The sequence below is a fragment of the Artemia franciscana genome, chromosome 3 (genome assembly GCF_032884065.1).
Source record: "Artemia franciscana chromosome 3, ASM3288406v1, whole genome shotgun sequence".
Classification (NCBI taxonomy): domain Eukaryota; kingdom Metazoa; phylum Arthropoda; class Branchiopoda; order Anostraca; family Artemiidae; genus Artemia; species Artemia franciscana.
Genome location: NC_088865.1, coordinates 26,772,208 through 26,897,229, shown reverse-complemented (window position 1 = coordinate 26,897,229; position 125,022 = coordinate 26,772,208). Strand labels below are relative to the sequence as shown.

General features: G+C 35.3%; 2 protein-coding genes and 1 long non-coding RNA gene across 4 annotated transcripts in view; 2 read left to right on the top strand and 1 right to left on the bottom strand.

Annotated features, from left to right (window-relative positions):
* Positions 1-26,632: 26,632 nt before the first annotated feature.
* On the top strand, positions 26,633-98,489 carry LOC136025095 (superkiller complex protein 2-like). Of its 2 annotated transcripts, XM_065700818.1 has the most exons (18): positions 26,633-26,791; positions 35,182-35,398; positions 44,997-45,142; positions 47,368-47,544; positions 49,603-49,715; positions 53,468-53,699; positions 56,139-56,392; positions 60,427-60,672; positions 61,511-61,685; positions 65,542-65,652; positions 69,216-69,447; positions 70,787-71,058; positions 73,332-73,726; positions 82,699-82,903; positions 87,611-87,737; positions 90,883-91,085; positions 95,408-95,548; positions 98,184-98,489. In XM_065700818.1, the coding sequence occupies exons 1-18, from the start codon at positions 26,669-26,671 to the stop codon at positions 98,382-98,384; spliced, it is 3,570 nt and encodes a 1,189-aa protein (XP_065556890.1). In that variant the 5' UTR covers positions 26,633-26,668; the 3' UTR covers positions 98,385-98,489. The 2 variants fall into 2 exon arrangements, with proteins under 2 accessions (XP_065556890.1, XP_065556891.1); XM_065700819.1 differs by lacking the exon at positions 35,182-35,398 and having other exon boundaries at positions 26,674-26,791.
* On the bottom strand, positions 98,125-111,768 carry LOC136025097 (uncharacterized). Its single transcript, XR_010617013.1, has 2 exons — positions 111,542-111,768; positions 98,125-98,334 (listed from the first exon to the last, which is right to left on the bottom strand). It is a non-coding gene; the product is annotated as an uncharacterized LOC136025097 (long non-coding RNA).
* Positions 111,769-118,390: 6,622 nt separating this feature from the next.
* Positions 118,391-125,022, top strand: part of LOC136025094 (uncharacterized) — a 23,417-nt gene continuing 16,785 nt past the window's right edge. The window contains exon 1 of the mRNA XM_065700817.1: positions 118,391-118,574. Coding sequence (XP_065556889.1) covers positions 118,442-118,574 — 133 coding nt within the window. The 5' untranslated portion in view covers positions 118,391-118,441. The remainder of the gene's footprint in view (positions 118,575-125,022) is intronic.

Genomic DNA, 125,022 nt, shown 5'->3' with positions numbered 1-125,022 from the left:
TAAAGAAACACCGATTGTAGGCCTATAAAATGTATGAACGTTATTTTTAAAAAGAACATTATTCTTAAAAACACATCATTTTAAATATTATTGGCCTTTAAAAGTAAAGAAACACCGATTGTAGACCTATAAAATGTATGAACGTTATTTTTAAAAAGAGCAATATTCTTAAAAACACATTATTTTAAACATTATTGGCCTTTAAAAGTAAAGAAACACCGATTGTACGCCTATTAAATGTATGAACATTATTTTTAGAAAGAACAATATTCTTAAAAACACATTGTTTTAAACATTATTGGCATTTAAAAGCAAAGAAACATCGATTGTAGGCCTATAAAATGTATGAATATTATTTTTAAAAAGAATGTTATTCTGTAAAACACATTATTTTAAACATTATTGGCTCTTAAAAGTAAAGAAACGCCGATTGTAGGCCTATAAAATATACGAACATTATTTTTTTTAATCTAAAGTTGTAGGACATTCGTCCATTTTAGTTCCACGGCATATCATTTTATTCCTAATAGTGCCGTATCTTAGAATATTTTGGTTTTTCCCCATCATCTCATACAGTTGATGATTTATAGGCTCGTTCATAAATGACTGATTACCCCGGTTTGGAACCGGGGTAATCATATACTTTGCTTTACGGAGTAATGCATATACTATTACATTAATGTCATTTAAAGTGATATGTTCATGAAGGTACATAATAAACATTGGGCACCCTTGCCCTGGGGTCATAAATATTGGTAAGGGAGGAAGGAAACCCCTTAGGGTTATTTAATAAATTTTTGAAACTACTTATATTTATATACTATTCGTCAAAAACAAGAGCTAAGAGCTCATATCGCACTTGCGACGAGGTCAAGAGGAGCCAAGAGCCAAGAGCTCATACGATATGAGCTGTAGCAAAATTCTAAGAATCAAAAGATTGCTTTAAAAGGAAAATCAGAGGCTTAAAGCCGGTTGGGATTTAAAATAAGAGCTCTGAGTCACGAGGTCCTTCTAAATATCAAAATTCATTAAGATCCGATCTACTACTACTACTACTACTAATAAATCACTGCAGCACAAAGCCGCCTGAGGCCAACACAGCTACGCACGCTCCTCCTCCAACCTAATATATTTAAAGCCTCCATCTTTACACCCTCCCAGGAAGTTCCCACTTCCTTTAAATCTTTATTTATGACATCCTCCCAACCCAAACAAGGACGACCTGCTCTCCGTGTAGCCCCAGACGGTTGGCAAAAAGAACAATCTTCGGTAATCTGTCATCCTTGATCCGTAGAACGTGGCCTAGCCATCTCAACCTTTCTTTCATTATAGCCCCACAAAGCGGGATTGAACCACACTTTTCGTACAACCTACTGTTTGAAATACGGTCAGTCAGCCGGGTACCCAGAACAATCCGTAGGCAATTTCTCTGGAAAACATCTAGTAAATTTTCATCTGCTTTTCGGAGTGCCCATACTTCAGAGCCATATTTGACCACTGTCATCACTGTAGCTTCCAATATTCTAATCTTGGTTTGTAGACTTATCTTTCTATCCTTCCAAACTTTTTTTAACTGTGAAAAAACACCCTGAGCCTTAGCTGTTCTACTTTTAACATCTTCACTGCTCCCATAATCTTTACTAATAATACTACCAAGGTAACTGATGCTCCCAACCTGATCAATCTTTTCATTACCTAATGTCACCTGTTCATCTTCACTTATTCCTAGCCTTAGTGACTCAGTCTTCTTAACATTAATTTTCAAGCCTATTTTAGCTCCCTGAACTCGTAAAACCTCTAAAAATCCATTCATTTTGCTCACACTTTCATCTAATATGCTTAAGCCATCAGCATAATCTAAGTCCAGGAGCGTTCTTCCTCCCCATTTGATTCCATGGTCTCCAATTGCCTTTCCTGTGCTCCTTAAGACGAAGTCCATCAAAATGATCGATATAAAGGGGGATAAAACACAACCCTGCTTAACTCCTGATTTAATACAAAACCAGTTGCTAACTTCATTTCCTACCTTAACCGCAGCAGTATTATTCTCGTACATAGCGCAAATCACTTTAATGTATTTTTTCCGGTATACCATATAACGATAAGACCTTTGTTAACGCTCTTCTATCAACAGAATCGAAAGCTTGCTCATAATCGATAAAACTGAGGACCAAAGGTGTTTGACAACGAAGGGACTTCTCAATTATTAACCTAAGAGTGAAAACATGGTCGACACATCCTCTACTTTTTCTAAAACTGCATTGTTCTTCCCTTAAAACTTTGTCTACAGAATGTCTCAGTCTAAAAAGTATCATATTACTCAGTAATTTGCTACCTACAGAGACTAGACTAATGCCTCGATAATTACGACACTCACGTGTCGTAATTCTTATACAGTGTTCTTATACAGTGATTTAATTAAGGTTTTCCTAAAATCATTGGGTACTTCCCCTTTTTCAAAAATTATGTTCATAATCTTCAGTAGCTTATTCCTAACCTCAGAGCCACCATATTTAAGAAATTCATTAATCATACTATCAGCACCTGGAGCCTTATTATTTTTTAATCCTTTTAGTACTGTCGCTAATTCTTCCTCACTAAACAAATCTTCCTTCACATCCAAGGTATCACAAACTTTTTCATTTTCATCTGTATCTTTTCCTGCAACTGTATCTCGGTTTAGCACATTCTCAAAATGTTCCACCCATCTTTCTTTAACTTTTTCCTTATAACTAATTGTGGCCCCATTTCTATCTTTAACTGGGACTAGTCCAGATTGGCTGCTCCCTTTCAATTTATTAACATGCCAGTATATTTTACTATTATGCATAAAAAAGTATATTTTACTATTACTATTTACTATTATATTATAATATTTTACTATTATGTCGTCTAGCCGCATCTTCCAGATCCTCAACAATTTTATCCATCGCCTCCACTTCACATCTCCTTAGTTCATATTTTAATGCTTTCTCCACTTTCTTTACATTCCTTTTGTTTTCATACGATCTATCACTCAGATAATTCTTATACAAACTCCTTCTACTCTCTATTAAACCTAAAGCTTTTTCACTAATATTCCTAGTTGCAGTCTTAGCACTCTTCCCTAGGACACCATCAGCACCTTCACAGATTGTTTTTCTGAAATTATTCCATCCATCTTCCACATTGTCAATTTTTAAACTCTCAAGTTTAGTACTCAACTGTTCCTGGAATTTTTTCTCAAATTTTCATCCTGAAGTCTACCAACATCATAACTTTCCGGGAGGGAGTTACCCTTCCGAAATTTCAGCTTTAAATTAACCTTAGACACTACTAGATGGTGATCTTTACTTTTAACATCAATAACGGCACTCCTATACACCCTAGTATCTTCTATTGAACCTGCTAGTCTTCTGTTTACAATAGCATAATCAATAAGGTTTGCTGTCTTACCATCACGTGAATACCATGTCAACTTATGGGCCATTTTGTGACCAAACACCGTATTGGTTATAATTAGGTTGTTATACCTACAAAATTGCAAAAGCCTATAGCCATTACTGTTTTCTTTTCCTACGCAAAATTTACCTAGGCTAGTTTCATTAAGATCCGATCACCCATTCGTAAGATGCCTCGATTTTCACGTTTTCCGAGAATTCCAGTTTCCCCCTCCAGCTCCCTTCAATGTCACCGGATCTGGTCGGAATTTAAAATGAGAGTTTTAAAGCACAAGATCCTTCTAGATATCAAATTTTATTAAGATCTGAACACCCCTTCGCAAGTTACAAATACCTCATTTTTTCTAATTAAACCGAATTACTCCCCCCCCCTAACTCCACCAAAGAGAGCGGATCCGAGCCAGTTATGTCAGTCATCTATCTTGGACTTTTGCTTATTCTTCCCACCAAGTTTCATCCTAATCTCTCCGCTTTAAGCGTTTTCCAATATTTCCCCCCCCCCTAATGACACTGGATCTAGTAGGGATTTAAAATGAGAGATCTGGGTTTCGGGGCCCTTCTAAATATGAAATTTCACTAAGGTACGATCGCTCTTTCATAAGTTAAAATACCTAGTTTTGTCTATTTTTTAGAATTAATCCTCCCCCAACTCACCCAAAGAGAGCAGTTCCTTTCAGGCTATGTCTATCTCATATCTAGGATTTTCTATTATTTTTACCATCAAGTTTCATTCCGATCCCCCCACTCTAAGCATTTTCCATAATTTTAGGTTTCCCCTCCCATCTTCCCCCCAATGTCGCCAGATCCAGTCGGAATTTAAAATAAGAGCTATGAGACACGATATCCTTCCAAAAATCAAATTTCATTGATATCTGCTGACTCTTTCCTAAGTTAAAAATACCTCATTTTTTTAATTTTTCAGAATTAACCCTCCCCCCAACTCCCACAAAGAGAGTGAATCCAGGCCGGTTACGTCAATCACGTATATACGATATTTGCTTGTTCTACCCACCAAGTTTCATCCCGATCTCTTCACTCTAATTATTTTGCAAGATTTTCGGTTTCCCCCTCCACCTCCGCCTACTCTCACCGGATCTGGTCGGGATTTGTAATAAGACTGCTGAAGTACAAGATCCTTCTAAATATCAAGTTTCATTATGATCTGATCACCCGTCCATAAATTACGAATACCTCATTTTTCTAATTTTTCCGAATTACCCCCCCCCCCAACTCTCCCAAGGAGTGCGGATCAGGAGTCCCCAAGGAGTGCGTTATGTCAGTCACGTATCTTGGATGCGTGCTTATTCTTCCCACCAAATTTCATACTGACCTCTCCACTCTGAGCGTTTTCCAAGATTTCTGGTCCCCCCTCCACAACTCCCCCCCAATGAAACTGGATTCAGCCAGATCTAAAATAAAAGATCTGAGTTGCAAGACCATTTTAAATATGAGATTTCATTAAGTTTCGATCAGTCCTTCGTAACTTAAAAACACCTCATTTTTTCGAATTAACCGTCCCTCCACTTCCCCCCCCCCCATAGACGGTCGAATCAGATAAATGACTATTTCTAATTTAATTTTGTCTGGTACTGATTTTTTTCATTTTTCAGAATTAACCCTCCCCCCAACTTCTCCAAAGAGAGCGGACCCGTTCCGAATATGTCAATCACGTATCTAGGATTTGTGCTCATTTTTACCATGAAGTTTCAACCCGGTCTTTTTTTTCGAATTAACGGTCTCCCCACTCCTCCCAGATGATCGAATTGGGGAAACGACTATTTCTAATTTAATCTAGTCTGGTTCCTGATACGCCTGCCAAATTTCATCGTCCTAGCTTATCTGGATGTGCCTAAACTAGCAAAACAGGGAAAGACAGACAGGCAGACCGACAGAATTTATGATCACTATATGTCACTTCGTAAATACAAAGTGCCACAAAAACTTGTTAATACCACAGAAATTTACGAAACTTTTTCTAAGACCTTTTAAGCCCTGAAAGCAAGAGATAAATTAGGGTCTAACTCGGTGTCTTCAAGTATCGCCCGGATTTACGAACAATTAGCTACAACTGAAGCCCAGCTGGAGAAACTAAAACGTCATCTGCTGGAAAATATAACCAATCAAACAGTTCGTGGTAACGAACTCTACTAAGGAGCGACCCGGCCCAATAGTAACCGAAACTCTAAAAATGAAATTTTGATACCAATAGTTACATCAAAAGAATCGCATTTTAATGCTGATTTTAAATATATAAGTTTCATCAAGATCAGTTATACCCATCGAAAGTTACGAGCCTGAGAAAATTTACCTCACTTTAGAAAATAGGGGAAAACACACCCTAAAAGTCATAGAATCTTAACGTAGAGCCTTATTGTTACCTTATTGTTCCCGTTACCTTATTGTAGAATTTCAAGCTCCTATCTACAAAAATGTGGAATTTCGCATTTTTTTTTTCCAGAAGACAGATCACGGATACGTGTCAATTTGTTTGTTTTTTTTGTTTGTTTTTTTTCCAGGGGTGATCTTATCGACTGAGTGGTCCTAGAATGTCGTGCGAGGGCTCATTCCAACGGAAATTAAAGTTCTAGTGCCCTTTTTAAGTGACCAAAAAATGTGAGGACACCTAGGCGAAAAACCTAATAACTATGTCTTTAGGGACGACTCACTCCCCCGCAGTCACCGTGGGAGGGGCAGCAAGTCACAAACTTTGACATGTGTTTGCATATAGTAATGGTTACTGGGAAGTGTACGGACGTTTTCAGGGGGATTTTTTTTTGGTTTAGGGGGGAGAGTTGAGGGGGGGGTTACTTGGGAGGATATTTCCATGGAGAAACTTCTCATGGGGGAAGAGAATTTCAATGAAGGGGGCGCAGGATTTTCTAGCATTATTTGAAAAAACGACGAAAAAATAAATATGAAAAGTTTTTTGTACTAAAAGTAAGGAGCAGCATTAAAACTTAAAACGAACAAAAATTATTACGCATATGAGGGGTTTACCTTCACGTTATACCTCACTCTTTACATTAAAGTATTTTTAGTAATTTCAACTATTTATTCTACGGCCTTTGTGATTCAGAGGTCATTCTTAAGGAATTGGGACACAATCTAAGCTTTAGTGTAAAAAGCGAGGTATCGACGAGGGTTGAACCCCCTCATATACGCAGTAAAAACATAAGAATATAGAAGTTCGTTACGTAAGTTAATTCGTAAGTTACGTAGATTTTTTACCAATGAAGACTTTTGTAAAAAATTAAAAGTTCTAGTTGCTTTTTTAAGCAATCGAAAACTTGGAGGGCAACTAGGCCTCCTCCCTTGCTCCTTTTTTCTCAAATTCTTCCGATTAATTGTAATTAATTAATATGCAAATTTTGTTTTAATTATTTATGTGCGGAGAGCCAAGATCAAAACATGCATTAATTCAAAAACGTCCAGAAATTAAATAAAAAAAAAAAGTTTTTTTTTAATGAAAGTATGGAGCAACATTAAAACTTTAAACGAACAGAAATTACTCCGTATATGAAAGGGGCTTTTCCTCCTCAACGCCCCGCTCTTTACACTAAAGTTTCTTACTGTTTTAAAATAGAGTTAAGAGAAAGAGTCAAACTTTAGCGTAAAGAGCGGGACGTCGAGGAGGAAATGCTCTTTCATATACGGAGTAATTCCTGTTCGTTTTAAGTTTTAATGTTGCTCCTTACTTTCATTTACTTTCAGTTACTGAAAAGTTCAATGACCCAAATTCATTGAACAAAGAAGGTACTGAACTGATAATCAGCCAGGTTTATGATTCAATCACGCTCGAGTTTAATCCGAAGTTTGCAAAAATTGAACAGGCTCTACTAGGTAGTCTGAGATTTCAAATTGAAAATTTGGAGGAGAGAATTGGTCGAATAAAAAAAAAGCTTGATAATTAGGATCAAGAGTCCGTGCTTGATAGCCTTGTATTTCATGGGGTAAAGTAGTTACATGGTGTAGATACTCATACGACAATATCTAACATTATAAATAGCAAAATGTCTGTGCTGGGCCCTTAACTTTATTTAGTTTACGTGAACATGATGCGCGTTTATCTAAAGGATACATATATTACCAACATTATTGCTAACAAAATTTGCAAAATCCGCAGATAATTTGATAGCAAAAGCTCATATTACTCTCAAAAGATTAGAGATGTTTACAAGTTTAAGTTTGTTGTGTGTGAATGTAAAGAAATTTTTTACTGACATTCTGTAGAGTGGGTGATTCTGTTGATGTAAGTAGTAAAGTTCTATTTGGTGAAAAGCCTATTTTACAAGTTATATCACTGCGGTACCTCGGCTTCCATATTGATTCTAATCTATCGTGGAAGCATCATAGCGACATTATCTCCACCAAAGTTGCACGTGGATTTGGCATCCTCAAAAGATTGAAGCATATTCTGCCGGAACGTATTCTTCGCACGATATATTTTGCAATAATCTATCCATATATCTTACGGATGTTTAGTCTGGAGAAGCCATTTTTATGTTAATTACAAGCTAAATGGCTTTCTCATAGTTTTGGTCGGACGATTTCTCTAAAAAAAGGGGGTGGGAGAGGAGGCCTAGTTACCTCCCAAATTTTGGTTACTTAAAAATACAACTAGGTTTTTTTTACAAACGTTTTTGTTAGTAATAAACATACGTACCTTACGAATTAGCTTATGTAACGAACTTATATATTTGTGTATTTTTATTACGTATATGAGGGGGTTTGCCCCCTTGTCAGTACCTCGTTCTTTACACTAAAGCTTGAATTTTGTCCCAAATCTTTCAGAATGACCCTTGAATCACAAAGGCCGTAGAATAACTAGCTAGAGTTACTAAAAATACTTTAGCGTAAAGAGCAAGGTATTGTGGAAGAGACGAACCCCCTTATATAAGTAATATTTTATGTTCGTTTTAAGTTTTAATGTTGATCATTACTTACAGTCAAAAAAATATTTTCTCATTGTCTTTTTATAAATGATGCTAGAAAATCCTGCGACCCCTTCATGGAAATTCTCTTCCCTCATGAAAAATTCCTCCATGGAAAGATCCTCCCACGTAACCTGCCCCCCCCCGACCCACCCTAACCCCAACACAAAAAAGTCCCCCTGAAAACGTCTGTACAATTCATAATTGACAACTACTATGTGTAAACAATGATCAAAGTTTATAAGCTAACGCCCCTCCCCAGGGAACTGTGGTGGATTTAGTCATCCCCAAAGACATAGTTATTATGTTTTTGACTTAGTTAAACAGAATGGCTATCTCAAAATTTTGGAGGGGGCCTCGATGCCCTCCAATTTTTTGGTCACTTAAAAAGGACACTAGAACTTTTAATTTACTTTAGAATGAACCCTTTTGCGACATTCTAGGACAACTAGGTCGACACGATCACCCCTGAGGAAAAAAACAACAAAAAAACAAAAAAATACGCACCCGTTATCTATCTTCTGGCAAAAATACAAAATTCCACCTTTTTTATGATAGGGGCTTGAAACTTCTACAGTAGGGTTCTCGGATACGCTGACTCTGATGATGTGATTTTGTTAAGATTATGTGACTTTCAGAGGGTATTTCCGCCTATTTTCTAAAATAAGGCACATTTTCTCAGGCTCGTAACTTTTGACCGGTAAGACTAAACTTGATGAAACTTATATATTTAAAAATCAGCATTAAAATGCAATTCTTTTGATGTGACTATTTGTATCAAAACTTCGTTTTTTAGAGTTTTGGTTACTATTGAGCCTGGTCGCTCCTTACTACAGTTTGTTACCACGAACTGTTTGAAAATGTAACTTGTAAATGAATAAAAGTAATATATTTTACTATAACGTTGAGATAGAACTTACCAATGTCTCAGGTTTTCCTGTCCCTTATTTGTTCTTCTTTTTTTTCTGCCCATTGTAAAAATTCAAATGCTAAACTGTTATCTGACTTGTAACCAACCAAATTCCAATGGTCAGCTGTTACCAATTAGACATGTGAAAAATTTAAATTCCCTTTAAATCCGGTCGTAATATTCAAGGAAGTCAACAGTCTTTAAATATTCTGGTACAACCCTCAAGAGAGCAATTAAGCCAATGAGAAAGAAGGAAATCTCGGTACGTATTTCAATGCTATCTTAATAGAATTCGCTTTCAACCTAGGAGATTGACCTTAACGGTAAAGTAACCTTATGCTCTTCTAGCATAGGTGTGCATAAACAATACATGTTATTGTATATGAGAATATGAACTGTACGCTCTGAGAGAATGGTCGAAAAGCTGCAGTGGATGATATGTTGAAGTGTATTGATACGACTTTTTTTGGATAAGGTTTTTTATTATTGCTCATTGGTTGCACTTCTTAGATAGAAAATTTCATAGTGGTGAAAAAATTAAACTTTGAACTTTCCGTTGAATAAATGATGCATCTAACTTCGATTTAGAGTTGTTATTTTTATTCATTTTATTTTTGACATATGTAATTCTACACTTTTGTCTTGGAAATATGTTCTGTTTCAACAATCTGTCGTGACAGATTGGTTGCCAATATAGCGTTCTATAGCCTAAAATTGAAATCTATTGACAAAAACACATGGTCACGTTAAGACCTAAAGTCGAGGCCTAAAACAATAACAGAAGGAAATTAAAACAAAACTATCATGCAAGGCCGCATCAAGGGGCTTAAGGGTTTTGACCCCCCCCCCAACAAAAAAAATATTGTTTTTCCGACCCGCTTAAACGTAACAAAAATGAATATAAAAGATTTTGATGCTTTTCTTAAGTTTTTCTTGTAAATACCACCCCCCCAAAAAAAAATTCTTTTGTATAACACTCTCCCCCTCGCAAAAAATCCTTGATACGGCCCAGCTATCATGTATTCGACATTCTCAAAAAATGGATTTAATTTTCCACCAAATATGGCAACTAAGAACTTATTGCCACTTGAAGGAATCATGTATCATAGGCTCCCCGCAAACCTATATTGTATATCAGATAATAACTTACAAATAGCTATTTTAATCAAAACAGATGCCATTCCAAAATATATGCTTCAGTTCAGTAGCTTCGTGAGGGCAGCATAGGGGGTAGGAGTTTAAACTTGCAAAATAGTCCATGTAAATCAAAACTTCACATATTTGGTTTGGAAAACCTGCAAACAAAGTTTTTTGAAGACAATCAAACAGAAAGTGAACAGATTAAAAATCTTCTAGTAAGCCAAATTTAATAATAAAACAAATTACTGTGAATTAATTGATGAAACCTAGCAAAAGCAGAAGTCAAAGTGTGTTAAAAATAAAATTTCCGACGAAGAGACATTTCCAAAACTATTAGATGGAACCTGAAATAAACAGATACAAATTTTAACAATTAAATTAAACTTAAAAGAAATATAAATTAACATAAATAAGTTAGAGCCCATCTTCCAGTTAAACACCTGAAGTCTAGATTGTCGTTGCATCTTAATAGAAACGATATTTATTTTGAAAAAGGTGAATCAAAACTTTATCAAAAAGTAGAAAAGAAATGACTAAATAACAATAAAATTAATGACTAGTTTTCCTGGCTATTATATAACTCAACAAAACTCTTCCAATATCTTTCATGTTTAGCGGGGTGGGAGTCAGTTTGGTGACTTTTTGGGATTTTATACGGGACAATCTGTCGCAAGCGGAAAGGTAGGGTTTGGGGGTGATGGAACGTAGTCGGGTAACAGGCTGGTTCTTGGTAACGAAACTAAGGCATAGGAGGTTCTTTCTCTCGGCCAACGTAGTGAGCTTGAACTTATCTAGTAAATAATGACATGGAGCCTTCCTGTCATCATTTATGATTCTAAGTGCTCGTTTTTGGACATTTTCAATTTTACAAATATTCTCTGAAGAAAGACCGAAAAGCCACACTGGAAGAGCAACCTCAAATATTGGCTTAACAAAAGAAAAATAAAGTTGAACAAGATCCTTAGGGGGCCAGACAATTTTATCTATAGTTTTAGAAGGGAAGCCGAAGGGGAAGCTTGCTTGAGGATGTTTTGAACATGTGCATCCCACTTCAAGCCAGCAGTAATTGTCACCCAAGTAGTTTAATGCATGTGACAGAGATTTTGGGAGTAATGGGGTCCGTAAAAGAAGTGGGTGATTCTAAAAACTAACTATTATATCGGACAATTTATTATTGTCAGCTTTCATCTTTGACAAAGAAACCTCCTGTGTGACATCGTCAAGTAATGTCATACTTAAGCTTTTAATACTTCATCGACAAACCTCAAGTGCAGACAGATCGTCCGCATACTTCCATCGCTCTATGTGGCTAGTCATGAGGCTATTAACGAATATAAAGAATAAAAAAGGACCCATCAGGGTTCCCTAGGATACCACACAAAAGACAGGATGGGGATCGGAATAAATAATTTTTATATTTAAGCACTTGAAAACGATTTCTTAAAAAGGAGGTAACAATTTTAACCAGAAAGGGACTCACTTGGCACTCTGTCAGCGGTTTATTTAAAAGGATAATTTTGTCATTTAGGTCAAACGCTTTCTGGAGATCGGTTAATAAAAGATGCAACCAAGTATCAGGGTCTTCAGGGTTTTTAAGAAATTGTTTCAAAAGACTAACAAGGTAGTAAGAAGTAGATGTCTCCTTCAGATTTCCTAACTTTTGTAAGTCAATATTTTCAAGAATATCTGCCTTTAACCTATTAGCTAAGAAACCCTCGTATATATTTGATAAAATTAGGGTCACGGTGATTGGCCGTACTCAATTAAAATCGTTCAGCCTCCCTTCTTTTGGATTGGAGTAATATAGCGCAGATTCCAGCACGGGTAATATCCGGACTTGCAAATATCATTAAAAATACTAGCAAGGGGCGTTGATGATTAGTTAAGGATTGCTTTTATTAGATCAATTGGGATATCAACGGGACGAATACTATTTTTTTTCAGTTTCAGTATCTTCTCAATTATTTTCTTCGCTGAAATTTCCGGGATTTGAACTTTTGGGGTTTCAGGTATTAAATGGTTTCTTGAGAGAGGGAGGAACATTTGGACAATACTAGCTAGGTGCTTATTCACTTCTTAAATCATTGCTGAATCACTGCTAAATCATTGCTAATTTTTCCTAATTAGCCGTCCTTCTACCCCCCCCCCCAGATGGTAGGATCGGGAAGCGACTATTTCTAATTTAATATGGTCCAGTCTCTGATATGCCTGCCGATTTTCATCGTCCTAGCTTATCTAAAAGTGCCCGAACCAGCAAACCTGGACCGATAGACAGATAGACAGATATTAAAATTCGGAACAAATGCTATTACTGTTCAACGTGCCTTTCTAGATTCCTTGAAGAACTGTAAGCGTCATGAGTACCAGTCTCTGGAGAGGGTTTCCATCTTGCATTTTGCATCTTGCAGTTCAAGAATTTCCAAAATTTGCTCTTGCAGAGCAACAAAGTAGCCTTAGATATCGAAGATAAGCTGACAGACGTATACGATCAACGGAATTGGAATCATGTTAATGAACATGATGCCATTGAAATCTCTTATGCCCTTGCCAAAAGACATGCTAGTAATACCTTGCGATTGGTAGACGTATTTGAGACACTAGAGGGGAAGACTCTGTAGGCACAACCACGGTTGCACTTATTAAAACCACCAATAAGTCAGTTTCACAGCTGTGCCATGTAAATTATCCAGTGAGTCTATCACCAGAGGATAAGTCGGCAATTAAAAATAAAAAAAAAACATAATTGGTTTGCAAGAAGAAATTTGTTAAGGGTAAAGGCGAAACACCAGTCTGTGACCATGATCATTTAAGTAATCCAATTTTATCAGGGAAGGGTGTAACTTTCGTACACTGGCTTATAAATCTTATAATTTAAATGATATTCAGCAATATCTTCTACCGGTTTACATTCACAATTCCTACTATAATTCGAAATTTGTGTTACCTACTTTGACACGTTTGCAAAAATGTGAAGTTGTTGGAGTGGGATCGTGTCCAATACTTCTGAGGGGCTTTCAGGAGTCCCTAGCCCCAATTAAATAGGTTTTTCATCTTGGTTTAGTCATAAAAACTTGATTTTTACGCGAGACAGAAATTTATGTGAGGGTAAGAAATTTCGGAGTGAAGGCTATTAACGTCCAATGTGTGTTTCTAGATTTCATACCAAATTGAAATTAATACACCACTTGAGGCAGTGTAAGCGTTATGGGTATCAGTCTATGGGAACGGTTTCATTTGACTATGACATCTTGCTGTTCACGAGTTTTCAAAATATTATCTTACAGAGTGACAAGGTGGCCTTGTATATCCAAGATAAACTCACAGACGTGTACGATTCGTTGAATTCAAATCAAACAGTTCGGTGTAGCGAACTGTAGTAAGGAGTGACCCAGCTCAGTAGTAACTCTAATCTAAAAAAGGGAATTTTTGTAACAATAGTTACATCAAAAAACTCACATTTCAATGCTGATTTTAAATGTATAAGATTTATTAAGTTTAAACTTACTTATCAAAAGTTGCGAGCCTGGGAAAATTTGCCTTTTATGGAAAATAGGGGGAACACCCCTTAGGAGTCATAAAATCTTAAACCATCGGGCTCAGTGTATCAGAGAACCCTATTATAGAAGTTACAAGCTCATATCTACAAAACTGTGGAATTTTATATTTTCTGCCACAAAACAGATCACGGATGCGTGTTTATTTGTTTTGTTTTTTTTTATTTGTTTTTTTTTTTCTCAGGGGTGATCGTGTCGACCCAGAGGTCCTAATATGTCGTGTGAGGGCTCATTCTAAGGAAAAATGAAACTTCTAGTGCCCTTTTTAAGTGACCAAAAAAATTGGAGGGCACCTAGGCCCTCTCCCACGCTCATTTTTTCCCAAAGTCACTGAATCAAAATTCTGAGATAGCCATTTTATTCAGAATAGTCGAAAAACCTTATAACTATGTATTTGGCGATGATTTACTCCCCCACAGTCCCCGTGGGAGGGGCTGCAAGTTACAAACTTTGACCGGTGTTTACACATAGTAATGGCTATTGGGAAGTGTACAGATGCTTTCAGGGGATTTTTTGGTTGGGGGAGGAGGTTATGCTGGGGAGCTTTCCAAGTAGGAATTTGTCATGTGGGAAGAAAATTTCCATGAAGGGGGTGCAAGATATTTTAGCATTGTTTTAAAGTACAATAAAAAAATAAATATGAAACAGTTTTTTCAACTGAAAGTAAGGAGCAGCATTAAAACTTAAAACGAATAAAAGTTATTACGCATATGAGGGGTTCACCTCCTCCTAATACCTCGGTCTTTACGCTAAAGTAATTTTATTAATTCTAACTTTTTGGTTATACTTTTATATAACTGTTTTTTTATTTAATTTCTGAACGTTTTTGAATTAATGCATGTTTTGGTTTTGGCTCTCCGTACATGAATAATTGAAATAAATTTGCATATTAATTTATTTTTATGGCTAAATACTTTCTCACTGTTTTGATCGGACGATTTTGAAAAAAAGGAGCGGGGACGTAGGCCTAGTTACCCTCCAATTTTTCGGTTGTTTAAAAAAGCAACTAGAACTTTTAATTATTTACGAACATTTTTATGAGTAAAAATATACGTAACTTACGAGTTCACTTTTGTAACGAATTTCTATATTCGTATGTTTTTATTACGTATATGAGGGGGAGCACCCCCTCGTCAATACTTCACTCTTTACACTAAACCTGAAATTTTGTCCCAATTACCAAAAAAGTTATAAAAAAATATAGTTTGACTCTTTTTATTAACTCTACTTTTTAAAACAGTAAAAAACTTTAGCGTAAAGAGCGGGGCATTGAGGAGGAAAAGCTCCTTTCATATACGGAGTAATTTCTGTTCGTTTTAAGTTTTAATGTCGCTCTTTACTTTCATTTAAAAAACTTGTTTTTTTGTTTAATTTCTGGACGTTTTTGAATTAATGTATGTTTTGATCTTGGCTCTACGCACATAAATAATTAAAACGAAATTTGCATAATAATTTTTTTTTGCTAAATGGCTTTTTCATAGTTTTAATCGGAAGATTTTGAGAAAAAAGGAGCGAGGGAAGAGGCCTAGTTGCCCTCAAATTTTTTGATTACTTAAAAAGGCATTAACTTAAATTTTTTACGAACGTTTTCATAAGTAAAAAATATACGTAACTTACGAATTAACTTACGTAGCGAACTTCTGTATTCGTATGTTTTTAGTGCGCATATGAGGGGGCTCGCTCCTCGTCGATGCCTCGCTCTTTCCACTAAAGCTTAAAATTTGTCCCAATTACCTAAGAATGGCCCCTGAATCTCAAAGGCCGTAGAATAAGAAGTTGTAATTACTAAAAATACTTTAGCGTAAAGAGCGAGGTATTACGAGGAGGTAAAACCTTCATATGCTTTATAATGTCTGTTTGTTTTCAATTTTAATGCTGCTCGTCACTTTCAGTAGAAAAAAAATTTCATATTTATTTTTTCATTTTTTTTTTAAATAATGCTAGAAAATCCTGTGCCCCCTCCATTGAAAGTCTCTTGCCCCGTGAGAAGTTCCTCCATGAAAAGATCCTCCAATGTAACCCCTCCCCTTAACTCGTCCCCCCCCAACCAAAAAAAATCCCCCTGAAAACGTCTCTACACTTCCCAGTAACCATTACTATATGCAAACACAGGTCAAAGTTTGTAACTTGCAGCCCCTCCCAAGGCAACTTCGGGGGAGTAAGTCGTCCCAAAAGACATAGTTGTTAGGTTTTTCGACAATGGTGAATAAAATGGCTATCTCAGAATTTTGATCCGGTGACTTTTGGGAAAAAATGAGCGTGGGAGGGGGCATAGGTGCCCTCCAATTTCTCGGTCACTTAAAAAGGGCACTAGAACTTTTAATTTCCGTTAGAATAAGCCCTTTGACGATATTCTAGGACCACTGAGTCGATACGATCAACCCCTGGGAAAAAAAAACAAATAAACACGCATCCGTGATTTGTCTTCTTGCAAAAAATGCGAAATTCCACATTTTGGTAGATAGGGGCTTGAAACTTCTACAATAGGGTTCTCTAATACACTGAATCTGATGGTGTGATTTTCGTTAAGATCGTATGACTTTTAGGGGATATTTCCCCCTATTTTCCAAAATAAGGTAAATTTTCTCAGGCTCGTAACTTTTGATGGGTAAAACTGATCTTGATGAAATTTATATATTTAAAATCAACATTAAAATGCGATTCTTTTTATGTAGTTATTGATATCAACATTTATTTTTTAGAGTTTCGGTTACTATTGATCTACATAACGCTCTACATAACTACAGTTCGTTACCACGAACTGTTTGATATGGTCCTTTCTCAGGCTCGTAACTTTTGATGGGTATAACTGATCTTGATGAAATTTATATATTTAAAATCAACATTAAAATGCGATTCTTTTTATGTAGCTATTGATATCAACATTTATTTTTTAGAGTTCCGGTTACTATTGATCTACATAACGCTCTACATAACTACAGTTCGTTACCACGAACTGTTTGATATGGTCCTTTCACATAGAAAAAAGAAATGTTGCCTTGAGTAAAATTGTTGCTACTGGCAGCGCCAATTTAGAATTGTCAAAGAAACTCATTTTGTAATTTTATTAAAATTTGTGCAAGCTCCAGTGGTCGGGGAAGGTAAAAGTTCAAATTTATTACGAGGATACCAATTCACTTTTGTTAAAAGTTATTGCTAAAAATGTATCATAAGATTTGGAAAATTGTGTGCTAGTTCTCAAACGACTGTACCAACTGAAAAGACTCTACTTATCTGGGCCTAGTGAAGCCCCAGGCCCACAATAAGCTATTATTTTCTAAATCCGAGACGAGAAGGGACTTGAGTTCCCTCGGTGTGACTGCAGGTACGAAGGTGTACTGCGTGCAAACCTACAATGAAGAAGTCAAAAAAGTCAACAAGGGGGTGCCAATACCATATATAAAAGAAAACTTCGACGATTCACGCTTTAGAGTTTAAAAACTAAACAGCTAAAGTTTAAAATATACCATGTCAGCTGTATCGGACAAAGTTTATTCATACGCGAACGGTCTAAAAGTGCTACCACGAGGCCATTACTTTACTTCAGATCGAGATGTATGTGTAGAGTATAGAAATTGACTCGGTTAGGAGATACTTAAATAGTTGGTGGGAACAGGGTCCGAGAATTCTTCAAATCAGCGATGTGTTCTTATGTATTTTATGTGTAGTGTATCTTATGTTTTGCACAAGGCAGAATCATTGTTGTATTAAAAAGTATTTAGTATTATTTACTTATTTATTTACAATTACGAATAGCGGTAAGTATCAATGCTATAGCATAATGCTATAATCTATATATATAAAAATAAGTTGTCTGTGTGTGGATCTGTGTGTGGATCAGGTGACGTCATGTTTGTCCGCATATGACGTCTGAATTATTTCACACTAATACAAAAGAAGAAAAAAACTAAAAACGGTAAAAACTACAAAAAAAACTAAAAAGAAAAAAAAAACTAAAAAAGCTAAAAAACTAAAAAAAACTAAAAAAAGGTAAAAATCTAATAACTAAAAAAAAACTGAAAAAAATAAAAAAAAAGGCAAAAACTACAAAAAAAATAAAAACTAATAAAAAAAATCAACAAAGCACCGAGACACAAATGACGACCGGGACACAGGGAGTATAAATGACGACCAGGACATAAGTAAAAAAAAAAAAATTCGGAACAAATGCTATTACTGTTCAACGTGCCTTTCTAGATTCCTTGAAGAACTGTAAGCGTCATGAGTACCAGTCTCTGGAGAGGGTTTCATCTTGCATTTTGCATCTTGCAGTTCAAGAATTTCCAAAATTTGCTCTTGCAGAGCAACAAAGTAGCCTTAGATATCGAAGATAAGCTGACAGACGTATACGATCAACGGAATTGGAATCATGTTAATGAACATGATGCCATTGAAATCTCTTATGCCCTTGCCAAAAGACATGCTAGTAATACCTTGCGATTGGTAGACGTATTTGAGACACTAGAGGGGAAGACTCTGTAGGCATAACCACGGTTGCACTTATTAAAACCACCAATAAGTCAGTTTCACAGCTGTGCCATGTAAATTATCCAGTGAGTCTATCACCAGAGTATAAGTCGGCAATTAAAAATAAAAAAAAAACATAATTGGTTTGCAAGAAGAAATTTGTTAAGGGTAAAGGCGAAACACCAGTCTGTGACCATGATCATTTAAGTAATCCAATTTTATCAGGGAAGGGTGTAACTTTCGTACACTGGCTTATAAATCTTATAATTTAAATGATATTCAGCAATATCTTCTACCGGTTTACATTCACAATTCCTACTATAATTCGAAATTTGTGTTACCTACTTTGACACGTTTGCAAAAATGTGAAGTTGTTGGAGTGGGATCGTGTCCAATACTTCTGAGGGGCTTTCAGGAGTCCCTAGCCCCAATTAAATAGGTTTTTCATCTTGGTTTAGTCATAAAAACTTGATTTTTACGCGAGACAGAAATTTATGTGAGGGTAAGAAATTTCGGAGTGAAGGCTATTAACGTCCAATGTGTGTTTCTAGATTTCATACCAAATTGAAATTAATACACCACTTGAGGCAGTGTAAGCGTTATGGGTATCAGTCTATGGGAACGGTTTCATTTGACTATGACATCTTGCTGTTCACGAGTTTTCAAAATATTATCTTACAGAGTGACAAGGTGGCCTTGTATATCCAAGATAAACTCACAGACGTGTACGATTCGTTGAATTCAAATCAAACAGTTCGGTGTAGCGAACTGTAGTAAGGAGTGACCCAGCTCAGTAGTAACTCTAATCTAAAAAAGGGAATTTTTGTAACAATAGTTACATCAAAAAACTCACATTTCAATGCTGATTTTAAATGTACAAGATTTATTAAGTTTAAACTTACTTATCAAAAGTTGCGAGCCTGGGAAAATTTGCCTTTTATGGAAAATAGGGGGAACACCCCTTAGGAGTCATAAAATCTTAAACCATCGGGCTCAGCGTATCAGAGAACCCTATTATAGAAGTTACAAGCTCCTATCTACAAAACTGTGGAATTTTATATTTTCTGCCACAAAACAGATCACGGATGCGTGTTTATTTGTTTTGTTTTTTTTATTTTTTTTTATTTTTTTCTCAGGGGTGATCGTGTCGACCCAGAGGTCCTAATATGTCGTGTGAGGGCTCATTCTAAGGAAAAATGAAACTTCTAGTGCCCTTTTTAAGTGACCAAAAAAATTGGAGGGCACCTAGGCCCTCTCCCACGCTCATTTTTTCCCAAAGTCACTGAATCAAAATTCTGAGATAGCCATTTTATTCAGAATAGTCGAAAAACCTTATAACTATGTATTTGGCGATGATTTACTCCCCCACAGTCCCCGTGGGAGGGGCTGCAAGTTACAAACTTTGACCAGTGTTTACACATAGTAATGGCTATTGGGAAGTGTACAGATGCTTTCAGGGGATTTTTTGGTTGGGGGAGGAGGTTATGCTGGGGAGCTTTCCAAGGAGGAATTTGTCATGTGGGAAGAAGATTTCCATGAAGGGGGTGCAAGATATTTTAGCATTGTTTTAAAGTACAATAAAAAAATAAATATGAAACAGTTTTTTCAACTGAAAGTAAGGAGCAGCATTAAAACTTAAAACGAATAAAAGTTATTACGCATATGAGGGGTTCACCTCCTCCTAATACCTCGGTCTTTACGCTAAAGTAATTTTATTAATTCTAACTTTTTGGTTATACTTTTATATAACTGTTTTTTTATTTAATTTCTGAACGTTTTTGAATTAATGCATGTTTTGGTTTTGGCTCTCCGCACATGAATAATTGAAATAAATTTGCATATTAATTTATTTTTATGGCTAAATACTTTCTCACTGTTTTGATCGGACGATTTTGAAAAAAAGGAGCGGGGACGTAGGCCTAGTTACCCTCCAATTTTTCGGTTGTTTAAAAAGGCAACTAGAACTTTTAATTATTTACGAACATTTTTATGAGTAAAAATATACGTATCTTACGAGTTAACTTTTGTAACGAATTTCTATATTCGTATGTTTTTATTACGTATATGAGGGGGAGCACCCCCTCGTCAATACTTCGCTCTTTACACTAAACCTTAAATTTTGTCCCAATTACCAAAAAAGTTATAAAAAAATATAGTTTGACTCTTTTTATTAACTTTTTAAAACAGTAAAAAACTTTAGCGTAAAGAGCGGGGCATTGAGGAGGAAAAGCTCCTTTCATATACGGAGTAATTTCTGTTCGTTTTAAGTTTTAATGTCGCTCTTTACTTTCATTTAAAAAACTTGTTTTTTTGTTTAATTTCTGGACGTTTTTGAATTAATGTATGTTTTGATCTTGGCTCTACGCACATAAATAATTAAAACGAAATTTGCATAATAATTTTTTTTTGCTAAATGGCTTTTTCATAGTTTTAATCGGAAGATTTTGAGAAAAAAGGAGCGAGGGAAGAGGCCTAGTTGCCCTCAAATTTTTTGATTACTTAAAAAGGCATTAACTTAAATTTTTTACGAACGTTTTCATAAGTAAAAAATATACGTAACTTACGAATTAACTTACGTAGCGAACTTCTGTATTCGTATGTTTTTATTGCGCATATGAGGGGGCTCGCTCCTCGTCGATACCTCGCTCTTTACACTAAAGCTTAAATTTTGTCCCAATTACCTAAGAATGGCCCCTGAATCTCAAAGGCCGTAGAATAAGAAGTTGTAATTACTAAAAATACTTTAGCGTAAAGAGCGAGGTATTACGAGGAGGTAAAACCCTCATATGCTTTATAATGTCTGTTTGTTTTCAATTTTAATGCTGCTCGTCACTTTCAGTAGAAAAAAATTTCATATTTATTTTTTCATTTTTTTTTTAAATAATGCTAGAAAATCCTGTGCCCCCTCCATTGAAAGTCTCTTGCCCCGTGAGAAGTTCCTCCATGAAAAGATCCTCCAATGTAACCCCTCCCCTTAACTCGTCCCCCCCCCCAACCAAAAAAAAATCCCCCTGAAAACGTCTCTACACTTCCCAGTAACCATTACTATATGCAAACACAGGTCAAAGTTTGTAACTTGCAGCCCCTCCCAAGGGAACTTCGGGGGAGTAAGTCGTCCCAAAAGACATAGTTGTTAGGTTTTTCGACAATGGTGAATAAAATGGCTATCTCAGAATTTTGATCCGGTGACTTTTGGGAAAAAATGAGCGTGGGATGGGGCATAGGTGCCCTCCAATTTCTCGGTCACTTAAAAAGGGCACTAGAACTTTTAATTTCCGTTAGAATAAGCCCTTTGACGATATTCTAGGACCACTGAGTCGATACGATCAACCCCTGGGAAAAAAAAAACAAATAAACACGCATCCGTGATTTGTCTTCTTGCAAAAAATGCGAAATTCCACATTTTGGTAGATAGGGGCTTGAAACTTCTACAATAGGGTTCTCTAATACACTGAATCTGATGGTGTGATTTTCGTTAAGATCGTATGACTTTTAGGGGATATTTCCCCCTATTTTCCAAAATAAGGTTAATTTTCTCAGGCTTGTAACTTTTGATGGGTAAAACTGATCTTGATAAAATTTATATATTTAAAATCAACATTAAAATGCGATTCTTTTTATGTAGCTATTGATATCAACATTTATTTTTTAGAGTTTCGGTTACTATTGATCTACATAACGCTCTACATAACTACAGTTCGTTACCACGAACTGTTTGATATGGTCCTTTCACATAGAAAAAAGAAATGTTGCCTTGAGTAAAATTGTTGCTACTGGCAGCGCCAATTTAGAATTGTCAAAGAAACTCATTTTGTAATTTTATTAAAATTTGTGCAAGCTCCAGTGGTCGGGGAAGGTAAAAGTTCAAATTTATTACGAGGATACCAATTCACTTTTGTTAAAAGTTATTGCTAAAAATGTATCATAAGATTTGGAAAATTGTGTGCTAGTTCTCAAATGACTGTACCAACTGAAAAGACTCTACTTATCTGGGCCTAGTGAAGCCCCAGGCCCACAATAAGCTATTATTTTCTAAATCCGAGACGAGAAGGGACTTGAGTTCCCTCGGTGTGATTGCAGGTACGAAGGTGTACTGCGTGCAAACCTACAATGAAGAAGTCAAAAAAGTCAACAAGGGGGTGCCAATACCATATATAAAAGAAAACTTCGACGATTCACGCTTTAGAGTTTAAAAACTAAACAGCTAAAGTTTAAAATATACCATGTCAGCTGTATCGGACAAAGTTTATTCATACGCGAACGGTCTAAAAGTGCTACCACGAGGCCATTACTTTACTTCAGATCGAGATGTATGTGTAGAGTATAGAAATTGACTCGGTTAGGAGATACTTAAATAGTTGGTGGGAACAGGGTCCGAGAATTCTTCAAATCAGCGATGTGTTCTTATGTATTTTATGTGTAGTGTATCTTATGTTTTGCACAAGGCAGAATCATTGTTGTATTAAAAGGTATTTAGTATTATTTACTTATTTATTTACAATTACGAATAGCGGTAAGTATCAATGCTATAGCATAATGCTATAATATAATAATATTTATATTATTACTTCACCTGCAGCCAGCCGGCCTGGCCCGACCTTCGGCCGCCACAGTGGCCACCACGTTCTCTGTAAGGATCCGGTCACATCCCATATTTTGGGTGTGATCCTTTTCTAAGTTATTTTTAAATGTTCATTTGTTTTTAATATTTAAGCGCTTATTTTGTATAAACTTGTTGTTATTTCCCCCAGTGCTTACTTTTCTAAATAAAATGACATTCAAGTGTCTTTTAAGTATTTTGTAGTGCATTTATTCTCATTAAAGAAAATATGTATTTTTTTTTCTTGAAGATTTTGTGTTTTAGAAGATGAAGAATTATTGTTTATTCATTAAATTGAGGTATTTTACAGTTAGTTACATTTGACATTTAAAAAATATCTCCATTTATTAATGTAAATATGTAGGTGCCAATAGTAAGGAATTCACTTTTAAATGTGAAACTCACTGAAAGCTTAGGTGCTCACTCGCACATAGGAAGCCAAAAAAGATCAGAGTTACTACATGTACTTTATTGTGCTAGAACGCACATAGGTGGCTAAAATAAAATAAAACATCCTAAAATAAATAAACCAATATTAGAATGCAAAAGAACATTCTTATCGAAGCAATGTCGTAATAACTGAGTTACAATCAACGGTTTACTGCATTAAAAATAATAAAATACACGAAAATACATCAATAACAGTAAACAACAAAAAAAACATATTTACAAAAAAATAGCCCTTAAACATTAAAAATACCTGAACATTCAAAAAGCACTTAGAAAAGGATCCCACCCGGAGGACCGGATCCTCCCGAAGGAAGTGGTGGCCAATGCGATTGGTCGAAGGCTGGGCCTGGACCGGGCCAGCTAGCTGGCTGCTGCTAAAATAATAGTATAAGATTAAACGCTTTTAAATACAACAACAATTTCACTTTGCACAAAACACAAAAAACACTATACACAAAAAATACTATAAAACGCTATAAAAACACATTGCTGAGTTGGAAACTGATCGTACCCTCCTCCCAACTATTACTGAATTTTCTTCAGACCGGGACAATTTCTATACTCTGCACATGCATATTGATCTGAAATTAAGTAGTTGCCCTTTGCTAGTACTTTCACACCGTCCGTGCTTACCTATTTTCTTAGGGTTAAAGACAACTAGCCCTTTACTTAAGACACAAAACAATATAGGATTTTTGGTATGGTAAAAGTAAACCATTTAAGGACACTTTTAACAGCATAAAAATAAAGGATTTTTAGATTCTTGCTTTTTGCGTTTAAATTAGCATCACTTCTGCACACTCAGCTCAGTTCAATGATTGACCGTTGTTTTGCATCTAAAAAGGATATTTCATCATTATTTCGTAGAAAAAATCAAAGTGAAGCAATTTTGTTGGTATTATCACTACAGACTTGCTTTAGAATTAGTATCACAACTGGAAATTCTCGGTTTTATAGAGAGGAATAATTGGTATTCCAGAGTTCATAATACAGTTGAAATGTTCTTCATTTCGAATTATACTAGATGAGACCAAGATTTTACCTGATAAATCAATTCATTAATTTACTGGCTGTTTAATGAGTTTAAACTTATTATTTATGTGCCCAAGTTTTTGAGATGATTTTAATTGCATATTGACAGTTGCTGAAATAGCAGTTCTAGTATGACTATGAAAATCGCTATAGATTATTTTGTTGTTGTGAGGCTACGTACTTACTTTTAGCTCCTACATCATTTCTCTTGTTTTTTTTTACTTGGCTTTTGTGTTTTCAGTAAAGCGCTTGTTTCTGTAATCCTAGAAAGACAGGGAAATATCATTAGTTGATTTATTTGCACTAGTTCTATTGATATACGTTAGATAGGCTGTGAAGTAAAAAAATTTATTTGTTTAAAACTTCTTTTCAGCTTCGCTCTTTTCTTCCCTTGGAAAAGACTTTTTTTAATTAACTGCAGTAAAAAGGCTGGCTGATTAAACAACATAAGTTTATGCTTAATATGCAGCTAATCAACAGGAGTAAACGGTGCTCTGTACTTCGAATAATTTTTCTTCGTTGCATGTTATCATTCTCACTTCCAATCTGAAAACAGAATTCACGGATAGTTTTTTAGATACTGTAAGTATTCACCGTCCTTTCTGTTCCTTTTTTATGTCTGCTCTAATAATCTAACTTGTTTGCGTAAAAATAAAATATAGCATTAGACCTAAGACTCTTGAAGATGAAAAGTGGTTCCTGCGAACTCCTTCCGAGGAAACAAGCTGAAACATTAATTAACAGAGTTAGCAACAACAAATTTAGCACAGGGGGGAGCCCTGTCAGGTAAATTTTGTGAAGTTACAAGGTCGCAGAATGAGCACCTTTAAAGGTTAATGATGAAATCTGGTTTCTTCTGGCCTGTAGAATTGTGTGCCCTGTGGCCCTTACGTTTTTTCTAAGATGTTTCTTTTGTATGATACCTCCAAACCACAGTATTTAGATAATTAATCAGAGCACGGGTCTTGTCAAAGGGACCATTGAAAAAGGTTTCTCACGCTTATTTGATATTTTAGCTAAATATCAACCTTTTGACAATTTTCCAGAGGTGAAACAAATATAAAAGAAATCGACATTATTTCAGAGGTCTTCTTTAAAGTTAAAAATTTACCATTAAGGATACATACTGTGGTAGAGGGAAAAACGCTCATAAGCAAAGGCAATTTGATTTGAGGACGAAAGAGGAGTATTGTGATTTTTATAATGGACCAAGAAAAAGGCAAAACAAAAGGTTTTGGAAAATGAAGATAAAGAAGGATAAAATAGTAGTTAAATAAATAAAAAAAAATTTTTTAGATCCATAAATAGGATTTTAGATCACAATTACAGTTTTTTTTTTATTAGAATTCCATTTTTTGGTATAAATTCTATTCCTTCTTAAAGTAATTGAAAGCCTTTGATAGACAAAATCTTACTGTTAGCACTTCAGGATCCAGGGGCTAGGGGATCCCTTCGAAGTTTTTCTGGCACCCTCTTACCCTGTTTTTTCTTTTTTACTCTTTTAGAAATAATTTGTCAATTTGCTCAATTACTGGCACCTTTGCCAATAATTAGTAACAATGGCCAGGTGCTTCTTTTTGGTGTAAAAACAATCATTATTGACCACCGGTTTTCGGTCAAATTGAAGGAGCCACCCTGTCTCAGTTTTTTCAACCAGTACGCTTGCGCTCCCACAAATTCTTAAACACTGTGCCAAACGTTCTAATGCTGGTACCAACGGTTTCTTAAAAATGCGATATTTTTTGGTAAATAGACATACTTTTTCTTACTTTCCCCTTCCAGTTCCTTATATTTGTCAGTAATGTTTCAAGATGCAGATAAAACAAGAGATTGGCTTTTCATAGGTACTCTAATTTTAACTTTGAATTTATTCAGGAGTTTAGATCAAATTTTCCGCTTTTGGTTTGAATTCAGTTTTTTCTCTTCCTTTCTTGAAGTAGTTGAAGGCCTTTGAAAGAAATAATGTTTTACGTCAGGAATGCCTAGTGCGTCTTTTTGGTGTAAACTCTATCCTTATTGACCACCGATTTTTGGTGATTTTGGTAAATGATAAGGATTTTCGGTGATTCCCTGGTGAAAAACAGATGGTTTTTCTTTAATTGACATGGCAACTCTGTACCTGGCATTGCAAATTAATTTTAAAAATGAACATGCATCAACCTTTTGTCAACTTTCTACATTTTACTCACGAGTGGCCTAGAGACAAGAAGAAAGATCTAAATGAGCTTCAATCTATGCCTCTTTATAAAATTCCCCGGAAACTAAAGGTCTCACTTCTATTCAAGCTTGAGATTGAATAACAGTCTAGACTATCTTACTCCATGCTAATTTCTACCTTTTGTTTTGAGTAGTTCCATATCAAATTTGTGGTGTACAGATTGACAAAGTTGCTTGTTTATATTAAATTCAAGGTTAGGAGTTTCGCCTATTGTAGAAACTAATTGAGTTAAATGAATGAAATTCTCAGGATTAGATCCAGAATCTAAATGTCCCCTGAAAAGGTACTTGGAAGTGCCTACCTCCACCCCTTCAGCTCTGAAGTGCTATGACCTTTTACATTTGGTGTCTTTTTAGGAGGTCTGCTTTACATAAGAAAACATGATAAAAAAAAAACAATTTTAGGCCTAGCATACTTCATATAGCCTATGCTTAAAAAATGTTGTACATATATAATTTGGGCCCTACATTTGCACTTTAGGGGGGAAGGAGTGGTGAAAGTGGTTCACCCATAGAGAACATGTTAACTAAGCCCATATTTCTTAAGCATATTATAAAGTAAAAACTTTTCATCAAGTTCCCTTGTGGAGTAGACCTGTTAAACTGATACCTTACAATCATTACATTCTAAGAGTAAAACCTAAGGAAATACTTTAGGTTACTGCTCAAATGAGGCACCAGAAATGAGTTATCATCTGAAAATACCTCAAACCAGGCAGGGGTATTACTAGCCAGAATGTTTGGGGGGGATAGATTGATTTTACTGACTGGTAGATCATTTATACCAACTGTTTTCACCACTAATTAACACAATATCCAATTTAATACAAAACTGCAGATTGCAATTCAGCCTTAAGAATCACATAATCTGAGGAAGAATAGCTGCTTAGGTCTTTTTCCCATAAGAATTATTAAGAGTTACATGGTGACCTAGTAAAGAATGCAGCAATATATTAGGAGGAAAGTGATAACATGATCCATATACAAAAACATCTAACAAGTAAAAAATTGGCAAATTTAAATTAAAATGCACCAACTAAAGAAAAAAAAAGAAGGAAATGCAACTATGCACCCTTAGTCAAAAATTTAAATGTCTTGGTTTTCAATATAGCCAGACTTTCAGTATTTTGTTGAGTTTTAGCTTGTCTATAATGTCAGTCTTTCAGCTCTTCATGACAAGGTGATCCAAATGGTCAATGTCCATCATTGTGTATAAATGTGTCATAACCAGTTTCAGTTTGCTAAAACTCCTTTCTGCTGTGGTTTCAGTAGGTGGTGCTTTCACAAACCATAGGTAAATTGGCCAGAGTCAGGAATATCAAAGGTGATGCAATTTTGACTTTGGTACTTTGAGTGTTAGTCCTTGCTGAAAAGTGTTTGAAAGCATTTAACTCTGAAATTAGTTCTACAGGATCCAAGCTTTTCCAGGAGACATCTTCACAAGTTTAGAAAGGCATTCATTGATGTCATCCATTTTTTCCAGTAAACCTAGCAATGCTGGCCCCAAAAAAGATGATTTGTTGTAAATTGTATCATCTTTTTTGGGGCCAGCATTGCTAGGTTTACTGGGCAAAATGGAGCTGTTCACTAGGGCTCTAAGGACACCACAGAGCTCCTTAGCATAGAACAATTTGCAGTTATCCAGTGGGTTGGCTCCAGAATTAGTAATTGCCTCTGAATAATGAGTAGACAGATGAATATTTTTTATATATTTTCATTGAGAATGTAAGAATCCCCATTTTTTTGAACAGCAATAAAATATTTACTTACCAATTAGAGATCTGTTGTGCTGTAGTAAGTTTTCAGTAAAGCACAAACATCATCTGTTAAATATTTGGCTGCTGGATTTTGGTTTCATAAAGTCACTGGGTCATTTCAAAATCATCTTTAAATAATGTCTGTATTTATGTAATTAAAACGGGAGGGTTAAGCCCTCTAATCACACTCTCTATTTGATTACTGGACAATGAAGGGGTAAAAAAAAACCTGTAATATGTCTATGCTTATAAGGTTCAAACTTGGGTTCATTCAAATGGGTCTGCATGAATTATGTTGGTCTTGTGGGCTTATTTTTTAACTTTCAGCTTTTCTGATCAAGATAGATATCTTGAAGTTTGAATTCTATTTCATGAAAGGTTGCTGAGGCATCCTTTGGTGGGTGAGGGATTGAGTAATGACCCTTATAAGGGCACTAAAACTTTTAATTGGGAATTGGATGAGCCTCTCTCTAATATGTTTACAATTGCCTGTTCTTTATACTAAATGCAGGCAAAAAGAAAACCATATAACATGAGAGATAAATTGGTCTTTTCTAATGTTGGGTGATAATTTGATTACACTATATATTGATATTTTTACTCTTGATAGTTGGTTTCAGTATTTCCAATTAGTTTTTTTATTCAGATTAGCTATTGGCTTTGGCAAAGTTAAATAAAGAATTCAGTGCTTATATCTTAGCCAGTACATGATCAAGAATTTGGATCTACAAAAGCAGAACTGGTTTATTGCTGTTTGTATATGGAAACATTTAGCTTTGCCTTAGTGGAAAACTACATTGTAGCTATATTTTAATAAATATTTAGTTGGTATTTTGGTTAGCTTACATATTGCTTGCAGACTACTGAGATGATATATATATATATATATATATATATATATATATATATATATATATATATATATATATATATATATATATATATATATATATATATCATCTCAGTAGTGTCTCCCAATCATCTCAGTAGTGTCAACTCCTTATCTGTAGATCCAAATTCTAAAGTGTATACTGGTTAACAGATAAGTGCCAAAAATACCAATATTATGGTAAGTGAATATCATTGAAATGTAGAATTCAAATTACTTGGGCTCAGGATAAAGAAAGACAACCTACTGGCCACTTTTGGCTATTCAAACTTAGCAACAGGTCAATGCTTTTCCCTTAGAATTGGTTCTATCTTTCAGTTATTAAATTTAAAAAACATGTTTTTTCACCTGAAAGTAAGGTTCAGTATCAAAACTTAAAACAAACAAAAATTATTCCGTATATGAGAGGGATGTCCTTCATATACCTTTTTCTAGTATTTTATAAAAGGTTTCTATTCTAGTTAAGTAGCCCTGGTGTTTCTGTTTTTAAAGAATTGTAACAAAAAGTGAAACTTTAGTGTATAGAGCAAGGTATTGAAGAGGGGGTATCTCCTTTCATTTATGGTGTGATTTCTTTTTGTTTCAGGTTTCAATATTCCTCCCTAGTTTCAGTTCAGAAAGAACTCATTTTTCTATTTAATTTTTGATTGTTGACAAATAATGCAGGGAAACCCCCACAACAAATCCATCCCTGCTGAAATTTCACCCAGAAATTTTCTTGTGGACAAAATTGCCTAGAAAATTCTCTTTAGCCTGCTTTCATTTGAAAAAAACTTGTTTCCCATTTAATTTATAATATTTTTTCAAATCATACTGGAAAAACCCTTTGATGGGAAATTTTTCCTTGAAATTCCATCCTCTGAATGGAAAGTTTCTCCTGCAGAAAACTCCCTTCATTAAGAATTTCTCCCCTGTAAAATTTTCTCATGACAAATATCTACTGTGGAAAATTCTGCTATGTAGAATTTCTCCTGCTGAAAACCTCCCCATGGGGAATTTCTCCCCTGGGAAATCCCTCCCTCCCACATAAAACTCCCCCTGAAGATTTTAACCTCTCTCAAAATTTTCCCCAGACAATGTCCTTGAAACACCTCTTGATGTAGAATTGTGTCAGCAAAGAGAAAGTAAGATAAATTTCATATAGGAGTTCTGGCAAATTCTCCCATGTAATATTTCCCCTTGTATGTTCATTTCAGGAAACTTCCCTGCATATGGAAAATTCTCCCCATGGAGAATCCTTCTGCAGAAAATTCCCCACCCTAAAAACGTCTGTTTACTTCCAAATAACAAATACTATATGAAAACAATAGGCAAAATTCATAACTTATAGCCCTTTCCCCAGGTACTATGGAGGGATAATGACAGTTTCCTTGGAACATCTCTACATAAAAAACTGAATTGGCAAAGAGAAAGTTTGAGAAATCTCGTATAGGAGTTCTGACAAATTCTCTCATGTAAAATTCCCCTTGTTAGTTCACCCGTGGAAACTTCCTTGTCCATAAAAAATTCTACCCATGGAAAATTCCTTCACAGAAAATTTCCTCTCTCCAAAAAATGTCTTTTTACTTAAAATTAAAAAATACTACACATAAACAATAGGCAAAATTCAACACTCAAAAGGCCTTTCTCCAGGTTGTGGGGGGTCATGTTATCTCTGGAGGCACAGTTGGTCTTTCAGCTATGGTAAAAAGAAATGGACATGTCAAAATTTGGATTGGATGACCTCAGGGGGAAAAGGGCATGGGAGGGGAGCTAGTTGCCCTCCAGCATTTTGGGTTATTTCTAAAGGGCATTAGAACTTTTATTTTCGTTTGACTGAGCCCTTTCCCAATACTCTGGGGCCATTGGTTGGATACAACTGCTCTTGTGAAAAAAAAAAGAATAAATAAACATACATCTATGATCTTTCTTCTGACAAAAAGTACAAAATCTCATATTTATGCAGATTGGAGGTTGAAATCTTTAGAGTAGAGTTCCATGATATTCTGAATCTCATGGTGCGCTTTCATTAAGATTCCTTGACTTTTTGGGATATTCTTCCCCTTTCTCAAAAAATCCTGCAAATTTTCTCAGGCTCTTATCTCTTGATAGGAACATTAAACCAAATAAATCTTATATATTTGTAATCAGTATGTAAAGCCTAAGGTAAATGTACTGATGGTTTGACGTTTTTGTAAAAAAAAAAAAAAAAAAAAAAAAAAAAAAAAAAAACTTCATATACCCTGAAAGGCTAAATTTAAAGACTTTTGGTTATAAAAGGGTTTCATTATCTAGGAAAAACATCAATTAATCTAACTGTTTTATTAGAAGTTTGAAGTTTTATCACAAAAGGGCACAAAACCCCAATTTTCTTAAATTGGAGCATTTTCACCTACAAATTTGACAGAACAAAAAAGTTACCTGTTTTTGATGTAATTCGGAACCCAGTTCAACACATGTCGAAATGCTTGGGGAATACTTCTGGGTGGACCCTGGTGCATTTGACATGCCTATTCTTTTTACTTTATTTCATTGTTTCGCTTCATTTTTTTTTTTTTAAATGTGTAAATGTATAAAGCACTCTCAGATAGTGGAAGCAAAAAAACTGAAAAAAAACTGCCTCAAACATAGGGACGAAATGGGACAATCATATGGCGTGTAATCGTGTGACCTAGGTTTCTATAATACAAGGTGTAATATGATAGTGTGATAAAGGTCTCTCTATAAACGCTATCTGGAATGGCCCACATCCTCTCACCTTTAATGGTCCAGTCAAGATTTCTTTGCTTTTCACAGTAAAAGTTTTGTCAACATTTGGCCATTTCAAAGTTAATCTACCATTTTAATTCTCTTTAAAAATGTTAGTTTTGATTATCCTTTGTATGGAAAGTCCAGAATTCTTGAAATATGTATGTCCTACTTAAGATTATTAGAAGTTTGTGACACCAAGGAGTTTAACATGTTTCATTAGCATTTTGGGTGGGACAGGGTCTAAGAAAACGAGAGTGGATTTCAAGAATTTTAAGAAGTATGTTGTCTTTATGTTTAACTTAATGGAATTCACTTTCATATGTAAATTCTTAGCATTGTCCAAAACATGGGTAGGATTTTGATGAGGTCATTTTTGATAGTTCTATGACATACTTCAAGGATCAGCTGGTCATCTGCATATTAACACCTTTGAGGGAATCTTACCAATTTCATGATCAATACTAAATATATGAGTGGTCCTAACAAAGTTCCTTGAGGAATTCCACCCTAATTAAGGAGGGGTTCGGAGAGAATATTTTGTATTTTACAGCTTGGGAGATATTTGAAAGAAAACATATATAAAATTTACTAAGAAAGAGTCTACCTCAAACTTATTCAGTGATGAATGAATTAGATTTTTGTGATCAATCAAGTCAAATGTTCAAAATATGAACATAGTATGAGGCCAAGCAGCAGTTCCTCAGATGATGGAAAATCTAGCATCAAATCAGTAAATCTACTATTTCAAAAAAACTTTTTTTAATGTTTTTTAATGTGAAATATTATTAGAAATAGTAATCATCAAAATCTCTCGTTGTTGAGAAAGTAATCGTAAATTCGACAACTATGCTTTCATCAGAGGATCCTTGAATTGCAACACCAATTTTTTCTTGTCTGATTTTCATGTTCAGTAAAGTTTTGACAAAGTCACCTATATTTCAACAAGGCCTGTTGCTTTCTGCCAAAACATGGTTACTACAAGATATTCTCAAAATAAATGAATCTCATAAAAGTGGCTCCTGGTCAGATTTTAAAAACTATCAGCCAATTTCTGTTACGTCTATTTTTTGCCGAGTGATGGAAAAGTTGATTGTTTCACGCGTTCAAAAGTATTTTGACGGAAATCGTCTTTGGAATCCTGCTCAGCATGGTTTTCGAAAAAATAGGTCTTGTAATACTCAGCTTCTTGAGGTTATTTTGGACTTTCAACGTTTTGCCGATTTAGCTATACCCTTTGGCTGCATTTACATCGACTTCTCGAAGGCATTCGACAAAGTCTTAATACTCACCCTTCTTAAAAAATGTGCAGCTTATAAATTGGGTAAAAAAAACAATTGCATTTATTGCTGATTATCTAAATGGACAAACTCAGCAGGCTGTTGTTGGTAAAGCTATGTCATCCTCAATTGATGTGTTAAGCAGAGTCCCCCAGGGTAGCTGCCTGGGTCCAATTTTATTTTGTTTATTTATCAATGATCTGCCTTCCTCTGTTCAGCATTCTACTGTCAAGATGTTCGCGGATGATGTAAAACTTTATCTATCAGTACGAGACCAAAACGATGTGCAACTTTTACAGGGGGTTCTTGACTCTCTAACTTATTGGTGCGAATCTAATTCCATGTTCATAAACCCTTCTAAGTGTGTTGTTCTACACTATGCTCGTAAACTCCCACCTGTGCATACTTACCAGCTGTCTGGCATACGAATCCCTTCTAACGAAATAGTGCGTGACCTTGGCGTTTACTTTGATACCCAATTGAAATCTGATAAGCATGTTTCGGAAATTGTAAAAAATGCAAATTATCGTTTATCGTCTATAAGGAGAAGCTTTAGTAGGTTTAACCTTCGTAATTTCTTACTACTATACAAATCAATGGTCCACCCTCTTCTTGAGTATAATACTTCTGTTTGGTTTCCATTAAGTCTAACGGATGAGCATAAGATAGAAAAGGTTCAGAGAAGGGCCACTAGATTGGTCCCATACCTTCAGCGCCTTTCCTATTCGCAGAGACTTTCTAGGCTTCAACTCCCGTCGTTGAAGTTTCGTAGACGTCGCAATGACCGTGTAAATGTGTTCCGTATAATTAAAGGAGTGGATGATGTTGATCCAAATTTATTTTTTTAAAGTTAGCCATTATCACTCTACTCGTCAGCATGATTATAAATTATATCCCCCAAAACCACTGAAAAAAATTGGTCAATTATCTTTCGTTAGTAGAGTTGCCGGACCATGGAATGGTTTGCCTTTGCAGGTTGTCGAGGCAGAGAGTGTTCGAATTTTTAAGAGTGCATTAGTAAATACGCCTTTTTATTTAGACGCTTTTGTTGTGTAGTGTCGTGTTATTTATAAGTTTTTGCTGTTTAGTTTGTCGTTGCCAATTTACTTTAGATTAGTATTATGATTTTGTGTTTTTGTGTCTTTGCGACAAACATTGATGCTTACCGCTATTCGTAATAAATAAATAAATAATGGAAGCCAACATCTACATCTGAATTTGGCTGAAGGAACACTTTTAATTGGTCTGTTATTTGACTACATCAGACAAGAATTTTTATACTTCGAACATAGTTTTCGTTAATATAATATTAGCTGCCATTTTCACTAATTGTATCAAGAAAAAGTCAATGTGGATACATTTTAGAGAAGATCAGATGCATCTTGATGCATTGGTGCAGATCCCAACTCTTTTTTGCCAAAAATAACCAAGCAATGACAGTTTGAACATTAGATAGCAAAAAATTGCTGGGGCTCATTTTGCATCGAAAACAGGAAACTGACTGAGTTGAATATTCTTTTCTTATTGGGTGTCCATGCGTCCATGTCTCCATGTCCATGTTTCGCATTGTTGAAATATACTGACAGCTTCAAGAGATGGTGTTCCAAGTCATGACTAAGCAGAGTTTTTGAAGGAAAATTTCAGCAATATCAAAATGTGGTATTGCTAGTATTGAATTCCATTTATTACAAATGTGAAGTAAAGATTTTAATTCAAAATTTAAGTTTATTGAGCTTCCTTATCAAGATATGCGAATTATATTTTTCTTTGCTGATATTATATTGCAGATCAAATACGATTTGAAGACTGGTAAAGCAATTGATGTTTTTGAAGTCCGAACATCAGAATCTCATTCAACTAGTAGAACTTCAATGTCTCTACAAAGAAAATCTGGCCCCACCTGTGAAGCTGTGAGAGGTAGTGTGCAGAACATGCCGTTTATTCCTGGTGGTGTACAAATTGACGAGAATCCAGGTCTTAAGTCAGTGGCATTGGATTTTGACAGTAAGCTTCCTCTCAGTCTTCTCTGTTAAGACCGGATGTGCTGTTAAAATAAGTAAAAATGAGGTCAATACCCTGGGTTGACACAGTGGCAGAGCAATGAGGGTTTGGAGGCTCAGACCCGTCCCCTTTAATAGAAAATTAAAGATTATATGTTTTGAATGTGTAATGGTTGTTTAAAGATGCTTTTTCCTGTGATGTTCTAGGTGCTTGTAAAAGAAGGAAGTGTTAAATAGGGTGTGCGTATAACTGAACCCCTAGCAACTGAACCCATACAACTGAACCCTCGTGTAACAAAACCTCCATGAAAGTGAACCCTTTGTAATTGAGCCCCTGTGCAACTGAACCACTGTTCAACTGAACCCCCTTGCAACACAACCCCATTTAACTGAACCACCGTGCAACTGAACCCCCTCGCACCTGAAACCTTGTGTAACGAAGGCTTTTTGCAACTGAACACCTGTATTTAGTTTTTCAGTATTTTATGAATATGGGGGAATGTCATGGGGTAAAACACAAGCTATAATCTTTACATGTTCAATCTTGTTGAAATTGTTTGTTTTTTAAAGCTATGATATAAGTGCCTGTCAAGCTCATTAATAAAAAACCTCGGTTTCGTTGTCACAAAAATAGAAAGACAATTTGTCTCCAGCTCTTTCAGATGAATCAGAACTTTCTTGAACGTTGAGTAATAAACATTTGTGTGAAAATCTTTGAACTTTGTTAATTTAAATAACGGAATCTGATCAGATTTCTTTTGGGGAATGTAGCTAAAAAAAAAGGCTTGGGTGGATACTGGATGCAATCTGACATTTTTTCAACATTCCTCTTAACATGTCCTGAGAGTTTACTTAATGCCCTCAACTGTTCTTGACATATTGTAGATATGTCTTCTTGTAAAACTAAATGCACATAGTGTCTTTCGATTTAGTTGAAGATGTCTCTAAACGTTTCCTGAATGATATGACAGCTGATACAATCAACCGTTCTTTAGATATTGCTGGTATTTCCTTTTCACAACCAATAAAGGAAAAAGTCTAAACTAGGGCCCAGGAAGTTGTTTTCATGTACTCATCGCCCTATTTCATAGAGAAACCTTTTCGTTGAATTCACAGTCTACTGTTCTAGGTGATTAAGGTTGATTGTGTTTGGGATTCTTCGGGATGTTTCTTTAAAGTTTTACCTAAACACTCCAAGCTTTTTTGGATATGTAGGATCAAACACGCCCTCTTTTTTGATAAAAGACCTTATATGCTAACAATAGGTAACGTGCATAAATTGTAGCCCTTGCACCAGGGACTGGGGCTTATGAGCCTCTGCCAAAGTTTATATGACCATCCCTTCCATAAAAACCGTGTATTTCAACAATTGGCAACTTGCATATTTACATCCCTTAACCCAGGGTTGTGGATTTTTTTTTCAGTCACGAAGGCGTTGTTATTCGGCCATTGGGATTATATTGAACACAATGGCTATGTCAAAATTTTGGTCGGAAAAATATGGGGAAAAAAGAACACGGGGAGACTGGTTGCCCTCCGGTCACTTTTGACTCTCAAAAATAGGCAATAGAACTTTCAATTTTCATTCGAATAAGCCCCTTCCAAAGTTTACTTGACCACCCCTCACGTATGAATTGTGTCTGGGAAAATTATAATAAATCACTGAAGCCTAAGGGCTCTTTAATATAGACAACGAATTGCATCTGACACAATTCTGTTCCTTATGCTTACCACATTTTTTTTTTTTACCTTTTTCTTTTTCTTTTTGAATAGTTAAGACTTAAACAGGGAGACAGGAATAAGTTTAGTTTTGCATCGTTGGTAAATACTAATTACTGCAGTTTGAACTTATCTTATTTTTTCCACCAATAAAGAGTTCTATTGTTATTAGAGGAAACCTAACACAAAGTGATTATAAGGCAACCATACTCCTCCTACGTCCATTTTCTCTGCCCTCCCCCCAAAGACATCCGATCAAAATTTTGAGATTGTCATTTTGCTCAACATAGCTGAAAAGTCCAATAGCTATGCAACTGGGGATGACAAGACCCCCAAAAAAACCCTTTGGCAAGGGCTCTAGTTTATACAACTTGTTCATTGTTTACCTATGGGATTTTTGATTTAGAAATAGAGTTCATTGATTTTGCTGCCCATGGTTCCGCCATTACTTCTGGTTTTGTTTTGGGCTTGAGATCTCTCGTTCTTGCATTTTGCAGAGAAATCCCAAGGCGTTGCCTTCGATACTAAGCTGTTGCTCATGTGATTGCTAATTGCCCCCTTAAGCCTGCCAAAATTAACTGTTCCAGATGTGGTGGCCACCAGGCAAACACCAAGGACAATCCACGTAACGCTTTGCCAAAATGTGCAAATTATGGTAAAGATCATGTGTCCTAGAGCCTTAGATATCAGGTACTAAGGAAAGCTTTGTCTAGTGCCTCAGAATGATATACTCAACGCAAACCAGCCTTGTGCGTTTAAACATAAACGGTATCACCCATTTTTTAAAAAGGGAATGTAGAACCTCAATGTTCCTCTTTTCGACCAATTATTGTTGCGACATCTCTCTGTTAACTTTTTGAACTTCTCTTCAGAGACGATCTTGAAAAGACATGCTATGCTCCACCGCATCAGTTCGGGTTCAAAGGAGGAACAGGATGTGCTGATACACTTACAGTCGTGGCAAACGCTCTAATTGATGCAGAATCTGCAGGGGAATGTCTTGCTCTTGCTAGCCATGACGTCAAACGCGCCTTTGACTCGTTAATACAACCCGCAATGCTTCTGAAAGCTGCCAAGCAAGGGCTAAGCCCTGCAGTTATTTTCACACTTCGGTATATGTATTATCGACCGCATATTCGACTAAATTTACGGTCTGATAAGAATAGGCCTCCAGTTGCTCGAACAAATCTCATTCCGGCTTTAAAGGGTGTATGCCAAGGAGCAGTTTCTTCACCTGGTCTATTTAATACCTACGTTATTGACGCTCAGGATCTATGTCCTTCCTCATTAATTTTATCGTCAAGAAATCTGTCACTAATTTACTATGCTGACGATATTCTGAATCTTAGTCGCACCCTGCAAGGAGTCAGTGATGTTTTCTCTATTCTCGAAGCAGAATACCTTAAGCTTGGTCTAGATTTCAATTCTTCTATGTTGGAAATAGTCCTTTTTAACTGGGTTCAACTTGTCGTTTACCTTCCCTATCTTGATCTCCCTTTAGGTTCATCCATACGCCACACTCGGTACCTCCTTGTTGAAGATCTAACCCGCCGCATTTCTGCATCTTATGCGTCAATAATGTTCGCTCAGGATCTATAATACCTTAAGCTTGGTCTAGATTTCAATTCTTCTATGTTGGAAATAGTCCTTTTTAACTGGGTTCAACTTGTCGTTTACCTTCCCTATCTTGATCTCCCTTTAGGTTCATCCATACGCCACACTCGGTACCTCCTTGTTGAAGATCTAACCCGCCGCATTTCTGCATCTTATGCGTCAATAATGTCCTGCAAGTTCAGATTCAACTTGCATTTGCTAGCTAGCCTTTTCAATGCAATAGATCTCCCTCACATTTTGTATATTTCACCCTTTTGGAAACTGCTAACTATTACTGACCAAATAAAAATACGGTCGATCTTCTTCCGTTTCGCAAAATATTTACTCCACCTTCCACCCTGGCAAAGCAACTCAAAAATCGTCCTTCAGTTTAATATTGCTGACCCAAACATTGCAGTAGCTAGAGTAATAGCTAAACACAATAAAAAAATGAATGTGACTGCCCATGAATGGTATTCTGTACTATTTCAGTAGTCTCTGCCTCTTTTTTTGTTGTTGTTGTTTGTTTGTTTTCCTTTTTTCTCTATCTCTTTTGCTCCGTCTTGTTCAAAACTTTGTATTTTTGTGTGTCTGTGTCATCACCTTATATCGTGCAGTTTGAAAGAGGTTAAGATGTTTTTGTGGTGCTTTTTTTAAGTGTTTGTCTTCGCGCTCAGTGTATATTTTTTTTTCTTTCGTTTATTGCGCGCTCAGTGTGTATTTTTTCTTTCGTTTATTGCTCCGTCTTTTGCTTTTTTTTGTATGACGGGTTTTCCAATAAATAATAATAATAATAATTAAGGATAAATAACTTCTGCTTGACAATCTCTTATCTCATGATATTATTTTTCTGCAAGAATAGTTTTTAACGAAGTTGAATATTTCTAGTCTTAAGTTTTCTTCTTCCTACAATTTGTTCCCTCGTGAAACAGGTAAAACAAAAGGCCTTTCATCTGGTGATCTAGCGATTTTAATCTGTTGTGTAATTAACGCCATCTATGTTTGCGACTACTTGCAACTAGGCTACTTGTGACTACGACTACTTATGACTGCGACTAATTATGGCTGTTAAATATATTGCCAAAATATCCGCTTAGGTTATTATCATTGTATTATTTGCTGTATTCACAAATTTCTACGTTATCTTCTCTTGCTTTGTAGGTTTTCTTTTCCTTCAATTATAACATCATCTTCAATTTCTCCGTGAAAGTTCTATTTTCTTCTCTATTATTATAACTTGGAGTTAAGATACTCGCAGTACTTCGGCCAACTTTGGGGTCTCTAATTACACAAATTGAAAATTATCATGTGGCTTTGGCTTAAACAAGGTGAGACTTGCCTACTTTACGTCTAAGATTTTGAAAGGTAGCAAGGGGGTGTTGTATGGGCAATGGAATCACTTTGGTTCCCTAATTAAACCTTTGGAAATCCTGGAATAATTTAGGCTCAAAATAAGCTTCACTTTCCTACTTTTCGGGAAAAAATTTGGGGGGGGGGATGTTGAGGGAGCCACTGTTCCACTTTCGTTTTTCCGTCATAAAGAAGAATATGCTCGTTTAAACAAAGTTGAATATATCTCCTTTCTAATGCCCAGCGATTCATACCCCGGCTTGGATATCGCGCACATTTTCACCAAATCATAACTTAAATTTTTTGGAACCGAGTTAGGGTTCGAAGTCGTTTACGCATTAAATAAAAAAGACAAGTTTTTCTAACTGAAAGCAAGGAGCACCAATAAAAATTGAAACGAACAGAAATGATTGCGTATATAAAGGGGTTTGCCCCCTCCTTAATACCTCCTCTTCACGCTGAAGTTTTTTAGTACTTAAAACAAAGCTTCTTATTGTTCTAATTAAAAGACTTTTGTGTTCCAGGAGTTGTTCTTAAAGAATTGGTACAAAGAGTCAAACCAGTGTAAAGAGCGAGGCATTAAGAAGAGGGCGATCCCCCTCATATACGTAGTAATTTCTTTACTTTCAGTTGAAAAAAAACTTTTTTGTTTTGTTTTTTTTTTAATTTAATTTCGGGTTGTTTTTAAAATAATGCTGGGAAATCCAGCTCCTCTTCCGTGCAAAGATCCTCTAGACAATTCAGTCCCAGTGAAAACTTACCTTGGGCAATTATCATTAACATCTCCACACGTAAAATTGAGCCAGTAAAGAGAAAGTAAGACAAATAAAAAGTATTTTGTATAGGAAGTCTAAAAAAAATCCCCCGGCGTACAATTTCCCCTTAAAAGTTTACCACCGTAAACTTCCCTCTCCACGGAAAATTCTTCACGCGAAAAATACCCCAAGCATATAATTAATCTCCCTCCAACCGGAATATGTATTCATGCTTCCCAATAACAAATACTAAAACCTATGTAAACAATGGAAAAATTTTATAACTTTAAGATCTTTCCCCAAGCGCTGAGGGGAGGGGGTCATATCTTCCCCAAAGGCATAGTTCCTGGAACTTTGAACTATGCTGAACAAAATAACTATCTCACGATTTTGAAAGGACAATTTCGTGGGGAATGTGAGTGGGGGGGCTAGCTGCCCTCGAGTATTTTTGTCACTTAAAAAGGGCACTAGAACTTTCAACTTCCGTATGAAGAGTCCTATCTCGATATTCTAGGATTGATACGATACCATGGATCATTACGATCACCCCTGGAAAAAAAAAATTATAAATAAACACGAATCCATGACCTTTTTTCTGGTAAAGAATACAACAGTCCACAGTTGTGCAGATGGAAGCTGAAAACTCTTCAGTAGGGTTCTCTGATGCGCTGTATCTAATGGAGTTATATTTATTAAGATTAAAGATTTTTAGGGGATGTTTTTCCCCTTCTCGAAAATCAGGTAAATTTTGTCAGCTGTTAGCGTTTGATGGGTAAAACAAAACTAAATGAATTTTACGTGTTTGGAATCAGCATAATAAGCTGATTCTTTTGATGTATCTATTGATACCAGAATTCCGTATTTTATAATTTTGGTTACTTTTGAGCCGCTTCGCTCCTTGCTCAGAGTTCGTTACCACGAATTGTTTGACTGAGAAAGAGTCGTTTAGATCATTCTTTCGACCAGTTTTTATGGGTTTCATTTGATTGACTTTAAATCTTAGTTGGGACTAATCTTGTTTTAGCACCAATTGTGGACTTAGCTCGCTCTTGCATCGAATGGAAAGTTGGCTTATGTGTGTACCGGATCTGGACGTAGCTCATTTCTAAACGCAGTTAGAACTCTGCTCATTTTTAAATCGAGTCAGTATCCATGTTTTGTATAGAATGATGACTTAGGTCTTTTTATACCAGTCAGGAACTTGCTCATTTTTTGTGCCGAACTGAGGCCTCGTTTCCGCACAGATCCTGGACAGATCCCAGATTTTTGGTGAGGGAGACTAGCCTGGTAAACTAAATCTGGATCTTGACAATTTTTTTATGATTAGCTTGGATTGGTCGCATGAAATTGATAACCTCTATGGAAGTGCTGGGGAATTAGCAAAAAATTAAAAACGCTGGGAGTGACTTAAAATTTGTTAGATAGGCCCCTTCAGCAAAAATAATTTCTCCAAGAAGTGTCAGATCATTGACCTTTACAGCCAATGCACTTGAAGGTTTCAAATTTTCCTGCCTCAGAAGCTATTGACTTTAGAAACTCTGAAGCTTCTTAGCGCCTCCACCAAAAAGAGCCAACGGTCTGAAATGTCTTGGGGAAGTCTCACTGACTATAGCTGTGTATCCAATAATTTAAAAGGAGCCAGGTTCTTTTATACAGAAGGTAGATTAGGTCCAGAATTGACAAACGCCTCTGAATGCGTAGCCATTTGGTCCCCTCAGCTCAATTTACTTGTATCATGAGTAAAAGTGGATTCAAGCAGTTGCTTCGAAGGGGCCCACGCCTCTTAAAATCTCCTCTCTCATGTCCTATTGACTTCAGATGCTTGCCCCATATGTTTAAAACCTACCAAAGAAAAACGAAACTTCCTTTCTGTTAGAAAGTTTAAGGGGCTAAAATTTGAAAGTTGACAAAGTTTACAGTAGTTGGGTAGTGTTCAAAAAGTTACGAGCCTACTGTACCTCCTCATACAGATTGGAAATGTATTCATCATCTTAGTTCGAACAAGGTGGGACTTGCTTACCTTAGCCTTGTATCTAAAAGCTGATGTGCTATTGCAGGGGGTTCTGACCCACTTTCACTCGCAAATAACACTGATTGGAAATAGTTTTGTGATGTCTGTTCAAACAAGATGTAACATACCTTCCTTTCTGCAAGAAAAAAAAACTGCCAGGGAGATTGAAGAGGCCACACCACCACTTTGTGCCTCTTTTAATACTGATCAAAAATCCTTGTATAATTCCGGTTCACAAAAGTTGCCGAACGTATACCTTTTTAATAAACCGTTGATGGTGGGATGGGGGGAGGATTTATAAACAACTCATGGGCCAAATTTCCTCCTCCACTCATAGGTGTTGAAAGCCATTATATAGTTCTGGTTAAGACTAGGTATAACATGCCTACGTTTCCGCTAGAACCTTGGCAGTGTAAGGAATAGAGGAGGGCTTGGCTTTCTGTTAAAAAGCTAACAGAGTGAGAGGGCTTGACTGCAGAGGGGTCACGGATCTAATTGGGCCTCTAGTTTGTTTTACGGCGAATCAGGACTTATATCGTTGTTATTCAGAGTCATTATTCGTTTTGTCTGATGTATATTGCAAGAATGAAGTTTTCAGCCCCTCAAAATTTGTGATAATGTGATCTCATAAATGAAAGTTTTAAGAAAAAAAGACTGATGTTATATAGTTAATCATCTTATCGAGTATTACTGACTAGCTAAAAAAAATTAAAAAGACAAAAAGATAATGAAAAAACTGTCTCTCTTAGGCTCAAATGTTGGCTTCCTTGCCCTGAGCTAACTTTCTAATATCATTGGACTAATGGTGAACTATTTAAGCTTAGGGGCAAATGTGACACAATTTCTCTGCTTCCCTTCGAATTTTATAAAAAGTTTAATTAGAGTGTAAGTAGCGAAATTGATTTCCTGGTATTTAAGAAATTCTGTTTTGAAACAAAAATACGCCTAAATTAACTTTTCCTCGAAGTATTGTTATTGAAAGTCGAACTTTAATGTAGAGGAGGCTGAGGTGTGGTAACCTTTAATATGGGAATAACAGTGAACAGAGATTGAACAAAAAAATCGTTTTTCAAATTAACGTAAAGCTTGACATTAAAACTTAAAACGAACAAGACCCTGTGGATCCCTCCCCCATGCTATTCATACTAATTTTAACACCACTCCTTTCCAGTGAATGTTCGAAGACAAGACCAATCTGACAAGTAGCTTTGTTTTTTCATAGTGTTCTGAGACTGGAATGGCTTATTGTTTAGCATATCCCCCCCTCCCTCAGAAAAAAAAAATCAGTTCAGGTGATTTGAAATGCAATTGGTAAATAAAACATTTGCGATTTATAACCAAATGGTTATATGTGTATCGTTCATAAATGCTCTCAATAAAGAACTAAGAAAACCTTAGCTTAATGCACGAGGAGTTGAGAAAGGTGAGGAGGACCTCCCTTGTGCACAGGGTAGTTTCTCTTCATTTTAAGTGTTAATGCCGATTTTTACTTTCGTTTGAAGAAATTTGTTTTTATTTCTATACGAAGACTGTGATATGACCATATAACAGTAATACTAATGGGATATTACCATAGACATAATAGATGCTAACAAAGAGAGAACATGAGAAAATGTGTAAGAAGGCTTGAGAACATACAGAAACATGCTACATGCTCGGCTCAGAGCGTCTATCTCTAAAGCATTTTTTAGTGAGAGTTCAGATTTCTATCCTTGCGAGCTTGGGCTCAGGGAGGTTAAAAGGGTTTCTTATTTTTTAGCATCAAAAGTAGTCCTCTGTGTGGAAACCATCTACGATGTTTTTATTTCTTTGTTTTGTACCAAAGTTCTTACCAGGCCACATAGATACATCTGTATCTATTGTGCATCTGCTGCTTATATACTGCGTTGACAAATAATATGTAACCAAAGAACCATTTACTATTCGATTTCTGCAGAGAAATATAACAAATTTTTGAGCAGGTAAATTTTCTAGTGATATGAGTGACAGTTTGAGTCCCGCTGCAGCTCAAACTGTGACATTGCACAAGCATATAGGCCATATCTGTCTTAGATGTTGTTGTTTTGGCTTTAATATAGTACTAACCATTATCCTGATGTTTGGCTGCTGTTGTCACTTTTGGTCATTTCATTCGATTGTCATTCCTATTGAGCTTTTATGAATATACATTTTAGACTTGCTGACTGTACCACCAGGTTTTAAAGAAGGTATGAAGTTTGAATCAACTGCCCTAACCAAAGTCATTGAAACTGAATCTAAGTTACAACCAGAAGATGAGAAAAGAAGAACAACTGAGATGGAAAGGAAAAAAATTACAGAAGTATGTTGCAACCGAACTTTTTATATCAGTTTAGAATTAGGTATTTTTGAGACTACGCTTCCTTTCCATGACGAACAAATGACAATTCATTAGGGACAATTTGATAGTGAAACAACAAGAAAGTTTTTAGATATTTTGGCCACATGTACAGTGGCCTTCACCAGCAGATAAAATCTGCTAATGACGGCCGCTGTATATGTGGCCGAAATATCCAGAAATTTTTGTTTTTCTCTCTCTGTCAAATAAAAGGATTTGTCCCTATTCAACTTTTATTTGTAAGTCAGTCTAGTATTGTTTAAAATAGCATGTATATAGCCTACAAATTTTAAATCATATGTCAGATAACTACTTCTTTTTGCTATTTTGTGCTGCAAAACAGAAAACTTCACCTCGAGCAGAGACAAAATGCTATCAAGCGAAAATCTGAGATAGTCAATCGGCTTAGAACCATCGAGAGACTATATAAATCCTCTCGATTTCAAAGGTCAAACTGCCACATGGTACTGCATTTGTCCCTAAACGTTTACACTACAAATTATAGGATATCATATAAAATGTGTATACAATATTAAATATTGCATTATTGCGCACCTGTTGGGTGTGAAACCCTTAAAAGTTGATTTCAGGGTGTAATTTCCTTATTTTACGAGAGAAGTCCTTGCGAATAATGGGAAGAAGGGATTTAAGCTCTTGGCCCCCCCCCCATATTAATTAACATATTTAAACTAGCATGTAATAAGGACATTAAACTCGCTCTTCTATCTTTGTAAATTATTTTTAGTGCCAACTAAAAGTTATATTTACTGAATATTATTAGGTGAGTTGGAGGAGGGAGAAACTCCTCAAGATAAGTCTAAATCATGTTGAAAATTGTGATGTATTGTTCACTAGTTTTTATGTAAACTTATATATATTGATTTGATAATGCGTTATTTTCTTAATAGGTATTATATCACCTGCTTACTTGATCAGACGCAAAAGAGAAGGAGGGGGAGTATTTTCCAGGAACACTATTTTTCAAATGAATCCTCCCCCTCCCTAAAAGCTTAAACATCACTTAGCGAAAACTTTTTTGAATTTCAAGATCCTCTTAAAAACAAGTTTTAAAAGATGATCTTCCTTAGGGACGGTGTTTATTTTTCGAAGCATTCTGTGCAATAGTAAAACTTCAGCGCACAGGCTAATGGTGGACGGGTGGGAGCTTTCTTTGTATCGTTTCCTCTATTTGGGAAATATATACGTAGCTTTTTTAGTTTTATCTGCAATAGAAGGCTGCCTTTATCATGCTGTCCGCGGCGTGAACGTTTGAGTTATCTTCCTACTGTTCCGACTAAAATAGCTATCTTGAAATTTTGGTCCAATCACATGTTGTGGCTGGGTGCTACCTGGGCAAACATGAAAGACGGCATTGCATCGAAAAGACGACGAGTCACCTTTGGATTGGTTTAGGCTCTTAAAAAGGGCTTTAAGAACCCAAAACCTACTCCTAAATCAGCCATTTTCAGTTTCCTACGATCATCCGTTATGACTTATGGCTTAACATTTGTATTTTTAGCTAGGTAAGACCCACGACCCTAAAAAGAGCCAGAGAGTAGGTGTTTGTGATTCGATGAAGCGACTGGAACTTGTTACGACTGCCCCCTGATCTTGTTATTAAGGAAATCTTGAAGATAAATCCCAGAATGCTCAGAGGCCTTAGGATTCAACCCTTCGAATTAATAATGAGTGTGGTTTGAAGGGTACAAATAACTGGAGTTATATTCTCTGGTGTTGAACTGTTATTGGTTTTCTATTCTTCTTTTTTCGTTACTCTGCTTTTTCTTGTAGAGTGGGCACAAGTAAATTATTGTTATTATAACATTTAGCTGTAAGTTAGAAGTGTGCTAAGAAGAGCAATTCAGGTACAACCATGTCAGCTCCAAATATTGCCATCAATTTTTGTATACTGTTCAGCCGTCGTATGGGATGATAATTGACCCTATCCACATCTTTTACATTTAATGCATTAGAAAACACCCCTAATCAGAGAACAAAACTTAAAGGTCATTGAATTTTGTAAGAGACTATGGCTTCTTGATACAAAGCCCACCCCTCTCCTCCTTGGGCATAGGTTTAATCAGAATAAATGTGGAAGTAAATTGCTTGCATTGCTCACTCAAAAAATGAACTCCTTGCTTAGCTATGGAATACCATTTCGTTTTAATGTTCCCCTCAATTCTTTTCAGGAGAAGTCAGAATCCATGGATGACTTAAGCCATCACTTGATACCAGTACAATTTGCAAAGACTAAATCAACGGTTTGGGCTGAAGTAGTGGATGCAAACTTGCCTGTCGATTTTGAGAATTTGGTTCCAAATCCTGCTTTCACTTGGAACTTTGAACTTGACAGTTTTCAAAAGCAAGTAAGTGCCGAACTAGAACTGTTGACGATTTTATCCAAAGAAAAATTCTATGTGATATGGCTCACACATAGCAGGGTTAAAATAGCTAACTGTTCTTAACAAATACTTCTTTTACATAAGGTAAAAAAGTAAACATGAAACTGAAAAGAAGTGAAAAAAGCTTATAATTTACTCTGCAAGAATTGTCACTTATGACCTTTTTGCTTCAGAAAAAAGGATAGGTTTTCAGATATAAGTTTTTGTGTCTAACTAATTAATATTTCGATATTAAGAACATGTGTGTTGCTCATATGAGGTTCAGTATTCAAAGAAGCTTAAAAACTGACGTGACATGCTAACTTGTTTCAAAAACCGGATGAAATCTAACGCAAAATCTACGTCCTAATTTTCGAAAACGCAGCTGTTTCAGTAGTAGACAAACAGTGTTTGGATCTTTTATTTTGGCTATAACGAGATATGTGTTTGTATCTTAAGTCTCCACCTTTTTACAATCCCTTTTGACCTGCCTAGTAATTGTGTTGACCTTTTTATGGCAGTTGGTATTTACCAAGTGACATATAGCGATAGCAAATTCTGTCGGTCTGTCTGTCGGTCCCGGTTTTGCTAGTTTAGGCACTTTCAGATAAGGTAGGACGGTGAAATTTGGCAGGCGTATCAGGGACTAGACCAGATTAAATTAAAAATAGTCTTTTCCCCGATTCGACCATCTGGGGGGAGTGGGGGGACGGTTAATTCGGAAAATGAGGTATTTTTAACTTACGAGCGGGTGATCGGATCTTAATGAAATTTGATGTTTAGAAAGATATCGTGTTTCAGAGCTCTTATTTTAAATCCTAACCGGATCTGGTGACATTAGGGGGAGTTGCAAGGAGAACCTAAAATCTTAGAAAACGCTTAGAGTGGAGGGGTCGGGGTGGGAAAATAAGCGCAAGTCCTAGATACGTGACTGACATAATCGGAACTTTGGGGGAGTTGGGGGGAGGGTAAATTCTGAAAAATTAGAAAAAATGAGGTTTTTTAAACTTACGAAGGAGTGATCGGATCTTAATGAAATTTCATATTTACAAGGACCTCGTAACTCGGATCTGTTATTTTAAGTCCCAACCGGATCCAGTGTCTTTGGGGGGATTTGGGGGGGGGGGCTAGAAATCTTGGAAAACGCTAAGAGTGGAGAGATCAGGATGAAACTTGGTGGTAAGAATAAGTACAAGTCCTAGATAATTGATTGACCAAACCGGAATGAATATTCTCTCTTTGGGGGAGTTGGAGGGGGTGTTAATTTGGAACAATTAAAAAAAATTTTAACTTAAGAGTGGGCGACAAGATCTTAATGAAGTTTGATATTTAGAAGGAAATCATGTCTCAAAGTTCTTATTTTAAATCCCAACCAGATCTGGTGACATTGGGGGGAGTTGGAGGGGAACTGCAAACGCTTTGAGTGGAGAGACCAGGATGAAACTTGGTGGGTAGAATAAGCAAATGTCTTAGATACGTGATTGACGTAACCGGACTGGATCCACTCTCTTTGGGGGAGTTAGGAGGGAGGTCCAGTGCTTTGGCTAGTTCGGTGCTTCTGGACGTGCTAAGACGATGAAAACTGGTAAGCGTTTCAGGGACCTGCACAAATTGACTTGATAAAGTCGTTTTCCCTGATTCGAGCATCTGGGGGGCTGAAGGAAGAGGAAAAATTAGAAAAAAATGAGGTATTTTTAACTTACAATTGGGTGATCGGATCTTAATGAATTTTCATATTTAGAAGGATCTCGTGTCTCAGAGCTCTTATTTTAAATCCCGATCGACATTAAGCCACTGATTTTCCTTTTAAATTAATCTATTGACTCTTAGATTTTTCTATAGCTCATGCCATATAAGCTCTTGGCTCTTCCGACTTCGTCACAAATGCCATATGAGCTCTTAGCTCTTGTTTTTATTTATTTATAATTCAAAGACAATACTCTACCCGTTCAAGTATGATTTTTGATAGTTGTGTATTTTATTCATGTGCCTATTCAGGTTTATGTCGAATCTTCTGGTTTTTAGGCATTAAATTTATTCTAGGCTATTGTCAAACTGGAAAACAATGAAAGCGTTTTTATTGCCGCCCATACTTCTGCGGGAAAAACAGTAGTTGCTGAGTATGCTATTGCACTATCCCAGAGACATATGAGGAAGTAAGTATACTCTTTAGCTCGATATTTTGCCTTACTAGTCAATGCTGCTGTATGACTATGGAGATGAAATGTTTTCTGTTCTTTCGTAATTCAACCGTAATTTTTCAAGAGATTAAAGGGTATGGTTTCAAATTGTGCGTCCAATAATAAGGTAAAGGTAAAGAATACGGCATTGGATTTTACAGTCTCTACCGGCAGTGCTGATCTCCGTTTCTTGGTCCTTCAGCCAGGAAGTGCAATGGTGGGCTGGGGGCCAACCATCCTGTGCTTTCGCACACCCTTCCTGTTTAGCTTCCCCTGATTTCTCGAGGTACTAATTTAGAGCTTGGTCAACTCTGGCTGACCTTACAGAGTCACCCTACTGACCCCCGTCCCAAACTAAATAATTGGGTACACTAGGATTTGAACCCTCGCCCTTTCGGACAAGGGATCCTATATCGAGCGATCCAAAAGGACCCTAAATCCTCCAATAATGAAGATTGTAGATTCCTACATTTTTCTGCTTCCAACAAAGGACAACCCCAGAATATCTCGATCAAAATTTTTAGATAGCCATTTGTCCAGCATAGTTGAAAAGTCCCAAAACTATGCCTTTGGAGATAACATGACCCCCCCCCCTTCCTCCACCCCTGGAATAGGTCTTTCAGTTATAGAATTTACCCATTGTTTACGTATAGTATATGTTATTGGGAAGTGCGATGGGGGGCTGGGGGCCAACCATCCTGTGCTTTCGCACACCCTTCCTGTTTAGCTTCCCCTGATTTCTTGAGGTACTAATTTAGAGCTTGGTCAACTCTGGATGACCTTACAGAGTCACCCCACTGACCCCCGTCCCAAACTAAATAATTGGGTACACTAGGATTTGAACCCTCGCCCTTTCGGACAAGGGATCCTATATCGAAAACTAAATAATTGGGTACACTAGGATTTGAACCCTCGCCCTTTCGGACAAGGGATCCTATATCGAGCGATCCAAAAGGACCCTAAATCCTCCAATAATGCAGATTGTAAATTCCTACATTTTTCCGCTTCCAACACCCCAAAAATATTTCGATCAAAATTTTTAGATAGCCATTTTGTTCAGCATAGTTGAAAAATCCCAAAACTATGCCTTTAGAGATAACATGATCCCCCCCTCCTCCAGTCCCTGGGATAGGTCCTTAAGTTATAAAATTTACACATCGTTTACGTATAGTATTTGTTATTGGTAAGTATACTGTCATTTTTCGGAGGGTGGGGGATTTTGTGCTTGGAGTGGGTTTCCTTTGGTATATTTTTCTATGTGGAGGAAAATTTTCGGGGGGTGAACTTTCCAGGGAAAATTTTACAATTGGAGGGTTTGACAGAAAAAAAAAATCAGAATTGGCATCCGAGATCTACTTTTCCAGAATTATTTCCTGGAAATCTAGAGGAGACACGAATTTTTATTATCCGGTTCTGAGAGAGATAATTGAGTGTTCTGCAAGAGTATGACATAAAATTGTTCTGAATAAGTTTACTTTCGTAGCTGGGATAGTTTTGTTTTGGCACCATGTACAACATGGGAGAAAAAACAGTTTTTTCTCTTGATAACTACTAAAAATTTTGCAAACTTCACTAGAAATTTTCTGCCCCCTTTCACGACTGTCATATTCAGGAAAAATTCTAAATTTGCATCTCTTACCACTTCGGAGCTACAGACTACTCTTCAAGAAAAACAAAATTACAAATAGCTGCGGATGCAGTTACTCCAACACACAGTTAAAATGAATAATCATTTCAAGCTTAAAACAAATACCACAAACAGTAGTAGGACTACTGTCACCCACCCCAAACCCTCTAAAGGCTATCGTGTCATTTTCTCTTTCCTGGAAATCACTTATTTTAACATTTTTCTTTTATAATTATTGTGATGGAAAATAAAAACTGTGCAATTAAAATTAAATCTTGGATTGACAAGATTAGCAGGAATCAATGTTGTTATATATTAAACATTCAGTAATTCTTTCCAGTCATCTTAATTGTTATGGTGATTTTATATTCTATTTTATGTCTATGCTTTGAAAAATTCAACCACAATGTTCAAAATGCATAGTTTTTATTAAATTATAAATGATGCAATAGCCTTTACAAGGTTCAGGGGTAAAATGGGACGGGGAGACAGGAATCCTAATCCTGTTTGTAGTTGTTTCTGTTCATTTAGTTTTGAACTGATTGTTCATTTTAATTTCTAATGGCATTAGTATTTATTTTTTCATCCATATCAACATCTGTCATCTTTATTTTTGGTTTGATTATTTATTTTAATTTCTGTTTGTTTCTGATTTCATTCGTTCATTGATAGAAATTTCTGGTTGTTTTAAATTCAATTAATACTAGAGCCTTATTTCTGCTTGTCTTAGTCTTGATTTTGCTCTTTACTTTTCTTTGAAAAAAAACTTCTTTTTGGAAATAAATTTTCCTAATTAATCAAACAGTTCGTGGTAACGAACTATGAGTAAGGAGCGAGTCGGCCCAGTATTAACCGGTACAAAAAAAGGGATTGTGATAACAATATATACATAAAAAGTGATGGCTTTTTATGTTGATTCCAAATATTTAAAATTCATTAAGTTTAATGGTGTCCATCAAAAGGTTTGTTTTCAAAAAGGAGGAAAACACCCCTAAAAGCTCAAGTGGTCTTAATGAGTCATATCATTAGGTTCACCATATCAGAAAACCCTAATGTACAGATTTCAAGCCCTTATCTAAATAAAAATGTAGAATTTTTGCCTAAAGAAAGATAGCCGTTTTTTTTTTTTTTTTTTTTTTTTTTTTTTTTTTTTTTTTTTTTTTTTTTTTTTTTTTTTTTTTTTTTTCGAAACCAATCGTACCGAACCAATGGTCCTACGAGATTGAGAGAGGAGTCATTCGAACGGAAGTCAAAAATTTCTAGTGCCCTTTTTAAGTGGCGAAAAAATTGGAGAGTAACTAGCCTCCCCTCCCACGCCCTTTTTTCCCATAAGAAATCCGATCAAAATTTTTGAGACAGCCATTCGGTTCAACGTATTTAAAAGGTTCATTATCTAAGCCTTTGGGAATGATATGACCCCCCATAGTCCCTGAGGAAAGGCTTGTAAGTTGCGCAATTTGCCCATTGTTTATATATTGTATTGGATATTGCGAAATATACGCTGTTTTAGGAGATTTTCAACGGGTGCGGGGCGAGATTCCAACGGGGAGAATTTTCCATCTGTAGAAAAATATATGGGGAATTTTCCAGGGGAAATTTTACACAAGGGAAGGGAAGGGGATTTCCTAGCATAACTTGAAAACCGGTCAGAAATTAAATATAAAAAAATTCAACTGAAAGTATGGAGCAATATTAAGACTTATTTCGTAATAAGCTGTTGCATATCAAAATTGTCCATTAATGCTCTCGGACTTATCCTTATTTGTGGTTTACTTATCTTTTTTGCTCAATGCTTTTCTACTAATTTGTTTCTTACAGTGAAAGTTCTACCTAAATTCATTATCTGGGGAGAAAATTTTCTAGCATTTCTTTTTCTATTCCCTTTCTTACTGATGTGTAAATATTAAAGTGAAAATATTTGAAGCTGCCATTTTGACTCAGCATACAGGAACATTCTGATGTACATCTTTTTACTTAGTAAAGCAATTTTGAGACAAGCTTTTCTTTTCTTGGTGAATAGTGAAACTACAGACCTTCATGATAAGGTATGTAATTTTATGTAACTTATTTACTTGAATTGTTATATTTTATTTTATTTCAGGACATTTTACACCTCTCCTATCAAAGCCCTATCTAACCAGAAGTTTAGGGATTTTCGCAATACTTTTCAGGATGTCGGAATTTTAACAGGAGATGTCCAAATTAACCCGAAAGCAAGTTGTCTCATTATGACAACTGAAATTTTAAGATCAATGTTGTATATGGGTTCGGACTCTATTCGAGACTTGGAGTGGGTCATATTTGACGAAGTTCATTATATCAATGATTCTGAGGTGATTTATGTCATTAAAACTTTATCTTTGGCGCCAATATATTCTAATATATATATATTTTGTATTAAACTATGCTTGAAAACTGTCATTTTCTACTAGTGTAGAAAAGTACAAATTTGAATTATGATCTTTTTTTTATTTGTGCGCACTTCAAAACTGTAGCTAGACACGTTTCAGAGTAAGGCTATTTTTTCTTCTTGTATGTTTAGATGTAGTAGTTCTATGGTAGCTCAAAATAAGAATTTAGTTTGTTTTCATTCTGTAATCGCCCTTAAATTGTGTGATTTGCCTGGATATTCACATTACTGGATAACACATTATTTTCAATTTTTTTATGTACTACATTTGCCCAATGGGAGATCTGCAGTTATTCAGCTTAAAAATGCCCCTATTCCGATGTCCCAAGATAATTTTTCATCGCTCATTTGGATTGATATGTTCTCTTTCAAGATATAAGTTAGAGAAAAATAAGGGTTTCGGGAATATTCTTTTTCTGAATGCTGATTATCTCTGGTAATAAAATAAACAAAAATTTGCCGCTTCTTCGAGGTGTTTTAAATATAATAAGTCAAACCACTCGCAAGGAGACTGTCCCAACAAAATGATCTTTTCCTGGTGCACTGGAGATCAGGAAAGTCTAAAAGACAATCCATGTGTCTGTAATATTAATTGGTAGTTGTTTTCGAAAATATCCATGCTACAGATCAAGATACCTGGTTACAATAAACAATTAAAGGCTGCTTTAAACTAACGTAAACAATTAATGGATGGGTATTTACCTATACAGTAGTAGTAGTGATTGGCCTGTATAATGCCACCGACAATAACTCCTCTTTTTTGGAGCCAGCACGCCAAAGTCTATTTGGCAAATTTGATGATAGTTGTGAAAACCTATCCAGAGTATCAAAGCTGTCAACCTCCCCCTTCCAATTTTCATAATGACTTGGGGGGAGGATATCTTTGTTGTTTAATAAGATTTTGGATTTTAGAAAAAAAATGTATTGCTTAGAAAGATTTCTTGCGTAGTTTGGTATTTTAAGTTCAGAAATATATTCAGATATTCTCTACCACCTAGAGTTTTATGCAAGGATTCAATTTGTTTTTTCATGTTTCAGGTAAGAAAAAATCCTCATAAAATTTGAAAGTAAAAACAGCATGTAATGGGAAAATCCTCTTACAGTTTTTAAATCAGCATAAGAAATAGGGCAAGAAAAGTTTACAAGAGATTTTTTCCAAAAAGTCTCAAAGCTGATGAAATAAAAATCTAAACTTGAAAAAGGACTACGGAAACCCAGATCTAAATAGAAACATTTTGGTTACATCAGTATAAAATTACTATTAGAATCGCGTATTTTGGTTTTTAACACAAACCAATAGTTCGAACTAGTTATCCATTTTAGCCGTTAAATGACATTGAGCCACAAGAGGTAACACATGTCTTGTTATTGTTGTTGTTGTTTAGTTGATGTTTGAGCGAATCAACCGCTAATATACGTGCGATCCTTTTTTTTAAACTTGTACTTACGAAGCCACGTCACTTTGGGAAAACACATGTCTTTAAGTGTGAAAGTGGAGGGCGGGATAGTTATAATAGGTACGACTCTCTAAGCATATATACTTATTTGTTACCAGAAAATTTACTTTTTAAGAGTCTTAATATTAGTTTTAGTTCAAGTTTATACATATATATAATACATGAAATTCAAAGTCTTTCAACTAAATCTTCTAGCCTACCGTTGAACTTGCAAAAGCATGTTTTCATACGGACGTGCCAGGAATAAAAAATATTAATACTGGTTATAAGCATAAATTAGTTTTACAAAAATACTGATAATAGAAAAAAAAAATTTTGCTGGGTTGCTGCTAGTGTCACTGTAACGATGAAAAAAAAAAACAATCCATACAATCCACTATACTCCTTCATGCACCTCAAACAACAATAGAATTAAAAAATATATATATACAAGTAAAAATGACCAATAAAAACTTATAATTAGAACATTTATAATTAGAACATTTGATAAAAAAAATTACACAAAATTGGAAAGTGGGAAAAGTATTATAGATAAAAAAAAAATATTTGAAGACATCCTGTATCTAAGTTTAGTTATCCTATGACTTGATCCGAAAGGCTCTACAATGCATTTTTGAGCTGTTTCCCTGCCAATTTGGTTTTTAAATTTGTTAGTAAATAATCGCGTCTTGTCTATTATTGACTTCACTTATTAAGTCCCTTAATAATCAGGCTTGTCATCCAAAATAACAATATTTTTGCCATTGAATAATTACATTTTAGTGTACCCGAATAGTAGTGTAATATAATTAAAACCCTATATTTTTGTGATATTTCTTTGCTGTTTGGGAAGGGAACTGATTTGACAAGTGAGCGGCTCATATTCACACGAACCTTTTTTTTAATTAAACATTTTAATTTTCTAGCGAGGTGTTGTCTGGGAGGAAGTTTTAATTCTGTTGCCGGATCATGTGGGTATTGTTATGCTGAGTGCTACTGTTCCTAACACTTTGGAGTTTGCATCGTGGGTTGGCATGACCAAGAAAAGGAAGATGTATGTTATTAGTACACCAAAGAGACCTGTACCTTTAGAACACTATTTGTATACAGGTCCATCTGGAAAATTTAAAGAGCATAAATTTCTTATTCTAGGAGCGAAGGGAACTCTTCTACAAAAGGGGTGAGTGCTAGTATTATCATGTTTTTTTTGGTACAATTAGTTAAACAGTTCGTGGCAACGAACTGTAGTAAGGAGCGACCCGGCTCAATAGTAAACGAACTATAAAAAACGGAATTTTGATGCTAAAAGATACATCAAAAGAACCGAATTTTTATGCTGATTTTAAATATATAAGTTACATCAAATTAGTCTTTGTCGTCAAAAGTTACGAGCCTGAGAAAATTTGCCTCATTTTGGAAAATAGGGGGAACACCCCCTAAAAGTCATAAAATCTTAACGAAAATCACACCATCGCATTCAGCGTATCAGAGAACCCTATGGAAAAAATTTCAAGCTCCTGTGTACAAAAATGTGGAATTTCGTATTTTTTGCCAGAAGACAGATCACGGGTGCGTGTTTATTTGTTTGTTTGTTTTTTTTTTTTTTTCTTTAATTATTTTTTTATCCCAGGGATCATCGTATCGACCAATTGGTCCTAGAATGTCGCAAGAGGGCTCATTCTAACGGAAATGAAAAGTTCTAGTGCCCTTTTTAAGTGACCAAAAAAATTGGAGGGCACCTAGGCCCCCTCCCACGCTCTTTTTTCCCAAAGTAAGCAGATCAAAATTTTGAGATATCCAATTTTTTCCGTATAGTCGAAAACCATAGTAACTATGTCTTTGGGGATGACTTACTCCCCCACAGTCCCTGGGGGAGGGGCTGCAAGTTACAAGTTTTGACCAGTGTTTACATACAGTAATGGTTATTGGGAAGCGTACAGACGTTTTCAGTGGGATTTTTTTGGTTTGGGGTGGGGTTGAGGGGAGGGGGCTATGTGGGAGGATCGTATGTGGGATATGTCATAGGGGAAGAGAAATTCAATGAAAAGGGCGCGGGATTTTCTAGCATTACTATAAAAAAAAAACAATGAAAAAATAAACATGAAAAAGTTTTTTTCAATTGAAAGTAAGGAGTAGCATTAAAACTTAAAACGAACAGATTATTACGCATATGAGGGGTTCTAAAAAATACTTTAGCATAAAGAGTGAGGTATTTAGGAGAAGATAAATATCTCGCTCTTTATGCTAAAGTATTTTTAGTAATTTAAACTATTTATTCTACGGCCTTTCTGATTCAGGGGTTATTCTTAAAGAATTGGGACAAAACTTAAGATTTAGTGTAAAGAGCGAGGTATTAACGAGGGAACAAATCCCCTCATATACATAATAAAAATATGAGAATATAAAAGTTTGTTACGTAAGTTAATTCTTAAGTTACGTATATTTTTAACTAATAAAAACGTTCGTTAAAAATTAAAAGTTTTAGTTGCCTTTATAAGTAACCGAAAAATTGGAGGGCAATAGGGCTCCTTCCCCACCCTTAATTGTCAAAATCGTGTGATCAAAACTAAGAGAAAGCCATTTAGCCAAAAAAGAATTAATATGCAAATTTCATTTCAATAATTTATGTGCGGAGAGCCAAAATCAAACATGCATTAATTCAAAAAGGTTCTGAAATTAAATAAAAAAAAAATAGTTTTTTTTTTACTGAAAATAAGGAGCGACATTAAAACTTAAAACGAACAGAAATTACTCCGTATATGAAATGGGTTGTCCCCTCCGCAATCCCTCGCTCTTTACGCTAAAGTTTGACTCTTTGCCACAGTTCTACTTTTTAAAATAATTAAAAACTTTAGCGTAAAGAGCGAGGGATTGCGAAGGGGACAACCCATTTCATATACGGAGTAATTTCTGTTCGTTTTAAGTTTTAATGTCGCTCCTTATTTTCAGTTAAAAAAACTAGGTTTTTATTTAATTAATAATAATAAAGCCAGATGCAATTTTTTATATATTTCAACTCAAGAGAAGTTTTTTACCCGCCGCCTTACTAATGTTAACTGTGCATATAGAATATCCACAATAAAGGTCGACAAATCAATACCTGGAAAACTGTGGATTTTGTAGCATCAAAAATAATGTATCTATCTAATGTTGAATTTACGTGCAAAGCAGTTAATAACATATTTTCTATGGAACACATCAGTTTTTAGAGTCTAGGTACTATCTTCAAAGTTTTTGAACGCAAATCCCCCCGCCCTCCCTTCTAGAATGATATAAATTCTGAGTCTGGAAGAAAAATATTCTATGCGTCGCTTAAGAACGGGGCTTTTGAAAAATTGTCTATTCAATACCGAGCATTCTAATTATAAATGAAAATTAGCATTAAAACTGAAGCCTCACTGGCGAACAACTGAACAAGTATGAGTTGCTATTTTTAGTTGAAAATTATATCCAATCCATCAACTTCTAGGAGACGCAAACCGTCTCTCTATGAGATGATAGGAGTAGGTTCCAAATCTCATATACCACCCCTGTAGAAATTTTTAATATTGTGCATCTGTATTGAAAAAGCAGCAAATTTCTTTTGAAGAATTTGTCTGAGCGAATTAACTTTTACCTTAGATTCTTACATTTTCATTTTGGCTCTCGGGTGCTCTTTATTTTCTTAGGGAGTGGTATCCCGAAAATTTGCAGATAAAATCTACTTATTCTTCCTTCTGGATATGAAAAGTGTAGCTTCTTATAGGGGGGTGTCATTTGAAATCTCTTGTCGCTCTTTAAGTGTACATGATTAAGAGAGCTTGACCCAGTCTGTCATAGAAAGAACATAGCTTTACCCGCATTGGGCTATCAAAGGGCAGTTGTGTTTTTAGCGAGTCATTTCTTTTGTAATAGCCTACGGCTAATTTGAGTTCTAGGAATGATCAAATAAAAAAAACGAGTTTTTTTCAACTGAAAGTAAGGAGCAGCATTAAACTTAAAACGAACAGAAATTGTTCCGTATACGAGGGTGGCTCTTCCCTCCTCAATCCCTCGCTCGTCATACTAAAGTTATTTAGTATTTTAAAAAAGCTTCAAATTCCTATTAAGCAAACTTTGTGTTTTAAGAGTCATTTTTGAAGAATTTGGACCAAAAGTCAAGTTTCTCAATAAAACGTAAATGAAGCAACATGCTTTAGACTTCCACGATGTGGGAAGGGGGGAAAGGGCAGGGCAGTAGCCAAACTCCTCTTTGTAGTAATTTTTGTTCGTTTTAAGTTTGACTCGAACATTCAATTTAATTTTTGCTCTTTTAAGATTTATTTGTTCATCTACATTAGAACCAGTTATCTCTATGTTTTCTATGATGGTTTGTTTTAATTTCTGGCTGTTTTGAGTTTCAATTATTATAAGAATTTATATCTGCTGGTCTGAAGTTTAATATGGCACTTTACTTTTCTTTGAAAAACTTCTTTTTCGGATAGTTCTTTGTAATTAATCCTTCTAAAGGCTATTTAAAGCTTGGCTAAAATAACTATTTAGTTCCTCCTATTCAAAAATCATATTCATTATTTTCAATATCTTTTCTGTAACTCTCAACCACCACATTTAAAAACTCATTTATAAGCCTTTAGACCCGTCTCTAATTGCTCCTTACTTTTCTATTAAATCTCTTCTAACTTCCAGATTATCCAAGACTCTCGACAATTTTATGGCCATTCTCTACTTAATATGTTTTAAACTCATTTTTAATGCCTTCTGTACTTCTCTTGCTTCCGTCATATTCTTGCAAAATGTATCAATCAGAAACATAATACAAATGTTTTCTGTTTTCTACCAAGCCTAAAGCTTTTGCTTATATTCCTAGCTGCATTCCTGTTTTTCTTTCCTAAAAATCTCCCGTTACTTTGCAAGCCATTTGCTTAAAATTGTTCCATCCCTGTGCTACATTATCTTCTAAATTGGAAATTGAATATCTTACTGTTCTCAGAACAGTCTTCTCAAATTCTCATCGTCCGAGTCCATCAGCGTCGTAAGTATCGGCTAAGTAGCTACCATTCCCAAATTTTAGCTTAAAGTTAACCCTGGATTGGATACATCTATATGGACATCTTTACATTCGGGATCATTAAAAGCACTTCTGTGTACCCTACTAGCACTCTACTAGCATCAATATCTACTAGCGTCAATATCTTCAATTTACAAAAACATAATCCACAAGCATCTTTTATTTAGGTATTTAGATGCTGTCGAATCAAAGAAGCCCAAAGAAAAAATCATTCAGCCACAAACAGAAGGAAAAGGGAGAGGGAGCCGTGGTGGAGGTCGTGACCAGCGAGGTGGTGGAAGAGGAAATAATCAGAGAGGCCGTGGAAGTGGAGGTAGTCAAGGTACAAGAGCCACAGCTGTTACTCCTCACACTCCATCGTGGGGTCCACAGCAGGAAAAGAACATTTGGATTGGTGTAGTCAATCACCTTCTGTAAGTTTCGCTAGGGCTAGTACTTTATTTTGTATTTTTAAATACTCTATATTGCTGGAAATGAATTTTATTTTAGATTCGGATTTTATTCTATCTTTTTCATTTTTTTTTTTTTAGTGCAATTAGGTTGGTTAAACGGAAAAACCACGCCCAATATTCCTAAAGTATGATAAATGTCTTGGATGTCTTGTTCCAACCCGTGAATCTTGTTTAGGTTCACACACCAGAGCTTCCTGCTTGATTTTCACGTTTTATATATAAAAAATATCTTCTTTTTATTTGTAAAGGTGCTGAGTCGTGTGTAAATACACACTTTCTTTATTGCAGGCACCTGCACAGGAAATGATAAGGGGGGGGGGGTAACTTTAAAAAGGGTAAACCGTATGAAATATACCTAAAAGTATGAAAAGCTACTAAATTCTTGACATCTAAGGGATTCTGGGCCCTAACTCCCCCCCCCATCTCCATGATTACGTGCCTGCTCTATCGGCCAAGAATTGGCTGCAGATATTGCTTTTTATACTAGCTTATTCTATTTTCATTACTTGAAAAAGCAAGAAATCGTATATTAGTTGAAATAAAAAAAACGATAGTCGGCCTCACACTCTCCCCTTCAAATAAAGTTTGTATTCAAAGGTCAAGATGGTACAATTCTGCGTAGCCTTTCCTTGACATTCTAATTCCCAGACCGAAGGAATTTGATTTTTTTCATTTGAGTCTTATTTCTTTTTATATTTAAAAAAAAAATTTCTTGAATATTTAAAACCTTTTAATTTGAAGGTCAAAAGAATCTATAGGAAGTTTTTTATGAAAGTTTACATGCACAATGCCTTTGTAGGTCAGAAGATAAGCTCCCTATTGTTGCTTTCACGTTGTCACGAAGCAGATGTGATTCAAACGCGGAAATGTTGAGCTCCGTTGATTTGACAACAGCGAAAGAAAAGAGTGCTATTACTCAATTCTTGCACAAATGCCTGGATAAACTCAAAGGACCTGACAAAAGACTTCCTCAGGTGAGTGACTGAACTTTTTTTTCGTTTTCTATCTGTACTATAAAAAGAATATATTTTTGTGTTATTATTGTAACAAATCTTTTAAGTGATTAGTGAATAAATACCGTAAAAACTATGGATACTGCAAGATCATTAAAATGCAAAAACTAATTTAGAAAAGATTAAATGTACTTAAATGCAAAAGCATTAATATTGCCAAAAAGTCGAATAACATCTTTATTTATTTAACTTAGTTAGCGGATTTAATATAAATAAAGCAGTGGAAAAAACAACAGCAAAACTTTAAATAATAAAAAAAAGAAATTCGAGTATTTCGGTGCCATGTCCGGGAGCCTTTTTCAACAGAAGAAAAAACTTTTGAGGAAAAAACTGTTCTTTTTATAAATAAAACCGTCTAAAAGCAGCGACAACTAACGCACAAGAGAGAAAAAACAAACAACCACAAAATAAACAAGTAAATATATTGTTTTCTTTTTCTTGTCTGTTAGTTGTCATTTTTTTAGATGGTTTTATATTTTTTTAAAAAATTTGGTTTTTCCTTAATTTTTTTTTTACTGTTAAAAAGGTTCATGGAGCCGAAATATTTGAATTTTTTTATTATTTAAAGTTTTTTGTTTTTGTTTTCGACTTCTTCAATTAAATTAAACCCCTTTTTACCTCTTAAATTTTTGTAAATGGAAAAGTAGTGTCGTCAAAGAAATTATTTATGTAGTAGCGGCTAAATTATAATTTGAAAAAGATGTTTCTTATTGCATAATTTCAAATTGTTATTATATGATTGTTATTATACTATAACTGTTATTAAATATTTATCTGTTACCTAAAAATACAAGCTATTGAATTTATTATATGATTTCTATTATATTATAATTGTTGTTATATGTTTACTGTTTCCTAAAAATACAATCTATTGAATTTGTGAGTCTTTGAAAAAAAGTTAAAACTTTTAGGGGGGGGGCAATGAAATAAAAAGCCAGAGATAAAAACAAGAGAAATAAAGCGTCATGAAATTAAATGTAGCTTAAGTATGCAGTATCATTTTTAACGATTACCGTTGGTATGTTATAAAATTAATATGAAATATAGATCACATCTGGCTTTGAAAAGCCCTCCCCCCCCCTTGGCTACGACTAAACTAGCTTTCGATCACATACGCAGAGAAAAAATATATTTATTAGAACTTTGGCACATTCTATTTGCACTCCAAGAGACATTACAAGACAAAAACACGAAAATGGAGTTTAGTGAATCATCGAAACTAGGCACTTTTTGAGTTTCTGAATTTTGGTTTTTGCTCATTCCTCGCCCCATGAATGAAAATACATATCCTATAGAAATTTTTGCATGTAACTATATTCCGTTTCTATTAGATTATGTTTGACTGAATGTGACCAAGCTTTGTTCCTTGTCTGCAAGTCAAATTTTAAGATTATATTTAGAGACTAATTAAATTGTCTTAGCGGAGTAAACTCCAACTTTTAGCAATGTGCATTTAAATAAAGAAAGTGGAGATCGCTCCTCCCACTCTAAAGACGAGCTGCATTTTGTGGGAAATGTCAAATGATTTCTAATTTAAGTTAACTGCAATAAGCTCATATGAAGGAGTAAGGCTTATTGATCCACAACCCGTCCTTTTAAGCCCAAAATGTTTGTCTCGAGAACCCTTATCCTTTTTCCGTGATTATTTCAATAGTAAGTCAAACTTAAAACAAACAGAAATCTCTATAAATAAATAAAAAAATAAATTTGAAACTAACAGATACCAATGTAAGTGCTCTTATCAACTTTGGCTCGTTTTAGCTTTTTCCGTTTAATAACTAGAATATCGAACTGCAATTTAAATCTTAAACAAAATTTGAATCTTCAAGATTTTGATCGTCCACAGTTTTATATAATTATTTTGCTTTTTCTGATATGTCTGCTAAAAAGTTTGGGTTTATGAAAAAAGGGAATTTCCAATTATTGGAATGAATAATTTCGCGTGATTCTAGTTTAAACAGGACACAACATGCCTTCTTTCGGCCAAAAACTCAGCGGTCGGGGCTGTTGGAAAACTTTTGATCACTCTGTGTCCCTGGTCATGTAGATGGAAAATCTTTCCATGATTTTATTTTAAAAAAGGGCGACATAATTAACTCTGCTAAAAATTTTGGGGAGGGAAATGATGGGGTAATCATGGTCCCGCTGTGTGTATCATATCATAGAGATTGAAAATCTTTGTATGATTTTGATTTCACATGCCTACGTCTTTGCTAAAAAAAAATTGGCAGTTTGGAGGATGGCTAGAGATTCAGGGGCCAACTTAGTGCTCTTCAGTCATATAGATTGAAATTTCTTGGATGATTCCGATTGATACAAAATTAAATTATTTTCCTAAGATATTGCGGTTAGAGGCTCTGGGGAGTTTTGGGACGATGTAGGCTCATTTTGCAACCTGTAGCTAACAGGTTGAGAATTTACATTTATTCTAAAAATTTGACGGTCGCAGAGGTGGATCTGTTGGAATGTCTAGGGGAACGTCTGCTTGTCCAACAATTTAAGTTAAAAATCCCTGCTTGATTCCGGCTCAAAAAAAGGCATCGTACCAACCTTTCTGGTTGAAATATAGCAGCGAGAGGTGGCATGTTAAGGAGATCAAGGGGTCTACTTTGTGCCTCCAAGCATTCCGATTGAAAATCATTAAATTTTCTACATATAAAAAAAGATGCTACCTTTCAACTAAAAGTTGGCAGAAGCAAAGGACTACGTGCAGCTTAGACTTAGGTTGTTTGCCCTGAGTCACGACCTCAACAATTGAGACTTTCCTCTTGTTGAATCGAGTCAGTCTGCAGTTTGACTAGCCAAGTGAATTGGTGCGTTGAATTTAGGATCCTTTGTATGAGAGGGTGATGGTTCGAATCTTAATGTACCCAATTATTAGGTCTGGAAGGGGGATCAGTAGCGTGACTCTGTAAGCTCAGTCAGAGTCGACCCAGCTCTAAATGGGTACCTGGAGAAATTTGGAGAAGGTAAATGGAAAGGATGTGCGAAAGCACAGGATGGTTGGCTCCCAACCATCAAATTTACACTTACTGGCTGAAGGGCCAGAAAACAGCACCGCTGGTAGGGACTGCAAAGTCCAATGCCGTATTCTTTACCTTTTTTTTTATCTGCAGCTTGAAATCGGCTCATTTTGCGTTTAGTCGGGACCTGTCTTGGTTTTGATTTTTGTTTCCAACGCCACCTTTTGCCCTCCACTCATGCACAAAGTAAGTCCTTAGATGTTTTTAGACTAAACAACGTGCAATATGCCACCCTGTAAGCTAAAAAATTAGTTGTCTACGAATAATCGGGGGGGGGGGGGTTACTGGCCAAATTTTTACCTTTAGTCAAAAATATTTAGATTCCCTGCATGAGTCGTTTTCTTAGAAGGTACAGAATGGTCTTCTTTTCAAATAAAAAAAAAATGGACGTCTGTATATTTTAGGGCGTGTATGCTTGGGCTTACGTTGGTATTGTCAACATTTTTTGTTCCTTTCAACCATTTTGAGTGAAGTGATGTTTGCAAATTTTGACCAGCCACCATTCCTATGGGGACAAAAAGGGGCATGGGAGGGAGGCTGGTCACTCTTTGATTATTTCCAACCCTTAAAGAGGGCCGTAAAACGTTGAATTTCAAGTCGAATCAGCCCGCTCCCAAGTTTTTGTGACGATTAGTTCTATCTGAAGTGGATATGAAAAAAATTATGTATGGAGCCCTTTCGCTTTTTATTAAGTCATCTTTTTACAGAGTCAATATTTGACTATGGCACAGTACCTCATTGCATAATGCTATGTCCTAGTTATGTCAGACTTCATGTTATTTTATTTTTTATAGGTCATTCAAATGTCCAATTTGTTAAAGCGTGGAATTGGCATTCATCACAGTGGTATTTTGCCCATTTTGAAAGAAATTGTTGAAATGCTTTTCCAAGACGGGAAGGTTAAGGTAATCTCTGCGATAATGTATTGTGTAATTTTTTTTATTTTGAGGCTGGCCAATGCTGGACCAGTCATGAACGCAAAGCTTTGGGCTGATGCTCCTTCTTTAGTCTCGAAAATTTTCCTATTTTTCCAAAAATTTTGTATATCATAGGTAGCGCAATAGCACTGCCTAAGTAAACAGCGATATAGCGGCATTGTATATTTTTATCCCTCAGCTTTGCGTGAAAAAAGTAGCGTGGAAAATTTGGAGTGGGCTCAGTCGATTTGAAATTGAAAGCTGTAATGCCCAGTTTAAGGGACAAAAGGCATTCGAGGACAATCAAACCCTCTCTCACCTCCTTTTTTAGCTCCCGCCCCCTCAACTTTCTTAGACATCCAATCAAAATTTTAAGATAGCCTTTTTCTCACAATAGTTGAAAGATCCAATTACTATGCCACTGGAGACGACATACCCTTCGCAACCCCTGGGGTAAGAATATAAATGAAACAAGTTGTCCATTGTTTACACAAGTCTTATTATCGATAAAGGGGGTCATGTTTAATCCTGGGCATCCAATAAGGCTAGAGGTATTAAGATGAAACTTTTAGGGGTACTGAGGAGGATATAAAACTGAAACTAAAAACAGTGTGTATATCCAGGTGGTCAAAAGAGAGTATCTGCAATATCTTAGGAATGACTGAAGGCATCAAGTTATAACTTTCAGGGCATGTTGAGGGGGATGTTGAGCTAATGAATGAAAACTATACAACGCGAGAAAGTGCGGTGTAAACAAAAGGGGGGGAACCCTTCTTCATTTCAATGATATGTAGTGGTTTTGAAAGCCGAAATTAAGCTCCCGCCTCAGCATCCAGATCTTGAAATAAAAAATAATCCTGTTGTCCCAGTTTAAAAAGGAGCTCGAGAAAGGGCTATAACTTCACTTGCCGTTTTTAATAATGCTGTAACCCGAGGGCAAGAGAGATGTGAAACAACGTGCATCCTGCGATGTATCGATGTTTGGTTAATATCATACGTGGATGATTTATTATTTCCAGTTGCACTGTTTGGGGTGTAGAGGAAAACATCATTGTCCTCCAGAATGATCATAAGCAGCTCGGATTAGAGTTTAACACAGAAAAATTGGAAATCCTGATTTTTAATTGGGATTCAGTTCCCGATTGTTTTACGATTGTTCTTGGAAATACCAACTTTAAGCCAGTCCAGTTCATTACATACCTGGGTCTTTCTATCGGTTCAGCTCTAAAAATAACCCGCCAATTGCTTTTCGCGCATCTACAGAAGCGAATTGATTTCACATTTAGTAAAATTGTTTAAAATAAGTTAAGATTCAACAGACAAGTTTTAGCTCGCCTTTATAATGCAATTGTCCTCCCCCATTTTTTGTATTTGAGTTCTATGGAGAATTTTTCCCGAGTGCAATAAGCGTAAACTTCAATTTGTTTTCTTTAGCATGCTAAATTTCAGCTTCGTTTCCCACTTTGGTCCTGAAATTCTTTTCTTATTAGGAAATATAACATAACAGACCCAACTTCATCCATCCTTAATCAGATCTCAAATTTTAATGATAATAAAACCATCTGTGTTTTGAAATCTTCAGCCAGTAGAACTCGGTGTTTTTGTGTTTTTGCCAGGGTTTAACCAGTCTTTTCTTGCTAGTGGGTATTAATTACGGATACATTTTGTCTAGGCCTGCTCTTCTTTATCTTGGATTTTTATTTACTCTTTCTCTTTTGTTTTGTTTTGATGGGTAATAAAATAATAATACTATTAATATTATTACCATTATTATTATATGCATCTAGGTAATATTAAGGAACGTACTATTAAGTTAGTGTTAAGGAAGGTAGTACTCAGTGACGGCGATAAGTGTCAAGTTGGAACTTTAAGTGCATGTTGAGGGAGATGTAAAACAAGATCAGAAGATAGCCTACTATATACATCCACGTTATTAAAAGGGTGTATCTGGAATATCTCAACAACGACCAAGGATGCTTAACTGAAGCTTTCAGGATCTATTGAACTAAATCAAAAAATACTATTTTTTCTAGATTGTCGAAAGGGTACAAGAGGGATGCGGCTCACTCTGTAATCACCTTCAGCCCTTTAAAACGACATTAAACTGTAAATTCCCAGTTAAATAAGTCCCCTCTCAGTTTTCTGCAACCATACGTTCCACACGAAGTGGTTTGGAATATAAGTTTCTGTTCCTTTGTCGGACCCCCTTTTGGGGACAATCCCTGTCTTTCCTTCTGGTTTCGGATTCCCATGGCCTAGGGACCTGAGCTGATCTAGGGACTTGAGAGATATAAGGTTTGAGCCGATCAACAAAAATTTTTAGGTCCTTTGTTCAGCCCTTTTTGGTCGTGGACCATGCTCTTCAACAGTTTTTACTCTATATTAGCTTCCTTTTGGTCGAAGGATATACTGCTGTAGGTTTACTGGGAACTGAAAGTCTTTGGGTCTATTTCTTGTCCCCTATCCCCTATCCACCTCTTCTCTAACAGATAGTTAGGTTCTTTCGACCCATGGAATGACTCCTCAAAGTTTTGAGCCAATTACATACCCAAATCAAACAACCCCTCCAACTTTTTATCATTTTAAAACCTTTGTGTAAATTATTGGCATTTTGTATTATTGACGCCCTTGCCTCGGGGGATTTGGGGTTGTGTAAATCCTGAAGACATATTAGTTAGACATTACGGGTATTTTGAACAGAATGTCTGTCTTAAATTTTTGATTGGACATCTTGAAGGCTACGAAGGGCCGGGAAATGGATGGGGGATCTACACATTTCACCAAAGTGGCGTTTTAGAGGGAAATCTCTGTTCCGTATTAATTTAATCGTATTCAACCTATCCGATTCACGGTGACATGAGCATTTTTATTATCCTGCCTATTTTACCAAACATAACTATCTGTGTAATAATTTATTATTCCCCAATGATAGCACAGCTATCCTTGTTTCATTTATGCTTGCTGTAATGATAGAATTATTTTTGGTTTCAACCTCTTGTCGCTTAAAATCTGGAATATCAAATTCCATTAAAAAGCCTTATTTTTGTTTTGTGCCAAAAACGATTGTTGAACACAGAGGAGATATTACTCAAGACTCTGTAAATGCGCTGTGGTTCACTCTTTAATAGGTTAAAGCTGTTTTTGCAACCATAGTTAATTATATGATAGCCACAAAGGCCATAAATAGCCATAATCTTCGGAGGAAGATGTGCAATTCGCATATGTACAGGTAAGTTATCATAACTTACCTGTACATATGCGAATTGCACGTGTTCCTCCGAAGATTGGTCCAAAAACTTTCCTGGAGGTATTGGATAACTGTAGCCTAAATGTAATTTTTTGAAGTTCTGATTTCCCCCCCCCCACCTTCTTCCAGGAAAAATCCTCTAATCTCCCCCTTCTTCCATGAAAAATCCTCGGATCCCCATCCTAAGGGTTTGGTCTACGAGTACCTACGTACGTGACTGCTAAAAATTGTATTTTTCAAGCATTAAAGTATTCGTGTTACCCCTTCATTATGTTTGTCGTGAAATTCCCTGCTCTCTTTTTAGCTCCTTTTTGCTACCGAAACTTTTGCAATGGGAGTGAATATGCCTGCTCGTTCGGTAGTTTTTGATGATATCAGAAAACACGATGGCACCTGTCGAAGAACATTGTTACCTGCCGAATATATTCAAATGGCTGGACGTGCTGGTAGGAGAGGTCTTGACTCTACTGGTACCGTTCTAATATTGTGTAAAACTAGTGTCCCCGATTTGACCGATCTTCAGAACATGATGACGGGTAAAGTGCTTCTCACTTTTTTTTATTATTTTCTTTGCTTTGTTATTTACTTTTTCAGTAAGTTTGACGAGATATTTGTCATTTTTCTGCTTATATCGTCATCATCTTTTAAGGATGCTTAAAAAATAGCATCGGAGAAACAAGTCAAAACGTTATTGAAGAAACCTCTAGTGGTTGTTGGTGGTTTTCGAACGACCAATATACAGCCGAGCATTTAAGCTTGAACCTCTCCTTCTTCTCCTCTCCCTCCCCTCAAATAAATAAAATGAACCCAGAGATTAGATATACTGCTTTGAATCATTCGAAATTGCAAGAGTACTCTAAACACATTCCTCAAGGTTTCCTGTCTTCATGAATAATATTTCAGAATTTTGTATTGTATTGTCTTTGCGGACGTTCAAAGATCATAGTTGAAGCTCTGGGCTTGAATAATTTAGCTGTTTTCTGTTTTTCTAAGTACCGCAGACACGGACACAAACTTGGTTTTATGTCATGTTAGACGATAGTTGAGGAATATGTAAAATCCGCCGCTATGCTCCTGCGCTAAGTGTAAAAAAAAATTTTTTTGTTTTAATTAACAAAGACCATCTGTCATTCGCAACGAACCAATATTTTACTGTTCTCTTAATTATAGATAATTTCCAATCGAAATATAGCTTTTTTTCTGGACTTAGGTCAATTAACGCCTTGCCTTTTACAGATGAAGGAGAGTGAAGGTAACAATAAACTAAGTTTTAAGTGCCACTCTTTGTGACTGAAGCCTCATAGGCTTCACAGACGGCAAAGGAAAATAACGTAAATAAAAGCTTTTAAGGTATTTTCCCTTGTAGAATGGCCGTGTATCCAAACCTATGGTCTGTTTTATAAAATTCTCATCCCGCTGTACTAGTGTTCTTCCAGAAACTGGTATTTGAATGCTAATATTACTTCTTAAGCCTTATACATTGTCAGTTGATGTGATTTATCAATTATTATTGGCAAACAAAAAATTACATGATGTCAGGTTTGAACCGTTCTCTGAAAAAATCCTCCGTGAAACTAAACACGAATGAAAGTAGTTTGAGGACAGAGTACGAATGACTGCAAGATATTTAGGATAGTGAAAAGACAGTTGAAGGAAGAACGCAGCCTTGGAGCACTCCAGAAGAACTTCTAGCAATTGCATTTGTAGTCGTTGTGGGTCTTTGAGCCCATAAAATGAAACGTATATTAGTGTATTTTCAATCATTAGCTCTTCTCCAAAATGTGGTTTCCTTTAAAAGTCCGGCTTCCAACTACATTCTGTTTCTTTGTTGTTTTTCTTTTTTTGCTATCACATACATAGTTTCAAAAATTGCAGGAAAACCCCAAAAATTGGAATCGCAATTCCGTGTAACTTATTCAATGATTTTAAATTTACTGAGAGTGAAGACATTCCGAATCGAAGACATGATGAAGCGAAGTTTTGGAGAACTTCATTCACGGTCTAAAATCAAGGAAATTGAAAAAGAGTTAAAGAAGCTGGAAAATCGTGTTGAGAACTTGCCAAGGCTAGACTGTGACACATGTTCAGACGTTGAAGGATTTTATAAGACAGCAAGACAGTACCTCGAAATGAAGGATGAGGTTTACGTAAGTAATCTATGAAAATCTTTTGCAGCCTTCGGTATTATCTCAATTTTTATTTTCCGATTTTGACAGAACAAGAAAGAGGCACACCTATCCTTATGAATATGTTTCATAATTTTTGTCAGGACTATCATTTGAGGCAGGGCATAAAAAAATATGTTCTGTCAGTGAGGATATGGATCCATACTAAAAGGGAGAAATTAAGGCTTTTTCCATTTTTCCTGCAACTTCTCCTCCCCTCCCAATAAAATCCTTTGATATTTGACTCTCCCTGACGCAAAAAATTGAAATTGTATATCTAACTCTTCTTATCAGTTATTATCAAACATTCACTAGCAGAAAGTTTCGGGTTAGAAATATGAGAATACAAGTAAACTACTTGCTACAATACTGCTTTAAAATGTAATCTTGAATCGCATTTTGAAGTCAGTACACATTAAATATTCGAAATAATTTACTGATTTTCTAAGCTATAAATGATGAGCTTGGAATCTAGTTAATTAATATGGCACATATATATATATATATATATATATATATATATATATATATATATATATATATATATATATATATATATATATATATATATATATATATATATTATATGTATATATATATATATATATATATATATATATATATATATTATATGTATTTGTACTAAAAGAATAAAAAACTAATTAGCCCTAGGTGCTGATAGTGTGTAAATGAGTTTCTTAAATATGGTGGTTATGAGGTCTGGGATAAGCTACTGAAAATTATAGATATAATTTTTGAAAAAGGGGAAGTGCCTAGCGAATAAAAAAAAAAATCTAATTAAACCTCTTTATAAGAAAGGGGATAAGGGTGAGTGTGGTAATTATAGAGGCATTAGCCTGTTTTTCTAGTAAGTAAATTATTTAGTATGGTGATACTCTTTAAACTTAGAGATGCCGTAGATGAAGTTTTAAGAGAAGAACAGTGTGGTTTTAGGAAGGGTAGAGAATGCATCAACTAAATTTTCACTCTCAGATTAGTAATTGAGAAGTTCTTGAGAGAACAAATGCCATTAGTCCTCGGTTTTATAGATTATAAGCAAGCGTTTGACTCAGCTGATAGAAGAGTTTTAGCGAAGGTCCTATCCTTGTATGATAAGCCAGTTAAATACATTAAAATGATTAGTGCTATGTACCAGAATAAAATTGATGCGGTTAAGGTATGAAATGAGGTTAGTAGTTGGTTTCGCATTAAACAGGAGTTAAGCAGGCTTGCGTTCTATCCCAGTTTATATGGATCATTTTGATGGTCTTTGTCCCAAGAAGCTCAACAAAGGCAATGGGAGAACACGGACTCAAATGGAGAGGAAAAACTTGAAAGAGCCAAGGGCTCTTTGGAAAGATCCAAGACCCAGAATGTTTTTTCAAAGTTAAAAAAAAATGTTCGGAAGAATAGGAAGATAAATCTGTGAATCGAGATTATGATATTGGAAGCTACAGTGATGATAGTGGTCAAGTTTAGTTTTGAAGCGGGGGCGCTCTAAAAAATGGAAAAAGATTTGATCGATGTTTTCAGAGAAATTGTATTCGGATTATTTTGGGTACCTGACTGACATACCGTATCTCAAACAGTAAGGTGTATGAATAAAGTGGTACAATTCCGCTTTCCAGGGCTATAATGAGAGAAAGTTCTGAGGTGCCTTTGGCACGTTCTGCAGATAAAGGATGAAAGATTGTCCTTGTTGAACAGCCGTCTAGGGCCAAAGGAAAAGCAGGTTGTCCTCGAATGGGATGGGAGGATGTCGTAAGTAAAGATTTAAGGCAGATGGGAACTTTCTAGAAGGGTGGAAAGAGGGAGGCCTTGAATAGATTGGGATGGAGGAGGAGCGTGTGTAACTGTGTTGGCCTCAGGTGGCTTGGTGCTGCAGTGAGTTATTAGTAGTAGTAGTAACAGAATTTAACTTTTCAGTGAGAGTTCCAGATGTTTATAGCTGTTCATCTGACACACATTCAAGGTAACTTTGAAATTTGGCTTTATTGAAACAGTTTTTTTTTCTCTCTCCTTAAAACCCTTTGCAAAAATGTTAAGTATCTAGAAATGAACAATCTAGTTAAACCAAATCATTGGTGTAACTAATAGCGCATTTCATTGAAAGCATTAGTTTTTATTTATAATTGTTGTTTTTTTTTAATAAGAAATTCCATCGATTAAAATTCACAGAAGAAGCCAGTTTTGGTTTTCTCGTTTTATTTTTTTTTTTTTTTTTGAAAAAATAAAAATACCATTTTTGATTATAGAATGTTGTGTTCACGCATCCCCAGATGGTCAAGGAGCTAACTCCTGGACGAGTTTTAATTGTTGTTGACGATGAGTGTATTCCCAAACTTGGTCTTCTTCTTGAAGTCGATTCACGGCCTAAAGAACGAACTTTCAAAACTCTGGTGCTTCGTAAAACCAGGAGTCAACCAAAGTCACCTTCCAAAAAAATGGATAAAACATCAAATGCAGAAAATTTCAGATGTAAAATGATAGCACTTGCTAAGGGAAATGAATATTCAATCCCAGATTGTCAACTTGGTGAGGTTTTAGCATTGAAAGCCGGTGATGTTATGGATGTAACCTATGCCAACCTGAAAGCTGACTGTAAAGCTACATTGAAGGATTGGGAGACTAGACAGATTCCTCGGTTCAGGTATATTTGTTGGATTTTTCTAGTTATTAAATAAAAAAAAAAAAATAATTTTTTTAGCTGAAAGTAAGGAGCGACATTAAAACTTAAAACGAACAGAAATTAATCCGTATATGAAATGAGTTGTCCCCTCCGCAATCCCTCGCTCTTTCCGCTAAAGCTTTTAATTGTTTTGAAAAGTAGAATTGTGGCAAAGAGTCAAACTTTAGCGTAAAGAGCGAGGGATTGCGGAGGGGACAACTCATTTCATATACGGATTAATTTCTGTTCGTTTTAAGTTTTAATGTCGCTCCTTACTTTCAGCTAAAAAAATCATTTTTTTTTATTTAATTTCTGAACGTTTTTGAATTAATGCATGTATGGTTTTGGCTCTCCGCGCATAAATTATTAAAATGAAATTTGTATATTAATTCTTTTTTTGGCTATATGGCTTTCTCTTAGTTTTGATCAGACGATTTTGAGAAATAAGGGGTGGAGAAGGAGGCCTAGTTGCCCTCCAATTTTTCGGTTACTTAAAAAGGCAGCTAGAACTTTTAATTTTTAACGAACGTTTTTATTAGTAAAAAATATACGTAACTTAAGAATTAACTTACGTAACAAACTTTCATAACCTTATATTTTTATTATGTATACGAGGGGGTTTGTACCCTCGTTAATACCTCGCTCTTTACACTAAATCCTAAGTTTTGTCCCAATTCTTTAAGAATGACCCCTGAATCAGAAATGCCGTAGAATAAATAGTTGAAATTACTAAAAATACTTTAGTATAAAGAGCAAGGTATTTATCTCCTCCTAAATACCTCGCTCTTTATGCTAAAGTATTTTTAGAACCCCTCATATGCGTAATAATCTCTGTTCGTTTTAAGTTTCATCGCTACTTCTTCCTTTCATTTGAAAAAACGTTTTCATGTTTATTTTTCATTGTTTTTTTATAGTAATGCTAGAGAATCCTGCGCCCTTATCATTGAATTTTCCTTCCCCCATGACAGATTCCTCCAAGGAAAGATCCTCCAACATAGCCCCCTCTCCTCAGCCCCACCCCCAAACAAAATAAAATCCCCCTGAAAACGTCTGCACACTTCCCAATAACCATTACTATATGTAAACACTGGTCAAAGTTTGTAACTTGCAGCCCCTCCCCCAGGGATTGTGGGGGAGTAAGTCATCCCCAAAGACATAGTTTTATGGTTTTCGACTATGCTGAACAAAATGGCTATCTCAAAATTTTGATCCGTTGACTTTAGGGAAAAAATGAGCGTGGGAGGGGGCCTAGATGGCCTCCAATTTTTTCGGTCACTTAAAAAGGGCCCTAGAACTTTTCATTTCCGTTAGAATGAGCCCTCTTGCGACATTCTAGGACCACTTGGTCGATACGATGACCCCTGGGAAAAAAAAAACAAACAAACAAATAAACACGCACCCGTGATTTGTCTTCTGGCAAAAAATACAAAATTCCACATTTTTGTAGATAGGAGCTTGAAACTTCTACAGTAGGGTTCTCTGATACGCTGAATCTGATGGTGTCATTTTCGTTAAGATCCTACTACTTTTAGAGGGTATTTCCCCCTATTTTCCTAAATAAGGCAAATTTTCTCAGGCTCGTAACTTTTGATGGGTAAGACTAAACTTGATGAAACTTATATATTTAAAATCAGCATTAAAATGCGATTCTTTTGATGTAGCTATTGATATCAAAATTCAATTTTTTAGAGTTTTGGTTACTATTGAGCCGGGTCGCTCCTTACTACAGTTCGTTACCACGTTACCACGAACTGTTTGATTCCTTCCTATATGTTAAGGGTTATCCTAACTCTAACCTGACGTTTCAGAAAGCTGTAATGTTTTACTTGTGATCTTTAAATATATTGAAAAGGTATGTATTTCAATTTTTCAAATTGTATCGTCTGAAAATTGAAATCAGCATCAAAAGCGAAATTACGTCCAAAAATAGGCCTGGACCATAGAAAATGGACCATTCGAAAAAAAACATTATATAACCTCAAAAAAGATCTTTAGACTAAATTGATTCTATTAAGAATTATAGAAATGTGCCTACTCTTTTGTCTAAGACAATTTTCTGCCCTTGGTCTATTGTACCTTGCAAACTTTCATTGGACACTTAAGCTCCTTTTCACTTTAGTGCGTTCTGAACTATAGTCCAAATCCTAATCTTAAATTACTTTATGGACAAATTTGACATTTTGCCTTGTTTCTGCTTCTTTGTTTAACCCCAACCCCACCTCTGGCTGTAGCTGGGTTTGAAAGCATCTTGTACCGGTTTTCAGCTGTTGAACACAAAATACTGAAATGAATCAAGGAGGCACACTCGTGCCTCTATAAAGAGGCGAACCACGACAATGTTAAGCGATCTTCGGTTCCAGTAGTCGCAGAGGGATGGGGAGGGATGCATTTCGTAGCCCGAGCTCCAACTAAGAAACCTGCCAAATTTCATCCCCCCTCCGACTTTTCCTTCATGGGGAAAATCTGGCCGAAAGTTTCGACCCACCAACCCCAGCCCCCCTTTAACGTTGTCCGATCGGGCTGAAATTCACAAGTTAAGGTCCCCTAGGGCCCAGGAGCTTATCCGCGAAATTATAACTCCTCGGAGCTTATCAGCTCGATCTGATAACTCCTTCCCTGTTTTCCAGAAACCACGCATAGCCACTTAATTTTCATATTCTTTTTTTTTCTGCCACGCCTACAGGTCACAGCCAACATTGGATCTGGGTGTACGAAGACTCATTCAATGCGGAATTCTCCGAGTAAGTGTCCTTGAAAGTTTCGTAGGAAAATCTTAACCCCCCGAAAGTTTCGACCCCCCAACCCCACCCCCCCACCCCCTTTTAACGTTGTCCGATCGGGCTGAAATTCACAAGTTGAGGTCCCCTACGGCCTAGGAGCTTATCCGCGAAATTTCAGCTCGATCCGATAACTCCTTCCCTGTTTTCCAGAAACCACGCATTAGCCATTTAATTAACCCATTTCTCCATAAGAGCCCATGTTAATTTGAAATTTTTATAAGTTATTAGAAGTTATATTTACACACATGCAGGTGGTTAGCTCAGTCGGTAGAGCGTGGGACTTTTAATCCTCGGGTCAAGGGTTCAAGTCCCCTATCGGGCGGTTTTTTTTTCACAAAATATGAAAAAAACTTCGTTTTCTTAAAGAGTTAAAGAGGCTGCGTCCCGAAGTCGAACCTTAAAACGTACAGGAATGTACGAAGGGTGTACGAAGACTCATTCGACGCGGAATTCTCCGAGTAATTTTCCTGGAAAGTTTCTTTGGGAAATCTTGACCCCCCATTTTCTAGCTTAGAAAAACCCATTTCCCCATAAGAGCCCATGTTAATTTTTGAAATTCTTAAAAGTTACGAATATCAACATTCAAGTACATCAAAATAATCAGCTCGGCACGGCGAGAATGACTGCAAGCATCATAAAAATCCAGCTCCATTCCAGAAATTAAGCTGCTAAACTATTAAAATTATCAAAATTAGATAATTTTGTCAGTTTGAATTTATTGATATAGAAAGCGAGGAAATAAACATGGAAAATTATTATTAAATTACATCCACCATGGATTGTAGAAAAACGTACAGAAATAATATGAAAAAAACTTCGTTTTCTTAAAGAGTTAAAGAGGCTGCGTCCCAAAGTCGAACCTTAAAACGTACAGGAATTAGGAGAGGCAGTTGGGGGGCTGCCTCCCCCCAAACCCCCCGCTTTTAAAGACTCTTTTGTACAGGTTTTTTGTTGTAGGGGGGCTGACGCCCCCCTAACCCCCCACTCTTGGCTTCGGAAAGGCCCTCTTTAAATTAACAAAAAATTGAAATGAATGAATAACGGAATAACTTCGAAAAATGTTAAACACAAGAGGACAGGAGAACCATTGCGCCGAAACTAGTAATTAGTAACAATGAAGTCCCCCCCCCACAACAAAAAACCTGTACAAAAGAGTCTTTAAAAGCGGGGGGTTTGGGGGCGGCAGCCCCCCAACTGCTTCTCCTAATTCCTGTACGTTTTAAGGTTCGACTTTGGGACGCAGCCTCTTTAACTCTTTAAGAAAACGAAGTTTTTTTCATATTATATAACAAATAAGTTCACAAAGAGTGGGTCAATCTAATATATTTTTGGTGGCTAATTGAAGATTTTCTTACATTAAGGATGCTGATTAGATAAGAGGAGCAACCAAATTACAGTCATCATAGTAGAGTTGGCTTTGTAAAAAGCTGTGTGTAAACCATTTAAGAATTTTCCCCGGCCGCTTCGTATATCAGGTGTGGTCCTAGAAACTTGGGAGAGGACTTTTTCGGTCGGGAAGTGCAGGGGACATTTTTTCTGCTTTCCCATACTTAGGGACCACAAATTATGGCAGTGGCCCACTCTTTATAGATACTTACGCAATTTGGCTGAAAATATGGGCATATTGCACCTTGTTGAATCGGAGAAATTAAATCAAATCTAAATATGTATTTTTTGTTGTACAAGTCGGTCATCCAAAGATTCTACCCGTCCTGTCTTCTTGAACCGCCAACTTTTTAGCCCAAAAGTATGTATGTTACACCTTGTTTAAATGGGATTCATACAAGGATCGTGAATCTCACAAAACGAGATAATTCCAAACGCAAAAACGAGATAATTCCAAATGGCAAACTTGTTCAGTAAGAAAACAAGATAGTCCTATAGAATCTCGGTGGCATCGTGCGAAAACGCACTGTGTCTGGATCTTAAACGCCATTCAATGGTTTGAATCAGTATAAAACAAGACCAATCGAAGCTGAAGATAGGCTAGGTGCTAAAACAAGCTAAGTTCTGAATCGGCGTTAAAGCGAGCTAAGCTCTGATTGGGTGAAAAATTAGCCGGGTCCCGACTAGCTGCAAAAAGGACCCAAGTTCTGACTCAGTATTAACACTAGTCAAGTTCTGCTTGTTATAAAAATTTGAAATACGGTGAAGGTACAGACTGACTCGGTATAAAAATGACGTAATCTCTGAATGTGTGCCAACATAAGCTAAGGGTTGTTTTGCTTCAAATTTGTGCTAAGTTTTGACCCAATATAAGGACGAGGTGGGTACTGATTCGGTGTAAAAGTGAGGTAGGTTTAAGGTACTGACTCAATGCAGTCAAAAACAAGCAAAGTTCTGATTGGGTAAAAAACGAGCTAACTCACGACTTGGTGCAAAAACTAGTTTGGTCCTGATTCAATGCATCCTTGGCTTTCTGGTCAAAGTCTCGCGCAACAATAGTTGCATCTATAAGAAAGAGTTTCTTCTCTGTCATTCACAGGTCTGGCTTGGCCATGGAACTTCATCTAAGGCCACAATAGGCAGTAGCTATGGGAGTTGTATATTTTTAACTAGCACAGATCAAAAGGAGCTTATTGACTTGTAAAGTTTTAACTGGCTCAGATTAAAGAGTTACGGGACTTAAAATATTACTGATCAGTGCTGTACCAGAAAATCCCGAGACTTGTATTTGCGGTCAGCAGAGACCAAAAAAGGTTTACCGGGCTTGGAACGTTTTTGAGCAACCGAAACCGAAAAGAGTTGCTTAACTGAAATATTTTTAGTTATGGTTAAGTCCATCCTCGACTTCCCGACCCAGTCCAAAACGAGTTCCGAAACCTAAAGTGTTTGTAGGGGATACACAGGGTGTGTATCCTAGGTAAGAGCAAATCAAAGTACCATTGACATTTTTTGAAAGGATGTAAGTGTACTGAACAAGTTCTGGATGTCTTATTGATTCAAAAATTGCAGAACTTGCACCTTCTGCCAATGGAAGTTCAAGACACAAAATATTTTGCCGAAAAAAAAGTAAGTGCACCAACAATAATTTTTTTTGTCTGATCGGCTTGAAATTCAAAGGATATTTTATCTGGGCCAAGGGCACAAAAAAGCTCAGAGTCATATGAATTAAAGTCTGTGAAATATGACGAAACCCTTTAAGGTAGGACTTTTTTCTCCAAGTGGCTTGGAACTTGCGGGGGAAGTACTCCTTAAGGGATCTGTTTCTGCATAACAGATCCTCAAGGGATCTGTTTCATATATCAAGGGAGCCTGACCCCCTCCCCAAGCATGGTTTAGAACAAGAAAAGCTTTTCATTACTAACCTCAGGAAAGCACCTTCAGCCAATTGGACATGAGAAATCGATATACGTAGAGATGTACACCCTTCCTCTGACTCTTGCACGAAAGCGTTCCTCGGAACATCTGGAGCAAGCACCATGGGTCACGTGGACAGAGCGAACGAGTTGTCAGAGAGGGCTTCACTTCTGAGCTGAACTTACCTTCCGCACAAAATTACCTGCTTCCACTAAAACTTGATTGATACTTAGCTTCAGACAAGCTGACTTTACCCAAGATGTTTAGACCCTTCGGTCGCCGTGGTAGCGAGCTTTAAAGTTTTAAAAGTCAGAAATTACGTGAACTTTGATGCTTTCAAGTCTGCTAGCTCCTGGACTGTAAAGGTCATTGGCCTTATATTTTAGGGAGATTTCAACTTGATTGTAGACACCTTTCTTCCTAATTTTAAGGGAATCCTAGTCCTTACGAGTATTTGGATACTTTTCTAGCAAATATGGCAGAGGTTACCGATCTTAGGTGATCAATCCCTGGAAAAGTCATTAAAAATTGCTCAAAACTCAACTTTTATCCACCACACTACCATCTACCGGTCGATGGCTTAGTAGCTTGCTCCTTCGCACCTAGGCCCCCATGGTCATGGATCTTGATGAAGCTTTGTAGGTTTACCCACTTCATGGATGTAATCAACCATACATTTTTTTTTTCTTGCCTAACTTTGCTAGTTTTGGTTTTAAAGTCCAACTTTTGTCAGACAAGTTTACTTTCTAGTAACATGGGAGACAAATACTGAAATTGTGCCTCTTCGGTATCAATGATAATGAAAACTTGGGTCATTTTATAAAAACATTTCAGTAATATAGCAAAAACTGTTTGCTTCACTTGATACTTCCAAAAGGTCATAAAAATCCTGCTACATGGTAGGTAGAGGGACCATTTGACCCTTCCCCTTGTTAAAATATAGATATAGTGCCTGGATCCCATTACGTCTGCCCTCTTGCACCTCTAAACCCAAAACTTTGTTGCGAACCAAGTCATTTGTATTTTATTAAATGTAAGCTTTCTTAAAGTTATGACTTGTAATTTGGGAAGCATCCCATTCTCGTCAGTGTTGCCACTTTGAGCCGTGAAAATATGCATGGAAAATTGTTTAGTTAAATTTAACAACGCTTTTAATCCCTAAAATTTAAACATAAACAACATGTTGATTCCCAAAGAATTAAACGTTCAGAAGAAAACTGCACCTTCTTAAGCTGTTGGCTGCCACATGGTTCACCTTCTCTTTTGCTGATTTTTCACCCACTTTATTGCGCCCGCTACGACCAAGAACTGCATGATTTCCAACTTTTCCTAATTTTTGCGCCTTGAATGGTTGTGTAAATTTCCACTTGAACAGTTTAAGCAATCAGATTTCACTTTCACTATTCTTCTTGTGTTAAATTCGTTGAAAAATAAGTTTTCTTTATCTAGCGCTTGTCTTAGCTCGATTCCTCCTAGATATAATACACTTTTGTGTTGTTTTGAACAAAACAAGAAAAACATACCCCTTGTTCTATTCTCGTTAATTAACAGAAAAAAAACGTTGCCTCTTTTGAATGTTCAGACGAACTTTTTGGCCTAAAATGTTTGTTGATTTTGACAAACTAATCAAAAAGACAACAGTAAGATATGAATGTTGCTAAGAAGGAATTCTGGCTACTGTCTCTACGACCAATGTTTAAATGAATATGCAATGGTAGTGAAACTTTTTGCACTGAGATGTGGCTTGGTTAATGATTGTCCTTATTAGATATTCAATGTACTTTAAAGAACACCTTCTAATACTTTGAAACAAAATATTGCAATGACTATGATTTGGCGAAGAAATATGGACACAGTTTCCTGGTCATGAATAATGGATAATTGATGAATAATGAGCATGCATTTCTCGTACCTTACTTTGGTAAAACTTGTCACATTTCCTTTTAACTTATCTAAAAGACCAAGTATACATGTAGGAATACTATACTACTATTACTAACCGCCCACTACAGCACCAAGCCGCCTGAGGCCAACACAACTACGCCAGCTTCTCAAATCTGGTCTATTCAAAGCCTCCCTCATTACATCCTCCCAGAAAGTTCCTTTTTTGCTTAAATCTTTCTTTATGACTTCCTCCCGTCCCAACCGTAGGTGACCTGCTTTCTGTTTAGCTAATCTGTCATCTTCGACAACCTGTCATCCTTCATCTGCATAACGTACCCTAGCCTTCTCAACCTTTCTTTCATTATAGCCCTAGAAAGCAGGATTGAACCACGTTTTTCGTACAGCTTATTGTTTGAAAATGGTCAGTTACCCTGGTACCCAGAACAATTCGTAGACAATTTCTCCGGAAGCTTACTCTGTAGAAATAGGCTTTTAAATCCCTGTGCACCCCCTCCCCCAATAAAAAAATACAGATGTTAACAAATTATAACAATTCATTGGAAAATTCCCGAAAATATTAGCATTCAAGAGGAAGGAACGAACCTGGTGGCCTTTCCTCCTTCCTTAGATACTTACCTCCCTAAAATCTCCCGAAAAAATGTGTGATATTTTGAATGAGCTTGAAAAAATATAGCCAGAAATAGGGCTTATATTCCTTGTACCAAATACAAAAATAAACGGTAATGTCCGCTTTGTCTTTTCAGGGCGAGAGCAAAGAAACTTTCGTTGTGTGTGGAATCAGCATGCGAACGATGGTCATAACTGTGCCTAAGGTTCCAGATACTGAAAAAAAATATTTGAAGTTCAAAATTTCTAAGCTAGAAAAACTTATCAATTTTTAAGCTCTTGCGAATTGAAGGAGGTGTTTGGAACAATTATTCCAAGTAACACCGTTTTTTCGTCAGAGCTCATTTTAAATATTGATTTTAGGGATGACCCTCCCAGTTCGTCGTTTGTCCAAGCAATTGAAGCTCTGTTGCAAATCTCGCAATACCCTGATTTTGGCACGTTTAATCTGGCAGAGGATTTGAAATTAAAAACTTTGGACATAACGCTGCGTTGCCAAAGACTACAACAACTTCGGCTGAAATTGAATGAATACCAATGTCGTTTTTGTCCTTCTTTCGATGAACATGTATGTTTTGTTATTATTCTTAGTAGTACTGTCATGCTTGTTTTTATCATATTATCATGCGCTCGGAAATATAAGATCTAAAATGTTAGGAGAGTAGGTTTTAGGTGTAATCTTACCAAGAGGATATTTTGTTCTAACTTCTTTAAATTGTTCCACTTTTCTTCAGGATCCTTCTCTTTGTTCACTTAAGACTTTATCCTATGTTGAATGCTAAGATTTTACCTGTAGCGCATATATATATATATATATATATATATATATATATATATATATATATATATATATATATATATATATATATATATATATATATTTATATTTATATTTATATTCTTAAAGCCCCATTCACACTTGTGTTGAGTTAGACATCAATTTCTAGCCATTATTTATTTGGACAATCAAGGCTACTTATAAAAGACGAATCAAAATATCATTGGTATATCGTGATTATGCCTACACATTGATATCTAATTAGGCGTACAGGTAAATCAGATCATTTAGCAGGTAAGTCGAGAATCGTTTTACGTCAGGATCTTGATGTTTCTCCGATGACCTAGATAGGTCTCCACTCTTCCCGATGTGGCGCTAAAAAAGTGACGTCCGGTCATTCTTGTAGTAAAGAGGTCTCAACCGTCCTTAATCCTAGGTCCTAAATTCACCACAAGGTCTTTTTGGATGAAATTGTCTTCTTTGCCTATATGTTATCCGATCATGAGTTGTCTGAGTCAGGTCGCTGTGTCGCATTCAAAGCGTGTGTCCTTTAAACAGCAGTATTAACAGGCTGATCTATTGTACTGCTAAGTTCAGAGTTGCTGACTCTTTATTGCCAGCTTATGTCTAAAATTCTCTTCGGGTACCTGTTGTCAAATGAAAGTAGCCTCTTTCCGAGCTTATGGTACTTTTTCCAGCACTGACTAGCATAGATGACTATTGAAAGTACATTGCTATTAAAGAGAATTATCTTTAATTGTAGGAAATAGTTTTTCCTCCTCCAAACGAGCTTCGTTCTATTGAAGACTCCAGTTGACATTCCCATTCTGCTTTTAATTTCAGTATTTAGGTATCAAAATCGATCCAACTACCCAGACACTTGAACTATTTAATTGCTCAAGATTCTTATTATTGCACTGAAGAATAAGCGGTAAAGTTGTGATGGACTTGCTCTTTGACTTGTCCACATTATTGTCCTATTCGATACTATCTCCATTTTCTGTTTTTGCGTCAAGTAGGCGCTGCAACTTCTGGTTGGACTCTTCTAGCAACACTATGTCATTTATGGATTTTAAATTAGAAAGGTGCTTACTGATTACTTTTATCCCATATCCTGAGTTTCATCTCAGCACAGAGTGCATTATGTTCGTAAAAAGGGACTAGAAACTCTTGCATCCCAGGTTGGTACTAGACATGATTTTAAAAAATCTGGTTGTGCCACTCTCGGTCTTAACGCAACACTGTCTCTTGTTAGAGATGAACTCCAGTTGTCTTCTACTTCTGGGGACATTATATTCCTTGGGAGAGAACTTCGTGAATTTGAAAATAATCCTTTTGATGAATTGAGTATAGTCGATTATTCTGTCGATCAAGCTAAACATTTTCCGCCTCATGTAAATGCCATTCATAATTGTAAGTAGTTTTCAAATTTGGAGGGAAAGTGGGTCACCAAAAGAGATGATTGTCTTAAGGTACTTCAATTTAGCATTGAGAGTTTCTCTTCGTCAATAGACCTTTTAAAACAGACTCTGCAACCTGCTATTGTTATATGCTATTAGAATATGCTATTGTATTATAATATGCTATTGGAATGAACAAACCAATGCAACATGGTTAACGACGATCTCGGAGTTTATAAATCTCGTAATTTGCTCTGTTGTGTAAAAGATCGTTTGTTGAAAAAAACTATGAAGATGTCCTTGAATCACTTGCTATTGAAATTAGGTCTTATGGTGTTGTTTAACTATAGATAATATTTAATCTAATTACCATGAAGATATGCAGAAGTTTTGGTATTTTAAGAGAGCTTGGGCATACTTTCCCTGGTATGATTTTAAAAGTCTTCTTTTACTGCTTTGTCCAGTTTCATGTTTCTTACTCTCCCAGAATGTGAATAAACTTTTCCCTCTCCCTTAAAACCTCTTTTGAAGTTTTATAGTAAAGCAACTAACCTCATACATGAAACTAATCGTTCAGATCCAAGTTGACTACCCTGAATCGCTTTGTAATTTGCTGTCTTCTACCTCGGATCAAGGTAATTATTATCTTCCTAACAAATCATATTTGAATTTCTCTTACTCCATCCGTGTAAGGTCGGACTTCGATTATGTAACGACGAGTCATGTTATATGGAAGATGATGGAATCGGTTCGAAAGTGCCAGTCTTCTGGAGTTTTTGAAGAAAAAAAAAACAATATTAAAATATTTTTAACTTCTTTTTATATTATTAAAATTAGAAATTCTTATTTTTTAAAATTTATTATAATTTGCTCAGTTTTTCAACTCGTTCTCCTAAATTCATCGACTTGTATTTATTCTTTATACTTTTGGGAAATACATTAGTTAAATTTTAAAACCATTTTTTGACCACTTCCAAATGTTCAATTGCTTCAAAATTTTATCAATGTATGCAATTCTGACGACAGTGTAATAATACAACATCAAAATACCCATCACCCGTCATGTATACTCCCACTTGTATAAATAAAACTACAAAACGGTGATTGGTCAGACCAAAAAGTATAGAACAACAACTATTATACAAGACTTATTTCCGCAGCGGTAAGAACATTTGCCTATGGCAACTTAGGTTTGAATCAGAGATAGGACAATTTTTTTTCTTAGAGAAGACTAAAAAGTGGAAAAAAATAAATATACAAAAATTAAAATCGTTTTGAAAATTGACTCAAAAGTAGTGAATAATTTTTTCCTCGGAAATATATGAATATTAGTAAAAACGAGGGTCGCAAAACGGATTAGGCTTTACATAACTTGGTCTTCTTAACTCGTTTTCCTCAGCTCGCCGACTTTTTAAATCCATTTAAAAAAGTCATTTCCATTTAAAAAAAAAATTATTCATTTCCAACTTAGATTTATTTAATATGTAAACTTAGATTTATTTAATATGTATGTTATGTAAAGCCCAATCTGTTTCTTGGCACTTGTTTTCAAAAAACATTCTATAGCAAAAAACTTTAAGTCCTTTTTAGAAACGAGCTTTTTTAATATTATATTTATTATTTCTGAGTAATCTTATAACACTTTTTTCTCAATTGTATTTAAATGATATATTATGGGTCTTGCTTCATCACATACCATGGAGCCTTTGTGGGAATTAGCATCATAAGTTTAATGTATTTTTATTTTTTTCTGAAATTCCGTTACCTTAGATCCTTGTCGTGATTCTCATCAAAATTAAATAGTTCTATCAAAAATGGCCCCAATTAAAATGTAAGTTATCAGCCGACAAAAAGGAATAATTAAAATTATTCTGAAAATAGAATAATAGGCATATACCAGACCCGAACCCATAATATCAATTGGCTGATGAATTCTGGGTTTGTGAGTCTTACTGGCTCATACTAAGCTACGTATTGTGTTTTCTATCTTAAAAAAAAAAAAGACAAACGCTTTGAGTGTAAAGATTCTTAAGAATATTAAGCACACTGGTTGTAAATGAGCTTAGATTATTCAACTAAATAAAAAATATCAATGATGTGCCATCGACCCTCAGCTGTGACATTCTTTCCTAATGAAAACGTTCTTTGACTCGGAAAAAAATTGACCAAAATCGAGCATCTATTCCTGTAATTGGTTCATTTCGACGCCATACTATACGGATTTGAAATTTGCTCCACTTCTTCCATTAGAACTCTTTCTTTTAAAGTCTGGTGTTTGAATAAAGCTTTCTGTTAGCTACTGGTGCCACGTAATTCAGTGTGAAGCGAAAAATGGAATTCAGTGTCCAGCTGAGTTGACGTAAGGTCAACTGAGCGTTGTGGAATTCAATACAAAGGGTAGACGGGAACACCGAAGTTGAATAAAACGGTTCTTAAAGCGAATCAATGAATTCGCTTAAAAGAAATTCACAGATTTCAAAGTTTGAAAGTTACACACTTCGCTCAGAATGGATATAAAGGTTTAAAAAGGGAAACATGAAAGAATTTTTTACTATTAACATCTGTAATTTGTTTTAAAGTTTTAAGTTTGACTACTGGTTTTAATTATATCTTGAAAGTTTTGCTTTTTAGATACATGGTATATCTATGTGTTTTCTCCTTTACATACGCATAAAAAATGTAACGCATAATAACCATTATTTAATGCCTATTGAAACATTTTAAAGGTTGGGTGCGTTTCTGTGATCTCAGGTGTTTGCCATATGTTTATTTCTTCTCCTATTTTTCTAGCCCTTTATATCTCTCTAATGCCATGTGTCCAAAAACCTAAGTGCTGCCATATTTTAATTTGTATAAGTGACTGTGCCTAGCAGATTTATATGGCTTTGTTTTGATGTACGCTATTCTTCTAACTGAAAATGTTTCTTCCCCATCATAAATAGTTTCTTCAATTTCCTCTTATGATTTCAATTATCAATATGATTATCAATTTTTCTCATTACGGCCTTTCATATAGGATCTGAATGTGAAAGGTATTCCATATTTCCTCTTTGATTATGGACACAAGGATGTGATTTTTTTCTTCTTTTTCTTCTAGTTGAATTTTACGTTATCAAATATGGAAGTTCGAGAAAATTATGATCACCTAAAGTATCTTACTTCAGACGAGTCGCTTTCCAACTTACCAGAATATACTTCAAAATTGGAAGTCTTGAAGTCCCTAGGTAAAGCTTATTTTTTTTTGACTAATTGACTATTCAAATTGATCAAACATATATGATGGCCCTCATACTTATAAAATGCAATGGAAATAAGAAAATTGAGAACTCTTTGCTTAAATTTAAAACCAAGCAGAACCCCTATCTATACCCTTTTTTTTCCTTTACCTTGTTCTTGTTGACTATTCAATTTTGATAAATATTTTTTAGGGTCATTTATTGCTAAACAATCTGTCAACTGGTCTAGTTAAACTTAAAAATAATTCATGTAGGCTACCGCCGTCTAACTGGTTTTGCTATGGAATTTAGAGATTTTATATTTCCAGTAGCAAAATTCATTTTTTGTATTTAAATGCTTGGAAGAACTGTATTTGTCCATGGGCATGGTTACTCTGAAAAGTGCTAATTGTTTCAGCCACTTTTATTATAGAAATCTGTAGCACTGATTGTAACCTATTTCGGATATTTTTTGCTTTTTTATCTTAAAAACTTGATGGTCTTATAATACAAAATTTGTACCAACTCTCAACAACAAGAAAAATCTGTAATGAAAAATATAGTTCCAAGCTCGTCTACTGAAAAAAAAAGCTGATTTGTGATTCCAGTAATGATTTTCAAAACGTATTTTGGACAGTGGCGGTTCTGGCCTCTCTTTTACCTGGGACAAAAACCTTATTAGCGCCACACCCTGTCTCGCACGAAATTTTTCAGGCCAAGTTTTAATAAAAACTTCTTTTATTCACAATATTATTTTCAATTTATTAATTAATTAATAATTTATTTTTATTATTTTTTAATTTACTGATTAATGATTTACTTATTATCAATTACTTTTATTTTATTCGGTGATTAATTTTATTTTGTTAATTTGTAAATTTGTTTCATTTATTAACTGCGCCCTCTACTTTATTAATCAAGTTTTAAAAATTTCAAAATGATTATAACTGTTAGATTATTTGTTTGAAATTTTTTGCCCCTATATTTTCTGCACCAGGGGCAAGTACCCGCTGTATCACTTCCCTAAATCCGCCACTGATTCCAGACCTAGTTTCTTTTTTTTCTTTTTTTTTAGTCTGTTTTCCTTCCCTAATAAAATTTGAACTAGCGGACTGAACAAGCTAGTGCAAAACGGTACGGAATTCGAATATCTCTAATGGTAATACCGTACAGGCATATGATAGGGATATCAGTTGTGTACATCCTCGAATTAAGGAATTAAGTATGTTGTAGAAGACTGGTAAATAAACAATGCTTGCATTCTGAATGAACTTTTAGAGGTTTTGCGAATTCAGGGAGCTATAATAGGTTTAAAAATTCATGTTAAGAATACTAAGTCGCCAAGGCTAGGAAGAAGTGAAGATGAAAAGGTGACGTTGGGTAACGAAAAGATTGATCACGTGGACAGTTCGACTTACCTTGGAAGTATTATTAGTAAAGACGGTAGGAGCAGTGAAGATGTTAAAAATATAATAGCCAAGGCTTAGGGTGTTTTTTCCCAATAAAAAAAGTTTGGAAGAACAGGAAGATAAGTCAGCAAACCAAGATTAGAATATTGGAAGATACAGTGATGACAGTGGTCAAATATGGCTCTGAAGCATGGGTGCTCCGAAAAGGGGATAAAGATTTGCTAGATGTTTTCCCGAGAAATTGCCTAAGGATTGTTCTGGGTACCCGGCTGACTGACTGTATTTCAAACAGAAGGCTGTGCGAAAGGTGTGGTTTAATCTCGCTTTCTAGGGCTATAATGAGAGAAAGGTTGAGATAGCAAGGGCACGCTTAGCGGATGAAGGATGACAGATTGCTGAAGATTGTCCTTTCGGCCTAACGTCTAGGGCTAAACGGAAAGCAAGTCGGTCGCTTTGAATAGATTTGGATGAAGAAGGAGTGTGCGTAGCTGTGTCTCTAGCCATAAAGAGCTAAATTACAGCATGTAAGCCGAATGAGGTACATTGAAAGATTGAATGGGGCTCGAAAAGAAACGGAAAAACTAAATAATACTTGATATTTCATTAAAATTGTAACAAAATTGGAAATAATACATATAATGCATAACACTGTATAAAATAAAATTTTTAATATATCTAATTATCAACAATAAGTGTTGTTGGTTTGTATCTGACTCTGATTTCTGATCTAGTTTTACTTTTTTACATCCCCCATGAATGGGGCTCGAAAAGAAACGGAAAAACTAAATAATACTTGGTATTTCATTAAAATTGTAACAAAATTGGAAATAATACATATAATGCATAACACTGTTTAAAATAAAATTGTAATATATCTAATTATCAACAATAAGTGTTGTTGGTTTGTATCTGACTCTGATTTCTGATCTAGTTTTACTTTTTTACATCCCCCATGAATGGGGCTCGAAAAGAAACGGAAAAACTAAATAATACTTGGTATTTCATTAAAATTGTAATAAAATTGGAAATAATACATATAATGCATAACACTGTTTAAAAAAAATTGTAATATATCTGATTATCAACAATTAGTGTTGTGGTTTCTATCTGACTCTTATGTCTGATCTAGTTTTACTTTTTTACATCCCCCATGAATGGGGCTCGAAAAGAAACGGAAAAACTAAATAATACTTGATATTTCATTAAAATTGTAATAAAATTGGAAATAATAAATATAATGCATAACACTGTGTAAAAAAATGTGTAATATATCTTATTATCAGCAATAAGTGTCGTTGGTTTCTATCTGACTCTGATTTCTGATCTAGTTCTACTTTTTTACATCCTCTTCAGATCTGAAATTTATTCTTAAAATCTTCCAAGTGCAAATTAATACCAAGCAATCAGCTTTCCTGAACTTTAATCCACCTGCAGTGAAAATTAGACAAATCTGCTATAGACTTTGCTTTAACTGTTTCCTTTTTGCCACTGCATCACCTTTGAGGCAGTGAAACTGTCCATTAGTAATATATTGAATTACCTTTGTATTTTCAAATTAGGTAGTTAGTCTAATCGTATTATATATATATATATATAAATTTATATATATATATATATATATATATATATATATATATATATATATATATATATATATATATATATATATATATATATATATATATATATATATATATATATATATATATATATATATATATATATATATATATATATACTTTCAGGTTACGTAAGCTCAGATAACGCTGTCAAACTGAAAGGTCAAGTTGCCTGCAGCATTGGTAATCATGAATTAATGCTGACAGAATTGATTTTCCAAAATGTGTTAACAGACTTACAAGAAGAAGATATTGCCGCATTGTTATCCTGTTTGGTTTTTAGTCAAAGGACAGAGTATACACCAGAATTAACGCATTCTCAAAAAGAAGTAATTTTTCAGCATTATTATTTTGATCACTCTCATATGAAAGTGTTGAATTGATTTTTGCTGAAAGTAGATCAGCAAAGGGGAGCATTTTTAGGAGGAAATAGTTTGAACTAAATGGATGTGCAATGTAAAATTTACAGCTATGTTTCTTTTTCTTTGGTAAACATTTCAGGAAAGGTACTCTTTTCAGCTGTTTTCTATTTTTGTATGTACCACAGAAATTACTGCTACTGCTACTTCTAACAACAATTTACCGCAGCACCAAGGCGCCTGAGGCCAACACTGCTACGCGCGCTCCTCCTCCATCCCAATCAATTCAAAGCCTCCCTCTACACTCTCCCAGGAAGTTCCTATTTTCCTTAAAGCTTTCTTTATGACATCCTCCCACCCCAACTGTGGACGACCTGCTTTCCGTTTAGCCCTAGGCGGTTGGCCGAAAAGTACAATATTTGGCAATCTGCCATCTTTCATCGCAGAATGTGTCCTAGCCATCTCAGCCTTTCTCTCATTATAGCCCTAGAAAGTGGGATTGAGCCAAGATTAGAATACAAGAATAGTTACACATATTTTTTGTTTTCAAGCGGACAGTTGGCCCTCTTACTTACTTTCTACATGACCTCTTACTTATTTCTTCATTGAAAACATTGAAAATGCCCAATGCACTTCAGTGGTGACTAAGAAAAGAAAGATCAAATATGGCAGAGACCAGTTTTGTTGCTCTACTCTGAAATATTCTAAAATTTGCATGGGAAGGACTGATCTGTCCTCTTTTTTCCGTTTTTCTTTTTTTTCTTCTGCTTCTACCGGGCACTAGAATGTCATCGAGATATTTTAATTGCTCATGTTAAAAGTAATTGACGTATGTAGTGCCTTTAGTAATTAAAAAGAAAAAAAATATTTAAAATAGAAGCATTTAAACAAAACATAAAGGCCATTCTAGTAAAACACTTTAGAGGGTGCCTTGGGTAGTGATCATAACGCAGTTCGTTCTTTATTAGTCCTGTCAAGAAAATCCGAAGCCTTTTTTTAGTGTATAATAAACGTTGCAGCCGCTTCTCAATTATTGATATAAGAGTGAATTTTTTTTTTTGCTTTAAAGAATAATAAAAGACACAGTGAGAGACGAAATATCTAAGAGCATGGAGTACCCCATGAGCACGTTCCCCATATAGCATCGTAAGCAATACGGTATCATGGTTGCAGTGGTAGCTGCAACGTAGTAAAAAACTTACCACCGCTCATAGGAACTAAATTATTGATACAAATACGTTCTGAGACCATACTGGCTATACAAGATCTGTGTAAAATGAAGAAAGACAAAAAAAATGTATTGTAAAAACTCAAAACGAACTGAGATTAATTTCAGCCAGAAAATGTTTTCCTGAAGCATCAGAAATTATTGGGTTTGAAATCACCCTCCTTTGGTTCTATCTTTTTGTTTTCTCCATTTTTGTTTTCCTGAAATACACTATGATCACTGCAAAAATATGGTCGTGTTTAAAATAGCTGCAATTTACGAAAATGAATTTTTAAATTTGCCACCGAAAAAATACCAAGAAATTATTAACCGGCATAAGCATTCATGAAAACTTCATATATAATGGATAAAAAATGTCACCATTTTTTCCAAGTTCAAGACAGTGACCTTTTTTTCTAAGCTTGTAAACAAAGAAAGGTCTTGTAACATTTGCTCAGCAGAGTCAAATGCCAAAACTTCACACAAGCAATGCTGGAATATATTTTGGCATTACTAAGATTTTTTTTTTTTTTTTTGAAAAAGCATTAATAAGAAATATCAAACCAAGCATGTGTTCTCTAAAAAATATAGAGAACTCAGTATGCAAACTTTTAGTTTTTTCCTATTGATATAAATCCATTCAATAATACCATTAAATATAGATGCCTATCTAGTTCTTAAAAATCAATAAAAAGTATTTTTGAAATTCAAATAAATAGCGAAGTCAAAACTTGAAATGGTTTTATTTAACAATCTCGTTTTTATCTTTGTACAAAAAATGTTATTGTTTGAAGCTAATTCAACTAAACTGTTGTACCCCTAATTCCACACTCTTTACGCATAAGTTCAATTTTTTCTAAGTGTTTTAATAGAAAATTACTTCTTTCTGTTTAAACTAAAATTTTTATAACAAGAGGCAGTTGTACCCTCCTCAACACCCATATTGCCCTTAATTACTAAATGCATCCGTCGAAATAAAGGGAGCATGAAGTAGATCCCCTCCTCCCACCTCCATACCTGATATACCTCTCATGTAAAGTCTGAGGGTATATGTGCTTAATTGCACTTTCCACGAGATTCACGCACTGCACCTGCCCCCCCCCCTCAAAAAAAAATTTTTATCCACCAACCCAGTCCCTAATAATTATTTATGTAAGACCAAGCAATATTTGAATAACTTGGTCTTTTTTTCTATAGAAATTGTTTATTGCGTCGTAAACCTTTTCAGTGATAGTTAAAATTAATTTATGTCCTTCAAATAGAAGACACCATCTAACGTGCATTATACCCATAGGGCCATAGTGCATAATTGTAAACATGGCAGTATATTTGTCTAGGCTAATGTGAATATAACCTTTCTGACAAACATTTGTTGATTTTTAGACTATTTATAAAAGAAAATACTTGAAATCATAACACGATAGACATTTTTATCGAAACATCCTCGCAAGCATTGATTATATGAAAATATTAAGTTTTTTCAAATGAAAGAAAACAGGTACATTAAATGTCAAAAAGAAAAGAAATTATTCTTTATATAGTAAAGGCTCTCGCTTCTTAGACCACCCTCTCTTTGTACTGAAGTTTATTTGTCTAGGGCATTATTAATATCCATTGTGTTTTGAAGCTTTACTGTAAAGCTTCACAATACTATGTATTGGAGGGCGGTAATCCCCCTCATATATAGGATAATTTCTGTTCTGCTCAAGGTTTGACTTTGCGGTTTGCTGGAATTTGAAAACATATTTGTTTTATTTGATTTCTGTCTTTTTTAATGTATCTATTACAAGCTTATCCAAAATCACACATGTTCTTTTCCAATAAAGCCGAAATTATTTAGAATATTTCAATCTGTTTTTTTTTTTTTTGTAAATAAGCTAATGCAAAGAAATATCCATAGAAGAAAAATCCCGATAATCAATTAAAACATGAAAGATCTGAAACGTGAAAGATCTGATCAAAGTGGGCAACCCTTAGCCACGCCACCCCGCTCTTTGAACGGCACTTATCATAGCCTAAAATTGAATTATTCTGGAATTATTTTGGAATTATTTTTTGAATTATCTGGAAGAAGAGTGAAATATAATGTAGTTATATCTTTTCAAACAATGTGTAAATTGATTACAGAATCCGGAGTAGGTTTCTCATAAATAGAGCTAGGTGAGACAGTCAGCAATTTTTAAGAGAAGAAGCACAAGTAAAAATATGGTAATAAGTGCTGTTAAAAATATGGTTGTACCTATGCCATCTAGTGCAAGTATACAACTGGGTAAAATATTGATGGAATTCTCTATACTGTGATTGCGTCGACAAACATTAATTGCATTCTAGAATCGTCAAGTACTTTGCTATTCTTAATTTATGACTACTTTCGAAACGTTGCGACCTAAGCAGTAAAATCCTAGAATCATGGACAATAAAAGTCCTTATATCCTTTACAAAAGATTTGAACTCAAGCAAATACCCTATTTTGGTCTACATTTTGAGTAAACGGAATTCTTAAGCTGATTTGTCGAAGATGACACCGGGAACGATGCTCAAAATTTTCCTGAGGGTCAGTATCAGTTAAGGTTTAATGACTTTTTGTGGTCATGGTTTTTTGACAGTTTGTTTAACACAATTTTTTGACACACGGGCAAGCTTAAGTGATGTCAAAATAAAATATTTCTTTTATGAGAAAGTCAACCTATCGTTTTTTCTCGCTAACATTTAAGCATTAAATGTTAACTTCATTTTTGCATCCACCTCAGTGACCCAACAAGGTGCGAGCTAGGTATGGCAACCCTTACCTTGCTTTCAATAACAGGATTAAGATTGGAAAACAGGATAAGATTGAGATCGGCTAGAAGGCCAAGATACGTGTCCTTGAAAAGCTCCTTGAAATTTTACAGCTTCAACTATGTTATTCTGATCTTGTCTGATCTTCTTTTTTTGTAGAACCCCTGACAAACTTTTCTTTTCTCATTTTTTCTTTGATATTACTTTTTCTGTTCTTGTACGACTTTTAAGAAGAACTTTTAACATTCATCAAGATTTTCTGTTTTCTTCGATTTCTTTTTTCTTACTTCCTATCGCTCTTTCCCAGAATATTGCCAGTGTTCAAAAGATAGCAAGATTGATTGGACAAACTCAACAGGAATGTGGTTTAAAAGAAGCAATTGGAGATTATGTTGATCAATTTCAGTTTGGCTTAGTTGAAGTCGTTCACAAGTGGGCCATGGGTGTGGTAAGCTAATTCTTCCCTTTTTGTGTTGATCAAATTGAAAAAAAAAATCTCAACGGAAGTTCAAAAGTGATATTAAAACGTAATAAAACGAGTGTCAACTAACTCGTAAAAGAATTCAAACTTAAAGCAAACTTAAATTCTGTGAATGAATGAATGAAATCTGAAACAGATATCGCCACAGAGGCGAGTGGGGCTAGATTTACTGAAAACGACATGTGATTTGAACAGTTTTTTATCTTTATCATAACATTTTGTTATCCAAATATTGGTAGAATTTAAAAGATCGGTTTGATTTAAAAGTTAGATTTACTGAAAACGAGATGTGGTTTAAACAGTTTTTTCGTTTATCATAACATTAAAAAAAAACGAACACTAGTCGAACTAAAAAAAAATAAGTGGACATAAATGTGTTCGTGTCACTCCGTTTACTTTTACGTTTGCAATACGAAACTAGTTCCCATGAATGTTCTCTACTTTTAAATCTTGCTTTTAGAAGTGTTGGAAATCAAAGACTCAAAAAACCTTATCACTTCGGAATAAATATCTTTAGTTTTCAAGAAACTATAAGTAGTACCCTAGGCTTTTGAAAAGTGGGTAGTTTGAAGGGTCGTGATCCAACTTATGAGTTTTGGTGAGTTTTTTATTTTAAGTTCACCTTTATTATTCATCGTAATTTTTTGTTTTTTTTAGATTTAATCTCCTCATTCTTTGTGATAAATGTTTTTTTAAAGTTTGGATTCCTTCATGAATTAATACTAGTGTTCCTGAAGTCTCGATAATGTTTATTCTCCTATGCTATGAAAACAGACTCAACTGTCTTGCCAGTAATGTCAGAAAACTATATTTTTATTTTACAAAGTAATGATTGAAAAATAATCAAAAATCTGCCGGGCTAGTTCTTCGAATCTCGTTGAGAAATTAAAATAAAACCGAAGTGGAATTACGTGGAAATGTTTATAAAAGATCTGGAGGAGGAGAAATGACAAATTTTGATTCCAAGAAACAAGAAATCTAAGAAATACTTTAGGAACAAATTGACTGAGCTTTTAAAATTTATTCCTTGATGATAGTTTTGTGTTTTATTCCTTCGTATCTTGTAGAGCTTAAATAAGAGTTATAGATTTATCCTCAAATTATAGCTTAGGTGCTTTTTTTAAGTTTTAATGTTGGTCTTTGTGTTTTAAAAAAAAAAATTATCGAATTTCTGCTCGTTTCCTTTTTTCTTTTTTTACTACATAAGGGTTTAGTGCTTTCTTTGCAGAAAGCACTGAAAAAAAATTTCACGTTGTACTTTAATTTATATTTTTATTCAATCGTTTGCAACGATTTACTAACAAACTCATTTGTAATGGTTTTATCATTTTCTAAACCCTCCTTGAAAGAGATCAAAGGAGGTGCATTATGTCTTTCGATGCAAACTTTAAGGAGGGAGTCTATAGCACCACTTTGGGCCCTTCAATTATTTTTTGTTAATACATATAGCTTTAAGCACAACTCTTGTCACTTTACGAAATAACTTCGCCTAGGGCAAAACAAATCACAAAAATTAGATACAAAGACCTCAGACAGAAAAGAGTAAAATAGATATTTGGAAAAAAAAGAAAAAAAAAATCAATTAATGTATTTGGACAGCCTACCAGGTAGCAAACTCATTTTTATAGAATGTATGTTGACAACTCTGAGCTTGAATGCTTGAATAGTAGTTGCTTCCTCTGCTTCTGATGGCAGGCTATAAGTATTAATTAATTATACACACCATATGCGAAAATTAAGGGAAGGAAATTGGTGCCTAGAGATATTTTTTGAGTAAGGAAGGTATTACTACTGTAATACTACTGAAGTATTACTACTGAAATACGTCAGTATCACTACTGATAATACTACTGAAATACATCAGTATTACTACTAATGACGGTCACTTAATATGTGGCCGAAATATCTATTATATTTTTGTGAAATTTATCACTGTCTATTAAAAGGATTTATACCTATTTGAACTTTTATTTATCGTTAAGAAAGGCAGTGTGGTCGGCAATGTGGTCGGCAATAATCTGGAAAAATAGGGAATAATTAATCTTGTAATTCAAAAGCTCGGAAATCATAGGATACAGACTGTGGCGAAAATAAGAAATTGTGAGTAGTGTAGGTTAAATGCAATGCATTGTCTTGGGACTCTCACACTGTAATTGTATGTCGTATGCTAGTATTTATAATTAGCAACCTCGAAAATTCAAACACCATCAAATATTAACTTCAGTGACAACCAAATACCAAAAGTAATGTCTTTTGGTTTGGGAAGCTCGCCTGGCCACATAATGTTATTCCTAGAATAATCGTTGAACGGTCACGTGCGGGAAACTGGAACAACACATCTTTATAAAGTGGATGTGATAGTAGAGAGTTTGGGCCCTCCAACCCTTCTACTAAATTGTCTAAATAATTCGTTAACGATCGTATTTCAGAAGATATGTAACATGATCAAACTTTTGACTTGTTGACTGCTTCATATTCCAAGATTGAAACTACTAAATGTGACATAGATAGTAATTTACTGTACGGCTGAGTAAAGTACTTAACTTTTTGCGATTTGTTTACATAAACCACAATCATATATGTTAGGCATTTATCTTTTTAGCCATTTTGTGCAATCACTGAACTGACTGATGTCCAAGAGGGCACTATAGTGCGAACGATACAGCGGCTAGATGAAACAATACGGTATGTTCGTGATGCGGCGCGCATCGTTGGCGATCCAATTCTTCAAAGCAAGATGGAAGCTGCTTCAACTAAAATAAAAAGGGATATTGTTTTTCAAGCCAGCCTTTATTTACAGTGACAAAGCGAACTCTCTTTTTCTTTCATTCGATCTTGCACTTTATTATGATTTTTGTATCTTGCAAATCACTCAAAACTACAACATTCTTTCTTTTAAGATGATAAACTGCGTTGCGAAATATTCTTTTATAGAAAACACGTAAAGAGCCCTAAAAACCTCTAGTAGCCCATTAAATATAATTAAGTCAGCGAACCTGGTCTAAAGCAATCAAAAATGATAAAATTTATCATTTAAATGTTTTTAATGCTTAAGGAGGAACAATAGGGAAATGCTCCTTCCATCCAAGACCATGTTCAAACTGAAATATTGTTTTATTGCTAAAAATAGAAAAGTTTAGATTGTTTAATAAGGTAAAGGTTGTTATTTCATTCTTATTACTCATCGCTCCCACTGTCCTTTGTTTGAAAAGAAGCTTAAAAATTTAGTTTAACTGACTTTAGTTCTAGGTCCAAAATATAATCTAGCTCGCATACTTTTGGAAATATCCGCTTATCTTTGACATTTCAGTGCTATAGAGAATAAGGGGCGAAGCTCCAGCATTTCTATTGAGGGAGAGCAAGAGGGGTCCACATCTGGAGAGTCAAGGGGTGTGGACTATGTGATAATTTTTTCTTCAAATTATAGGAGAGGGCAACGGCTCTCCAATTATAGGAGAGGGCAAACAAAGCATAATATTTTGAGTGTAGAACCGCATATGGAATTGTCTGGCATAAATTCTCTCCCATCTCAGATCAACAAAGGTGCAGTTATAAAAAATAAATATATTTCATGAGAAATTAAACAAAGCGTAATATTTTGAGTGAAGAACCGAATATGGAATTGTCTCGCATGAATTTTCTCCCATATCACTTGAACGAAAGTGCAGCTCTCAAAAATAAATATATTTCATGGGAAATTAAACAAAGCATAATATTTTGAGTGAAGGACCGCATATGGAGTTGTCTCGCATGAATTCTCTCCCATCTCAATTCAACAAAGGTGCAGCTCTAAAAAATAAATACACTTCATGAGAAATTAAACAAAACGTTATATTTTGAGTGAAGAACCGTTTATGGAATTGTCTCGCATGAATTATCTCCCATCTCAATTCAACAAAGGTGCAGCTCTAAAAAATAAATATATTTCATGGGGAATTAAACAAAGCATAATATTTTGAGTGTAGAACCGCATATGGAATTGTCTCGCATGAATTCTCTACCATCTCAGATCAACAAAGGTGCGGCTCTAAAAATTAAATATATTTCATGAGAAATTAAACAAAGCATAATATTTTGAGTGTAGAACCGCATATGGAATGGTCTAGCATGAATTCTCTCCCATCTCAATTCAGCAAAGGTGCAGTTCTAAAAATTAAATATGTTTCATGAGAAATTAAACAAAACGTTATATTTTGAGTGAAGAACCGTTTATGGAATTGTCTCGCATGAATTATCTCCCATCTCAATTCAACAAAGGTGCAGCTCTAAAAAATAAATATATTTCATGGGGAATTAAACAAAGCATAATATTTTGAGTGTAGAACCGCATATGGAATTGTCTCGCATGAATTCTCTACCATCTCAGATCAACAAAGGTGCGGCTCTAAAAATTAAATATATTTCATGAGAAATTAAACAAAGCATAATATTTTGAGTGTAGAACCGCATATGGAATGGTCTAGCATGAATTCTCTCCCATCTCAATTCAGCAAAGGTGCAGTTCTAAAAATTAAATATGTTTCATGAGAAATTAAACAAAGCGTAATATTTTGAGTGAAGAACCGCATATGGAATTGTCTCGCATGAATTTTCTCGCATCTCAATTCAACAAAGGTGCACCTCTAAAAAATAAAAATTATTCATGGGAAATTCAACAAAGCATAATATTTCGAGTGAAGGACCGCGTATGGAGTTGTCTCGCATGAATTCTCTCCCATCTCAATTCAACAAAGTTGCAGCTCTAAAAAATAAATATATTTCATGAGAAATTAAACAAAACTTAATATTTTGAGTGAAGAACCGCATATAGAATCGTATCGCATGAATTCTCTCCCATCTCAATTCAACAAAGGTGCAGCTCAAAAAATAAATATATTTCATGAGAAATTAAACAAAGCATAATATTTTTGGTGAAGGACCGCATATGGAATTGTCTCGCATGAATTATCTCCCCTCTCAATTCAACAAACGTGCAGCTCTAAAAAATAAATATTTTTCATGGGAAATTAAACAAAGCATAATATTTTGAGTATAGAACCGCATATGGAATTGTCTCGCATGAATTCTCTCCCATCTCAATTCAACAAAGGTGCAGCTCTAAAAAATAAATTTATTTCATGTGAAATTAAACAAAGCGTAATATTTTGAGTGAAGAACCGCATATGGAATTGTCGCGCATGAATTCTTTCCCATCTCGGTTCAACAAAGGTGCAGCTCTAAAAAAAAAATATGTTTCATGGGAATTTAAACAAAGCATAATATTTTGAGTTAAGAGCCGCATATAGAATCGTCTCGCATGAATGCTCTCCCATCTCAATTCAACAAAGGTGCAGCTCTAAAAAATAAATATATTTCATGGGAAATTAAACAAAGCATAATATTTTGAGTGAAGAAACGCATATGGAACTGTCTCGCATGAATTCTCTACCATCTCAGATCAACAAAGGTGCGGTTCTAAAAAATAAATATATTTCATGAGAAATTAAACAAAGCATAATATTTTGAGTGTAGAACCACATATGGAATTGTCTTGCATGAATTCTCTCCCATCTCAATTCAGCAAAGGTGCAGTTCTAAAAATTAAATATGTTTCATGAGAAATTAAACAAAGCGTAATATTTTGAGTGAAGAACCGCATATGGAATTGTCTCGCATGAATTTTCTCGCATCTCAATTCAACAAAGGTGCATCTCTAAAAAATAAAAATTATTCATGGGAAATTCAACAAAGCATAATATTTTGAGTGAAGAACCGCGTATGGAGTTGTCTCGCATGAAATTCTCTCCCATCTCAATTCAACAAAGGTGCATCTCTAAAAAATAAATATATTTCATGAGAAATTAAACAAAACGTAATATTTTGAGTGAAGAACCGCATATAGAATCGTCTCGCATGAATTCTCTCCCATCTCAATTCAACAAAGGTGCAGCTCAAAAAATAAATATATTTCATGAGAAATTAAACAAAGCATAATATTTTTGGTGAAGGACCGCATATGGAATTGTCTCGCATGAATTATCTCCCATCTCAATTCAACAAAGGTGCAGCTCAAAAAATAAATATATTTCATGAGAAATTAAACAAAGCATAATATTTTTAGTGAAGGACCGCATATGGAATTGTCTCGCATGAATTATCTCCCATCTCAATTCAACAAACGTGCAGCTCTAAAAAATAAATATTTTTCATGGGAAATTAAACAAAGCGTAATATTTTGAGTGTAGAACCGCATATGGAATTGTCTCGCATGAATTCTCTCCCATCTCAATTCAACAAAGGTGCAGCTCTAAAAAATAAATATATTTCATGAGAAATTAAACAAAGCGTAATATTTTGAGTGAATAACCGCATATGGAATTGTCTCGCATGAATTCTTTCCCATCTCGGTTCAACAAAGGTGCAGCTCTAAAAAATAAATATATTTCATGGGAATTTAAACAAAGCATAATATTTTGAGTTAAGAGCCGCATATAGAATCGTCTCGCATGAATTCTCTCCCATCTCAATTCAACAAAGGTGCAGCTCTAAAAAATAAATATATTTCATGGGAAATTAAACAAAGCATAATATTTTGAGTGAAGAAACGCATATGGAATTGTCTCGCATGAATTCTTTCCCTTCTCGGTTCAACAAAGGTGCAGCTCTAAAAAATAAATATATTTCATGGGAATTTAAACAAAGCATACTATTTTGTGTTAAGAGCCGCATAGCATATAGAATCGTCTCGCATGAATTCTCTCCCATCTCAATTCAACAAAAGGTGCAGCTCTAAAAATTAAATATATTTCGTGGGAAATTAAACAAAGCATAATATTTTGAGTGAAGAACCGCATACGGAATCGTCTCGCACGAATTATTCCCATTTCGGTTCAACAAAGGTGCAGCTCTACAAAAAGGTTATGCATAATTTACAGATTACTCCGTGTATGACAGGGACTGTTCCCTTCTCAACGCCCCGCTCTTTACGCTAAAAGTACAATTGAGAGAAAGACTCTTTCTGTTAATTCTACTTTTTTAAACAGTAAAAAACTTTAGCGTAATGAGCGGGGCGTTGAGAAGGGAACAGCTCCTTTCATACACGGAGTAGTTTCTGTTCGTTTTAAATTTTAATGTCACTCCTTACTTTCAGTTAAAAAGTTTTGTCCCAATTCTTTAAGAATTACCCCTTAATCAGAAAGGCCGTAGAATAAATAGTTGAAATTACTAAAATTACTTTAGCATAAAGAGCGAGGTATTTAAGAGGAGAAGAACCCCTCATATGCGCAATAACCTCTGTTCGTTTTAAGTTTTAATGCTACTCCTTACTTTCAGTTGAAAAAACTTTTTCATGCTTATTTTTCCATGTTTTTTTATAGTAATGCTAGAAAATACTGCGCCCTTTCCATTGAATTTCTCTTCCCCCATGACATATTCCTCCAAGGAAAGATCATCCCAAATAGCCCCCTCCCCTCAACCCCCCCCCCCCCCCGAAACCAAAAATCCACCTGAAAACGTATGTACACTTCTCAATAGCCATTACTGTATGTAAACACTTGTCAAAGTTTGTAACTTGCAGCCCCTCCCCCATGGAATGTGGGGGAGTAAGTCATCCCTAAAAACATAGTTATTATGGTTTTTGACTATGTTGAACAAAATGGCTATCTCAAAATTTTGACCCGTTGACTTTGGGAAAAAATGAGCTTGGGAGGGGTCCTAGGTGCCCTCCAATTTTTGTGGTCACTTAAAAAGGGCACTAGAGCTTTTCATTTCCATTAGAATGAGCCCTTTTATGACATTCTAGGACCATTTGGTCGATATGATAACCCCTGGGGAAAAAAAATAAATAAATAAAGAAACACGCACCCGTGATCTATCTTCTGGAAAAAAAAGAAATTCCACATTTTTGTGTATAGGAGCTTGAAATTTTTGCATTATGGTTCTCTGATACGGTGAATGCGATGGTGTGATTTTCGTTAAGATTCTATGACTTTTAGGGGGTGTTTCCTTCTATTTTCCGAAATAAGGTAAATTTTCTCAGGCTCGTAACTTTTGATGACAAAGACTAAATTTGATAAAACTTATATATTTAAAATCAGCATTAAAATCCGATTCTTTTGATGTGTCTTTTAGTATCAAAATTGCGTTTACTATAGAGCCGTTTCGCTCCTTACTTGACTACTGTCGCTTCGTTACCACGAACTGTTTGAAATTGTTTGAATGGAATGTACCAGAATACAACAAGAGAATTTAGAATTTTGGTTACCTTGCCAATGACCGAGGCATCAGCCAAAAGAAGCGTTTTGAACTCTGAAATAATTACAATGTTTTTTGATCCGAATCACTCAAGACAAACTATATAAATTGGAAGGAATTTTAATGAATGCACTGAAAGCATAATTGCGTGTAACTAGCAAAATGCCCGCTTAATGGGATTCTGTCACCTCCCCCGGCTTTCTACAGTCTGCACCTTTGCCTTCAGCCCCTGTACCCTTGTTATTTCCTCGTTTAGTCCCCTACGCTTTAGGTCCTGTAATTATTTTAACTCCTCCGGTGTACGTGGCGCAACGTCTCCAGTGCCAGTACTGATGGTATCCCTCGTGGTCTAGCCCACGGTCTCTCGTGAACTACTCTGTCATCAGTATTCTAAATCTAACGGGCTGCCAGGGTCAGTCCTGAAGCCACCAATACGAGGTCCCTGGCACCAACACTGGTTTATCCCTTTCACTGTCACATGATTAGTGTGGGGTTAGGCACTCCGAGCGACCAGTGCCCCCCCCCCCTTTACCGCGAGTGGCCAATCCCCCCACCATTTGGAGTTACTAATCCCTCGCGTCTGGTCTTTTGAGATAACCAAATTCCTGAAAACATTGCTTGCCAGGCTTATTGTGTAGATTGAACAATCCTATGGTTCCAAATGGCCAGTACCATTGTGTAAGGTATCTCAGCTTCCGGTGAAAATACATTATTTGCTAAGTATTTGGTATAAAAGAATCAGAGTTGGCCGACGTTATTATCATTAGATAAAGTGAGATTGATCTTTTTAACATGTTTAATAAAAAGAATTCTGATGAGGATTGCAATAAACAAGAGGCTCGTAATCTATGTGTTTTCGTTGTATGCTTAGTGGACCGGGACTGTTTTTCATGCCGATGATCAAGCGGACAGAGTAACGGAAGCGAACGACGAGCCAGAAGCAAGTAACGATGAAGATTCTCTTCCCCTTGCAATCATAGTGGAATAAGGCATTTGAAGTAAGAGATGTCGAGGCCTTCACCGAGTCCGCAGGGCCCATCGGAATAGAAGCTTTACAAGTTCCAGTTGATTTTTTCCCTGAGCTGTTTGATTTTGATCTAATTGTCCACATCATATTTCAGACGAACTTATATGCTACTCAGAAAGCTGTTTCGTTCACCTAAACTACTCGAATGAAATGAAATTTTTTTAGCAATAAATATTCTTATAGGTGTCAAGACAGTACTATCTTATCGACATTTCTGGTCAAGTCACGAAGAACCCAGAGATAATTTCATCTCTGAGCTGATGAATATAAGCCGTTTCAGCTGACTTCTTGCTCACGTTCATCTCAATGACAATTTGGACTTACCCCTGAAAGAAAGTGACAACTATGACAAGATCAGACCTCTGATTGACAAACTACCTCAATCTATCAAAAGACTTACATGCCTACCAAAGAGCGGGCCATCGACGAAAGTATGGTCAAATTCAAAGGACGCATTGCTTTCAAACAGTAAATGCCTGTAAAGTCCATAAAATGAGGCTACAAGATCTGGGTTAGAGCAGACACGCACGGTTTTGATTGTGATTTTAAGGTCCACACTGGGAAGTTAGCTGGCACTACCGATTTTGGATTTGGAGAACTTGGATCTTACGAAACGATTGGAAAGCAAAAATTATCACATTTATTCGACAATTTCTTTAGTTCAGTAAACCGATGGAAAAAATGAAGAAAAACAAGTTCTACTGTTGTTGTACAGTTCGTGCAAACCTTAAGGGTTTACTCAAAGCCAATAAAGAGCTAAGACGATGTGATTTGGACTGTGCTCTGAGGTCAGATGGAATCTACCGTGTACGCTGGAAGGAAAAACAATGTATACAACTCCTTTCGACGATCCACAAAGGAGGAGAAGTGACACATATCGATAGAAAGGAGAAAGATGGATCTCTTACCCAAGTAACATGCCCAAACGTGGTCGTTGAGTACAACAAGTTTGTGGGTTGTGTTGACAAAGCGGATATGTGGAAGTCTCTCTATGCGATATACAGAAAAAGCAGAAAGTGTTGGCACTGCCTACTGTGGCAATTCATCGACATTACAATGGCCAATGCCTTTGACTTGTTCAAGTTGTCCACTATACCAGACGCTAACAAGATGACTTTGAAGGACTTTAGATGTTACTGGTTTGATTGGAAGTTCTTCGTGCAAGGGTGAGAGAGGTTGGCCATCCAGAAAATCCGAACTTGTTCACAAATTCAAGCCTTATGTTCCTCCAGAAAAGAGATTGGATCAATCAAAGCACTTACCTATTCAGGGTACTTCATGAAGACGTTCTCAATGAAGTACAAAGAAAGATCGGACAAAATGGCAGTGTTCAGTTTGCTCTTTCTATTGTATTGTGCATGAACTACACTAAGAACTGCTTTCGTTCTTTTCACCCGACTTGAGGTTTTTCTGCGCATGTGTCAAAGGGGTCTCTACCAGAGACCACCATATATTTCATTTCACAGTTGGAATATTTTTTTTTGTTCAGAATTAGTCGGTTTCTATGCAGAGGTACATATGAAACGGAAAAAAGTTTGAATTTTCTGACAATTTTGTAATTCGTGCCGGAAGAGATAAGAATGTTTTGGCTTTTATGTTTGCAATGAATATTTTTTTTTTCCATTTTTCAGTTGTATATTTTTGAATCGGGTCATAGGATAATAGGTTGTTAAATTAGTAAAAATTTAAGACTTAAAGCAAGGATTTGTCTTACAACTGACCTTTTTTAGGGAAATATTTGATACTACATGCTAGAAACAAGATTAAATTGAGGAATCTACTCTGAGAAACCTTTCTTTATTTTGAAAATTGATTGGATAATGAGAATGATGACAATTTGGAATGAATTGTACATAAATTTCACAGGTTATTAGCACTTCGTTCTGTCAAATAATTATTTTTGGAAGTGGACCATAAAACAATAGGTTGTTAAATTGGTAAAAAATTCAGACTTAAATCAAGGATTTGTCCTAAAACTGCCCTGTTTTAAGGAAATCCTTGATGTTACATGCTAGAAAGAAGCTTGAATCAAATGAATGTACCCTGAGAAACCATTAACTAAAAGTACTTTTGCATACAATAAACTCAGCTAGTAGATAAAGTCTGGGTGTCTTAGTTGCTGACTGAGTATCAAAAATTTAATAAAAACACTTTTGACTACAATAAACTCAGGTACTTGATGAATTCCGAGTGTTATAGTTACTGAAAGCGCATAAAAAAATTAACAAATGTACTTTTGAGTACAACAAACTAAGCTACTCGGTATAATCTGAAAATTTTTAATTGATATGGAGTATCATAAATTAAAAAAAAGCACTGTTGTATACAGCAAACTCAGCTAGTAGGTAAATTCCGATAATAATAGTTGCTGACTGAGTATCAAAAATTTAATAAAAGCAATTAAAAACAAATTTAAGTTTTTAAACAAATTAAAAAGCAATAAAAGCACTTATGACTACAACAAACTCAGGTACTTGATGAATTCCGAGTGTTTTAGTTACTGAAAGCGCATAAAAAAATTAATAAATGTACTTTTGAGTACAACAAACTCAGCTACTTGGTATAATCTGAAAATTTTAATTGATATGGAGTATCCTACATTAAAAAACAGCAATGTTGAATACAGCAGACACAGCTAGTAGGTAAATTCCGACAATAATAGTTGCTGACTGAGTATCAAAAATTTTATAAAAGCACGTTTGACTACAGTACTCTCAGGTAGTTGAAAAAAACTGAGTGTTTTAGTTGCTTTGAAATTAGTTCTAAGTAAATTTGGTTGATTATAAACAATTGGTTTTGTCAATTGACTATTTTTGGATGTGGACCATCGGACAATACGTTGTTAAGTTGGTGAAAATTTCTTAAATCAAGGATTTCTCCTGCTGCTGCCCTGTTTTAAGGAAATGTTTGATGTTACCTGCTAGAAAGAACCTTGAATTGAGGAATTTACCCTGAGAAACTATTACAAAAAGCACTTTTGCACACAACAAACTCAGCTAGTAGGTAAGTTTCGAGTGTCTTGGCTGCTGACTGAGTATCCAAAATTTAGTATAAGCACACTTTGACCACAATAAATTGAGATAGTTGGTAAAATCCGACTATTTTTGTTGCTAGACGACTACCCAAAGAAATTAATGAAAACACTTTTGACTACAACAAACTGAGCTGTTGTGTTTCTGAGTCTTTCAGTTACCGACAGCGTATCAGGAAATTTAATAAAAACACTTTTGAGTACAACAAACTCAGCTACTTGGTGAATTTCCTGTTTCTTCGTTGCTGACTGAGTATTAAAAAAATAAAACCACTTTGGCATACAACAAACTAAGCTCAGCTTCTGACTACTATATACTCAGGTAGTTTATAAATTCCGAATTATATAGCTTTTATATAACTTCTTGATACTCAGTCACCAGTTAAAAGAATCGGAAACTACCAAGTGGCTGAGTTCGTTGTAGTCAAGAGTGCTTTTATTGATTTTTTTTGGTACTCAGTCAGCAACTAAAACATGATGAATTTCCAAGTGTTTTACTCGTTGGCTGAATACCCAAACAAACTAATAAAATCACTCAGTCAAAAACTAAGATACTCGGAATTTACTTACAAGCTGAGTTTGTTGTATGCAAAAGTGCTTTTATTTAATTGTTTTGATACTCATTCACCAATTAAAAGACTCAGAATTTACCAAGTAGCCGAGTTTGTTGCAGTCGAGATTACCTTTTTTAAGTTTTTGTACTCAGCCAGCGACTAAAACACTCGGAATTTATTATCTATCTGAGTTTCTTATAGTCAAAAAGTGCTTTGATTAAAATTTTGGTACTCAATCAGTAACTCAGACACTCGAAATTTACTAAGTAACTGCGTGTGTTGTACTCCAAATCCCTGTCACTAAATTTTTTTATAAGCTGTCGGTAACTAAAACACTCGGAATTTACCAGCTAGCTGAGATTGTTGTAGTCAAAAGTGATTTTATTAGTTTGTTTGGGTATTCAGCCAACGAGTAAAACACTTGGAAATTCATCATCTATGTTAGTTTTTTTAGTCAAAAAGTGCTTTTATTAAAATTTTGATGCTCGGTCAGCAACTAAGACCCCCAGAATTTACCTATTAGCTGAGTTCGTTGTATGCAAAAGTGCTTTTTTTATTTAATACTCAGTCAGCAACTAAGACACTCGCAATTTACTAAGTAGTTGAGTATGTTGTACTCAAAAGTGCTCTCATTAAATTTTTTTATACGCTGTCGGTAACTAAAACACTCGGAATGTTCCAGCTAGCTGAGTTTGTTGTAATCAGACGTGCTTTTATTAATTTGCTTGGGTACCCAGCCAGCAACTAAGGAACTTGGAACCTATATGCTACCTGAGTTTATTGTACTGAAAAGTGCGTTCATTAAATTTTGATACTCAGTCAACAGCTACGACACTTGGAATTTACTTTGTGTACAAAAGTGTTTTTATTTAATTTTGTACTCAGTCAGCAACTAAGACACTCGGAGTTTACTAAGTAACTGAGTTTGTTGTACTCAAAAGCGCTTTCACTAATTTTTTGATGTGCTTTCGCGGTAACTAAAGCACTCGGAATTTATCATAGAGCTGCGTTTGTTGTAGTCCAAAGTGCTTTTATTAGATTTTCGATACTCAGTCAGTAACTAAGACACTCAGATCTTTAATATTCTAGCTGAGTTTTTTGTATGTAAAAGTGCTTTTATTTAATGGTTTCTCAGGGTACATTCCTTGATTCAAGCTTCATTTTTAGCATATAACATCAAATATTTCCTTAAAACAGGGCAGTTGTTGGACAAACCCTTGATTTAAGTCGGAAAATTCTTACCAATTTCACAACCTATTCTCCTATGTTTCTCTTCTAAGCATAATCCACTTGACAGAATCAATTGATAATAACCGGTCAAATTAACGTACAATTCATTTCAAACTGTCCATATCAGCCTCATTAGCAGCATACCTTGTCCAACTCTAATATGAATATGTTAAAAATTCATTCAACTTTCAAAATCAAGGAAGGTTTCTCAGGTATATTTCGCGATTCAACCTTGTTTCTAGCATGTAACATCAGATTTCCTTAAAACAGGCGAATTGTTAGACAAATGCTCACTTTATGTCTGAAAGTTTTACTAATTTTGTAACCTATTGTCCTATGATCCACGTCAAAAATATACAACTGACAAAATATAAAAAAATATTTATTGCAAATATAAAATCAAAAGATTCTTATGTGCTATTTTTTCAAAGCTTTTTTTACTAATTTCACATACTAATTCAAGTCATTGCCTTTAATATGTTTTATAGTTACACTTAAAGTGTCTTGCAGTCTATTTATATCTGTAATCATAAGTTATAGTTGTTGAAGATTGTTGTTAATGTAAGTGTAAGATTCACGTGTCGAAGAGGAAAAGACAGACTCTTCTGTGTGTAGGAAGGAAGGTACACCATATTCTAACCAACTGTCGGAGGAGCCTCTTTTTGGCTAGGAGTTTCTTGAAATATAGATTAAATCACGATTTGCTTTTTTTATGTGTCTGTTTGTATGTCTGTAAGCCTATGAGTCTCAATGTCTATATGTCTGTATGCATGTGGGTCTGTGTGTCTGTTTGTGTGTATAGAGGACCACGCGGGCAGTCGCATAGAAAAAAATGCAAAGAATATATTCACTTAGATTATGTAATAATAACCGTCAAATATGTATTTAGTGTGCAAACGACTTCACTAGAGGATGATTTCATGGGATGCTCCTGACGTTCAAAGTACTTTTTAAATGATTGATAAGATTTTGATAAAATCATGCACGATTTTACTATCGTTAAATATACCAAAAAATGTCAACTGAGTTTTTCGTTATAAGTATGTTCAGTGTAATTTAAAGGCATGAAAAAAGTAGAAAAGATTACCATGCTCAAAAAGAAAAAAGTTTCAGAATCAACAATGAATAAGATTCGTCTCTAAGGCTAAGCTCTTAAACCATTCAAAACCAGTATTTATGCGCTTTTTATTTTTGATACTGCTCTTTACCGTTCCCTGAAGGTCCAGATTTAAAAATATGCCATGGATTGGGTTCCAGAGTTCAAGAATAACTATTAGGGAGGTTTTTTTTAAACTAATGATTATATATGGTATACTAACACATAAAATTCGGTATTTTTTCTTTTAAAATATTGCTCTTTACTGTCCTCTGATGTCCAGGTCAAAATATTCCATGGGTTGAATTCAATAGTTCAAGAATGTTTAGTAGTGAGGGGTGCTATTTTCTAAGTAATATTATATATTGTATAAAAAAAATATACAATGTGGTAAATGCTCTTTTTTAGTTTTAATATTGTTTTTTATCGTCTCCTGAAAGTCCAGGCTCCAAAATATTCCATAAACTGAATTTAATAGCTCAAGAAGGGCTAGTAGGGAGGCTTTTTTTAACTAATTACTAGATATTATATGCAAACACAAACAATTCAGTAAATGCTCTTTTTTAGTTTTAATACTGTTCTTTGCCGTCCCCTGAAGGTCCATGTTCAAAATGGATTGGATTCAATAGTTCAAGAATGGATAGTAAGGGAGGCGTGTTTATTAAGCCAAAGATGATATACATACAATTTGGTAACTAAAGAGATTGTAAATGTCTTTTGATAAACCAAAACTGCGTGAAATTCAATCCCCGTCTACTAAGCATACGACAAAAATGCATATATTTCCAACCTCTTGCTTATCACAATCCTCTTCAAAATTCCTTTTTGAAAAATTCCTTCTGATAGACGAAGCTTATTTTATCCAGTCACATGGGTTAATTCTCATTCTTTTATATCAAATACTTGGCAAACAGTGTATTTTCACCGGAAGCTGAGACTGCTTACGAAATGGTACTGGCCGCTTGGAACCATTGGATTGTTTCATCGAAGCAATAAACTTGGCAAGCAATGTTTCCAGGATGTTCTTATCTGAAAAGACCAAATGTGAGGCATGGGTAACTCCAAATGATGGTGGTACTGGCTGCTCGTGGTAATGAGGGTACTTGCCGCTCGTGGTAAAGGGGAGTACTGACCGCTCAGATTGCCTAATCCTATACTACTGACGCAACGACCTGGGCCAATGGAGCCCCAAAAATTGAAGTAACTTTATTTATAAGGTAAAAGTCAACGGCAAGATTTAGCTAGCCCTTGAGAAGACTAAAATATGTTCTCTTGTTTATTATTGTGTCTCATTATTTGAAATCTAACGGGCTGCCAGGGTCAGTCCTGTAGCCACTAGTAAGAGGTCTCTAGCACCAACGCTGGTAAAAGAGGGTGTAAGAATACATAGCTTAAACAGTAAGATGGTTTCTTTTAAGCAAATTAGACGTAAGAAAACTGATGGAAGTTAAAAATCCTTTGTAATTAAAAAATAATTTTTTTTAAATAATTTTTTTTTTACGAAACACTACGTTTCTCTATAACACTGAAGTAGCTATTAGTTATTAACATCAGGAATTTGGCACATCTATCCAGCTTGCAGCGGTAGCTAGCAACCTGGTAAGAGACGATAACGTCTCATAGTAAAAAACAAAATAGCACATAACTAGAGTAATAATAAGTACGCTTATTAGAACCGTCTTGTTCAGTACCCCTACATAGGAAACTAGTTGTACCTTGGCTTGAATAACAAGGAAAATTTATTGGTTTTAAAATCAAGAAAAGTGGCTAAAATCCCGGTATTCTGAATTGATGGCATCTTTTTTTTTCCGTAGATAGCTTGGCACTGGAACATCGTAGAGAGTTTTTAATAGCTCATTTTAAAGGAAATTGCTACATCTAGAGCCTTTTTATTCGGCCAATTTATTATATGCTGCAAAGATAATATGGGGCTTGAAGCTATACGCTCTTCGCAAGCTGTATATATCAGTTGTAGAAATTACCATTTTATATGCTTCTTCTGTTTAGATAGGACCCTTCAGAAAGAAAAATGTTCAACGATTGCTTACTCCAGCTCAGCGTGTTTCTCTAATAACGATTTCTAAATCTTTTCGTTCGGTACCGCCTCAGGTAATTACATCATTAGTGGGCTTGTTACCTTTACAATATTGGGCTATTCAATTGGTTGTCATGAGGTATTGCAAAAAGGGTCGCCCATCCTTCTGGCCTCCATTCATTTGGAGCCTCCATCCTTCTGGCCTCCATTAGTGAAGCCAACTTTTCCTCTAGTGAAGAATTCTTTCCAACATAGCAATTATACAGATGAATGTATTGCTGAGTTACTTGGTATAGATTTTCTAGATAATAGCCTAAGTTTCCTACTAGATTAAATACTATTGATTTAAAAGATGTTTTTTATAATAAATGGTTCTGTCATTTTGAAAATAATATTAGTATCATCAGCATTATCAGATAGTGACACAGTAAACGCAAATCAAAGAGATAATTCTATTTATCTTGGTCTCCCATACGTTAAAGGGGTTTCAGACCACATTTCCAAAAATCTAAGGAAAAATAATAATAATATCAGAGTTATCTCACTACCGTCCCCTGAAGGTCCTGGTTCGAAATTATCCATGGCGTTTACTGTGTCACTATCTGATAATAATGATGATACTAATATTATTTTGAAAATGACGGAACTATTTATGGTTCTGTCAATTAGCCATGGCTTGATGCCCACAACTATTCGATTTTCATTCAAAATGACCTCATATGACCTATCCTAGGTAAATTTGGTGTAGCAAAAGAAAACAGTTGTGGCTACAGACTTTCGCAATTCTGAAGGTATAGCAATCTAGTTATAACTAATACGGTGTTTAGTCATAAAATGGCCCATAAGTTGGCATGGTAATCACGTGATGGTAAGACAGCAAACCTTATAGATTATGTTATGGTAAACCGAAGACTGGCAGGATCAGTACAAGATACCAGGGTATATAGGAGTGTTTTATTTATGTTAAAAGTAAAGATCACCATCTAGTAGTGTCTAGGGTTAATTTTAAGCTGATATGTCGGAAGGGTAGACTCCAGGATGAGAATTTGATAGAAACTTTCCAGGAACAATTTAATACTAAATTTGAGAATTTAAAATGTGACAATATGGAAGATGGTTGGAATAATTTTAGAAAAACAATTTGTGACGTGGCTGATGGTGTCTTTGGGAAGAAAGTTAAGACTTCAGCTGTTAAGAATATTAGTGAGAAAGCTTTATGTTTAATAGAGAGGAAAAGGGGTTTGTACAAGAATCATCTGAGTGATAGATCTGCCACGGATAAAATTGCTGAGGACCTGGAAGATGCAGCTAGACAGCTTAAAAGTAAAATATTGTTCTGGCATGTTAATAAACAGAGAGGTAGTAGTCATTCCGGACTTGTCCCAGTTAAAGATAAGAACGGGGCTACAATTATTCATAAGGAAAGAGTTAAAGAGAGATGGGCGGAACATTTTGAGAATGTCCAAACCGAGAAACAGTGGCAGGAGAAAGATAAGGGGAATCAAGCAGTTTGTGATACCTTGGAAGTGGTACAAGATTTGTTTTGCGAGGAAGAATTAGAGACAGTACTAAAAGGATTAAAAAATAATAAGACTCCAAGTGCTGATAGTCTGGTAAATGAATTTCTTAAATATGGTGGCTCCGAGATTGAAAATAAGTTATTGAAGGTTATGAATATTCTTTTTGAAAAAGGGGAATTACCTAACGATTTTAGGAAAACCTTAGTTAAACCGCTTTATAAGAAAGGTGATATTGGGTAACGAAAAGTTTGATCAGTTAAAGACGATGGGAGCAGTGAAGATTTTAGAAGTAGAATAGCCAAGGCTCAGGGACTTCTTTCGCAATTAAAAAAAAGTTCGGGAGAATAGGAAGATTAGTCTGCAAACCAAGATTAGAATATATCGAAGGTACAGTGATGATAGTGGTCAAATATGGGTCTGAAGCATTGGCTGACTGATCTGATCGTATTTCAAACAGTAGGCTGTACGAAAAGTGTGTTCAATCCCGCTTTCTAGGGCTATAATGAAAGAAAGTTTGAGACGGTCAGGACACGTTCTGCGGATGAAGGGTAACATATTGCCGAAGGTTGTCCTTTTCGGCCACCCGTCTAGGATTAAACGCAAAGCAGGTCATCCTCGTCTAAGGCGGGAGGATCTTGTAAAGAAAGATTTAAAGGAAACGGGAACATCATGAAAGGGTGTAAAGAAAGAGGCTCTAAATAGGTTGGGATGGAGGAGGAGTGTGTGTAGCTGTGTTGGCCTCAGGCGGCTTAGTGCTGTGTTGAGTTGTTAGTAGTAGTAAGTAATCGTTTATCTCGTGATTTTCTAGGAACAAATGCGCCACATTGTCGAATTACTTTCTCTGCAATTGGAAAGCTCAACATATAGTCTTTTAATACTTTTAAATTGATTAGCTATCTCTAGGGGCGTAGCCCCAGCATTTTTATTTGGGGAGGGGGGTAAAGGGTCCGTATCCGGATAGTCAAGGGACATTGGCTATATAACAATTTATTTCTCCAAGTTGTTGAGGGCAACTTCGCCTTCTTGCCGCCCCCCCCCCCAAATGACGCCCCTGGCTATCTCATAATTTTGAATCGACAGCAACTTATTCTTCTCTGGGGCCAAATTGTATTTTGGTGCCACAAAATGGAAGAAAACGCCGCTTTCCCTTAGCACATACTTTTTGGTCGCTTAAAACTAGCGCTAGGACTTTTAATTGTCCGTTCGAACGAACCCACTCCTGATCTTCTAGGACTATTTGTTCGATATGATCGGCCCTGGGGGAAAAAAACAATAAAAATATGTCTTTGATTTTCCTTCTGGAAAAGATATAAAATTTCAATTGTTGAAAATAGGAGCTTTAAACATCTACAGTTGGGTTTTCTTTTATGTTGATCCTGATAGTGTGATTTTCATTAAGATCGCTCATTTTGGGGTGTGTTTTCACCTAATTTTGAAAATCAGCAAAATTGTCTCAGGATCGTAGCTTTTGATGGGCAACATTCAAATGAATGAATTTTGCGTATTTGGAATCAGTATAAAATCTCAATTCTTTTGATGTACTAATTGCTATCAAAGTTCCTTTTTTAGAGTTTAGGTTACTATTGGGTCAAACAGTTCGGTACACCGAACTGTTTGATATCCTGGTTATATTGGTAGGGCCTCTGCACTCTAATCTGCAACTCTACTACTCTGCTACCCGTCTACTTACACTATCCTACACCTTTACCAAACTGGCAGACTGAATGCAAAGCTTATTGAACAGTATTTGATTCCTTTGAATGGCGTATGGAAAATAGCTCCTTTTAAACATTAATGAGTATTCAGTGCGTCAAAAACTGAACATTTTAGCGAAGAGCAAATTGAAAAGTGAAATGTAATCAAAAGTCTGTAGCAGACGATTTATTTTGAGGGAAATTTAAAATTTTGGATGTACCATTAAATAGTGCATTTTCCCTTAATGTTTCCTCTTAGTTCAATAAAAAATGTAGAAGGGGGTTCGGGAAAGAAATTTCCAGCGGCCCGCCACCGCCGACCATGATAGTGGTACACTGAACCGTTTACGACCACGTGTCACTAAAAAATTTATGGACGGAGCGTCTACGGTTTTTAGCACGGCTTCGAGGACTCTATGCCTAGAGTCCGGTAATTGGTAAAAACAAAAGTTGTTGATAGTGAGCTTTATGTCCAAAAGGCATTCAGTTAATTTTCTACTAGTTTTAGTTAGAATATGTCTTCTATTGTTACCCGGTATCATTCAATTATCGGTAAAATTATTTTGGATATTATCTTGGGCTACCTCATTGGCACTTTTGAAAAAAATGAATCAGAACTTCGATCATATCTATCAAATTTGTTTGAACTGCATTTGAAATCCACCTTTCAAATGAAACTTTAGGTTGATTTAAGGATCGGTGTATCCGATTTTCAAGTAATATTATTGACCGAAAACTGTCTTTCAACCGCCACATTGATTTGATTACAGTGAAGATATGCAGGAGTCTTGGCATTTTAAGGAAGCTTAAGCATACTCTTCTCGGATCAATTTTGAACGTACTTTTTATTGCGTGATCCAATCTTGTGTTCCTTGTCCAATAATATGGGTATCAATTTCAACTTCTCTTTAGAAACTACTTTCTAAGGTTATAAAGCTAGAAACCTATTTCAATATATTAATCACTCAGAAGCTATCGCTTTAACTGATCTTGAATCACATATACACACATTCTTTATATTGTATGTTTTGCTTAGTCTCAGTTTTATGTTGACCGTCCTCATCCCCTCAATGCTCCTCCATCTTTTATTTCTGGAAAATAATCATCATCCTCGTAGTGTAAATCGCATTAAAATTCCTTATACTCCCTCTATAAAGTCAGATTTCAGTTGTATAATGTCTAGTCGTATTGTATGAAATAAAATGTGAATCAGCTCATTTCTTGTTATTCATTTTTTTTTTTTTTTTTTTTTTTTTATGGTTTCTTACACTTTTTTTGTTTTTGTGTTGGGGTTTTGGCATTTTTCTTCTATTCTATTTTTGTAACTGATGTTATAATCTTTATAATCTTTGTTTTTATTTTTATTTAGTTCTTGAACGACTCGTTTGTCTTCTCCCTCCATCACAGGCCTAGTAGCCGTTAGGGAGTTAGGAGCTTCTATGCACTGTATATTTAATAATTATGAATTAACCTTATCTTGACCTGTGTATTTTGTATGAAGTATTTGACTCTTTGGGAGCGAATGTAGCAAACGCATGGCAATACCGTCTCTGGAGCTAAACAGTTCAATACATAGTTTTCCGATAATTTTAAATTGATGGGCTATGTCGAGGTTTTCAATCGATAGTAATCTGGCCCTTTTCGGGTCAAAATTGTTGTTTGATGCCATAAAATAGCAGACAAGCCTCTTTTCTATCTTTTCGGCTACTCAGAACGGGTGCTAGAATTTTTAATTTCCCTTCGAATGAGCCATCTCTCAGTTTTCAAAGACTATCAGTTAGATGCGATCACCCCTCAACCCCCCCCCCCGTGCCCAAAAAAACACAGATTCTTGATCTTCTTCCTAAAAAAATACGCAAAATTCTACAGTTTGTAGATGGGAGCTTAAAACCTCTATAATAGTGTTATCTGGTGTGGTAAAAATGATGGGGCAATTTTTAGCTTGATTGTCTTCTCTCTTAGGGCTGTTTTCCCGTTTTTTTTTTCAAAAATCATAACATATTTTCTCAAGCTCATAGCTTTTGATGGGTAGCTCTAGACTGTTTGAATTTTATATGTATTTGGAAACACCATAAAAATACATTGTTTTGATGTATATGTTTTCTTTTAACACTTCTTTTTTTTTCTTGATTTCTATTAGTCAAGGTCGCTCATTACTAACAGTTCTTTAACAAGAACTGTTTGATCTTTGCAACTTCTTAAGTTTTTTTAAATAGGGCAAAAAAAAACTTTACGTAATTCTGCTGTGGTAGCTTTCAGCCTAAATAAGAATTGATTAACCTAAAAATGTCTTAGCTAATATTAAATAGTTTCCTCGTTCATACTAAATTGGATCACAGGGAAATATTTAAATAAGGAAAAAGGTAAATGGTTTTTTAAAGAGGTAATTTAGCATTCAGTTTCAATTAGTCAAGGTCTGTCTCACAAGTTGTACTAGAAACATGAAAAACTTATTTCTGATAGTTTTATTTGTATTTGGCACTCATGCTACGGGTAGATTCAACTTGTTTGATTTTTCCAATTTCTTCGGAATAAATAGTCCTACTACAACACCGCCATCAACTAACTTAAAATGTAAGTATTTCTGACTTATATTTCTTTGTTTTTGGGGAATATGAAAAAAATGTGAGTTATTACGGAGGATGACAAGTTAGCACATTAGCATACGAAGCACTTTTTCCTAACCCGTACCAATATTACAAAATTTGTTAATGAAAGTTTTCGTCATAAGTTTATTACGTAGCTTAGTTTATAAAAAATTATTCTCTTTTATAAAATACTCGATCACAGAACTATGTCTCAACGTAAAATTTGATATAGCTCCAGCCAAAACAAACTTGAAGCGAGATTTTTACTTTTCCTTGTGCTAAATTTTGTCTCTAGTAGTAATCTTTTGAGTATGAAAACACTTTAAAAAACCAAGTTTCGGGGTTCTGGGAAGAATCGTTGGCAACAGGTGTTTTTTGTGCAATAGACGTGCTTTCGAGAACAAGCCGTTTATGGCTTATCTTAAAAGTGACTCTCCTGAACTCTATCTACTTCAATTATTAACGCCCCATTTGTTGGCAGAATAAATTATATCCTCGAAAAGATTGGTTGATGAAGGTAAGAAAGTCTGCTCGAGGGAACAGTTTTACTTTAATATTTAATTTAAATAACTTTTTTCTAAAAAGGGTGCTTTTTAAAGAAAAAGAGTCACATTAAACCAAAGACGGTAAAAATTAAGTCTAATTGAAATGAACACAAATCACTGTCAAAGAATAAAGAAGAGCCAAAAGAACAAAAACCACGTGAATAATCAAGTCAAGCGTAAAACGAACAGGAACTACAACAAAAATGAATACGCCTTAAGTCTTCTAAAGGTCAAGGTGTCCTATGCGCTTTATTGAAAACAATTTTTATTTCGATTGAGTATGTTGTTATTTGTCATAGCTCCAGAAAAAAAAAAGAAGATAATCACCAAAACTGTCAAGACTACTGAAAAAAAAATAATGAAAGTAGACTGATTGTTTGATATATATTGACATAAATAGTGGAAGTCTCAGTAATTTTGGATTGTGTTAACGTTGCAAAACCGAAAAATTTTAGAATACACTTCGTTTTCAGTAAACCAATAAAGGATGCTCTGACCTTTAGAAGGCTTGGTGAGCGTAAGCCTACTCTTGTTTGTGGTAGTTTCTGTCCATTTTAAGTTTTAATTGATAATTAACTATAATTTCTGTTCCTTTACAGTCTTATTTATTCATTGACTGTGATTTCTGTTCGTTTCAATTCTTAATTGATATTAGACTTTCTTTCCGTTCGTCTTTGGTTCAATGCAAACTCTTCACTTTTCTTTGGAATTTCTTTTCTTTTGAAAAGAGATTGACTGAGTTAAATTTTGTGCTTTTTTTTTTTTTTTTTTTTTTATTGGCGATTAAAAGGAATATTTATTAAGCTTTTTGTGCTTTTCTGTTAAAGAATTAAGATTTTGGCTTGTTATTCACGTTTTAAACGAAACTTTGCAACAAACTTTATTAACAAAACTGGATGGAGTCCTCAATTATGCCAATTTTTGGGTCTTCTAGAGGATTGAAGCCATCCTGACTCCCTTCATGTTACAACCTTGAATATAGACAGATAACGATCGACCATTTCACTATAAGAATCTCATTGTGCTATTTTGTAACGGCTTGTTTGTTTAATTAAATGTATTTTGAGATCGTTTATTAAAAAGATTTCTGATTTTTTTTTTTTAAATGAAAACACGACAAAAGAAGTAATGCATCCTATTTTGTTTCGGGTTAAGGATCCTTTGGCTCCAAAACTTTAATTTAGGTGTCTTTATGGCCTGATCCTTTAAGCAGCTAACTTACATCCTTAGCCGTACTTCAAATATTACTGGTACCCTTTTTGACATCCGTTTAACACGTGTTGAAAATTTCAGGTTAATACCCTTAGTCATTCCTCAAGTATTGCAGGTACGCCCTTTTGTCATAATGATGTACGTAATGATGTTTTGCTTTAGTTCAACATCCTGCTCAGTATACCTTATAATTTTCAACATATACCCCTAGCCATTCCCGAGACATTGCAGATATGTACTTTTGGCCACCTGGATGGATACAATGTCTTTGATTTAGTTTGATATCCCCCTTAACATTTAGTCTATCATCTCACTTCAACTTGCCTTGAAAGTTTCAAGTTAAGACGCTTATCTGCTTCTGGCAAATTGAAGATACGTCTTTTTGACAATCTGGATGCGCATAGTTTCTTTGTTAGGTTGTCCTCGTTGGTTGAGGGGAAAGAGGTGGCTAAAAGGGTGAGGTAGGGGGACTTTTTGCCTTAAAATCCCTGTTTACTCTTAAAAAGGATGCAAAAACTTTCAATTCCCAATTGAATGAGCCCCATCCAAATTTTATACGACTACTCTTACATACGAATACGAAGTGCCATGGGGTAAAGATAAAAAGCCATATCCCTCTTTACGAAGGCTAACTAAATATCCGAGAATAGACAGCTCTACGGACGCCACCTCTAATGATTTGTCACTATCATATTGATTTTTATTTCTGGCCTAGTAATATTTTCTGCGCCGTGATTTTTAGTGATTCTTTTAAAAATTCCGTGATATTTTGTTTTATAAACATCAATCAATGGACTACCTAAGACTATCTCAATCCAATTACTCTGAAAAAATCCAACAAATGTTCCTCAGCCTTTTAAAGTGCATTGGCCTTCTCACAAAAAAAACCTTAACTTTTTGAAAATTTTCTTTTTTTCTATGATATTTCGAACAACTTTATCACTGTTTAAGACATATTCTCAAAATATTTTGCCTGTCTACCTTTAACAGTTTCAACTTTAACATTCCAGAAAGCTGGTTCACCTCAATTTTTTAGTGTGCAAATGCAATTTCGATGCTTTCAGCTGTATTTTGCCGATTCTCTGCAATTTTATCCATAGTCTCAATTTCACATCTCCGTAATTAATGCCATAATGCATTCTCTACTTCCCTTACTTTTCTCTGATTCTCGTATGATATATCACTCAGAAACCCCTTGTATAAAGCCCTGCTTTCTTCTATCATACTTGCAACATCTTTACTAATATTTCTATCTGCGTCTCCAACCGAACTACGACAGACGTCTTCAGCTACGTCACAAACTATTTTCCTAAAATTATTCAATCGATCTGCTACATTGTTTTTCCTAATTACACTAAAATTATTCCTTCAATTTAGTGATTTTTTTTTCTCAAGGTTCTGATTATTTCATTTTTGATCTGGCAGCAACACTTGCCAGCTCGGATGCAACGATATTAGGCTCACAACCTCGGGGTCAGTTTTATATTCTGATCATTAGGTTTCCTTTTTTTATAATATGTTCCGTTTTGAGGAGAAGTTGCAGTTGTAATAAGAAATTAATATTAGAGTTTTTTACGTGCGATACGATAGGTAATGATTAAAAGGGAGGTGAGGACCATTTCCTCTCCCGTATGAGTATTTTCAAAAGTAATTGTCTCAATAAGTCTAATTGGTTTTATTTCATTGCTGATGGATCGAATTGAACTACCAGAGACAATTTTGCCTCTGAATAGAGGGGGAGACAAGGTGACTTAAAATTTTGTGTGGGGGGGGACAATTTTCCTTTGATCTTCACGAAAGATTATACACTACACTTTTATGTATCCCTCTTTTGACAGGCTCTTTAGCCAGTTATGAAATAAATATAAGAAAATGATAAAGAAAGGGTTGCTGAACGGGATTTTATTGGAATTGACTTTGTTTTTTTTCTTTTTCAATTCCTAAGTATTGTGGTGATTAATGAAACCGGCACGTATAACCTTGAAAATCACCATGTCACCCTTTTTTAATCATTTCCTATCATTTTCAAATTTTCGTGTGTTGAAACAATTTTTCTATATTTTTTCGCAAAATAGTATGTAAGGGTTTCAAAGCTTGGCAATTGCAAATGACCCTCTATCCTCTTTCAGGAAGTGTAAGGGAGCAGTAACGCAAATAATTTACAGAAATTTATCTTCGTTTCAAATTTGGCTTCATTACTCATTTTAGTATCAATTCGAGTTGGATTCTTTCATTGAAATTTGTGCGATTTTCAAATATGCAATAATCATTAAGTCTAAAAATTGCCAGTCAAAAACTATTAGCCAACATTTTATACATTTTCTGAAAAATTGGTAAAACTGCCCCAAAAAGAGTAAAATCCATATGAATTGTATTGCCAGATCTAATAAGCCCGAAAATTCTTAAGCTAAGTTTTCGAGTCACTATCTTCAAAAATCAAGAATTTCAGATTTTGAGTTTTTTACGGAGTTTTGTAGGTTTTGAACGAGATAAAATATTCCCCCTTCTGTACCCTTGGCAATACCCAAGAAGGGTATTGCCAAGGGTACGGAAATTGGAGAAGCCTCCCATTTTGTTAAACTTTTGTATGTTTCAGTATCAAATATATGCTTAGTTACTATTCCATGCACAGGCAAGTATTCTTGTGGAGGGCCTCGTGCGTGTTTCCCGACATTCTACGTTGTCACCGCATGTTTTTGTATTTTGTCCATGTAATTTGCCTATTTCGATTTTTCTTTTTATTTGTTTTTGCACATAGCAAACGATTTATATACCTACCACCAGGGTTGTATCCAGGTTTTTCGTTCATTGGAAGGGTTGCGAGTGGCCTCGTAAGATAATGGTATTTTTTGCAATTTTAGTTTTGGTTCTCACCGCCACTTGTCTTCTAAGCACAGAAAATTTGAGGCTTTTCTCGATGTCTTGACGTCCAAAACGACCTTAAATTAGAAGTAGTGTCTTTATATAATATGTTTTTTTTTTTATTGAACCTTTAACTTTAGCCTCGGCTTATCTTTCTATTACACAAAAATAAATTTTCAGTCACAACTTTTGGATTTGAATTTTCTGGTAGAAATTGCCATTTTAAAAGAAAAAATTAGTCTTTACTATTAAACGAGAAATAATTACATTCGTATATATATATATATATATATATATATATATATATATATATATATATATATATATATATATATATATATATATATATATATATATATATATATATATATATATACTATATTATACATATATTAATACCTGCCACGTGCACTCGGCACGCGCCAGGCTTATATATATGGGTTCTCATCTTCACTTGTCTTCTAAGCGTAGACAATTTGAGCCTTTTCTTGATGTTTTGACGTCCAAATGGACCCTAAATTAGAAGTAGTGTTTTTATATAATACGTTTTTTTATTGGACCTTTAACTTTTGCCTCGGCTTGTCTTTTGTAATTATGAAAGACATATCGCCGAACTTTTGTTTCTTTTAATTGTTCAGGTGGTGGGACAAAAACTTCTTCTTTTGCCTCGGCTTGTCTTTTGTCGTTATAAAAACCCTATCGCCCGACTTTTGTTTCTTTTAATTTTTCAGGTGGTGTGACAAAAACTTCTTTTTCTTCCAGCGATTTATCTAGTCTATCTTTTTGATTTTCAAATGTATGGTAGGCATTGATGACCTTATTCATGTCAAAATCCAAACCTAATGATCATCGTTAGCATTTTCAATTTGTTTGGTTCGTTTTACCTCAGCTTGTCTATGTCAAAATTTAAAACCTTCTTATCATTGCTATCATTTTTAATTTGTTTGGCTCAGTTTACCTCGGCTTGTCTTTCGTCATTATGAAATACATATCACCGAACCTTTGTTTTTGTAATAAAGGTATGATAGCCATTGATGAGCTTATGCATGTCAAAATCCCAAAGCCAATCATTGTCGCTATCATTATCAATTTTGACACATTATGATTATCGCTGTCCAGGTTGATTTTCTCTGACTCGCTAACATGTTTGATGTCGCATGTCTTAACCGCCTGTATCTTATCTCTTCATTTTTAATTTTGACACGTTTTTGGATTTTGATTACTTCAGACAATTTAGTAATGGCTTTTACTTTAGCTGCCCGTATTGGTGTTTTTGCAAATGATGGTCCAGGCTGTTGATTTTCACATCTTATCACGTTTCATATTTCAGGGGTTGGTTCCAGAGAATTATCATTTATAGTAACTGCAACTAAAAATTTTCATCTTTGGGGCCTTCCAACAGACATTACATTATATAAATGACTGATTAGTTGGAAATCAACAATTTTATTTGTTGAAAATCAACTTATATGGTATGATATCGTATAAGAAAATGCTTATATGATGTCATAAGAAATGATTATATGTTGTACTAACATAGTACATGATGCCATTTGTATATATATACAAATGTTTTGTATTGTGCACGTCACCTGACTCTTCAGTCGTTACTACTTAATTTCTACTGACTAAGGAGCTTGTATCCATTCCAGACATGTCGTTTTCATATGGATTGGGCTTAAATAAAGGGAAATGCGCCAAGGGAGTTTGTTCTGGTTCCAGGCTTATCAGGGCTGGTTTCAACAAACAATGCCTGCCTTCAGGCTGAAGCAGGAAAGTCTAGCAATATGAAAAAGTGGGCCAGTTCTGGATATA

Excerpts from the sequence above, each read along its gene's own strand:
- LOC136025095 (XM_065700818.1), top strand. The coding sequence starts at position 26,669 with ATGAACATGCATCAACCTTTTGTCAACTTTCTACATTTTACTCACGAG. Across the intron at positions 56,393-60,426 it reads GGAACTCTTCTACAAAAGGG|GTATTTAGATGCTGTCGAAT; the intron begins GTGAGTGCTAGT and ends TCTTTTATTTAG. Across the intron at positions 65,653-69,215 it reads TCCAAGACGGGAAGGTTAAG|CTCCTTTTTGCTACCGAAAC; the intron begins GTAATCTCTGCG and ends CTCTCTTTTTAG.